At 58.5% G+C, this 137,332-nt stretch overlaps 5 protein-coding genes across 23 annotated transcripts; 2 read left to right on the forward strand and 3 right to left on the reverse strand.

Moving 5' to 3' along the window:
• Nucleotides 1-13,127: 13,127 nt before the first annotated feature.
• Nucleotides 13,128-46,397, reverse strand: BRD1 (bromodomain containing 1). 9 transcript variants are annotated; one of them, XM_032492520.1, is made up of 14 exons: nucleotides 46,258-46,397; nucleotides 45,440-45,579; nucleotides 42,001-43,378; nucleotides 34,259-34,415; nucleotides 29,748-29,879; nucleotides 29,060-29,188; nucleotides 28,343-28,655; nucleotides 26,552-26,755; nucleotides 21,947-22,051; nucleotides 16,510-16,642; nucleotides 16,004-16,131; nucleotides 15,191-15,300; nucleotides 14,887-15,041; nucleotides 13,128-14,207 (listed from the first exon to the last, which is right to left on the reverse strand). In XM_032492520.1, exons 3-14 carry the CDS (start codon nucleotides 43,362-43,364, stop codon nucleotides 14,024-14,026), a joined length of 3,114 nt encoding a protein of 1,037 aa, XP_032348411.1. In that variant the 5' UTR covers nucleotides 43,365-43,378; nucleotides 45,440-45,579; nucleotides 46,258-46,397; the 3' UTR covers nucleotides 13,128-14,023. The 9 variants fall into 9 exon arrangements, 7 of the variants coding, with proteins under 7 accessions (XP_032348411.1, XP_032348410.1, XP_032348407.1 ...); XM_032492519.1 differs by having other exon boundaries at nucleotides 26,495-26,755; XM_032492516.1 differs by having other exon boundaries at nucleotides 21,947-22,441; nucleotides 26,495-26,755.
• A 19,785-nt stretch (nucleotides 46,398-66,182) lies between these two features.
• ZBED4 (zinc finger BED-type containing 4) lies at nucleotides 66,183-90,852 on the forward strand. Of its 6 annotated transcripts, none has more exons than XM_032492525.1 (6): nucleotides 66,183-66,361; nucleotides 67,049-67,174; nucleotides 67,275-67,387; nucleotides 67,887-67,983; nucleotides 68,245-68,323; nucleotides 85,867-90,852. In XM_032492525.1, exon 6 carries the CDS (start codon nucleotides 86,185-86,187, stop codon nucleotides 89,611-89,613), a length of 3,429 nt encoding a protein of 1,142 aa, XP_032348416.1. In that variant the 5' UTR covers nucleotides 66,183-66,361; nucleotides 67,049-67,174; nucleotides 67,275-67,387; nucleotides 67,887-67,983; nucleotides 68,245-68,323; nucleotides 85,867-86,184; the 3' UTR covers nucleotides 89,614-90,852. The 6 variants fall into 6 exon arrangements, with proteins under 6 accessions (XP_032348416.1, XP_032348417.1, XP_032348415.1 ...); XM_032492526.1 differs by lacking the exon at nucleotides 67,049-67,174 and adding an exon at nucleotides 75,526-75,627; XM_032492524.1 differs by lacking the exon at nucleotides 67,049-67,174.
• A 7,939-nt stretch (nucleotides 90,853-98,791) lies between these two features.
• On the reverse strand, nucleotides 98,792-108,033 carry ALG12 (ALG12 alpha-1,6-mannosyltransferase). Of its 2 annotated transcripts, XM_032492531.1 has the most exons (11): nucleotides 107,901-108,033; nucleotides 107,068-107,213; nucleotides 105,531-105,867; nucleotides 105,329-105,461; nucleotides 103,556-103,729; nucleotides 102,693-102,887; nucleotides 101,876-101,979; nucleotides 101,225-101,448; nucleotides 99,437-99,606; nucleotides 99,285-99,360; nucleotides 98,792-99,159 (listed from the first exon to the last, which is right to left on the reverse strand). In XM_032492531.1, exons 3-11 carry the CDS (start codon nucleotides 105,696-105,698, stop codon nucleotides 98,928-98,930), a joined length of 1,476 nt encoding a protein of 491 aa, XP_032348422.1. In that variant the 5' UTR covers nucleotides 105,699-105,867; nucleotides 107,068-107,213; nucleotides 107,901-108,033; the 3' UTR covers nucleotides 98,792-98,927. The 2 variants fall into 2 exon arrangements, with proteins under 2 accessions (XP_032348422.1, XP_032348423.1); XM_032492532.1 differs by lacking the exon at nucleotides 103,556-103,729.
• Nucleotides 108,034-108,209: 176 nt separating this feature from the next.
• Nucleotides 108,210-116,605, forward strand: CRELD2 (cysteine rich with EGF like domains 2). Of its 5 annotated transcripts, XM_032492533.1 has the most exons (11): nucleotides 108,231-108,531; nucleotides 108,922-109,004; nucleotides 109,518-109,628; nucleotides 109,884-109,975; nucleotides 110,491-110,667; nucleotides 112,123-112,218; nucleotides 113,381-113,464; nucleotides 114,415-114,510; nucleotides 114,988-115,134; nucleotides 115,646-115,716; nucleotides 116,326-116,605. In XM_032492533.1, exons 1-10 carry the CDS (start codon nucleotides 108,400-108,402, stop codon nucleotides 115,672-115,674), a joined length of 1,047 nt encoding a protein of 348 aa, XP_032348424.1. In that variant the 5' UTR covers nucleotides 108,231-108,399; the 3' UTR covers nucleotides 115,675-115,716; nucleotides 116,326-116,605. The 5 variants fall into 5 exon arrangements, with proteins under 5 accessions (XP_032348425.1, XP_032348424.1, XP_006179726.2 ...); XM_006179664.2 differs by lacking the exon at nucleotides 115,646-115,716 and having other exon boundaries at nucleotides 108,247-108,531; XM_032492534.1 differs by lacking the exons at nucleotides 114,415-114,510; nucleotides 114,988-115,134; nucleotides 115,646-115,716; nucleotides 116,326-116,605 and adding an exon at nucleotides 114,195-114,408 and having other exon boundaries at nucleotides 108,210-108,531; nucleotides 113,381-113,495.
• Nucleotides 116,606-116,752: 147 nt separating this feature from the next.
• LOC116667823 (translation initiation factor IF-2-like) lies at nucleotides 116,753-125,076 on the reverse strand. The gene is made up of 5 exons (XM_032493867.1): nucleotides 124,982-125,076; nucleotides 123,551-123,733; nucleotides 122,779-123,445; nucleotides 120,228-120,336; nucleotides 116,753-117,499 (listed from the first exon to the last, which is right to left on the reverse strand). The coding sequence occupies exons 1-5, from the start codon at nucleotides 125,074-125,076 to the stop codon at nucleotides 117,477-117,479; spliced, it is 1,077 nt and encodes a 358-aa protein (XP_032349758.1). The 3' UTR covers nucleotides 116,753-117,476.
• Between the last annotated feature and the right edge of the window lie 12,256 nt (nucleotides 125,077-137,332).

Here is a 137,332-nt window from a genome sequence, read left to right on the forward strand (position 1 = left end):
AAGGGGCCTGGGGGCCAAGTCTGAGGCTGGCCCGCCCTCGGCCTCCCCTGCCCGGCTAAGCCTGGTTGCTCGGGGCAGATTCGGGAGATGGGACCCCCAGGCTCAGGCACTGGGCGTGCAGGGAGGGCCTGGGCTGCCTGGGAGGCAAAGGGGCTGGAACGGAGAGGCCTTGGGTCCACGTGGGCAGGGCCACTGCCACCCCCACTTCCACCTCCTACTGGACCCGAGTCCCCCAGAGAGGCCCCTCGCAAGGAAAAGGGCAGTGCCACACTGGACAGCCTCTGGGTCCCTTCCCTCCCCAGGCCCAGGAGGCCGGAGCTGACCCCTGGGGGGGCCGTGCTGCCTGGTCAGGTGGCCACCAGGTCAGACCACGCCACAGGGACCCAGGATGGGGAACAGAGCCGGCCCCCACGTCCTGCTCAGGAAAACCCTGTGCTCCCTGCAGACTTCACCCCAACTGCCTCCTCCTGTTTATTTTTAGATCAGCTACTTCACAGAAATTCAAATTCTAAATATCTTTTAAACTATATTCTTGCTTTTAAGCAAAACTAATTTTTATTAATAAAAATCACTGCTTACACTCAACATCGTCAGAAAATCCTCTTCAAATAGACCCTGAGCAATTTTACAACTTTTTCCCGGAAACCCACATCTGATGGCGGAGACGACCCAACAGGCTTTGTGACAAAATAACATTCTCAGATCCCAGGGGGCCCTAAACAGTGTTCACAGAAGCCCTGACCTGCTCACACGCCACGCCTAGCACCCAGCACACAGCAGGCGATGGACGTGCGTCTGCGGATGCAGACGGCCGTGGGGCAGAAGCCACCTCGGCCGTCCCCATGGAGCCCGGGCCTGCCCTGGGAGCAGCGGGCCGGGGCAGCTTCCAGAGGCGGCACTGACCACAAGAGGCCTGGAGGGCAGGGACCCTGGACCCCCCCCCAAGGGACCAGGAGGACAGAGCAGGGGAGGGCCCTGCCGGCCCCAGCTGGACCACACACGTCCCTCAAGGCCCAAGCCCCCTCTCCAGCTTAGAGGACACTGCCCGCCACGGTCCCAGGCTCAGGACCCGGGGACCCCATGATGTCAGAGCGCCCTGAGTGGGATCCGAGGAGCCCCCCCAACAAGCCCTGAATGCAGGAGTCCCTGGGAGACGGTTATTTGTGTTATTTGTACACTTGTTGGGAAACAGAAATAATGGTTTGTCTACAAAGTCGGAAGGGGACCACTAATTGGAGTTTAATTTATAACTGAGTCAGACACATTTTTCTAAATCTCTTCAAATTGTTTTCTTGGGGACAAGCAAGCTACAGGGCAAGTGCGCCTCCTGGGGCCACCTGCCAGGACACCTGCCGGGGCCACATGTGGTGATGCATCAGAGCTGACCGCTGTGAACCAGAGGAGGAGCAAATGTCACCGCGTCCCTGGAGAGTAAGGTCCACAGCAGAGACGTGTCTCCAGAAAGACCCCGAGCCAGGGCCTCGTCAGACCGCTCCAAACGTGAAGTCAAAACTTTGGGCGTTTAGCCTGACAGGTAGTGATGCTGACGATCAGGTGGTGATCAGGGCTCCAGAAGGAAACCGGCCAAAGAGCTGGTGGCCACAGGAGCCAGGCCACGCGCGCCCCCCAGGCCATCAGGCCCTGTGAGTGAGCTGGCGGGAGCTCCTGGAGAAGCAGACAGGACTCCGGCACACAAATGCCCCCAGCTCACTCACCGCCGTCTCCTGGCTTCTACGGCTTCTGCGGGTAAGTCGGCTGCAGTTTTTGTCTTTGTTCCTCTGTCTGCACTTGGCGTCTTCTCTGAGCACTCAGTTTAAACAACACACCTTCATGTGCTTAGAACTTCCTCGATACGTGGATGCATGGATGGATCGGTCAGCAGGTGGGTGGATGGATGGATTTTGGATGGATGATGGATGGACAGATGGAGGGACCACTGGGTTTGGGGTGGATGAATGGATGGATGAATAGATGGGTGGATGGATGGATCGGCCAGTGGGTGGGTGGATGGGTGGATGGATGCATGCATGGGGAGTGGGTGGGTGGATGATGGGCTGACAGATGGAGAGCTAGATGGATGACCCTCAAGATCACCAGGAACTGCCCAGACCTCATTATGCCCCTGCTGAGCTCTAAGCCTCCTCTCGCCTGGAGGTGTGACATAAATGCACCCAGGTAACTCCTTACTCACCCCTGAGGACTCATCCTGTGGGTCGATCACCAACTCCCACCCACCCACCCACCCATCCATCACACAGTGGAGACAACAGCCACTGGGGACCAGCTGACGGTCACTGGCCTGGATTCTGCACACACCTCAGAATGTCCCTCTCAGCCACCCAAGCCACACCAGTCAGCAGCCTTCTGAACCCTGCCCCTCCCCCCAGATTCAGCTCCTCCCTCCAAAAACCCCTTGAGGTATGGTCTGTCGTGTTGTTTCATCTTTCCTTCAGCGCACGCATCCTGCCTGCAGCCCCCCTGCCAGACTCAGGAACATGAGCCTGCCCTCAGGGAGCTCGCAGGAAGAGGAGCAGCAGACACACGGATGGGCGAGTCACGACGGCAGCAGGGGCTGCGGACCCCGGAGAAGAGGGAGGGAGGAGTCCAGAGGGCTGCCTGGAGGAGGTGGCCCTGCACTGAGCCACCAGACATGAGCGGGAAGGCTTCTGGTCCTAACCCCTGAGCCCCCTGTGGGTGCTCCGCCGACGTTCCAGTTGAAGAAGTTCCCTGCATCCCTGTTTTGCTGAGAGTTGTTACCACGAGTGGGTGTTGGGTTTTGTCAAATGGCTTTTTTGCATCTGTTGATGTAATTGCATGACTTTTTTTCTTCTTTAGCCTGTTGACGTGATGGATTCCTTCACTGATATTTTTGGACATTGAACCAACCTGGCTTACGTGAAACAAACCCCACCTGTTCGCTGTCTCAGTGTATTCTTTTTACACATGGTCAGATTCGTTTTGCTAATATTTTGCTGAGAACGTCTGCATCTCATGCTTATAAAAAGCATTGCTCGATAGTTTTCTTTTCTTGTAATTAATGTCTTTGTCTTGGTGTTAGGGTAATGTAGCTTCTAGAATGTGTTACAAGATGGTCTCTCTGCTTCTATTTTCCAGAACAGACTGTGGAGAATTGGTATAATTTCTCCTTAAAAGCCTGGCAGAGTGCACCAGGGAGGCCATCTGGGTGCTCTCTGTTTGGGAAGGTTCATCGCCAATTCAATTTCTTCGACAGAGGCCTATGAGGATTGTTTCTCCTTGTGGGACTTCTTGCAAACTGTGTCTTTCAAGAAATCGGTCCGTTTCATCTTGGTTATCAAATCTGTGGGGCACAGTACGCCCTCGCTGTCCGCTCAGCGTCCACGGGATCTGTAGTGGTGACTCATCTCTCCGACATGATCAGTTTGTTATTCTATTCTTCTCAGCTTGGCTAGAGATTTATCAGTTTTATTAATCTTTTCAAAGAACAAACTTTTAGTTTCAATGATCTTGTCTATTGTTTTTCTGTTTCAAATTTCATTAACTTTGACTGTTTTTTATTGTTTATTTCTCCTCCTTAGTTTGGATTTAATTTGCTCTGCTTTCTAGCTTCCTAAGGTGAGAGCTTAATCGCCGGTCTCAGATCTTTCCTCCGTCTCATGTGCGCGTTCCTCTGTAAATTTCCTCACAAGCGCCGTGTGTGCCGCGTCCTGCCGGCTTTGGTAACCGGTGTTTTCATTTTCACTTACTTCACAGTATTCTTCAATCTCTCGAGACTTTTCTTTGACGTTTATGTGTTTTACTCTCCAAGTATTTTGGGATCTCCCAGCTACCTTTCTCTTGCTGATTTCTGGTTTAATTCCTCTGTGGTCTGAGAGCATGCCTTTTATGATTTCTGCTTTTTTACATCTGTTAGGGTGTGTTTTATGGCCCAGAATGGGACCTGCTGTGGTGAATGTTCCACACGAGCCTGAGGATAATCTGTTTTCTGCTTTGCTGGATGAAGCAGGCTACCGACGTCAGTTAGGTCCAGTTGATGGATGGGGTTGTCGAGTTCAGCTGCATCTTCATAATTTCCTGCCTGCTGGGTCTGCCCACCACTAACAGGACTGTTGCTGTGTCCATCAGAGAGGAGTTGTCCATTTCTCCTTGCAGTTCTTTTATTTTTTGCCCCACTGTTTAGATGCTCTGTCTCTGGTGCAGACACATCTGCCTTTGCCAGAAGGTCTGGGTGGGCAGGGAGGAGGGGCTTGACGGAGGAGAGGGAGGCTAGGCCCAGGCCAGTTTGGCAAACCCGGCAAGGGGCACCTAGCCTCCCCTGCCCCAGGGCGCACGTGCACATGTGGGGCTCAGACCCCTGGGTGGTAACATTCACCTGAGGGGGCCCAGAAGACAGAAGCTGGCGTGGTCCCGTGGCCCCACACCCTGGTGCCCACACTTGGGGTGGCCCCTCCCTTGTGGACAGGACCCGTGACATGCTTTTGGCCAAGAGAACAGGATGCAAGTGTGGGCGCCCACGACCGTGCGCACAGGGTTTCCTCATGCGGGACCGCGGCCACGTCAGGGCCAGCCTCTGGCGGACAGCCAGCAGGAAAGGGCGCTGCAGTCCTACACCCAAAAGAAACAGGGCGATGCCAACCACCCAGCTGAGCGCAGACACCAAGCGACAACACGCGCACGTGGTAAGAAACGCTGCAGTGGGCAGTTGCGCTCTGCAGCAGGGACACTGACGCGACCGCTGGTGCGGCTGGTCTCCGGCCGGGGCTTGAACGCCCAGGAGCCCAGGGGACAATGCTACCAGCAGCCCCACCCCTCAGCACCAGGGCCACTGCATCCTGGGCTGAGCTGGACACTGAGATCCCGTGGGAAGGAAGTGGGGCAGGAATTGTGTCAGGACCACGGCTGTGAGCGGGCGACCCACACGGGTGGGCATCGGGGCCCATGGGGGGGTCCCGCAGGGCTGTGGTGCGAGGCCCCCTCCCGCCCCCACCGGCCTCCCGGCTCCAGCTCCCAGCTGCTGGCTCAGAGTCCAGTTTCCTGGGGACAGTCACTATAATCAGAAGCAAATTCCATCGACGTGACGTGATTAAGAGACAATGCCAGTGAACCCGAGGGCGGCCGCGGCGGGCGAGGACGGCGCCGGCAGCCGGCGCTAGTGCAGCACGGTGCGCGTTGTCTGGAGGGAACCGCCATGGGTTTCAAATGCCTTCCAACTTTGACTTCCTTCCGCACTCTCCAAGTGCCCCCAGCCCCACTGCAGATTCGTTCCTGCTAAATCTGCCTTCTCTCATCAAAAGAAAAGATCATGCATTTTATTTTCAATTAACTTGCAGGAATCTATCAGGAGCAATCCAGCTGAACCTCATCACTCACAATCCAGTTTCTCAAACTGCCAGGAGCCAGGAGGGGTGACGAGGGCGGTGGCCAGGAGGGGCGCACACACCCCGCTCTCCCGGCAGAGCCCCCCTGCCCGGCCAGCCCTGTCCTTCCCCAAGGCTCTCGGTGGACCTCGCTGGCAGGACACGGGCCCTGGCCACCCACTCGGAAGGGCCAGCTCCCAGAACACAGGTGTTTCTGGCCTCGGTGCCCCCAGCAGGACTGGAAGCGGTCTGAGGGGCCAGTGGTCCCATGGCTCCCAGCCCTACGTCCCAGGGGCATCCGATGGGCCCGCCTGTGGGCTGTTGATACATGTGGCCAGTTCTGGCGTGTCTCTGGACAAGACCTTCCCTGCACCCAAGATCCCCGTCTGACCTCACACCTGCGTCCAGCACAGCCACGCAAGAGTGACTGTCTCCCAGAGGCCTCCCTCGCACAAACCGCTTCTCCAGGCTTGCTGGGCCCAGTCCTCACCGGCAGAGATGGGTAAGCGAGGGCAGCTCATTCTGTCCTGAGGACACAAACACCCCCGTCCCTCGGCCGCTGCCCCGTCCCAGCCCAGCTCCTCGGGTGGCTCCCCCTGCCAGCCCGCACCTGTGGTCTCCAGGTCAACTCTGACCCCATCAGTCACCCGCCCTCCACTTCTGGAAGCTTCTCCACTCAGCGTCCAGGAAGCCTCACTCTCTGGCTCTTCCTCAGGCCCAGACCCCAGATCCCTCTGCTCTGAATACATCCCCTTGCTGGGGGCCTTCCCTCTTTCCAGGGAATCCATGCCCACTGCACCCCATCTCCCGCTTTCTCCAGCTCTCAACTTCACTCCCCTCTGGCCTTCCTGAGAACCTGGACCCTCACGTCCAAGACCAGCCACAAGGCCACCCCCAACCTCCCCAGGACCGCCACCCTGGCTGACACCACTCTCTGGCTTCCTGGGGCTCCTGCCACTGCCCACACCCCACCCATCAGCACAACTGAGGCCCACCTGAGCACCCAGCCTGTCCAGCTCCCCCTCAGGGTGCAGCCGCCCAGAGCCCCGGGCCGCCCAGGTGGCCCTGGGGACGCCCGGGGCCCAGGGGGAGGACCACTGCAGGGAGGCTCCTCAGGCCCTTCAGGGATCCGCTGCGGGGAGGGGCGCACACCCAGGCCTGGGGCAGCCCTGGGGGCTCCCGTGCCAGGTGGGAGGCAGAGGGCAGGGAGCCAGCTGCCGCCCCCCAGCCCAGCCCTGCTCCAGCCCCCGGAGCCCAGCTCCCGCAGCTGCACCCGCGGCTCTGAGCCTTCTTCCCCGGCTCTGGGCTGTTTAATATTCACAGAGGCTGAGACCCACTCGGGGTGCCGGCAAAGTCGAAGCGTCTGCTACTTATAAATTAAAACAAACGTGCTGCTTCTCTAAGGACATCGGCTTAGAGCACATCACATACCGTGATTCAGGGGCCAAAAGCCTGTGCTCACCATTAACAAGCACCAGGAAGACGCCGCTGCCCCCAGGCAGCGGGCCGGGCCCGCTGGCCAGGCTGCTCCCCGCGCCGGGGCTGGCTGGGCGCGTGTCTGTCCGGGGAGGGGCACAGCTGCGCAGCCCCCAACCCCGACCGCCAGCCGCAGCCCGGCCCCCGGGGCGGAGCAGAAGCACAGACCCCAGGCGCACACCCACGCGTCCACAGCAGCCTCTGCACGGACACTGCCGCCGGGCTCAGCGCGCTCAGCGGGGTGGAAGCACGGACACGGGTGTGTGTGTGTGCACGTGTATGGCTGGTGTCTGTTCGTCAAGCCACCACTTAGAGCCCAGCCCTCCGCTCCGGGGAGGGGCAGGGGAGACACCTCTGGCCACTTCTCCTGTGGCAGGAGGGCGCCAGGGAGGTGACCCCGCCGCCGGCTCGAACCTGGGGGCTGAGCCACCAGCACAGAGCCCAGCCTGTCCTCAGACTTCATCAGTCACCTGAGGCCCCACGCCCACCGTGGGGACAGGTCACGGAGGCTGGGGTCACAGAGCCAGCGTGGAGCCAGAGGGGGGCAGGGGGAGGGGCCACGGCTGTCACTTGCAAATTTGGGCTGTTTTATCAATAACAGCAGGAGCCTGGCCTGCAGCCCCTCCCCCTCATCCCAGGACCCTTTGCCCACTGCCCCCCACCACCCCTGACCCAGCCACAGCCTCAGACCTCTCTCTCCCTCCACCAGGGGCACCCGTTTCAGGTCAGGCAAGAGGAGTCGGGGCCTGGGGGGGTCTGGGGGCTTCAGGGTGGGAGCTAGCACCACGAGAGATGAGATATTTTCATTCGTAATGGGAGACACGCTGCAGCGAGGGAGCGCACAGAGCCCCATCATGCGCAGAGAGGAGACTCTCGGGTACGCGACTCAGCCCCGTGTGCCCCGCACCGGCCGCCTGGCAGCCGGGGCCCCGGGGCCTGCCTGCTGCTGGGAGCGCCCGTCCGCGCCCCTGGGAGGGGGGGCCCGGCCCTCCCGGGCGCCCGTTCCTCACGCTCCCCCACCCAGACGGACCCCCCAGGGAGCCTCTGCTCCCCGCGGTTTCTCCCCAGGTCTGCAGAACAGATCCAAGGCCAGCCCCCTCGGCCTTGACAAATCACTGCCCGTGTCTCAGTGAGCCACCGATGGAGCCTCAGAACACGGATGAATTTTTAATTTTCAATAACTTGGTGTATGTCGCTTTTTAAGACCAAATAAAATAACCCCTCCAGGATATCAAGGCATTTATTTTTAAATACAAGTCTCGTGTGTAAACCGAGAGACAACCATGAAATTGTGCCCACGCTGAGCCTTGTAACTCAGCGGTAAGCAAGGGTGGCGACCACGCTACTACCAAGTTTGTTTTTATTGAATTGATGCACTTTTAAAGTGAGCTTCTGGCTTATAAACAGCCTCGGGTGAGGAGGGGGCAACACAGTGCCCCAAGGGGTCGCCACAGCGCCAGCCCAGTGCGCCCGACCGAAGCCTGACCCCTGCAGCCCCCGCCGCCCGGCCAGTGGGTGGACATGTCTGCCCCCCCGGGGTGCCCGTCCTTTGACACCAGGACCCCAAGCAGCTGGGCAGGCAGCTCTTGGGACCCCAGGCCGGGGCCCAGCCAGCCGCACGCGGAGGGGTCCTCTCGGGCACGCCCGGCTCCGCACACGCTCCCGGGCCGCAGGCCCCACGCCGTCCCCACACGGGCGCCGTTCAGGCTGCAGACTCCAGTTCCCTCTGGGACACAAACGCTCTCCATGCTTTGCTTTGTCCACTTTATTCTTTTTTTCATTTCCAGGGTTTTTTTTTTCAGTTTTTTTTATTTAAGTATAGTCAGTTTTCAGTGTTGTGTTAGCCCCCGTGCACAGCAGAGCGATTCAGTTACACACACGCATCCCTTTTCGTATTCTTTCCCAGTATAGGCTGCTGCAGTGCCCTGAATGTTGTCCCTGTGCCGCACAGTAGGGCCTTGCTGTTGGTCTGTTTGTATACAGTAGTGTGTGTCTGCGAATCCCAGACTCCCAGTTTACCCCGCCCCCCCCATAACCACAAGTCTGTTTGCTATGTCTGTGAGCCTCTTTGTTTGGTACAGAAGTTCACTTGTGCCGTTTTTTTAGATTCCACATACAAGTGATTTCATGTGATGTCTGTCTGTCTCTGTCTGACTTCACTTGGTATGGTCATCTCTGGGTCCCTCCGGGTTGCTGGACACGGCATTTTTTCATTCTTTCCTATGGCTGAGGAATATTCCATTGTATACACACACCACATCTTCTTACCCAGTCATCTGCCAACAGACACTTAGGTTGCTTCCATGTCTTGTAAATACTCTTTACTTTGAAGATTCTCCACATCGGCATGTAAAGCACTTCCTGGTTGTTTGCGAACATCGGCCTTGGACCACAGGTGTGCCTCCGTGTACCTTAGCCATCCCCTTGGGCTTGACATTTAGGTTGTTTCTAACCTTTTGCTTTGACCAAATTCTGCAACCTCGTAGAGTCATTTCACCCTGGTCAGAAGACACCTGGGGATAAACGCCTCGGAGCTGCAGCACCGGGTCCACCAGCGGGCGGACGGATGGTTCGACTCCTCTCCAGGGGGCCCCCTCGGCCCTGCCCACCAGCAGCGCCTGGGAGGGCTCACCCCTCACCTCCACATTTCCTGTGGTTTTGATTCTTTGCCAACCAATCCTGCAGTTTAGAAATCGCCATTCAGTGCAGCTTGAATTTGCATTTCTATTACTATGAGTGAAAATGAGCATTTTTTAAATATGTTTATTTGCAGCAACATGGATGGAACTACAGACTGTCATTCTAAGTGAAGTAAGCCAGAAGAAGAAAAATACCATATGCTATCACTCCTATGTGGAATCTAAAAAAGAAAAAAAAAAAGGATGCTATGAATTCGTCTACAAAACAGAAACAGACTCGCAGGCATAGTAAACAGTCTTATGGTTACCAGGGGAAAGGGGGTGGGAAGGGATAAATTTGGGAGTTTGAGGTTTGCAAATTTTAGCCACTATACATAAAAATAGATTTTTTAAAAAAATATTTCTTCTGTACAGCACAGGGAGCTATATTCAATATGCTGTAATAATTTGAATGAAAAAGAGTATGAAAATGAATACACGTATGTGTGTGCATGACGGGGACTCTGTGCTGTGCACCGGAGACGGACGCATTGTAACTGACTGCACTTCAATAAAGAAATGTTTGTAATATATTTAGAGCCCGTTGGATTTACTTTTCTGTGAAATGAGTCCATAGTTTGCCCACTTTTTTCTATCCTATTAGTGGTGTTTTAAAAACTGATTTGTAGAACCTTTATATGTTAAGGACATTTTTCTATGGTTTGAGCTGCAATTATTCTTCCTAATTGCTCTTCTGACCTGGTGAATGATGGTGGATTTTTTTTACCGTGCCTGCACAACTTTTTAAATTTTACATTGTTAAATATGTTGAGATTCTCTTTTAGGGTTTCTAGAAGTTGCATCACATTTAGAAAATGATCCCCACTCTGTGGTTATTAAAAAAACCACGACATGATTTTTTTTCTGGAATTTTAATTCTTCACTTTGACCCTTTGAAATTTACCTGCTGTAAAGAAAAACAACTGTGGCTTTAAAAGGGGAAAAGTGCTTGTTTTTATCACATAAGAAATCTTCAGGACTGGGCGTGCATCAAGGACCTAGCCTCCATCAATCTCGTGGCTCTGTGACTCCCAACACGGTCCAAGGTGGCTGCTCCAGCTCTGTCCACCACACCCACATTCCAGCCCGCAGAAGGAAGAAACTCCTCCCACGCAGAGGACGTTTCCGGGAGTGACACTCCAATCACTTCCCGCTGATCCGGCCTCCCCTAGCCGCAAGGGAGCCTGGAGGCTGTGGTCATTACTGCAAGAGGCTTCATCACAACACAAAGAGATGTGGTGCCGGGAGGTCAGGTGGAGTCTCGGCCACCTCTTCTGCAGCTGGTGCTGAGGGGGGGCTGCTCCCCACACCACGGAATTCGGCTCTGGAAGCGTGAGGCCCAAGGACCCCTGCTCTGGGGGTCTCAGCTGCCCACTGCTGGAGCTCTTCTGGGGGTCCTAGGAGGGGCTGGGGTCTGAGCAAGGGTGGCAAGACCTGTCCCCACAAGTCTCCCCAGGCTGGGATCAGCCCTGGTGAGGCAGAGAGGGGTTAACGGTTTTGGTTTCTGGGGAAAAATGAGGAAAGGGGGAGACCTCTGCCCCCCCTCCCCCAGAGAAGCCCAATGCACCAGGTCCGGGAGCAGAACATCCATCCATCCCACCTGGAAGGGGAGACCCCAAGGGGACACGTCTGGGAGTACATGGCCCTGGAAGGGGGGCCCTGGAGAGGGCACATCGGAGGTGGGGGGGACCCCAGAGAGAGCTTGTGGGGGGACACGAGCTGTCTGCTGTGGGGAAACCCTGGTCACCACCCACAGAACTGGGGAGGGGGCCGCACCACGTGGTCAGACCCTGCCCAGGGGGACAGGGCCAGGAGGCCAGCCACACGGCGAGAACCATCTATACTGTCCTAGGCACGAAACGCCCCAGGCTGGCCATGGCTCTGGCCCTGCACTCACAGCAGCACCAGGTCAGGGGGCACTCTGGATGCCGGGGCCACATGCCCAGACCACAAGGCCCCAGTGTCCACCGGTGTCCCCCCTGGCCCCGAGTTCACAGGGCCAGGGGCCCTGGCAGCAGGTCACATTGGACTAACTACAGGTTTCAAGGAGAAACCGTCAGCCCTCCTGGGGCTGGGGACCCAAGAGCACGCCTAGCCTCCAGCCCCAAAGGGGCCGACACCTCTGCTGGGCCCTGGCCCCCAGCCACACCTAGGGACCCACCTGCACTCTGAAGCCATCCCTTCAGCCCCTCCGCCTCCCCATATAGCCCCTGGGGACCACCCACCCCCACCCACCCCTTGAGTGGCCCCCAGGCTGCCCACCCCAGAGGCCTGGGACACCTGCTCACAAGCCAGAGCCAAAGACCCCGAAGCCCGCTGTCCCCACGTCAGCCACCCTGCGAGGGACAGGCCTCCCGAACATCCATGAAATGCCTGAAGTCAGCCTGAGCAGCGGTCAGACGTGAAGAGACACCTGTGCAAACAGCAAGACGCGGGGAGGCGCCCCTGCCCCGGCCGACACACCACGGGGGCGTGCACCGGCCCCTGCGCCCCTTCCCAGGTCCCGTCCCCCTGTCCTTGCGTTGTGTCTGAAGTTGCTTTTGATAAACCTAAGAAGGATGTGCCAGAAGCAGCAGAGGGGGATGGGCATGTCTGGTCCTGGCAGACTCGACTCCGACGTTCTCTATGCTGTAAAACACCTCAAGGAAAAAGAAGCCGTTGCCAGGAGCCCCGGGGCCCCGTGGTGCTTGACCCAAGCTGGCAGTGGGGCCCAGGAGGTCCCACTAAGACCCAGGGTGCCCGCCGCCCCAGACAGTGTGGTCCACCACCAGCCCCAAGCCCCCGCTCAGGGTTGCGGCCAAGGCACAGCCATGCCCAGTGTGGGGCAGTCAGGGCAGAGCCGAGCTTCTGAGGAGGGGCCTTCTTGGGCTGCCCTGGGCCATCAGAGGAGCCCAGTCCTCAGGGCTGAGTGCTGCCTGGGGAGAGGTCCCAGGGGCAGGGGGCCCAAGGAGGCTCCTGGGATGCTGGGAAGGTCCTGGGCACACAGGGACAAGCTGGACCCCTCCCAGCGGTGCTCGGTGGGAAGCCCAGATGGGGAGTGGCGGCGAGGGCCAGCTCCAGTGGGGTGGGCAGAGCCGGGGCAGGCAGGGGCCCCCAGGCCTCCCCCAGGCCTCCCCCACCACGCCCGGCACATCCAGGTGGCCAGGCTGTGAGGCAGCAGACGGCTCCGGGGGTGGCCGGACCGCGGCGGCACCTCCCTCTGACCCCCGGAGGCTGGGGCGGGGATCTGGGTGTGGAGCCCAAGCTCCGCCCCAACGTGGAGTGGAGACCGCGCCCCCTGCCCCCGCCCCGCCCACAGCTGGGGCCTCGCTGGCAGTGACACAGCCCCCAGGGCCCGGGAGCCACGGCAGAGAAAGCGTCCGTCAGACGGGACAAAATTATCAAAGGAGGGTGTTCTGTTTCCAAGTTTCTATGGAGATGTTACAAACTGCGGTGACCGAAAAGAAAAAGCACTTTAACATCTGAACTACCGCTTTAAAATAAAAATTCGATTAGGTAAAATAATAAATAAGACACTGAAGCTTTTGAGAGGAAGGCGTGTCGCGCTCCGCTCACCCTCACCCCCCACCCCCTCAGGGCCGCCAGCACGCACACCCGCCCCGCACTCCAGTGATGCAGGAATGAAAGGGCCACACCGTCCAAATCTTGACTTTATTTTTTAATATAAAAAATGCAATTTTGGAAACCCACCCTACCTTTTCCCGTAACATAATGCTTTACCTCTTAAAAATAAAAATAAAGTACTAATTCTATATACATCACATGTACCATACAAAAATGTATCCAAAGTTTCTATTGCTACCAAAGTGTCCTAAATTAAAACAAGTTACAGAAAGCCCCGCATTGTAAACAAAAGATTACAAGTTACAAAATCAAAGAACACACAGCCAGAGTCATTTACACAACAAACAACACATCCTGCTCCCAAAGCAAGTTGGATTTGTATGTGCCTGTATAAAAATGCATAGCAATATACTTCTGCAAGTTTATTTCTCCTTATAAAGCAAATGAATACACTTTCTACAATAAATAATCCGCTGGGAGCCACACCCGTGGGAGGCTGGCGGGGGGCCTCCTGGGGGCGGCGGAGTGTTTTTGGTGATTTGCAGGTGATGCACAAGCATAAATTTATCCTCCACCTCTTTCCACAAAGTACCATTCAAAATAATGTCGTTTTCTTTCTTAAAATACGCATTTGTCATTGTAAATTTACATCCCGTCTCATTAAATAAGTGGTACTCTGTGAAAAGGCTATGATTTACAAAATTATTAAACATTCAAAAGTCTTTTTTAAAAAAAAAGCTACAGATCAAAGAAAGTGGCACAAGCACGTCCTCCACTGCGACCCGCGGGCACAGGTCCCCCGAGGGCGCGCCCGCGCCACCCACCGCGCCCGGCGGGACGGTGTCGTAGAAAACGGCAAGTGAAGCCTCCCCTCCCCGGGAAAGGATTAAACCAACCCTAAAACTCAGAATAAGTTAAGTGGTGAAGCATGTACAGCATGTACAGCGCGCGGACTCCACGCACAGGCGCTCAGTCCACGTCGCTGAGGTCGCTGGCCGGCTCGCCGTGCACACGGCTCAGGTGGGTCATGGCGCGGTCGAAGGCAACGCGCACAGCCTTGCGGATGCTGGAGTTCCTCCCCTCCATCATCTTCAACTTGTCGATCGTCTCGTCCACGCCCAGGGGGACCATCTTGGACTTGGGGAGCCACTGCCTTTTAAAGGGGGAGACGCACGGTGAGGCTGGTGCAGCAGCGTCACCCCCTCCTCGCAACCCCCAACCCCCACGGCAGTGTCAGCCTGGGGCACCGCCTCTCCTCGCCACTGCCCAGGGGCCGCCAGGCCCCTCACCACCCCTACCAAGGGGCACACAGACCGACCACACGAGCACTCACTCAGCGAGGGCGGGGGCAGGGTGGCTCGGGGAGACCCAACAACGCCCCGGCGGTGGGGCAGCCCGAGGACAGGACCAGGCCCGGCCGAGTCGCTGTCTGGGTCTGAGCAGGAGGGGGTCAGGGTGAGGGAGCAGGCGGGCCGGGGTGCTGACAGCCACCACCCAGCAAGATGCACGAAGCCAATCCAGCTGCACGTGCCAATGCGGCCAGCCCCACACACCCAGCAGCCTCGGGCACAGAAAGGGGCACAGAAAGGGCCATAGCTCTGAGGGGCAGAGGAGCCCAGTGCAGGGGGCGTGTGGGGACAGCGCCCACGTGCACTCGGGGTCGGGGCCACGGCACATTTGGGGCCCCCTAGGCGGGGCATCTCCTGGCAGGGTCTGGGAGCCCACACGGACCCACGCAGGACACAGGCAGGAGGGAGTGGAGCTGCGCACCGCGCCCAAGGTCAGGACGACAGGGCTCCTGCGGCATCCACACAACCATCACTCGCACTCACCAGCTTCTCTTGTTGTCGAAAAAGAGGACAAGGAAGAGCTTCTCGTCAGCCTTGGTCTGCATGTGCTCACCTATCTTCAGCACGTCCAGTGGCGGGGCTGGGATGGTGACCCCGTTGTGGTGGCCGGGCACACGTGGCATCTTGGGGTCAATGATCTGCCAAGGGAGGACCCGCGATCACAGCTGCATCCTTGCACCTGCACCCCTGAGGAGTGTCGGGCCCCACCGACACCCCGACACCCGCATGGGGGCCCCAGCACCTGCCCCGCCCCCCGACACACAGCCTCTGCCTGCCCACAGCTCACCAGGGCCGGGTAGGAGGGGTAGCCGCTGCACTTGGCCCACACGACCTTCAGGGGCTCGAGAACGGAGGCTGCCGCGTCGGTTGAAATCCACATGCTGTTCTGACCGACTTCTGGGGGAAGGGGGAGGGGGAGCATCAGCAGAGCCCCCAGGACCTGACACAGCTGCCCAGCCAAGGCCGCCCAGGGCAGCAGAGAGCCCCTGCACCCACATCACCCTGTGTCCTCAGCCCTCCCCAGCTCAAGGGCCTCTGGCCTCCAGGTGCCCAACAAGCTCCCCGCTTCTGAGCCCCTCCTACCAACCTTCAGGGAGGGGCTGGGCCCCCAAAGCATCTCTGTAAACTCAGAACCACTCAGCCTTGGCTCCCCTCAAAGACCAACCCTGGCCCTGCCCTCCCCACACCCCGACTCAGAGGAACCTGCTCGACTTCTCAGCACTTCCCTTAGAAGCCCACCCAGTCGCAGCCCCCTTCTCCACGCAGCCCACGGCGGCGTTGAGCCCTCATGGCTGCATCAGCTTGCTCCACAAGGCACGGCCACTTCTCGCGGCAAGGGTGCTCCCGGCCCGACCCCCAGCCTGGCCAGCACCAGCCCAGCACTGAAGCCCAACCCTCCTCTGGGCACTGAAGGTTGGGGAACCGCCCCCTCCCGCCACCCCATGTGCCAGGGCAAGTGACAGATAGGCCTGAACGCAGGGAGCCAAGTGTCCCACACAAACTGTCCCCGTCACCTCCAACAGCGGCTACGCAGCCCCGCTAGCAGGCCCCTGGAAACACTGGCCAGGGAGGCGGTGCGAGGGAGGCGGGGCAGACTCACCAGCCGCGATCCTGGCCGCCTTGGCGTAGTTCCCGTTCTCAATGCAGGATATCAGCTGGCTGCGGTCCTCCAGCGTGTGCCTGCGGACCAGGGCGGGCTTGCCTCGGCCACACCTGGGTGCGCTGAAACTGCAGTGGAAACAGCAGCGTCGCAGGCAGCCCCAGAGCCGGGGGGCCCCCCAGAGCCGGGCGAGGGCCCCAGGAGTCCCGGGGGGGGGGGGGGCGCGTGTCGCACCCAACAAGCCTGGGGCCACACAGGGGCGCCCACGTGTGCGGGTCGTTCACCTTCTGTGTCAGCCTCCGCACACCTGACCTCTGACCTGGGACACCGCAGTCTCCATGGGCCACAGCAGGGCCTCCCTCCCCACCATCCCGATAAAAGGAAGACTTTGAGACAAAAAAAAGTTTATGAAAGTAACATCTTACAGTCTGCTTCCCTCCTTCTGGTTAAACCCTACCAAGCAGAGCACCAGGTCACACAGGAAGCGGCACGTGAGGCACACCCACCTGGAGTCGCAGAGCGGGCTGCTGCTGGAGATGCTGGACTCGGAGGCGCAGCGGCGGCGGGGCGCGGCCTTCCTCCCCGGGGCGCCGCCCAGCTCCTGCTCGCTCCTCGCACCCCCAAAGCCATTGGTGAGACCTGCAACAGAGGCACCGGGCACCTGAGCTCGGCCCCCCAGCGGGCGGCTCCGCACACCTGACCTGACCCGGGGCTGGGGGGCGTCGCACAGAAGCGTCCTGCACAGCCTGGCACCCGGCGCGCCCAGAACACGGGGCACGGATGCACCCGTGGGACCAGAGACAAGTGACAGTGAACCCACAGCGGACTGGCTCAGGGAACACTGGTCTAAAGAAGCAGGCTCCTCACGGCGAAGACGGCCCCCACGGTCCCTCCCCAGACAAAGGTCGGACACTGCGCCCTCGTCAACCACACGCCGCCCAGGCATCAGCACGTCCACGTCCCCAACGTCTCAGCGTGAACCTCAGAAACACTCCGGAAACGGTGACACAGAAGGCGAACGACCCGCACACGCGGGCGCCCCGGCTCCAGAAGCTACGAACCATCAGCACCACGGCGCGTGGGTGGGGCCGCGCCACCCGGAGACCACAACTCACTGGGGTCTGAACACCCCAGGAGCCCACAAAACGACATCTTAGCATCTGAGAAGCGTCGAGATCGAAGCGCAACTCGAAGCCAAACCTCAGACCTTGACCTGAGGCCTGGCATCAGGAAGCGGAAACACCTTCCCAGTCCCGACTCTGGCGTCGGCAGGTGCGTGAGCCGCAGCCCGGGTCCCACGCCGCCAGGCCCACCCTGCTCCCCTGGGGGAGGCGGAAGCTGGAAGGGCCTATTTTCTACCCCAAAAAAGAATCCCATTCCTCGTGCTTCAAAAACTTAAAAATCCACTTCTTGAAAAGTCTCTGAAGCAGGCGGCCAGATCACAGGGTGTTTCCATCTGCTCCGTACACTCTTCTGCAACAAAGGGTGGCGCGTGCACCTCGGCGGCCAAGACGTGGAAACACGGAGACGGACGGGCTTTGCCCCGCAGACGCTGGCGCTCCGTGCTCCCCGAGGGAGCTCCTCAGACGTCTCCCTCCACGTCTACCGGACTCAGCGCCACCAGCTCTAAGAAGAACTTCATATTTTCAATTCTAAACCTCGTTCATGTTTATAAGTGGTACCTGCGGATGGTGGGAGGTGTTACACTCACTTCTGGAATTTGGACGTTTTTAAGAGTCGACCAAACCATATTGGAAACGCGGGCCCAAGCACTGGAGCGACTGGGCTAATGCTGCGGGGTGGGAACTCGAAGAACCCACGCCGACCCACTCACCAGCGGGCAAAGAGCCCACCTCTGAGTCAGGCAAGTCAGAACCTGCATCTGCAGAGGGACCAGTCCCCAGGCGCATGTCCAGCGCCAGCAAGGCTACGAGACCCCCACCTGCACCCTCTGGGGAAGCCCGGGACGTCAGGCACCAGGCCAGGGGACAAGGACGCACAGCCATGAGGCCACCAGGCAAAGCAGCAGGAGGAGCCCTAGAGGGTGGCGGGGAGTCTCACCCCCTGGACAGGCACCTGGCAAGGTCTGGGGCGAGAGGCAGGAGGGGCCAGTGGGCGGCGGGCGGAGGCCAGTCGGGAAGGGCACCAGCACGGAGCACACCTAGCGGAGGTCAGACGAGGGATGGGCCTCCCGCGTGCAGAGAGGACAGGACCCCGACCCAGATGCAGAACACGGAGGAGGCCGCACTCCTGACACCCCAGGGAGACAGTACACGCCCACCACCCCCACACCACCACCGCCTGCAGCCGGTTCCCCAAGTGACGCCAGGGGAGAAGGCCCAGAAGCGCGAGTCCTCACGGGGAGACGGATGACGACCACGTGCCCCTTCGTCTCCCTGGGGGCTTGGAGGACTCACCTGCCCCAGGAGACAGGGCAGTCACACAGGGTTTTCCTTCCCGTGAGACCACGGAGCACAGACAAGCCTGAGGGCACAAGGCCACTGTGGTCACACCCCCATGGGCCCCAGGGCAGCCCCACCCTCAGCCGTGACCCCTCGGGCACAGGCTCACTGTCACCGTCACCAGCTCCCTCCCCAGTTCCCCACGCCGCCAGCTGGCCCGCGGGACCTGCCACCAGGACTTGGGAGGACAGCCAGCTGGCAGGGTCAAAGGTCTGCATGGAAACGTGCCGGAGAGACGCCCGTAAACGGCTGGCGTCCCCGCAGCGCCGGAGCCCCGCACCTGGCTGACTGTTACCGGCTGAGGCCCAGGTCAGGCCGCCCTGAGCCAGGCCTTCGGGGACAGGCCAGCCCTCTCCCAGACGCAAGCTGCGCCCCCAGAGCCTCCTCCTCTGCCCTCGAGTCCAGGCACACCAGGCCTCCCGGGACACCGGCCAGCAGTGGCCCGAGTGACCTCCTCCTGAGCACCGCCCGCCCGCCAGGCGGCGAGAAGCCCCCAGGCGCCCCCACAGGCATGCAGGTCAGCCGGGGTCCACGCCCGCCAGGCCCTGGTGACCTCCTGGACGGCAGACAGCCCCGCGAGAGGCAAAGCAAGCAGGGGCGCTGCACGCCGCCAGCCCCAGGCGTGGCCACAGGCCTCCCCTCGCAGGATGCACGCTGTCGGCCCGGCAGCACAGCGCCTGCAGCCGGCCCCTGGGAGCAGGGGGTGTGCCTCTCATCTCGTTCACATGGCTTTATTTTACCACTGGCAACAGGATTGCATTTTTTGTGCGTTTTTCCACTTTTCAGTAAGAACACAGAAACAGCAAACATGACCCCAACCAACTGCGTTGCTTGGACCGGCTCCAGGAAGAAGCGGCAGTGGGGAAGGCTCGCCCGGACACCCGCACAAGGCGCCACCAGTCCCGCGGCCAAGACTTCGCTCACGGCAGCCGACTTCAGGCGTGGTGACCAGAGACAGGGCTGCTCAGAGATCCGCGGGACGACCAGGAGGAGCAGTGAGAGGAGAGAGAAGCCGGGGGAGAGGGCCCAGCGGAGACCCCGGGGTGGAGCGCCAGCAGCGCGGGAGTCGGTGTTCACGCACGGTGTCCGGGGGCTGCGGGCAGCCTGCAGTCCTTCTGGGCCTGGGCACCCCAGCCAGACCCCCTGCTCAGCTCAGACCCGGTTCCGTGCCGGCTGGGGCGGGTCAGAATCTCCATCCACGTAAGTCATCCACGGAGGCGGCAGGCTCCCTCTGCACCCCAGCCGGCGGAGGACGGGAGCCTCCCGGGCACGAGCGGGCGGCCAGCTGACTTACAGAAGGGGCGGGCGGGGCGGGCCCGGCTCCTCCAAGTGCTGCTGTTTGTGTTTTGTTTGGAGGACGGCCGGACAGGTGCTCCCAACATCATCCGCAAGAATTACAGGAAAGGCAAGGACGCAGTGACCTCTGCTCCACAGTGACCACTCGCAGAACTCCAGTCCGAGTTGAGCAAGAGAAAATAATTAGGATCCAAAGAGTGAACTACCCGTGTGTTAGTGGTTAAAATGAGAACCTGGAAAACAGCGAAAAAGCCATTTAGTCTGACTGAAGGCACCACCGAGCAGCCTCCAAAACCCTGAGCAGCCTAGGACGCGGAAGACTGGCAGGCGCACACGCACACACACGCACCGACACATGCACACGCACCGTGGGCGCCACGCGGCAGGGCTCTCAGGAGGCCAGGGGCACGAAAGTCCTGGCCCGGCGGGTCACTATCTGGGGGAGACCAGCAGTCCCAGGAGGAAGCCGGGAGACAGCACAGGTCCTGGAGACCGACTCCAGGAACAGTCAGGTGCTAAAGGGTGGGCAGGAGGCCCACGGCACTGCCGGCGAGAGGGCCCGGGGGTCTCGGAATGAACAAGCCGGGTTTGCTCTAACTGCACTGTGGACACCGGGCGACTCCCTGCCAGGCGGGGCACACGGATGAGCACCGGGACGCGTCCCCAGACCGGGAAGACTGCGACTCGGAGCCAGGGGCCAGGCACGCGGAGCCCACAGGAGGCCAAGGCGAGGCACAGCCAACAGCAGCGGGAGAGCACCAGGGCTCATTGCACACACTGCACCCGCCGCCACTCGGGGGTCAGTTCAGTCAGGGTCATAGGCGCTGACACCTCCAGACGCACCCCCAGCAAGGGCTGGGGTAACCCCGCCCCGAGACTCGCCATCACCACCAAAACCTGCAGAATCCCCAGCTCAGGCCCGGAAACTGGAAGGAGGGAGCCCTGTTTTCTACGAGGGGCCCAGGAGGCCCAGAGTCCAGTGGTCAGAGGCCCATGGGCAGCAAGGGAGCCAGAAGGACGGCCAGTCAGTGAGGGTCACGCTGGCCAGGACACAACACCCTTCAACCCTCCCAGTGCTGTCACCGGGACCCCCCCCGGGTGCTGGAAACAGCAAGAGTCTCAGTAAATGCGGCTGAGAAAGGCCATGGCACAGGAGGAAACCCGAGCACTGGAACGGGGTCCGTCTGCATCGGTGTCCGAGTGCGGTGGGGTATTTCAGCAGCAAGAGCACCAGCTTGACAGCAAGCCACCCAAGGAACAGCACAAGACGTGAGGTTTCCAGGAAACTAACCCGCACGCAAGTTCCCTCCCACGACAAAGAGCACCTGTGCGCTGAGGCGCAGGCGACACACCGCCGCCTACACCGCTGGAGCCCGGCCCCCCACGCAGACGCTCCCGCCAGACGCCAGACGCCAGACTCCAGGACCGACGTGGGAGCGCACGGACCTCGGCCCATCCCGCCTGCTCGAGCGCGGGAGGAGAGGAGAAGCCGCGCTCCTGTGCGGACGTAAAGATGGACCCACAGCGGACACAGGCCAGGCTGTGCCCCCTGAGCAGGACCAGCGGGTGTTGAGACAAACGCCCCCAGGAGAGGCGACGGGGTGCCCCCGGACCAACAGGCACGGCCTCCACTGAGGGAGCTGGGAGGACAGGCGCTAGCTCACGCAGCGCAGGCGCGGGAGGTCAGACAGGCTGGAAGGACAGACTCCGCAATGGGGCCGAAGGCCGACGGGGCGGGGGGTGCTCTCGGTAAACGAATCAGACAAGCGTGCGCTATGAAAACTCAGTGGTAAATGAGAAATGCCTCCGAGCGTTATTTCCGCAGGTGCCGATCCCTCGTGTCAGCACCGACCGGGCTGCTCAGGACAGCCAGAAGACGCCAGAATGTCCTGCAAGTGCGCAGACACTGCGCTGGGCACCTCCCCCCAAGCCCCGGAGCCCCTGGTCTCAGACCTCCGCGGGAGAGGACACGCAGGGCCACTGCGCCCACCCCCCACCCCAGCCCGCAGCCGCCCCAGACCTATGACATACGGCTTTCCAAAGAAACACACGTTCTGTCTCCTTTTCTGGAAATTAAGAGAATTCTGGCCAAAAAAGTGCAAAACCAACAGGCGGGCGGCACCTCCCAACACCTGTGCCCCGAGAGCCCCAAGAGGACGCGGCCGAAGGGCGCCCGCGCAGTTACCTGTGTCCAGGCGCTTTCCCGGGGACCCCTCCTCCACCTCGGAGTCGCCGCAGGTGCTTCGCGACCTTTTTCTTGGCTGCAGAAGAGTCTCCAACCTCGGAAGGACTACAGACAAAAAGGTTTTGGTCCCTAGCTGAGGAGAAGTTGGCTGGGTTTCAGTGTTCTTGGCAGACTTTGGGGGGCTTACACTTTTCGATTTGCAGAAGAGAACAGAAGTGCGTCTGTTTACATCGCTTGATGGCTCCGCCACCGCGGAGGCCGCCGCCGGCGCATCGCCACTACTGGCGAGGGAGGGCTCTGGAGGGTGTCCGATTACCAGGGCGCTCTGAGTGCAAGTGCTAAGTGGTGCATTATCAAATGTGACTCTTTTGAATAGTTTACTCTGCTCTGGGTTGAGTTCTACTGGTTTGAGGGTTGGTGGTTCTGAATTAGTCTCCGAGTTTGAAGGAAGAGGTAATGCATCTGATGGTTCAAGTTTAGGGGGAGATTTATCTCCTGAAAAAATTATAAATAAAGTGATTTTTGAAAACTGATAATTATAAAATCTATTATAAAACTTACTATAAATGTGACGTCCACCAAAATACTTATTCAGTTAAGGAAACAAAGCATCACACATAACTGTCTGCAGGCAGTGGGCCCGGGCCGCGGGGCGGCACTGTGCGCCGCCCTCGCACTGAAGACCCAGGCGCCTAGCGCCCACGTGCATAAAGCTACTGTCCGCAAACAACCCTGAAGACTGCTTCACTGGTGCCGACGCTAAGTACATCATTCGCGTTCATGACAGCTCTGCAGTCAACCATTCACTTACCTTGCAGAAGAAAAGTATTTCCCGTAACTAAGGGGTCTAAGCGGGCATTCCCACAGTCCTGACCTGGGCCACGAGGTTCGCAAACAGAAGGAAACAAGCATGTAAATCTGATTTCTGACCCGGGTATTCTAAATCCGTGTCAAAAACCAGGCAGTGGTGGTGGGCGGGGAGGAAAGTGGGAACCCCCCACCGGGCTCTCCGGTGCACCGCCCTGTGCCACGCCCTGAATCGCTGCAAGTCCTTTAACTCTGGCTTTGAAGATAAAAATACAGTCTTTGGGAAAAGAGTATTTTAACCTCTTAAGAAAGGCTTGTGAAAGTTACACGGAAACGAGAAGCCTGAAAGCCAGCCCCGGGCCCAGGAGGCCCGTCTGCGGGAGGAGCCCGCGGGGTGGAAAGGGCGGCGGGGAGGGCACCCCTCCGGGCCAGCCTGGGGTTCCTCTCCAAGCTAGAGTGACTCTGGCTACGGGACATGTGACACGAAACAAGGACAAGGAGAATTATGCGTCACCACAAAGTACAGGTCTCACCTTATGACGCCTGCAGACTCCCCAGAACCAGTCAAAGTATGTAAGGTTAAGATCTGAACCCCAAAGTCATTTTGAAAACCAAACGCTACACCACTCCCAAGGTTCGCTTCTGTCTCTGAGCAGATGTTTCAAGAATTCTCCCAGCTCATCGTGAGGAGAACCAGGCCAGGCTCAGACCCCGGGAGTGCGCCACGGGCAGCTGGCTCGGCCCCAAGGTGCCTCTGCTTCCCAAGGCCCCACGGAGCTGGTGACAGCGTGTGACAGGGCCCGAACCCCCGGGGAGAGCCTTTCCTGGACAATAAGCTCCTAGAAAAGTCCATTCAGACTGGAGCATGCGACCCAACGGTGGAAACACGGAGGTGAACCCCGTAGATGCGCCCGCCTGCCCTTCAGTCCCCCAAGCACTGGCCAGACGGAAACCAGGGCCTGTTCCTGACGGCAAACTCCCGTGGGCATCTCCCCGGCCAGCCACTGTGCGCCTGGCGTCTGGGAAGCACAGGGTGGCCCCCTACCCAGAGGGCCGGTGTCTGCCTCAGACCAGAGCCTGAGAGCCCCACAGCCCCTGCACCCACCTCCCTCCCCCGGACAGCCACCAAGCGCCCGCCCAGCCACGCAAAGAAGCCCCCAGACCCAGGCCCTCCCGCCCCCACATCCCCCCCAACTCGGCCGCGCACTGAGGCCTCCCGACCCTCCTCCCACCCAAAGCGACCCGTGGCTTCGGGCCTGCCCCCACCCCCGGCCTGTGGCCTCAAAGAGGTCTCTCCGAGAATGAAGGCCAGGAGGGCAAAGCCTGGGCTCGAGACGTCTCACTGCAAAGTCACACACACGCATGAGGATTCTTTTAAAGACACGGACTGTCGACAACTACACATTACTTCAATATTCGTAAAAAATACTCAATTAACCTCTAAACTCTACGCGATTTGAACGCAGAGCCTGTAAAACAGCATCTAAAACTCCACGCGCTGAATGGAACTCATCACACATGCAGAAGAGAAAACGGCGCCACCCTCAGGGGCCCGACCCGACGCAGCTCCTGCAGGAAGCTAACACGGCCCCTCTCCCACCCGCCACACACCTGGTCGCCAACCCAGCACTTCCACACCAAAGTCACAGAAAGCCTGGGGACTCGGGGTGCCGCCCGCCTGGACACTGTCTCCCCCAGCCCCGCCTGGACCACAACCCCGGGTCCCACCGGCTGCAAGCCCCAGCTGCCCTGAGCCTTCGAGGAAGGAGGAAGGGCCAGTCCTGAAACAGCAAAGACAGCTCAGAGCACCACCAAAAACCCAGCCACTGGAGGGCCCCCTCAGGGACGCTGACGGCTGTCCTCACCACTCTGCACTCTGCGGGGCGGCGGAACCTAAACTCGGCGGGAAAGTGAAGACCAAGGCCTCTGAGAGCTGCCACCGCGCGCCTCCACCCCACCGGCCCCGCCCCCACCCATCACCTCCTGGGAAGCTTCCAGTGAGAACCACAGGAACGCTGAACTACAGCCCAGATGGCGTATCTGAGGGTAAGGGAGCACCAGTCTCTGGGCTGTGACGGTAACACCGTGGCCCTGAGTGCTCGTCTTCCAGAGGACTCCCGTTTCTGTGCCGTGAGAGTGATCACAGGCTCGCGTTCCTACAAGAGCTCGAATGGCTGTGTTCGGCCTTCTTCACCAGTGCTGTCACCGGATACCACCCCCAGCGCCTGTCTGCAGGCTCCCTCCCTCCCGCCCTGCCTGGTTGCTGGAGCAGTCTTCCCTCCCCCACCCACACCTCAGGCAGCCACAGGTAAAATGCCCTTCCCACACGTTCAGCCACTTTTAACAACAGAGTCCAGGCCGTCTCTGATCTCAAATCTACCTGCGTGCGTAGGGGCCCGCCCGGGGGATGCCCGCCCAGCAAGTGAGACCAGACAAGCCGCTCTGGTGATGGTGAGTCAGCCAGTTGACAAGTTCTTCCCTCAACTCACTCTCTTCTCAACAGAATAGAAACATCCCTCAACCAGAGCACAGCTCAGGCAGCAGGAAGGGACCCAGAGCGGCCCACACCCAGGCCCTGTGGTGTCCGACCCCCCGGGGCACAAAAGGGGGCCCCGCCCAGAACCCCACGGAGGCCTGGCTTTATGTCAGGGCTCCTGCGGGCAAGTGCTGCTCAGAACCACACCCGAGGGCAGGGGTGGCGCCTGTGGGGCCACGAGGCTCCTCTGGGCTCCCCGGTCACCCAGAAGGGGAGCCCCGAGCCTCCACTCGCACTGCAGTCACCTGAACAGAAGGAGCAGGAGGAGGGAAAGGCCGCACGAAGACCCTCCACCGTGCACACAGGGCCTCTTTCTGAGCCCAGGAGAAGCCCAGGGCTCCAGGCCGCCCCCGCCACTGCCTCACGGTCCCCCACGTGGAATCGCACCTGGTCGCCGCCAGGACACGGCAGGGCCACGAGGCTGACGTGCCCACCGCAGACTCCGCTTTTTTTTCAAAAGGCAGACTGTAGAACAACCCTTTGTCCTGCTTTGATGTTTGTTACTCTTAGTTGGACGAGCTGGGAAAAACCCAGGAAGGTCCTAAACCAACTGCTGCCAGCTGTGGGGGAGGGAGTCTCACTCCACCTTCTACTCTGTGCAGCTAAAACGTGCTGATTCTCAAGTCAGAGAAGGAAGGAAGCAGGGGAAGGACTTCCCACCCCGTCCTACAGCTTAGCTTCCCTGAGGTCCACCGCCCGGGCCCTTGCTGAACTGGCGTCCACGTTGGGCCCCGCAGCTCCCCGACAGGGGCCGCGGTTCCCGCCCACCAGCAAGCGGGACGTCCCAGGCCGAGGCCCGGCCACCACCAGCCTGAGCACCCCGCCCGCCCCGCGGCACATCACAGGGAGCCTGGAAGCGAGGGGAGTCCAAACAGCCCCTCCGCCAGACGGCCCCAGCCACCCAGTGGTGGCCACACAACCCCCTCCCCGTCCTGGCCCCGGAGCAGCCGCCTCCCGCCACACCGGCCGCCTCTCCCCCTCCTCCCTCCGGGGGCTGTGTGAGATCTGAGCCACGCTTCTCAGTGTCCCAGAAGCAAGGTGAGGACAACAGCCCGTTCCTCGCCCTACACTTCCTCAGGCGCCAGGATGCGGCACAGCGGCACCAAGGGCTCCATCTCTTGCTCTGAGGTTTCCAGGCACCAAGTCAGAGGTGCCTCCCAGCTCACAGTGAGGGCGGCCCTGGCCCGAGACCCCAGCGTGCTTACCTTCCTCCCCCGTCTCCTGCCCCAGCTGAGCACCGTCCTCTTCCAAGCGGCCAGTACCTGACTCGGCGGGCAGGGGCTGGCTATGCTGCTGGCTCAGCTTGTGTCGAAGGAGAGCAATTTCTTTCTTGAGCAGCTTGGCCCGCTTGCTCCGCGACCCACTGGACTTCATGGAGCATGTGAGGTCCAGCGTGTCCAGCAGCTCCCTCAGCTGCTCCTCCAGGACCATGTGGGCCCTGTTGGCCGGGTTCAGCAACCTGTCCACTGAAGCCAAAGGATGCACCGTCAGTCCTCAACACCAGTGCCACCTTCTAAGACAGCCTTGCCAGCACAGTGGGACAGCCCCAAGCCCCCACCGTGCTCTGAACCCAGGGCCTGTGGCCACAGGAGATGTGTGCCTCACACCACGGGTGTCACAATGCTCCTGAGGAAAGCATTTGAGTCCACGGCCGGCCAGGCCATGGGGCCACACTGCATGGAAGCAGGGACAGCACCCAGGGACACCACCCGCTCTGGGCACACAACCAGGCCAAGCCTTCCTGCCAAGACTGGTGGCCTGTGCCGAGTGAAGGCACAAGGCAGAGCCCGAGGGAGGCGTGGACCTGCCAGAGGCACCAGCTTGGGCGTCTGTACGTCACATCTGGTGTCTGAGCTCCGGTCCAAGGCCCAGGCTGCTGGGGGTGCTTTTTGAAAACTGGGCTGCAAAAATCACCAGTAATTCGGAATCTCAGGCACATTTACTACTACAAAATTCACTAGCAATTTCAATTGCAGCCAAACACCCAAACACATAAAGCATGGGTTACCTAAAACCTGTGAGAAGTGGTTAAGAACCAAAACCGGTCTACGGCGCCCACTGACCATCAAAGTGGGAGCGGGGAGTGGGGAGGGGGCCGAAACGGCAGCATGGCGTCCGGGCCAGGGACCCGCCGCCCTCCACGGACACACCTTTCACCAGAGCACCAGTCTTGTGTGCGAAGGAGACAAGACAGTAGTACAGGGAAGTTAGTAAGAACGCAGATAACGACCTCGAAAGCCACGTCATCTGAAGCCCCAGAGAGACCCTTCCTAACAGCTGCCCTGCCCGTCAGCACAGCAGGAGAAACACGCAGTCACGGGCTCGCCTGCGTCCCTATCCAGGTGCGGAGGAAGAAAGGAATCTGGACCCCTCACTCCTAGCCTTCCCCTGAGCCAACACCTGGGTGAGAAGTTCACGCAGGTAACACACATCTTCCGAAGGCCCCTGCCTGCCCAGGGAGGTCCGCGGTGGCCAGAGAGGGGCATCCAGGGCGGGGCAGCCAGTTTCCCAAGAACCAGAACAAGCAAGCAGGCCGCTGAGACGCACCGGGCGCCCGTCCCGAGACCGTCTCCGCCGCCGTGCCAGCCCAGAGTGAAGGTCGGGGGTCCAGGAGGGCCAGGCTTGCCTCCTGTCCACCCCCAACAGCAGCAGCCTCCCTCTGGTCACAGAGCCTCCGGAGAAGTCCACCAGGGCCCACCAGACCACACTGCCTCCCAGTCTGTCTCAGGTGGACCGGGCTGCCCCTCTCGGGGCCCCTGACCACAAATGTCTTGAGTGGGCACCCGAAATGTGGCTGCTCTGAACAGAGATGTGCTGAGTATGAAACGCACACCATGTGGCAGAGAGAAAATTAACACCAGTGAATAACACCTTCAGTAATTTTTACGTCGATCACAAGCTAAAATCATGCCGCCTAGATTTACGAAGTTGAAGACATTAAACTTCGCCTGTCTCTCTTTTTCCCGAGGCCACCAGGGAACATCAAGTTGGCATGTGGTCCCTGTGCTCCCCCTCCCAGACAAGCCCTCACGGAGTCTGCGGGCCACACTCACCCTCATCCCAGGAGAAAGGTCGCCGGGGGGCTGCAGCAGGCCGCTCGGGAAGGTGCATTCCCGAGGCCTCCTCGAAGCCAACGCTGTCCACCTGGCGCCTGGCCTGCCTGAGCACCACGCCGCCCTGGTCCCGCAGCCGCACGGCGGCCCGGTAGAACACTGTGTCCTTGGCGTTGTACTTCATGCAGTTGTCCACGATGAGATCAAAGTCCTCCTCCAGCTCCCGCAGGGTCCCGTACCCCTGTGCCTCCAGCCGCTTCCTCATTGTGGCGAAGTCCATGGGGCGTTCAATGTGGTCCAGGTAGTCTGGCACCTGGGCTCAGGGAGAAGATGCTCACTTGCAGACAAGCCAGGGTTCACTCCCTCTGCACAGCCAGCACGCGTGCTGTCTAGGGGCCGCACGTGCACACACGCATCCCAACTCCCCCTGCACAGCCAGCACGCCTGCTGTCTAAGGGCCACGCGCGCACTCATGCACCCCACCCAGTGCCGGGCGGCAGCACTGAGACACTCCAAACTGAGTCCCTCTACGGGCCCTCCCAGGACTCAAGGCCCTCAGTTAAAAACACAGGGCCTGGTCGGGGCACACACACCCGGAAGAGCTTTTTCCTAGGCAGGCACATTCACCTAGTGTATCTCCCGTGTTCTACAGCGAAGCGTCACTTTCGTGATCGCAGACTCAAGGCAGGATGAGGGACCCGGGAGCAGCAGACCCACCTCCTTCAGGCTCACAGGCTGGGCGAATATCCGGGCAGGGTCCTTCTCCTGCAGCTGGTCCAGCACAGAGCGCAGCAGCACCGTAAGCGGGGTCAGCCGCAGCTCCAGGGCCATCTGCTCCACCTTCACCTGGGGGCCGGCACATGGGTCTCAGCACCCTAGGCCACCCTCCCTCTGAGAAGCTACCTTCTGCTTGAGTGCTCAGGGCCACCCAGGCGGATCAGAGTGCCCACTTCAAAGGCCACAAGCACCAACTGGCCCGAGTTCACGCGGCACACGCATCCCCTTTCCCACCCACTGCCTCCCAGGACACCGCGCCAGACACCACACTGCCCCCACCCTAACCAACCTCCTTCACTACGGGGGTCAGCGTCCCCTCCACAAAGCCGCGTGCGTCTGGGCCAGGGGTCACCCGGCCTGCACTCCTCACGAGGACTTGAAGGAAGCAGGGGGCCAGAACCGCTGCCCCTAGGACACAGCTCCCCCTCGCCTCCCCAATCCCAAGAGCCCTCGCCAGCCCCCATCCCTACTCCCCCACTCTGACCCACCACACCTGCTCCCCGCCCCTCCGCACCTGCTCCACACCCTCTGACCCCCCCCCCCCCGCCACCTGCCCCTGACCCCACCCCTCTGCACTTGCTCCCCGCCCCTGACCCCGCCCCGCCCCTCTGACCCCGCCCCGCCGCACCTGCTCCCGCTTGAGCTTCTCGCGCTTGCGCAGGAGCTCGATGAGCAGGCGCGCGCGCTCCAGGTCGTGCCGCAGCCGCTGCCAGTACTTGAGCTTCTCCTTGGCGGCTTGAATCTCCTCGTCGTTCTCCCTCTGAGAAAAAGAATGGGAGTCGGCCTTGCACCCTTCACAGGACGCAAGGACGGACCGGCAGAGGCCAAAGGCACAGGGCTCGACGGGGATGCGCACTCAGGGCGCGCGGCCGGCCCAGGGAGGGCCGGGGACCAGGGTCCATGGATGGGGGACCCTGCCAGCACCGGGCAGCGTGCAGTCCAGGTGGGACGACCAGGGGCCTCCCATGGCGCGCTCTGCCCCGCGGGGCCGCCTGACCTGCGTCTCCTACCTCGCCGCCCCAGGCACGTCCTCACCCCCTTTCTGACCCCAGGCTCTGCGCGGACCTGTGATCCTCAGCACGCTTGTCCCAGGCGGCCACCGTCCACTCATGACTGCTGTCTGTCCCCAGCTCCGGAGCCCACTTCTACTCGCCTGCAGCCAACACCACCCGATGCCAGAAAGCCCACATGCCCGACCACAGCTCCCAGGGAGGGGGGTGGGGGGCTCAGACGCAGGAAGGAGCAGTTAGGGCTCCCCTGCTTCCTCCCCAAACCAGCCCAAGACACTCAAATCTGTCCCTGTCAAGGCTTCGGGCCGGTACTGAGGGCCCTCCTCATCCCAGCAGCCGCCGACCCAACCTCACGTGCCATCTCCTGGACGTAAGAGCGGCTCTGCTTCACCACTGCTGGGGACACACATGCACCTACAGCCTTGGCTGAGTCCCTGCCCAGCATCCGTTTCCAGAACATGCTCCACGACTCTCAGACACTGTTCTCTCTGCCCGCCCCTGCTGGACAGAGCTGAGCAGCTCAGCCACCTGGCAGGGTCCCCTCCCCAGCGCTCACCCCAGTCTGAACCCAGGCAGCAGGTAGCTCTCTGCCCAGAGGGTGGGAACTGTGTGGATGGGCCCAGGCCACAGCACTTGGGGCCATCCACAGCGGACCCTGCTTCCTCGGATCTCAGAGCCTGAAGGCGCAGGGCTGGTGGGAGAGCTGCCAGGCATCTTCAGCTCCAGGCGGGGAGGTGCAGCAGAGGCACGGCAGGCCAGGCACAGGGCCGAGGGTGGGCCGGAGTCTCCTCTCCACCAGGCATCCTCTGGTGCAGCCTCAGCGTCCACAGACTGGAATCACCCGGCTAATTTTCATGTTGCTTGAAATCCTCAGGCACTAAACAGGGCTTTACAGAACTGTGTAAACAGGCCCAGCTAGCGCACTGAGAGGCTCAGAAACCAAACTCCCCAAGAGTGTCTGAACATCACCTCGCCCGTCAGTGTGAAATAAGACACTGAAACATCGGCTAAGAGGCTGTAGACGCTACTGAGCAGGAGGAGGCAAAAAAAAAGCAGACAAGCACCTCTGAGCCCTGGGCGGCCGGGTGCTGCCAGTGCTCACTGCCCCGGCTGGGAAACCAGGGGCCACGGGGGGCTGCCCTCCCGGCACATGGCAGCTCGCTGCCAGGACCTGACTGGACTCACACCTCTTCTGCACAAAAGGGCCTGAGTTCCTGACTCTGCTTACAAGGGACCTTTGTTTCCAACATAAAACCAATCCCAAAAGTTTCCATAAAGTGGGAGAGTAACCCAGTTATTTCCTGTACCAAAAGGCTACCAGGAAAGAAGGTCTAGAAGACTATTTGCAATCAAACCAACGTCCACCCAACGAATGAGAAAAGGATGCCTACTGCCTGGAAGGGAGAGGACCAGACCCCGCCCATGGTCAGGACCAGCTTGGTCCGGGGGCACAGGGCAGACCAGCTCTGCAGGGTGGTGGCCCCAGCAGGTTCACCTGACTCCCAGGACACTACTGAGGGTGTAAGACCCCAGGACAGCTGCCCCAGCCCCTGGACGCTGCTGACCCCAGCAGCAGCAGACTGGACAGTGAGGGGACCTGTCCGGGCATAGCAGGACAACCACGTCATCCTCACGCCACCAGAGAGCTGACGGGGACACCCTTGCATCAGGGGGAAGCACAGGGCGTGCTCACTCAAGCAGGTCAGGACAGACAGACGGATGGGACCCACCTGCCCTACCCCAGCTGGCTCTGAAGAGGGCCACTGGAGGCCCCCAAGAAGGGGCTGCACGTCCACTGAGCCAGGACCAGCAGGAACCCACGCATGAGGTCAAAACAAGCCCCAGTGGACTCCAAACAGACCACAGCCACAGAGGCAGAGGCACCTCGTATGCCCTCAGACCAGCTCGGCCAGTCTGTCTGTCTGTCTGTCTGTCTGTCTGTCTGTCCCCCACGGGAGGGAGGGGCCGCACCTGCCCTCTTCTGGGGCCAAGCTCAGGGCAAGAGCCCAGAAACACAGACAAACAAGCCCTTTAAACTCCAGCATCGAGGACTTTTAAAGTTTGACAAGACCTCAGAATCACCCCAAGACTGAGACATCCAAGTGGAACATGAATGTCTCAGATGCCCCCCGGGAACTCACCATCCGCCAGGGAGAGGTGGGAGCACTGCTGGCTGCCCCACCCCCACCCCTCCATGAGGCGGAGCTCACCCCCAAGGTGGGTGGCAGCCACACAGTGAGCTTCCAGCCCGAGTCAGGTTCTCTCTTGATCAGGCCCAGGCACAGCTCAGGGATCAGTGAAGTCACAGGAACCCATACCTGCGTGGCTCCTCCCGACCCCTCCTGCCAGGACAGCTACTTCCCTCTCCCTGGTGTCCTGTGGGTGAATTTGTTCGAGAAACTTATCTCACCTGGGGCAGGATGTGAATCGGAAGCACCAGGTCTCAAGTCCAAGTGTCAGCCTCCTGAGGGCTCCTGTTCTCCCAGGAGCGGCCCCCAGCCCTCCTGAGGTGCCAGCAAGCCTCTCACGTGCCCATGGCCCCCAATCCCCCAGCTTCTCTGTCCTCAAACCCATCCAAGTCCCATGCACAGACCACACAGGCTCCAAGCTCAGACACTGAGCTGAGCCCCCAGCCCCGCGGCTGGTCCCTGCCCGGCCCCGTGTGCGTGGACGGCCCTCCAGCCCCAAGATGATTCTGTGCCATCACTGGAGCGATGAAGAAGGCCCTGACCTGCCTCACTGCCCCGATCCTCTGACGCCCACTGCTGCACCCACCACCCTCTCCTGCCCCAGAGGTTTCGCAGGCTCTGGCCCAGCCCCCACCCCTCCCCTCCCGGGTCCCCCGAGACCTGGCCCAGGTGAGCCAGGCCACCCTCAGTCCCTACGACTCCAGCTGCACTGCATCCTGGACACCCCCCCACCCTGCAGTCAGCCCTCCCAGCCCACAGGCACGAGTCCTGACTTGGCCCTGACGGGAGGAAGGGCAGGAACATGTGGCATGTCAGTGAAGGACGGAAGGTTTAGGTCAGGGGCCAGGGGCCACCCACAGCCCCCAGGTCAGCAGCAGGACATGACACAGGGGTGTGTCCAAAGCTGTCAGCTGTCCCCATGCTGGAGGGCGCAGTGGGCAGGCGCCGGGCAGCCGAGCACTCACAGGCCAGCAGTGCCTCAGGATGCCTGGCCGCATCCACCACACGTCCAGCGTGGCCGCAAACTTGGGTTAAGGGAGACCCTTCAGTGTGCAGGGCGGGGACACCAGGGCTGAGGACCCTCACAGCTTCCCGGAGTCATGCCCCAACCGAGAGCACAGCGGAAGGGGTGACTCCTCACCAGGGAGCCCCTGGGAACACTAGGGACCTGCTGGGTCCAGAGAGCCCTCGGCCCCCAACCCACAAGCACAGCGGCCCCCAGACCCACTCAGCCACTGCCACTCAGGATGCAAAGGAACAGAGCAGCTGACCTTCCGGACGCAGGTGCGGCGGCCGCACGACAACCCAACTGGAGCTGGGCAGGCGTGAGCCAGGGGAGGGGGGAGAGGAGGGCGCCACCCTGCACCAGTCCGCCCAGCAGCCCCGCCCAGGGCAGGAGGCTGAGCCTGGAGGCCCCTCAGCAGGAAGGGCGATGCCGCCAGGGGCCTGGGGCAAAGGTCAGAAGAACCCTCTGTTCCTTTTCCCTCCCGTGGCGTCTTACAGAGCCTGTCCCGTCCTAAGTCCGTGCTTTGGGACCTGCTCCACAGCATCAGGTGGTTCTGTAAACCCAAAGTGGCTACTGAAGTGTGAGAGCGCGTCTGGTTCTGCTCTTTCAAGAAACAAAACTCCGGTTTCCTCTCACTCGTGGTGGCCCCTGTCTCCTCCAGCATGGGGCCCTCGAGGTGACTCCCTCAGGGATGCGTGGCCCACGTCCCTGGCCGGGCCTCACCTCCTGCTGCTCTGCCCCCGGCAAGGACACCCTGCCTGCAACGGGCAGCATCGGAGAGGGAGGCAGAACTCAAAGCACGGGAACACCCGTGACGCGGACGGGCCTGACGCTGGCACGAGGTCCTCTGCACTTCCAGGACCGGCCGAGACCGGGGCTGGGAGTCACCGCGCACCCGGCGCCAGCAGGGCGGGGAGCCAGGCGGGCCACGTACCTGCTGGCTGCTCCTGTGGGACTGCAGGCTGGACTGGAGTCTCCGCAGCAGGGGGGCGCCGTTCCTAGACAGCCTTTTGAGGAGCCAGTAGCTGTGCGCTCGCTCAACAAACTGCTTCTTCCGCTGAATCGCCACCTGATTCGCAATCCTATTTAATCTAGAACACGGAAAAACTCAGAGTTTAGCTGCCAAGCAGGACACACAACAGGTTCTCATCACGGAAACTAGAAACCACAGCATCACTCCTACAAACCCCGTGCTCCCACCACATCTCAGAGCCGGTGCTCAGGCCGCCAGCGCCGCCGCCCTGGCTCTGCGGGAACACAGTCAGCTCCCCCTTGTCACTTCTAACTCATTGCAGCGTCCGGCAGAGCTTTGGGGGTTCCTGCTTCCTTTGAGCCTCACCAGAGTTCGTGTAGGTGTGACCAGACCCCACAGAACCCTTTGTTCTCACAGAGGGTGGGGACGGTCCCACTTGGTCACCTCAGAGGAGGAAAGATGGAACACCCCAAGGCGGAAGCAGCTGGGGGTCGGCCACCTTCACTACAGGGACCATGATGTCCCCAAGCCTCTTGCGAGGAGAGGACGCACAGCGCTTGTGAGCGCCCAGGAGAGCAGTGCCAGCACCCAGCACGCCCACCACGTCCCCCACACCCATCAAGCCCAGCCCAGCGGGCAGCAGGCGGAGGGCAGAGCGACCCTGGGGACGGGCCCGTGGCACCTCGGAGCAGGACCTCTAAGGAGGCCGCAAAGGACTCGTGACTCTGAAGCACGCGGGCCACGGTGCCCGGGAAGGGGAGACGGCGAGTCCCTCACGGGTCCTGGGGGCGGGAGGGGTCGCCAAAGGGCGGGTCAGCCCTCCCTTCCCACATGGCGGTGTTACAAGTGTCTGCCCTGCGGTAACTGTCAAGCTGCGCGGCTCTGTATTCTGTGTTAAGTGTTTTCTAAGAAACAAGGTATTTGGCAAGAGCACGTTGAGAGGAGGGTCCCAGGCCTCAGACCAGCGCACCCCCAGCCCACCGGCGTGCGGGAGCACCAGGCTCTCCCCAGCTGGCCTTTCCCGCCCACACGCACGGCGGCCAGCACTCAAGGGCCCCACAGACACCGCGACCTTACAACATCACACGTCAGTGAAATCTCAGTAAAGCTGTGGAAAAGACAGGAAAGGCAAAAAGTACTGAAACGGGAAACAAGCACACACAGGAGTCTCAACAACCAGAGGTGGGCGGGCCTTAAAGAGAAGGGCCCCGGTCAGGACGAGGCAGAGCCCAGGGTGGCCCGACCATGCTGGAAACCTTGTGATTCGCGTTCTCAGACTAGTAAACAAACAAATGGAACAGAAGTCAACTAAACCCGTGTATCGTGAAATCTGAGACGCCGGACAAACCTGTAGAAAAACATCACTTTTCAAAACTGACATTAAAAAAGAAAGCCTAAATACATTTATAATGATTGTTCTAGAAACCCAATCAAGTTTAATGTTTTCCTCCCACCCACAAAAGAAAAAAGAAGAAAGTGGTTTTCAGAAGAGGTTCACAGCTGGAAGCCAAGATAAGCCCAGCCTCGTCCCGATGACCGGAAGGCGCGCAGCGGGGCCGCGTCAGGCCAGACCCCGGGCACACACAGCGCCTGGGCCCAGGTCTGTCCCGGGGGGTGGCCACAGCACAAGAGGTCCACGGACACAGCGCACGCAGCCACAGATTGGAGAGCAAACACGATCACCTCAGAAGTCGTGGGAAAGCAGGGTCCACATGACCCGAGACCCACACGGGGGTGAGGGTCCTGTGAGATGGGCCCAGGGCCTCCATCAGGGCACACCGGGAGCTGCCTCCCGAAATCAGGACAGGACCACGATAGCCACCTTCCCTGCTCCCACGGGAGAGGCAGGAGCCAGCGTCACCCATGAGGTAATAAGGACCCGGTGTGTCCCTCAGTACAGAGGGAAAACGTGGTAAAGTATCTCTGGGTGACCAGGAAGGTCTCGGTGCAGACTAGTGGCGATGCCAGCAAGAGAAAACAAGACACACCAATGCTATGGCATTTCCAAATTCCCAAGAGCGTGTGTCAAGGAGCTGGACAGAACAGCACAGCACGCAGAGAGCAGCGGGGGCCTCCCACCGGGGAGCAGGGGCCCAGGAGCAGCGCCCTGGAAGCGCGGTTCCAACTGTCCAGGTCTCCGGGGAGAGAAATCACTGCGGAGGTTTGCTATCCACCCTGAAAAGAGAGCCATGCCTGAGGGGCCGGGACATCTGGTCCGGGGGCAACTCTCCACAGGGGGTCCGTGCCAAGGCCAAGGGGGCCTCCAGGAGCTTTGAGAAGACCACCACGAGGCTCTCAGGAACGATTAAATATGCCGTAACAAGCACAAGCCATGAAATAAAATGAAGATATGGAATAAAAAGGCAATCCCCGCACGGCGCCCCGGCTGGCGGCCCTGGGAGGGGCTGGCTTTGGGAAGACAGGAAAGCGCCCACCCGCTCGGAGAAGCTGAGGGGGCCGCGGCGAGCTTCCTCGCCCTGCAAACCTGGTCTACACGGAGCGCCAGAAGTGCTAACTTGAAAAAACACTCTTTCTAACACTAAATTTTTTATGGAAGTTTTTATGGAGCCATGAACTTTCAACAAAACAGTAAAGTCCTAGCAAGCACTGAGCGGGGCGAGCTCGTGCCAAGCCAACACGTGCAACGCGCGGCTTCCTGCGGGAGCAGGACCCCGCGGGCGGCTGGGGGCCACGCCCGGGGCTGGGCGGGTGGGCAGAGGTGTGGGCACGGGGACCGGCGTGTGTGGGGCAGACGCGGAGGACACACGGGGGAGCCGAGGACCTGGACAGGACGCACGTGCCAACCAAGCCCGCTTCTTCTCGACAGCAAGCTCCGGGTTCTGTTCTAAGGACCCTCACCTGGGACCCACACAGACGTGTTGCTGATGAGGTAACACGACTGGGGTCTGCCCCAAAGCATCAAAGGAAGGAACGGGTGAGGCGGACGGGCCACCAGACAGGCGGGCACCCCCTTCTCAGATTTCCAAATTTAAAAAGGTTTCTAAAGACATTAAAAACAACAAGATAAGCTGAGAGGAAGACACAGGAGCACAAACCCCAGGGCTGCTGGCAGAGAGGGACATACCAGGCCGCCGACACCTGACACGCCCGCTGCGGACAGTGTGCCAGGAGGACACCGGCCCTGGGCACCACCATAGGGACCCGGGGCGCTGACTCTGGGGACAGTGATGCAGCTGCACAGTGGCACCAATGCTGTGTGTGCACGTGTGTGCGACAGCACCGTGTTCAAGGTCTACGCCCAAACCCACACCAGATCGCGTGCCGAGGGCAGAACCACCAGAAAAACAGGCCCTAGCAGAACCCACACCCAATTTACAAGGAGTGGTCACCGTGACGGGGGGTGGCTAACGGAGCTAGAAGGGTCCCCAAAGTGATGTTCTTTAATGTTTTTTTTGGTTATGTTTGATAAATCGATATTAGATTCCAGCTTTCTGTTCTTAAACTTTTTATATGAAGGTCATGAAACACAAAAAAACTGCATTACCAAGCGATCCCCACCTGCACACAGGAGTGCCCGTGATGCCCCAGGGGCCACCTCTGCAGAGCGGGGTGCTAGACCCTACTCACCCTCCTTAAGCCACGCCGAGCCGTCAGCGTCTCTGTAACAGACGCCTCTCACCTTCAGCACTCGGATGCGGGTCGGGGGGCACGAGTGAAAGCCACCCTCCAGACCCCAGCGGCCCAGAATCACCCTCGCAAGGGAAGGGGTTCTGTGCACACCGGCTCCCAGGAGACCCCCTGCCCAGCCCGACGCAGGTCAGGACCACCCACACCCTCCTCGGGGCTCCGACCACACAGACAACAGCCTGGAGCCCCAAGATGCGGGGTTGGGCGTGTCCACACCTCCCAGCCAGGCCTCGCCGTCACCCACAGTCACGGCCATCCCCATGGTCAGGTCGACAGTGACAGCCCGCTGGGCTGAGCCCAGCTCCACGAGAACTCCCACCAAATGCTGGCCTCCCTGAGCCGCCCACCTCAGTGCCCAGTGGGGTGGACCCTCCGCAAACCACACCTATCACCCACATGGCAGGGAAGAGGGGGTGCCTGAGGGAAAGAACTGGAGGGAGCACAGAGGCGGACAGGGACTTCCCGCCCTCAAGGAAAGAAGGCCACGAGACCGAGGGACAGGCCGTCTGGGCTGAAGCGAAGAGGGGCCCCTGGACCCCAGGCAGCTCCAGAAAAATCAAAAGCAGAAACCGTCTGGCGGAGGCACCAGTGACGCCCTGGTCACCAAGGAGCAGGGACACTGCCGCCCCCAGGCGGGGCCACACGGCGCCCGCGGTCCCGGGCGCACCTCCCTCAGCACGCGGACTGCTCTCTCCCGGGGCGGGATGTGGGGTCCTCTTTCAACATGCCCATCTCAGGAGATGAGAGAAGGTGTGGGGATGCCCAGAGCAAAGGGGTGCCCGACCCGTCCTGACTGGAGGCGGGGAGGCTCCAGGGGAGGGTGGCTGCCTTTTGGAACCGCACTCGGGGAAACAGGAGGAATGTCAGCAAGAGGGGACTCTGGGTGAGCAGAGTCTGGGTGCAGTTTTTTCCATTTTTCCAACATTTTGTAAATTTGGAGTTATTTCCAGGTAAAAAAGTAGAAATTGGAATAAAGATAACACCCCAACGCAATTCCAGTCCCTGCCGGGGTCTGCGGAGGAGAGGGAGCCCCACCACAAAGCCTCCTGCCACTTCGAAGCCCCATCGACTCCAGGTGTGACCCCAAGTGTCCATCAGAAGCTCCCCACAGGCCACGCACCTCATTCCCTGAGCTTCCGGCTCCACAGTGTGGTTTCAGAGCTTCCTTTCCACACAGCCGTGGGGCATCCATCTGGGGGGCCAAGCAGCGTCTCTGGTTCCCCCAGGCCCCTGCCATCAAAACTCTCACAAAATGTAACAAAGTTAACTGCCACCAACATGAAAAAAGGCTCCTCCACCCACCGGCCCGGGCCGCTCACCTGGTGTCTCTCGGAGACAGGGCTGCAGCCCTGCGCTCCGTCCTCACCTGCGCCTTCACCACCCTGAGTAACGTGCACGTGGCGGACCCCAGAGAGAACGGCAGAGCCCAGACCAACAAGGCCAGGGGCCTGTGCCTCTGCAGAGACCCCTCCTCCCCGATACAGAGCGACGCCCAGGGTGCAGCTGGAGGGAAGGCTGGCCAGATCTGGCGCCCAGAGGAACGGGCTCACTGCTCAAAGGGCAGCGGGAGGCTCTGACTCCACGCACCCCTCTGCCCAGCTGGTCCCCGCCGTCCCCTGCGAAGCAGCAGGACCTGGGTGCAGGGCCAGGGCGCATCGGACCAGAAGAGCCGCTTCAACAGGGCGGGCTGCCCCAGCACAGGCCCCGATGGCTCTTCTCGGAAGGGAAGGCAAAGGCGGGAGAAAACAGAACGCTCTCTTTTCTTTACACTTGACTTTTCATATCTTTTCCGTTTCCACGTGTGTTGTTTCCAAGTCAGAAAACGACTTATTTTACTTTGAAAGCAGGTGAGGGAGGGAAAAGGCAGACAGACTTGCACGGCCCCATGCCAACCGGACAGCCACACAGGAGCAGTTCGTCCTTGCCAGGGGACAGGACCCTCGGGGCAGAGGGACCCCACCAAGACCCGGCCAGCCCACCCAGGGGAGCACAGAGCCCCACTGACAGGCTGGGGCCACCTGGGCCTCAACAGCCCTGGACTCGGGCTGGACCCCTCAGACTTGGAGTTCTCGGAACAGGGCCGGCAAAGCCTCACGACACCCACATCTCTGCTCTGGGCTCTGCTACCGAGACATGTGGAAAACAACCTTGGGAGTTTAAAAATGCTAAAAAGTTTTTAAAAATTAAACCAACATCCTCTCATATGACCTTAAAGCTACTTGGTCTCAGTTCTTTTTCCCTCGAAAACCTAACTTTGAACCACTCAAAATCACAAATGCACTTCTAGTCCCTGCCACCTCCCCAGCCTCCTTGCAGCCAGCCCTCCTCTCTGCGGGGACACAGGCAGATCCTCCTCGGAGATCTCCCAGGCTTGCCTCAGCTCTAGCTGGTCTTGCACCGAAGGCCGTCCAGAGAACCCTGCTTCCTCCTGCAGGCAGCTCACCCGGCTTTCCCCAGCTACACAACCCCGGGGCCTCAGTCCTGAGAAAGGGGCTGCCAGGCCAGCGGCTCCTCGGGCCACAGTTCCATCCCAGTGCCTGTCCCGAGGCTGCACAGGTGGTCTCACACCGGGGTCGCCGACTGGCCAAGGGCAGCCGGGAGCGCTGCGGGCGGTGAGGCGACTCCCAGGCTCTGGGCAACACAGACCGCACAGCCTGCGGCCACAGTCGCTCACCAGGTGCGTCTCTGATCTCTACGCCCAACTGAAGTCAGCGGGTTCCTACCCTGGGAGACGACAAGCTGGAACACGGCCACATTGCCGGCCGGCACGCCACCCTGCCGCACCACCCGTGCGCTCTAGTACTTGGGCCCAAAGCAGAAGTTTTCTCATTCAGGCCTGGTCACCCCAGACCCACAAATGGCTGCAGCCCCACGGGCCGGCCTGTGCCCCGCAGCAGTTGCCGGGCCAGGTGGCCGCACGGGGCTGGACACAGGCAAGGGGGCACCTCAGACTGCTGGCCCTGCCATGTGTTGGATCACGGCTGGATTACTTCATTTCAGTAAAGCTGACAATTTAGTGCTCCATACAGACCCTACACTTTGAGCCACAGACAGAAACCCAAGTGAAACTGTCCAAAGTCAGGCTGACTAATTCCCAAAAGGACACCCTGGTTTTAACAGAGGCTTTCCCTGGGTAAGAGGGATTATGACCGCCTTTTACAGACTCTGTCTGAATTTACTGATCCCATAATGAGTATGCACTGCTCCATAGAAAGAAAAAAACATCCTTTTGGGAAGTTATACTGCTAACTCTTAGTACAAAGCAAGGACTCACTGCCCCCGGGGTAAAGCAGTATTCTGAGTGGCAGCCCCCATGTCTTAGACGTGCCTCTGTCCCACGAGGCGCTCTGGGGAGCAGACGCACGCACCTTTACCCCAGTCCTGAGGCCCTGCCTCCTCAGCACATTCTGAAGCCCCTCGGCGCGGGCCGCCTCCCCCAGGCTCCGAGCGTGTCCGGAGGCCCTGCTCCCCCAGGCCATACATGGCACCGGCTCCGGTGGGAAACTCCCAGTCACTTACCCGTATTCTGAATGAGAACATTTTTACACCTAACAAGACAAAAGAACGAGTTGGTAGTAGAGGAACCAGCAGAGTTGGAAACGAGTTCAGGGTGGGGAGGGCCTGGGAATGGCACGCAGGAGCAGGAGCGAGGCAGAGCCCGACCCCTCCAGGCAGACTCGCACCCGAAGAAACCACTCAGGAAAGCCAGAAAGGCTCCCGACGCAGCCCCATCAGTCCGGCTCCACTCCCCACCCGGCGCTGGCCTCACTCGGCCACGCTGCCTCACTTTCCAACACGTTACTTTCAAATCCCAACAAGATCCCCAGACTCTGCAGGGGAAGCAGGGCGAGGAACAGCACCTCATTGAGTGGAAGGTGGCAGCAACTCCTGGGGTGCTGGGGGCCTGAGACCTGGCTCGTGCGCCCGGGCGCCAGCATGGGCGTTAGGGACACCGCACCCGCCCGCTCACCAATTCGGCCCTCCCGCGACAGCCGCACCCCCGCCAAGTGGCACCTGCACGAGCCAGGCGGTTGGGGGGCCTGGCCACCTCTTACCTCTGCGGGGGGATGTAGGGTGCGCACACGGGCGGCAAGGCCGCGCACGGCTCCCGAAGCGCCTTCTTGGCCTTTTTCGCTTTCTTCCTGACCTTGGACGTGGACCTGACCGTTTTCAGCGAGCCCTCCTTCCGACAGACCCCGTTTTTTGTCTCAACATCCCCGTAAATGTTCAGAGGCCGGCGGGTGCAGCCCGGGGGCGTGTGCGCGTCACAGTAGGCGGTCTTCCTGACGGAGAAGGTGGCGGCGCCGCCCGCCAGCTCCCTCACGGGCTCCATCTTCATGTAGAGGCCGGCCCTCTGGGCGCAGGTCACGTGGAAGGCGGTGTAGCAGTTGGCCTTGTGGCACTGGATGCAGGCGCCCACACCCTTCTGCTTGCAGAGGTAGCACGTCAGCTTCCAGCGCGCGGCCGGGATGTTCCGCACGCCGTCGATGGGCTCGATGAACACCGTGTTGGCGAAGCCCACCTCAGGGATCCACAGGGCGCACACCACGTGGCCCCAGCGGTCGTCGTCCGTCTTCTTGAAGGCGCCGCCCTTGTTGGGGCACAGCACGCAGTCGGCGGGCCGGGCCCGGGACTGCAGGCAGTGGCGGCAGAGCCACTGGCCCTCAGGGATGTAGGGCACCCCGTAGCACTCCTGGTGCACAGCCAGGTTGCACATGTCGCAGAAGAGGATGGCGTTGCTGTTCTGGCACTCGCCATCCATGCACACACAGCACACGGCGTCCTCGTCAATCAGGCACTGCTGCCCGCCCTGCTTCTGCTTCTCGCAGTGCGAAGCCTTCTCGAAGCGGTCCATCAGGAACTCAAAGACGCTCTGCGACACGGCGGCCATGCAGTCGCCCCGCCGCCTCTCGTTGACGATCTCCAGCCAGGCGTAGTCCTCCTCGTCCATGTCGTACTCCACCTCGTCGTCCAGCTCCTCGGCCGACTTCTCCACGAACTTGTAGTAGGCGGGTGGCCTCCTGGGCGCGGACGGGGGGCTGTAGTCCAGTACGCGCACCCGGGGCTCCGGCAGCGCGCAGGCCGAGGCCGGCGTGCCGTGGGCGCCAGGCGGGGCTTCGCTCTTCCTCCTGACCCTGCTGCTCTTGTGGCGCTTGGCGCGCAGGCAGGCGGGCGGCCGCTCGCTGTTCTCCTTGTTGCTGTTGCACTCGCTCAGCTCCTGCGCCGTGAGGTCGTCCTCCAGGATGACCTCCAGGGGGTCAGAGATGCTGATCCTGTGCAGGCGCCCCTCGATCTCAATCTCCACCATCCTCTGGGCCTGCGCGTAGGTCAGGGTCTCCCGCGTGGGGCAGTGCTTGGTGCCACTCGGGGAGGAAGGGTGCCTCGCTGCAGCGCGGTGACCTCGTCCTTTCCTCCTCATTTGGTACTGGCTCCCTGAAACAGACACAGAGAACGCGTCAGCTCCCCGCAGGGACCCAAAGTGACAACCCCTGAGCGCGGTGAACCACAGCCAAACTCCTAGCAAGCCTGTCCGTCCATGAGGTCTCCCCACCCACTGCTCCCGGGACTCAGAACAGGACTTCGGCCACCCTCCACAGGGACCCCCGGGACGGGAGGAAAGGGCAGGCTGCAACCCTCCAGAGGCACAGGCAGTGACAAGCCCTTCCCAGGACACTCCGGTTCCCACTGCCCGCCAGTCACCTTCTTAGACCCACAGGTCACACCTGACTGCCACATCCCCATGGTTGGGGGGCTAGCCCAGAGCCCAGGAAAGCCTGCACATAGGGCCGGACTCCAGCAGGCACGGAGGGCAACTCCTAGCCAACGCTGTCACCCAGGAGCGAGCCCTGGGGCCCAGGGCAGCACCCCTGCTGGGGCCACAGCCTCAGCCCACCCACCCTTTCATCCTCTCAGGAATGCTCCCTCCATGCCCAGGGCCAGTGGCCACACCCACACCCAGGAGGGAAGCCCTGCACCCACCCAGGGCCTTCACCCCAGGAGGCCCCAGCCTGACCACCATGAAACCCCCCGACCCCCGCCAGCCTGGCCCAGCCCTTCCCCTCGGGGCAACTTCTCAGCTGCCACCAGACTGCCGCACCACCTGTGGTGCCCCCACTACCGGGGAGCCCACAGGCTCAGCCGCAGAGACTTACGAGAACTGGCTCTTTCCAGACGCCCGCCAGCTGTCCCCACACAGGTCTGTTTTCGGTCTCCCCCTTGTGAACCCCCAAGTCCGGACCACCGCCTGCCATGCAGTGTGGCCCCTTAGGAGCTGACTCTCAGACCCCTCCCACCAAACCACGTTTCACTGACAGGAAGCAAGTGACTGTAGTGGCCTGGCCAGCAAATGGACATCCCGAGGGGGAGCCCCAGGCCCCGGGCTCCGGGAAGAGCCCCCCACAAGGAAATCCCAGCAGCCTCTACGTGTGCTTTTTAAGACACAGCCTTCAGATTGCAGCTGCTTCTTTTATCAAACAGAAATCCACATTTTATCTTAAATTTTACAGGCATTCCCTATAAAGAAGAGCATGGAGAACACCACAGTCGGCCAAGCCCTAACTCACCTGCATCTCAGGGGCCTCCCGGGGCCCACACAGCCCTGGATTCTGGGGTGCGGTCAGCCAAGCCACCACCCAGCAGGCCCTGGCCCTGCCAGCCCTCCTGAGGGAGGTGGGTGCGCCCCTGGCTGTCAGCACCACAGCCTGCAACAGAGGGACCCCGATGTGTCCCAGTACACCTTCAGGGGTCCCTACTGGGTGAGGGAGGGTGCAGAAGCGACAGTGGCTACTCAACAGATTCAAAAGCAAACGTGGAACTTTCTCCTTGACAGCAGAGTACCAAGGAGCTCCAACTCTAACCAGCCCTTTAAAACCCACAATCTCCCAAAGGGCCTTGAGTTCTTTACATGGCCACTTTGCACGGGAAGAACAGCACTTAACGGTCACAGCCACTCCGTAACGTGAAAGCTTGACTGTGACAGGGAAAGCGGGCGTTGGTCGCTCTGCCTGACCACCTCACCAGCCCACCACTTCCCGACACCCACAGGCGCTGAATCTGGTTCCACACTTGGAGCTTCTGCACAGGGACAAGCGTTCCCACCAGGAGGCCATCCGCAGCACAAGAAGCCTCTCCAGAATCACTGTTAAAAGCAGCCCAAAAAGCCACGTGGCCACAGGAGGGGCCGACTGCACACCACGCCAGCTCCCCTTCTCAAAGCAGGGCATCTCCTGCCGAGCTTTGCACAGCCCCTTTAAACTCTAGTGCAGCGGGAACAGCCCGCAGCCCGCAGACCGTGCAGGTGAGTTAACACAGCCACTCGCGGCGGCAGAACAGGTGCAGGCCAGGTAAGAGCATCCATCCATCCACCCACTTCTAGGAGTGCGCTCCACCCTGCCACCCCTTCAGGGCGCTGGGAGTGTTGTTCACCAGGGCGCACGAACTTTTATCAAAACTCCACTGCGCGTTAGCAGTGCGTGCATTTTCCATAGATTATACCTCAATCAATTTACTCCTTCAGAAAGGCCCAGGACGGACAGCCGGGTCCACCGCAGGCGTCTCAGCGCCGCGGGCGGCAGGGTGGAGCGCGGAGGCCGCCCCAGGTCTGCGCGCCCCTCTGGAGTCTTCCAAGCGCGGCCCTGGAACAGGGAGTTTCCCGTCCCGGTTCAATAAACCAAGCGTGTCCGTTACATAATGCGACCCCCTAGCAAACGCTCAGCCGGGGGACCCGAGACCCGGGCCCGCTCCCTTCTCGTTGGGCGGGAGCCGCGGCGGGCAGCACGGGCCCTGACACCCAGACAACTCGGCCTCCCTGCCCGGCCTCCCAGCCTCCCCGCCTCCCGGCCCGGCCTCCCACCCGACTCTCCAGCCTCCCCGCCTCCCGGCCCGGCCTCCCACCCAGCCTCTCTGCCTCCCCGCCTCCCGGCCCGGCCTCCCTGCCTCCCGGCCCGGCCTCCCACCCGACTCCCCAGCCTCCCCGCCTCCCGGCCCGGCCTCCCACCCGACTCTCCGGCCTCCCCGCCTCCCGGCCCGGCCTCCCACCCGACTCCCCGGCCTCCTCGCCCGACAGCTCGGCCTCCTCGTCGGCCGGCCTCCCTTCCTCCCGGCCCCCCGGCCTCCCCGCCGCCGCCCCGACCCCGCGGCCTCCCTCGGCCCCGCCGCCCGCCCGCCCGCGGACAATGAGCCGCCGCCGCGGCCGCCAAACATGGCGGCGGCACAACCACCGAGAGGCCGGCGGCGGCCGCGGGGCGAGGCGGGCGGCGGGCGGCGGGCGAAGGCGCCAGCGACCCCGGCCCGCCCCGGCCCTGCGCACTCACCTTCGGGGCCGCGGCCGCGGGAGCCGGGCGGCGGGCGCGGGGGCCGGCGCGGCCGAGGCGGCGCTAATGGCGCCCGCGGCTCCTCCGCCAACGGCCGCGCAGGCCCGGCCCGCCGCCGCTCTGGGCGCGGGCTCCTGTCGGCGGCGGCCCGACCCGGCCCGGCGCGGCGGCCGCGGGCTCGTGGGCAGCGGCTCGCGCGGGCGGCGGGGCCGGACGGAGGCCCGGCGCGGGGGCCCGGCCAGCGGGCGGGCGGCGGCGGTGGCAGCGGCGGCGGCGGCGGCGGCGGCGGCGGAGGGGCGCGGGCGCGGGCGCGGAGCTGCTCGGACGCCCGGGCCGGCTCGCTCGCTCGCTCCCCAGCGAAGCAAACAATGCGGCGAGCGCTCCGCCCGGCGCGCTGCGTGCGAAACGCGCCCCGCCCGCCGCCGCCATGACGCGCGGCCGCTGCCGGGGGGAGGGCCCGCGGGGGAGGGGCGGCCGGGGCCGGGCCGGGCCGGGGAAGCCGCGCGCCGGGGCCTGCGGGGCCGCGGGGTTGGGGGAGGGGCGGCGGGGCTGGCAGGCCCCTGAGGGGGCACGGGACTCCCGGGCTGGGGGCGTCGGGGGGGGGGGCGCCCGGCCGGCCCGAGGGGAGGCCCAGGGTGGGGATGAAGGGGTGGGGGGCCAGACCAGGAGTGGGGGCACTGGATGGGGCGGCCCCGGCTGAGTGCTGGGGGACCTGGCGGCGCCCGGGCTCTGGGAGGGGACGGCCTGGACCAGACGGGCGGCTGGTGGAGCCTCGGGGACACCAGGCTGGGCAGTGGGCTCTGGACGGAGGCGCCCGGGGGGCTGAGGGGAAGGGGATGCTGGAAGGGGTGCGGGAGCACTGGGGAATGGGGGCTGCGAGGGGCAGCGGGGTTCCAGGGGCTCTGCCCAGCCCGCCCGCCTCCTTTGAGTGCCGTGGTCCTCACACCGGGACAGTTAGTACCTGAGCACCCGCTCTGGGGTCCCCGCGAAGCCGGAAGGCCCCGGAGCAGCAGTGGCTCGGAGCCCAAGCCAGTCTCCCCTGGCAGCTCCCACCTTGGCCTTCGCTTAAACCCGAAAATCAGTGGTTTCATGACAGTTTCCATCCACAGATTAAATCCTAAAACGTTTTCAGAGGAGGAAGAGGCCCAGAATGTTCCCTGGTTTCCACAAGGATTTGAGGTTAGGGCAGTGGCAAGAAGCAGCCCAGCCCCGGGGGAGGGGCGGCAGGAGGCCTTCAGCATGGGGCACGCCCCCAGGGCAGAGGCTGGGCCCTTCTGAGCTGGTAAGGCCTGTCCCCACGTGGACAGGCGGGGCAGGTCCACCGCTTAGGATTCTCCACCATATGCTTTCTTGGGAGTGGGCCGGCCCTGTCCACCCAAGTGTCCTAGGTAGGGGGGCGTCCTGCTAAGCCGCACTGGTGCTCCACTGCACCCAGTGTACAGGTTGAAGAGTGAAGGCTTGGGGTGGATCGGGTAGGACTGCCGCCAAGGTCAGCCAGTGGTCAAGGCCCGGGGTGAGATCCCACCTCTGGACACATGCTTGGATGGAGGTGAGCAGGCCCGGCCCTGGGCCCCAACCACATCAGCACAGAGGCAGGAGCTGCAGCTGTCCACTCTGCTCCCACAGACATCGGCTTTCTGAGTGCAGGTGTGCCAGGGCAGCAGCGGCAGAGGGCTGGCATACAGGGCCTGCACCTTCTCCCCCAGGGCAAGCCAGATGCAAGCCCCCAAGCCGGAGACCATCGGGAGGAGTGGCTTCTCCAATGACCAAGTGACGCCCAGGAGGAGCAAAGGCCTGTTGGAGTTACCTCTTGGAATCCCAAGGATGAAGAGACCAGCTCAAAAAACGCAGAGAGGAAAGAATCTTCAGTCAGACTGAACCTGATTGGCAACTGGCGAAGGGGTGCCTGTCAAGATTCTAAGAAAATTGGACCCAAAACACCACACAGTGAAGTCAGCATTCAAGTGAGACAGCAAAGTAAAGGTGTCTTCACAGCCTGTAAACATCCACACACACTGTAAGTCTCTCAAGAAGGACTAAAAGATATAACCTAACAAAATGAGAGGTGAGTCCAAGAGAAAGGATGGACACCAACAAAGAAGCCAGTTCATACTGCGTACAGAACAGAGGGGTAACGAGGCCTTCCCGGAGAACACGGAGCTGTGCTCAGTGGTCTATAGGGACCTGTAATGGAAAGGAATACATGTATACATGTGTGTGACTGAACCACTATGCTGTGCGCCAGAAACTAACGCAGCATTGTATAAAAATAAAAATGGGGGAAAAAAAGAAGCCAGTTTAGACCATCCAAAGAAAGGTAAGTTGAGAGGGAGCCCCACGTGAGCTCCCGTGGCCTATGGCAGGGGAGCAAGGGGCAGGGAGAGAGCATGCTGAGGTCTTCGTGTTGTCCGAGGCTCATAGCGTCTGTGGGGAAAAGTCCAAAATGGTGAGATATCAAGGTTTCCACTAGAAAAATGGAAATAGGATTTATAGATTTCAAAACAGCCTAGGGAGAGCTGAAATGAAGAAAAATTGACAGTGCCTACAAAAAGCAGAAAAGAGGAAAAGATAAATACTTGATAAGTAAGGACCATGGTATGAGATGACAGGAATAAATTCAAACGTTAAGTCTTTGGAGACATGACTGAATTAAGTTCCTCTGTTCAAAGATAGAGACTCTCAAATTAGAATGTAAATATTGTTAAATACTGTTTACAAGAAACACACCTAAAATGTCACAGAGATTGAAAATAAAAGGATGGAAAGTATGTACCACACAACTTTTATTCCTCAAAAAACCATGAAGAGAATGAAAAACTAAAAACGAAGGTTTTTGCAACACATATATACCTTGCAAGTGATTAGAATCCAGAATATAGAAAGAACCCTTTCAAGTCCATGAGAAAAAGACAAGCCCGTAGAAGGATGAGCAGATCCCATGACCAGTTTCCTTGTGGAGAACACAGAAAGGGCCAGCAACCTCTAGCAATTTCAGAAATGCAAGCTAAAAACCACATCAGTGAGCACTGCTGTTAAAGTCCAACGAGGCCCAGTGATGGCTACGAGGCAGGTCAGCTGAGACTCGCATGTGGTGCTGGCCAGACGTCAGGTGGCACTGCTGTCTGGGTAGACAGTATGGCCTTCCTCAGAGAAATTGGCCGTGTTCATCAGTTATCTCTTGCTGCGTAACAAACCAGCCCCAAAACTTTGTAGCCCAAAACAAGTCATTCCTTTTGCTCGTGAGTCTGCTGTTTGGGCAAGATTCAGAGGGCTCTACTGGTCTGTGCCATCCTGCCACCCCCGGGGGCACTTCCACCAGGGACTAAAGAGGCCACAGCCAAGACGGTGCCTCATGTGGCTGACAAGCTGGCTCAGACTATTGTCCGAGGACCTTGGGGACCTCCTCGTGGGAGGGTGGCCAGATCCCCAGAGCAAGAGTCCCAGGAGAAGCAGGTGGGTACTGGATCGCATCGTAGCCTCCGAGGTCACAGCGTCCCCGCTGCACAAAGCCGCCCAGACTCGGGAGGTGAGAGACACGCCCTGCTTCCTGTGGAAGAAGAGGCGCCCGTTGCGGGGAGACGTTGCAGCAGTTTGGGAAACACTTGCTCCCTGCTGTAGGGTTCGGCTGATACATACTCCGGGGTACGTCCTATGCCAGGAAACCTGCACTGGTCCATCAAGAGATGTGTCAGGGTGCCAAGCAGCGCTGTTTTTAACAGCAAAAATACTGAGGGGAGACCCTTAAGTGTCCAGGGACAATAAAATGAATAAAGTGAGGTGTGTCCACTTGACGGAATAGCACACAGCCACTGTGATGAATGAATCGCGGCACTTGGAGCCACGGGGCCGCATCTCAGACACGTGACACTAAACAGGAGAAGTGCCCTACAAAGTGAGGTTCCTCGTCCCCTCGGCAGAGCTGGGGGTGTGCGTGTCGGTACATGCACACCAACACACACTTGTACCTTTTCCGCTATCTCTGAATGAACCTCGAGTCCATACTGACAGCCTCAGTTCCAATATGACAGATTTCGCTCTGTCCTCCCCCCTTTCTATGTTTATGACTTTCAACAGTGAGAAGCCGCTGCATTCAGCTCGCAGCTCAATCCCCGTTGTACGTCTGGCTCTCCCAGCCAGAAACTTGGCCCAAGAGGCACCAACCACCAGCCCCCATCAGATGTATCTTCCAGAGGCTCAGCCCTGGGGACACCCCTGCCCCTCCTAGTCCACAGCCCCACGCCCACCTCACCCCAGGGTATCTGTGACTGAGAGCTTCAGACTGATGAAGGACAAAGGTAAGGAGACATTGGTGTTACTCTGTAATGTCCTGTTTTCTGGCAGAAGTAATTTTATAAAATCCTTTTTCTTTCTTCTCAGTTCACATCTAGCCTTTCATTTAGCAGACCAAGCTTTCACAAGCAAACTGAACCTCCTTAAAGTGGCATTTTCTCACTTCAGAATTTGGGAAATATCGTGGTTACTGACTATTCACCTCTAATGGAAACCTAGTTATTTGCATAGGTTCAGTGGAAATCGGTCCTATTTTTTTAACCAGGATGTAATTAGACAAAATGATTGTGCTTCCACGCCTTCCGTGGGTGTCACACTTGAGAGCGCATCTCCTGGGACCCAGCCTGACCCACCCACCTCGAGAACAAGGGTTGTAGCTTCTGCGCTGAGCCAGGGCCACAGCCCACACCAGGACCTGTACTGTGCGCCAGGTCTGTCTTACAAGCCGCAAGGAGACTTCCCTCCTCGCCCAGCTGCTGCAGGCAGACCGGAGGGAGAGTCCTTTGGCTCGGTTTCCTAACCTAGGAACAGAAGAGCCTGCAAGAGAAATGAAACCTCAGGTGTGAGAGAGGCTCGACCCTACATTTCTGGGGATGACACCTCCAGACAGAAGCTGACTTTCCGGCCTTGGTCGTTGGGTGACCTCACGTGGCTTAGACATGCCGGCCAGCAGGGAGGTGCAAGCATGTTAATTACTTCTCCCCGCACCCGTGGGGGTGAATCAGGTCCAAACACGAGACCAGCCTTCTGCGAGATTATGTAACATCACAGAGGGGGCTAATGAAAATTTTCCAAAACATCAGTGAGCAGAGGGCAGTGGTGGGTCCTTCCGACGGGAGGCTGGGTGTGGTCTGGCAGAGCTGCCAAGGTGGGTTTTAGATTCTCTAGGGTGCGCGGCTGTGTCACTTGCTCTATTTCACTATTGGTGATGCTTTTTACAACTCTGTACGTGTGGCCTTTAGCTTGCAGAGAATGGGTGGCTAGGTCATGTGATTCTTGTCTGATAGCAAGTGAATTTTGCCCAGTGATAAGTGGCAGAAATTATCTCTGTAGAAAAGATTAGTTAGAAGAGGTTGCAGTTGTATGGCCCTGTAGGACATTCACCAGTTTTCAATCTAAATTAGCCAGCTTAGTCAAACAAGCTTTTTTCAGCCACTACAAATTCTTCCCTCTCGCCAGTCTTTTGAACCAGACTCACCAACCGCCAATGCCGGTTTCCTCATGAACAATTTAAATAAATCTTCAACACATCCTCATTTTAGGGCCATAGAGTCATATGTTTAACTTTTTGAAAATGGTGCTTTGGCAGCTCCTGTATCTAGCTGCCTCCCCCAGCATCTCCTCTGCGATGTCTGCTCAGCATACCAAACTCAACATGCCTGGCCTCCATCCCCAAACGTCTCCTCTGCTGCCTTCACCGTCCGTTATGGGTTGAACTGTGTACCCCCCACCCCACCCCAAGAAAAAAGGTACATCAGCATCCTAATCTCTGCACCTGTGAACGGGACCTGACTTGGAAACAGGGTCTTTGCAGATGATCAAGTTAAGGTGAGGTCATTGGAGCGGGCCCTGATCCACGGATGTGTCCCGTAAGAAGAGGGAACTCTGGACACACACCTGGGGAAAGGGCCATGTGACAACAGAGGAAGGGGCTAGGGGTGCACAGCTGCACGCCCAGGAACGCCAAGAAGCCGGAAGAGGCAGGAAGCATCCTCTCCGATAGGTTTCAGAGGGAGGCAGCCCTGGTGGCACCTCCATCTCAGATGTCCAGCCTCCGGGACGGGGAGACAGCGGTCTCTGTGGCTGACACACCGGGCTGCGGCGCTCTGTCACGGCCGCCCAGGGTACTGATCTACCGCCTGTGTAATGGTGACTCCACGCTTCCAGAGTGAGACAGTCTCCCTACTCACATTTGAGCCATCAGCAAATCCTGTGAGCTCCCCCTTCAAAATGTGTCCAGAACCCGCCCCATGTCACCACCTCCTCTGTCCCTACCCCGGGGCCAGGCACTGTTGTCTCTCACCCGGGTCATCCAGGTGTCCTGGCTAGTCTCTCTGCTTCCCCCTGGCAACTCCATATCTTGTTTCTGCCCAGGAGCCCAAGCCATACGGCCACTACTGTGCTGAGAACCTCCCAGGGCTCCCCATCTCTCTCAGAGCAAAAGCCAAAGTCCTCCAGTCGACAACCAAAAAAATAACTCAATTAAGGAATGGGCAAAGGACTTGAATAGACAGTTCTCTAGAGAAGACATACAGATGGCCAATAAGCACATGAAAAGTTGCTCAACATCATTAGCCACCAGGGAAATGCAAATCAAAACCACACTGGGTTACCACCTCACACCCTCTAGCATGGCTGGAATCAGAAAGTCAGATAGTAACAAGTGTTGGTGAGGATGTGGAGAACCTGGGACCCTCTTGCCTGGCAGGTGGGAATGAAGAGCGGTACAGCAGCTCGGGAAAACTGTTGGGCAGTCCCTCACAATGCTAAACACAGAGCTACCATGTGACCAGCAGTTCCACTTCTAGGTTTAGGCTCGAGAGAAAGGAAAATGCATGTCCTCACAGAACTCGTGCGTGAACACTCATATGCGTGCTAGCCAAAATGTGGAAACAAACCAAATGTCCATCAACTGATGAATGGATAAATAAAATGTGGTCCAGCCATAAATCGAATGTTATGTGCCAGTAAAGTGGAATAGAGCACCGCAACGTGCTAGGACAGGGACGAACCTTGAAAATGTTGTGCAAAGTGAAAGAAGCTACGAGGCCACATACTGCCTCGTTCCATTTACGTGAAATGCCCAGAACAGGCAAGTCCATGGAGACAGAAAGCGGATTAGTGGTCGCCAAGGCCTTGGGGGAGGGGAGATGGGGAGTGACTGCAGATGGCTGTGGAGTTTCTTGGGGGATGCTGAAAATGTTCTAAAACTGACTGTGGTAAGGGTTGCACAACCCTGTGCAATTACTAAAAGCCACTGAATTGTACATTTTCAAAGACTGAACTGTAGGGTATGTGAATTATATCTCAATAAAGCTGTTTTTAAAATACAATGAATAAATAATTACATAAATTTAAAAATTAAGAATAACATCAGAGACTTCTTGTTCAGGAGTGGATGATGTAGACTCATCTCTTCCTGTTCCTCTGACTAAAAATAACTTTAAAAATTGAGAAATAATACAGCAGACAAATTACAGGACTCTGGTAGGTAAAGAAAAATAGGACTGAAGGGAAAACACAGCAGCCTGGAATCTCCCACCCCCACCAGAGGCCCAGTGTCCGGGCACCCTCCCACCCCGCACCCTGGGGAAGCCCGGCTGTCCTCCCACGGGGAAACTGAGCAGGAACCATGCTGGCACAAGGTCTCAGGAATCATCCTCCATCCTGTGGGTCAAACCTCTCCCACTCTCCACCCACCAGCTCTGGGCAGCCTGGAGAATCTCCTCTGTCCCCACAGGCAACACCAGCAAAATGCAGTGGAAACTCCAGTGGCACCAGATGAACAAAACATACCAGAATAGACATGCATGGGTTCTGAAAACTAAATTATCGTTGGAACCACAACCCACAAAAGTAGTCCAGGACATGTTTCACCTAAACAGTAGCAGGATGACTGCCTGCTAAAATAGAAGACTTAAACAGGATTCAGAGTCTCCCAACATGATATCCAAACCATTTAGATTATAATTTTGAAAATCACTTGTCATACTAAGAATGTAAATGAGAGAAAAACAGTCAACAGATACCAACACTGAGATGAATCAGATGTTGGTGTTACCTGATGGGGGTTGTAAAGCAGCCATCACAAAAAATGCTTCAACAAGCAATCACAAGTTATCCTGAAATAAATTTAAAAAAGAAGGAGGAGAAGGAGAAGAAGAATGAAAATCTTACCATAGAAACAAGTTCTTAAAAAAGGGGGGGGGGGGGGATTATAGAACTGAAAAATACACCGAAATTTAAAACTCACTGAGTATGACAGGAAAAAGAGTCCATGAACTAGAAGATACACAGTAGAAATTACTCAGTCTGAACAACTGAGAGAAAATAGACTGAAGTGGGAAAAAAAAAGAACAAAGCTTCAGGAACTTGTGGTTCTATAAACACAAATAAATCTAACATTTGTGTCATTGGATCCCAGAATGAGAGGAGAAAGTGTGAGGCTGAAAAAGTATTTGAAGAACTAATGGGAGAAACATTCCAAATTTGGCAAAAGACATAAACCTACACATTCAAGAAGCTGAGTGAATACCAAACAAGATAAATCCAAAGAAATATACACCACACACACATGATTAAACTCCTAAAAACTAGTGCCAAAGAGAAAATCTTGAAAGCAGAGAGAAATAGCACACTGCATAGAAGGGAAGAACAACTGGAATAACGGTGGGGTTTTTATCAGAAACCACGGAGGCCAGGAGGAAGTGGCGTATTTTTCAAATGCTGAAAGGAAAGGACTGTCAACCATGAATTGTAGATCTAGTGAAAATATGCTTCAGGAATGAAGGGGAAATAAAAACACTCACAGACAAAGAAAACTAAAATAATTTGTCACTAGCAGAACTACCCTCAAAGAAAAGCTAAAGGAAGTTCTTCAAACAGAAAAGAAGTGATAACAGAAGGCTTGAAACTTCAGAAAGGAAAGAAGAACAATGGAAGGGGTAAGACAGAGGTACATATGATGATAGTTATCCTTCTAGTCATGAGTTGCTGACATCGTACTGGATGGTTGAAGCAAAACTTACAACACTATCTGCTGTGCTGTTAAATGTATGCATCGGAAATACTTCAGATAATATTTTTTAAATGAGGATGGTAAAGGGAGCTAAATGAAAGTAAGGGTTTTACACATCACTCAAAGTGCTAAAATTATATCAATAGGGCCCTCTCTCTCCTCCTTCGGAGACAGCCTGCACTCTGTCTATGGAGTGTGTACCTACTTTTACTTTAATCTGAGCACCCAACCCCCACACTTCGTGGCCTTTCTCTTGTCTTTCAATGTATCTCTCTAAATAAATCTACCTTTACTTAAAAATAAATAAATAAAATTATATCAATAGTCTGTGGTAATTTATTTACAAATACTGTAATACCCAGAGAGCCACTGAGAAAACTAAAACAAAATGTCATACTCAAAAACACTATAAAAATCAAAACGGAATTCTAAAACATGTTCAGTATCCCACAGGAAGGCAAGAGAAGTGAAAGAGAAAAGTGATTAAGAGAGGAAACAAACAGAAAACAAATAATAAAATGGCAGACTTGAGCCTTAAAACAGCAAAGTTTTAAATGGAAATGTCTAAATACACTGATTAAAACACGGGTTGTTAGAGTGGATTTTAAAAAACACAACTCAATTATATGCTGTCTACAGGAAGCTCACTTCAAACATAACGACATAGGTAGAGTAAGAATAAAAGAATGAAAAAAGACTAATCCAAATATTAGCCAAAAATGTAAGACTGGCTATAGTATATTATTTACTACATATTATTATGTACGCTATATACTACATTCATATTTATCATATATTAAAATCAGATAACATAAAGAAAACTACTAGGAACAAAGAGGAGCATTACGTGATGATAAAAGGATCAATCCAGCTGCATGACATAATAACCTTAAATATTTATGCACAAAACAACAGAGCTAAAAATATATAAAGCAACAAAATGATAGAGCTGAAGAAGAAAAAGACAAATCCAAACTTATAGTTAGGGACTGCCACTCCCCACTCTCAGCAACTGATAGGACTTCTAGACAGAAAGTCAACAAAGACATGGAAGAACTCAACACCGTCATCAACCAACAGGATCTAAATGACATTTACAGAACTCCAGCAAACAAAAGCAGAATAAACATCCTTTTCAAAACCCCATGTAACATTATCCAACATAGACCATATCCTGGGTCATAAAACAAACCTCAGGAAATTTAAAAGGATAGAAATCATATAGGATATGTTCTCTGATCATAATAGAATCAAACTAGAAATCAACAGCAGAAAGACCACAAGAAAACTCCAGATATTTGGAAACTAAACAATAAACTTCTAAATAAGCCATGGGTCAAAAAGGAATGCTCAAGGAGATTTTTTTAGTATCGAACTGAATAAAACAGAAATACATTATATTAAAATTTCTGAGAGACAACTAAAGCAGCACTGAGAGAAAAATCTATAGCACTAGATATGTATCTGAGAAAGAGGGAAAGGTTCAAATCAATCATTTAAGCTCCCATCTTAAGAACCTACACACACATACAATAAAAAGAGCAAAAATAAGGGGGGGAGGTCTAGCTCAGTGGTAGAGCATGTGCGTAGCATGCAGGAGGTCCTGGGTTCAATCCCCAGTACTTCCAATAAAAAATACATAAATAAATGAAACCTAAAAAAAAAGAAAAAGAAAAAAGAAGCACAAAGCAAGCAAAAGGAAGAAGGTTATACAAATTAGAAATCAATGGAACTGAATACAGAAAAACTAGAGACAAAGAATTTTTTAAAAGAGCTGGTTCTTTGAAAAGATCAATGAAATTGACAAATCTCAGGCAAGACTGACAAAGAAGTAAAAGAGGAGAAGACAAGTCACCAATATCAAGAATGAAACAGGAGACATCACTTCAGATCCCATAAACATAGATGAATAAGAGAATTGTGATGGTTAATTTTATGTGTCAACATGGCTGGGCTGCAGTGCCCGGATATTATTCTGGAGATTATTGTGAGGGTGCTTTTGGATGAGATTTAAAATTAAATCAATAGATTTTGAGTAGGTGGGCCTTATCCAATCAGTAGGAGGCCTGAATAGACAAAAGGCTGACCTCCCGCAAACAAGAGGGAATTCCCCAGCAGACTGCCTTCTGCGTTCACCTGCAACATCGGCTCCTCCTGGTTCTATGGCAGACAACCTTTGGACTTGAACTTTGACCCTCTCCTGAGTCTCCAGCCTGCTGGTCGCCTTCATCAGATTTTGAACCCACCAAGCCTCTATGATCTCATGAGCCTGTTGCTTCGTGTGTGTGTGTGTGTGTGTGTGTGTGTGTGTGTGTGTGTGTGTGTGTGTGTGTGTCTCCTATTGGTTCTGTTTCTCTGGAAAACTCTCATCATAAAAAGAAAGAAAAAAAAAAGAAAGACAAATAACCAATATTGGGAAGAAAATAAGGGATGTCACTATGAGCTCTACACGCAGTAAAAAGATAACAAGGAAATACTATGAACAACTCAACAGACACAAATTTGACAACTCAGATGAAATGAACTAATATCTTAAAAAACATAAACTACCACCCAAAATAAAACAGATAATTTGAAGAGCCATATAACTGCTAACAAAGTTGAATTCATAACTTTAAAACTCAAAAGAGAAAAGAAATCTCCAGGCCCAGATGGTTTCAGTGGAGACTTCTCAAATTGTTACACAAGAATCAATACCAATTCTACATAACCTCTTCCAGAAAAAAGAAAAAAAGGGAACACTTCCAAATTAATTTTATGAAGCAAGCATTATCCTGATATGAAAACCAAAGAGAGACAGTATCAAAAAAAGAAAACTACAGACCAAAGTCCTTCATGATACAAATACAAAATCCAACGAAATATTAGTAAGTGGAATTCGGTGAAGTGTAAAATACATACATGTGCACACACACCATGACCACGTGGGGTTCATGCCAAGGCTGCCAGGATGGTTCAATACTCGAAAATTAATTAATGTGACCCATCATATTAACAGTCTAAAGTAGAAAAATTACATGGTATCAGTCAATCCACAAAAGACATCTGACAAAATTCAACACCCATACATGATTAAAGATCCTCAGAAAAGTAGCAATAGAGCGGAATGAGTTCAACTTGGTAAAGATCAACTATAAATAAGCTACAGCTAACATTTTTCATGGTGAAAGCCTGAATGTTTTCCTCCTAAAATCAGAAACAAGGTAAGCATGTTACTCTCACTATCCTTAATCACCACAGTGCTGGACGTACTAGCCAATGCAAGAAGACAAGAAAAGGGGGGAATGCATTTATCTCTGAAAGGAAGAAATAAAACCATCTCTATCTGCAGATGACATGATTCTCTACATGGATATCCCAAAGAATCTACCAGTAAAATTCCTAGAACTAATGTGAGTTCAGCCAGGTCTCAGAATACAATATAAACATTTTTTTAAAAATCAATTGTATTTGTACATACTAGCAATGAATATAAGGACACTGAAATTAAAAATATAACATCATTTACAATGATTCAAAATAAAATGAAAAACTAAGTGTAACTCTAACAAAACATATGCAGAGCTTGTATGCTGGAAACAATAAAATGCTGATGAAAGAAATCAGATCTAAATAAATGGAGACACATAGCATTTTCATGGTTAGAAGATAAACATGATGAAAATGCCAGCTCTCTCCAAATTGACATACAAGTTTAACACAATTCCTATCAAAACCCCAGCCAAGTTTTCTGTAGATACGGACAAGATTATTCCCAGATGTATATGGAATGGCAAAGGAACTATAATGCCTAAAAATTTTTTTGAAAAAGAAAATAAAGTGGGAAGACTCAGTCTACCCAACCTCAAGACTGATTATAGCTCTGGTGATCAAGGCTGTGGTGTCGGCCAAGGGATAGACACACAGATCAATGGAATGAAATAGAGAACCCAGAAACAGACCCACACAAATATGTCCAAATGGCTTTTGACCGACATGTAAAAGCATTGTAACAGAGGGAGGATAGCCTTTCAACAAATCATGCTGAAGAAAGGAGGAGGGAGGGGGAGGGCGGGGGGAGGAGGAGAATGGTTTCATAACTTATTCAATATTTAACTCAAAATGGATCACAAACTTTAATGTAAAGCTATAAAACTTTCAGGGAAAATTATGGGAGAAAATCCTCAAGATCTAGGCAAAACGTTCTTAACTTGACACTAAAAGCAAAAGACATAAAAGAAAATGTTGATAAAGTAGATCTCGTCCAAATGTAAGACTTGTCTGTGAAAGACCCTGTAAAGAGGAGGAAAAGGCAAGCTGCAGACTGGGAAAAATATCTGCCCATCGTCTGACAGTGGACTAGTGTACAGAATACATAAAAACTCTCAAAATTCAAAACTCAGCAGTAAAAAATAAATGAATGAATAATCCAACTTTAAAAATCGGTGAGAGATACGAAGAGACATTTCAAGGAGGAGCATATCCAGATGTCAGTGAAGAACATGCAAACTCGCCACCACAGCAGCAGGAGACACCACACCTGCTGCAATGACAGAAATGCAGAGCTGTGACCACGAGCTGTGCTGGCGGGGATGTGGCAACCCCGGATGGCTCACATGTGCTAGTGCGGACGGCAAATGGCACAGCCTCTCTGGAAAACAGCTTATCCGTTTCCTCAGAAACTAAACCTGCAACTACCGTACAACCCAGTGATTATTCCAGAGAAATGAGACTTCTGTTCACACCAAAACCTGTGCACAAACGGTCGTAGGGGCTTCATCTGTAATCGACCAAAAACTGGAACCAGCCCAGATGTCCTCCAACGGTGATGGCTGAACAAACGGCGGTCCATCCACACCACGGACCACTAACCACTGAGCAACAGAGGGGAACGGGTATCCACACTCACAACAGTGTGGATCAGTGTCTGGGGAATTATGCTGAGCAAAATGGCCAATCCCGAAAGGTTATGTACTATTCGATTCCATCTGTGGGACACTAAAATGACACAACCTTAGGAAGGGAGGACAGATTCGCGGTTGTCTGGGATGAGTGGCGAGGCGGCAGCCGGAGCAGGCTCTGTTGGAACTCTTCAGTTTCTTGACTGTGGAGTCACAAACCAGCCTGGCAGACAAAATTGTACAGAATTTCACACACACACACAAAGTACAAGTAAAACTAGGGAAGCTGGAGCCAGATCAGTGGGTGGCATCAGGGTCACTATCCTGGCTGCCATCTTCTACTTCTGTTCTAAGAAATGTTAGCTACCACTGGGGCAAACGGTCTCCAGTGGACAAGCGATCCTTCTGCATTATTTGTTAGAATTGCATGTAAACCTGTAATTACCTGATTGCAATTTTCAATTTTAAAAAATCTATTGCTAGCAATGTTTTCTGAAGAAATAACTAAAGGGTCTGCAAAGGCACAAGAGGAGACATGCTCCTCTGAGAATCGTTGCTGATGGGGAACCGGACACGTCTGGGATCCGTCCCCAGAGCTGTGTGCTCGCCGTGAAAAATGACCCTGAGCAATCAGTATGTATACTTGCAAGTAGCTATTTTGTTAAGTGGAAACAGCAGATTAGAAACGAGTACATGTACTAAAAATCTCTTTTCTAAAAATCTACAGCTTTGTGTGTGAAGCCTGGGCAAGACACACACCTGTGTTTGAAAGTGTCTTTTGTGGGGCATGATCATAGATAGTTCTCAGGTTTTCTTTATTTTGGTGTTGGCTGGACTGTGTATAGGGGACAGCATTCCTGTTTTGGTTAGGATTGCTAGATAAAATACAGCACACCCAGTTACATTTTAAACTCAGATAAACAACAATTTTTTACTCTGAGGATGTCCCATGCAGTATTTATACTTTTGTCTGAAAATCTGGCAACCCTAGTTATGATCATGAACTCCGAAGTCATTTCCACCTTGGAAGATGAAACAGAACCCGCCGTCGCAGGCTGGTGCCCTCCGTGCCTGAAGGCCGGGGGCTTGGGGGACCTGAACCCTCTGGGCGAGTCAGGGCCTGCTAGCACACGGGCATGCCCTCTCCAGGCCCTGGGAGCACGTGCTCTCACCCAGGACGCCTTTGGGGTCTCCTGGGCTCTTTCCAGCAGCTGCCACAGCTCTCCCCTACAGGGGCATTCTGTCACCCACTCTCTTTCTCCCTGGACCCCGTGGCCCTTGGCAGGCCTTCAAGCCCCTTCACAATCCCGCCCCTTACTACCTGGCTCACCATTCCACCACCCACGCAGGTGTTTCCCCCGCCTCAGGGCCTTTGCACCTGAACACTTTCTGCATGCTCCTTCCAGCGCACCCCAAGCGCCCCATGCCAGCCGCACAGCCTCTCTTTCTCCCGACTGGTGGCACTCACTACTGTTATGTTTCCCTGCCCAGCCCCACCCCAAAAAAACTAAGGTAAGCGCAGCTGTCTTCCCACGTACTCCATCACGGCTGGGGTCCTCCCCACCTGCAATGCACCCCTCCTGCACATTAGTCCCTTACCAGATCCTGTCCTCTCTGAAGGCCCTCTGGGGCGTCTCCCGAAGGTGCTATGCTCCTCCCCGTGGACTGTCACCTCACTGCCTCCCAGCAACCCAAGCCGTCTTCTAACACAGCCATCACCAGTTCACCTTCAAGCCCCATGCACGCCAGGAGTGGGCCAAGCTCCAGCTAAGTGCCCCCAGATTTGTTCCCTGGCCCTTCTGTGTCCTCACCTTCTCACCCGGCTGGGTGGTTCCACCCTTGAGCCTCCACCTGGGAGGGACCCTGTGGTCCTCTCAGCAGGGGCGCAGGTCTGGAGGGCTGGGAGTCTGGCAGATGCAGCTTTCCCCTGGCCTCTCACTGTCCTCCCACCCGGAGCAGGTGGTGCGACCATCACTCCCACTTCTCGAGTGGAAAACAGAGGGCCCTGGAGATCTTAGCAGCACAGAGGGGCCCCCAGCACACTGGGTGGCCTGTCATGCCGTCAGCTGGGCCACCGGGGTCAGTGCACCCGGTGCCGGGGCCCCTGCACCCGCCTGTTTCTGGCCACCACTCCCCAGGCTGGCAGCACCAGCACATGGACGTCACCTCCTGCACGGAGACAAGGACCATGTGGTGCCCCTGTGAGGTCCCAGGGCCGGAGGCAGGCTTTCCAGAAGTGGTTAAGTGCAGGCCTTCGCAGCTCCTCTGCCCCAGCCGGGCCCTGAGCTCCCTCCACCCAGAGAAAAGCCACAATGACATCGTCACACCTCTACCACGGGGGCTGGAGTTCTCCTGCCTCTGACAGCGCAGTGACACGAACCGGCTCAAAAGTGGAAGCCGCAGAGGCACTTCCTCTTTGCTGGTCCCAGGGAGGAGGGAGGCCCTGGAGGGCCCATTCTAGGCCCCACCCACCCCAGGAGGCTTGGGAGGGTCTTCCGAGATACCTGGATGGGGGAAGACTTGGGTGGGGGTGGTATCTGGGCTCCCCCCCTCCCCCGCCCTGCCTCCTCAGGCTGGCTTCCTGGGACAGAGCTGGAAGCAGGGCAGGAGAGGCCCTGGAAAGATGGGTGGGCAGGCTCCAGAGGGTGGGCGAGTAGGTGTAAGTTCTGTGGCCTTGGGGAGTGGGGGGTCCTCCCCTCATCCCCGTGCCTATCCCCATGGCCCAAGCCTGGGCAAGTGTGTGTGTGTGTGTGTGTGTGTATCACTCTGCCCCCTTCCCCCCTCTTCCTCCCTCCCGAACCCCAAGCTGCTGTCCTTGCGCCCCTCCCCCTCCCCCAAACCCCAAGGGCACCCCCACCTGAATTGGCAGCCACAGAGCCCCCGGGAAAACTTTTCCTCTCCAACCCAGTCTGCCCAGTGACCCCTCGTCCTCTGTCGCCCCTGCACGCTCCTTTCCATCCCACAAACGTCCCAGCTCCTGGGAGGCCTAGGGTGGGGATGGTCAAGCTTGGCCTTGAAGGGCCCCCCCAGGTGAGGAGATGGGGAGGGTCAGTGTTGCAAAATGACTCGAATTCAGTTCAGAGGAGCCTTGTGGAGACTCCTCCCCACTAGATGACCCCGCTGATGCCTGCGTGGAAGGTGTGGTCCTTGGAGGGGCTCCCAATCCCCTGCCCACCTGGGCTCAGACTGAAACCCGAGACCCTTGACAAACTCTCCAGCTCCCTCCTGGCTGGGGCTGCTCTTTCTTCCAGGAGCCCCGATTCCACACCTACCTTCAAGGGGCCGCCTCTGAACTTTCTCCTGGGGCCACAAGGAGGCTTCCCAGACCTCATGAGAACCATCTCTGCCCTTATCGCCGTGTGACCTCAGGGAAACCCTCAGCCCCCTCCAACTTGGGGTCCTTGTTGCTGAGACGAACAATGACTACCTTCTGCATGGGGTGGGGGTCACACAGACGACGGAGACAGCGTGGTGAGGTCCTGGTAGGTGCTCGACACTCCAGGGCCCTCCCTGCAGCCTGACACTCCCTTCCACCTTGGCCCACCCGGAGTCCTCCCCACCTGGCCTGCTGGTAGAGCTGCTGAAAGGGTCACTAGATGTCCTGACTCACTGGAACTGTGTATGCTGGTGCCAGTCTCCTGATGGGAGAACCCCGTTTCCTGCTCACAGTGCCCCACTGGGCGTTATCTGGCCAGCCCAGGTACAGAACAAAAGCCCCCAGGGGAGGGGTCAGAGCAGGCCCCACCTGGCTGGCCTGCAGGAGAGGAAAGGGAGGGAGGGTGGACCTGCTGAGTCCCTCTGGGAGGAGTTGTTGCACAGAGAATCTTGTATGTCCACGCCCCATGAGTGCCTGGTTACACTGTGGACTCAGTCAAGCCATTCCACCAAGAATTCAGAGTGCCTGCTCTTCTCAGCACTGGGCATAGTACTTTCCTGCACATGAAGAGAGAGCCCTGTTCTCCTGGAGTGTTCATTCTACCTGGGGAGGCTGAGCAGGAACAAGTAAATGTCAGAGATGAGGCTGGGAGAGGGGCTGACGGGCATGGGGCACTGTATGCAGAGATGGGGGGAGCCTCCAGCGACTTCTGGGCAAAGATCTGAAGAGGTAAGGGGTGAGACAGGCAGATATCTGGGGAAAAGCTTTCCAGTTAGGGGAAACAGTCAGTGCAAAGGTGGGGTGGGGTGGGGTGGGGCTTGGGGGAGGACAGTGTAGCTGGAGCCCAGTCAATGAAGGTGTGGTCAGCAGGAGGGTAGGGGTGGTAGGAGCCAGGCAGTGTGGCCCGCTCACCATGGGTGTAAGAATGCTGGCTTTGGCTCTGAAACAGGGACCCCCTTGAGGGTGTCAGTGGAGGAATGACCAGCTGGGGGACCAGGTCGGAGGCTGTTTGTTCATCTAGAGCAGGAGTTGGCAGCTTTTTCTGTAAAGGGCTAGACAGCAAATATTCCTCACTTTGCTGTCACGGGGCCTCCACGCAGCTCCTCCACTGGGCCTGTGCTGTGAAAGCAGCTGTGGGCATGCTGAATGGGCAGGTCTACGTTCCAGCAGAACTCCATTCAGGACACTGACGTTTGAATTTCACATATGTTTCACGTCATGAGCTAATATCTTTACTTTTTCCCAGCCATTGAAAAAGAACAAGAAAACATTCTTAGTTGGGGGGCTGAACAGAAATAGGTGGCAGGTAGGATTTGGACTGTGGCCGTGGTTTGCTGCCCCTGAGTTGACAGCAAACATCCACCACTGCTCAGTGCCAGGCCCCAGGAGGCGGGCCCTACTGCCACAGAGATTGATAATAAATTATGGGGGGGGGGGGGGTCCTGAGTCCTCACCCGCCTGGCTCAGTCACAGAAGTCAGGCCCCTGAGGCTGGAGTGCAGCCAGTGGCCAGGGGGTCGCAGAGGCCACAGGGCTGGGGAGCGCAGGGCCCTGGGCAGAAGACTGCATGCCCGGCTCACCTTACTGAACTAGGCCAGTAATTGATGAATGAACGACTCTCTAATCATTACATTAAGACTTACGAAATGAACATATCGTCTGATTTTCATACAAAAGAAGCTGTAGTCTAAAGCAAGGTGACAAACGAGGGGCCTTCGGTCTGCAGAATTTCTTTGGCCTGCACAGAAATTTCTATTAGGAAACTGTACACCAAACGTCCGGATGTCTTACATATACCGAAGGAGGCCCGACTTCCGTGGGGTCCGCACCTGCTGCCGCTGGGCCTCTACCCGAGTGGCTGCTCGGAAGCCACCGCCCGCCAGCCCGAGGCCACCCCGGCGCCGGCCTCTGCAGAGGAAGGGTCTCTCTTCCCCCGGCCCCCACGGGGTTAAGCTTTAATCCCTGTTCTACAGCGAACGAGGGCGCGCGTGGCGGCACCTTATCGCCTTAGACTTAAGGGCTTAAGTGCACCCAGCACCTTGCGCAGAGCCCTTCGGAGCCCTTCCGCGTCAAGGACACTCAGCGCCGTTTCCAGGTAAGCCAGGCTCGCGGCTCCCGGTGCTCCCCGGCCGGCCGGGCCACCTGCCGGCAGAACCGAGCGCCCGTCGCGCCGAGCGCTTGGCGCCCCGGCATGTGCGCGGCCGGCCCGCGGCCAGCAGCCGAACTACCGGGCACTCCGCCGCCACCAGCCCCGCCAGCGCCTCCGGACCCCCTAGCCGCTGCGCCGGCCGGACCAGGGGGCGGGGACTGCGCCTGCGCGGTCGGCCCTGCAGGGCTGGGGTCACAATCAGCGGGCGGAATCAGCGGCGGAGCTCTCCGGCTGGACCAGAGTGCGGGAGGGGCCGGCGCGCGGGGAGTGCGCCTGCGTGGTCGGCCCGCACCAGCACCCCCAGGGCAAGGAGTGCGCCTGCGTAGTCGGCCCGCAAGGCCCGGGGCGGGACTGCGCCTGCGCGGTCGGCCCGGGTCCGCCCCGTCAGCAGCGCCTCGCCCCCTCAAGCCGCCGGTCTGGCCGGGCCCCGGGGCTGGCCGGCGTCCGGGAAGTGCGCATGCGCGAGCAGGCCCCGCCCCCGCCCCGCCCCACGCCGCGCGGGGCCCTGGGAGGGGTGCAGCGTCCGGCGGCGTCGCGGGCGGGCGGCGGCGGCGGCCGCGGCGGCGGGAGGGGCGCGGGGGCAGACAAAGCCGCGGCTAATGAATGGGAGTGCGTCCGCCTGCGCCGCCGTCGTCCGCAGCCGCTCCGAAGCACCCACGCCCGGCGCCCGCGGTGAGTGCGCGGCCGGCGCCGGCTCTGCCTCAGCCGCGAGCGCGCGCCTGGGGCCCGGCCGTCCTGGCGCGCCGCGGGGTCCGGGGTCGCGGGCGCCCGGGCCGCGGGGGCGGGGGGCGGGGGCGGGGGTCGCAGAGGGCGGGGAGCGGGCCTGCCGCGAAATCGCCTGCGCCGGCCGGGGGTTGGGGGCCGGGGGCGCGGCCTCCCGTCGCCGGGACCCCGCCCGGGCCGCCCGACTCGGCCGCCGAGCCTGAGCGCGGGCCGGCCCCGCGACCCCCGCCTCGGCCCCGGCTGACAGCTGGCGCGCGGCGGGCCCCGCCGGGCGAGCGCAGCCGGGCGCGTTTTCCGGGCCGCGGGGCTTGGTGGAGGAAACACCTGAAGTGGTGCAAAGTTGGTGCGGACCTCTGCCCCCGCCACAGCCTCGGGGACCGGACGCTGCGCGGGCCGCCGAGGCTCGGGGAGGGGCGCCGAGGCAGGAGTGCCCGCGCCCGCGTGCAGTCTGCGGGCTGACCACGCGGGAGCCGGTGCGCGCGGACGGGCCGGGCGGCTGGAGGCGCCGAGAAGACAGGTCCTGGGGTGGGGTCGAGGCCAGGCGGACAGGTGCTCATCGAGTGTCTTTCCTGAAGTCCTTTGCGCCCCCACCCCGCCCGCCACCGCAGCGAATTCCCTTACAGATGATGTTTTTAGGATTTTTCTCTAGGTGCATATTTCGTCTTCAGTGCACTTCCAGGAAGAGACAGCCAAGGGCCATATGTCTTAAGAAGCACATGAGTTCCTTATTGCTATATGCTTCTGAGGCGTTTTAGTTATTGTGTACGTTTCTGAGTATGACCAGTCAAATTTAATTAGTAAAAATACGAGTCAAATTGCAAAGCATGATTTCAAATGTTTTTTCCATTTGTGGTTTTTCTAGACTCAAGTAAAGATGGAATCGTTTGTGTATCCTCTTTTGTCCTTTTTCTGTGACCCACACCACCCGCATTGCTTAAGAGAATTGCCTGCCCCCTCACTCTGCTTGTATTTTGGGTGAGTTTCAGTAAACACACGCACCTCTCTGGAAACACGTCCCTGCCTAGCTGAGACATCAGAAGAAGCTTGTTGGCATCCTCATGTTTGTAAAAAAAGAGGAAAAAAAGGAAAGTTATTTGTTTTGAAATTAACTCTGATCAGATCAAGTCCATAGTTTTAAAAAACCCACTTCAGACTTTAACAAGGCCAGTTTGCTAAAGCAGGTGCATCCTTGTAACTTTATATAGAAATATTAATTTTTGATGCTTTCCCTATACCATGGTGACAAACTTAGGGGACCAGGGAGGATTTGTTTGAAGTTTTTTAAAAGGGCTCTGAATAAGGCAAATTTAGCTATTATGAACTAATTTTCAAACAAAGTTATCTTGTAAGAGGAAACTGCTTCCAACAGTTTGGCTGTGCTCTGAGGGTTCCCACTGGGCTGTCCATTCAGGGGTGCACACTTCCTGTAATCCTAAAACATTATGTGTGCTTGTCATGATTTACATTTTCTCAGGAAAAGATCTAGCACAAGTTAAAAGTGACTCTGCGAATCTTCAAGAAGTTAATCTCCTGTATCGGAAGAAAGCTCAGACTTTTAGGCCACATCACAGGTGATTACTTGACGGCACCCCCTGTTGTCCCCCCAGTACTGTTCTTGTTAATTCCTGATGTTTTTGGACATGAAAATTCTGCTGTTTTTAATGTCACCACACATGACAAGGCTCATGAGTAACTCAGTCTCTGCGAAGTATGTTCCTGACACGTTGTGAAAGGTTTTAAGTAAATTATTAGAGTCATTGATTGAATTCTGTGTGTGCAAAGGCCCTGATGCAGTATGTACATAGTGAAGGAAGTGTGTGTCCGTGTTTCAGATCCCCATCCGGCGTAGAACTTGGAGAGTGACCAGGACTGGGAGATGCAGCTGCCCGAGCGTGACAAGCAGTGATCGTGGTCAGTGCCGTCCTTATCCTCACTTTGTGTTTGAGCTTTTTCTTTTCCTGTTTGCAGCTCCTTTGTTATCTGAGCTCTGGTCTGCTCTTCCCTCCAGTGTGAGGCCTGCCTTGTGAGGGGAAGGAGGCAGGTGGGTGACTGCTGGGCACAGTGCTGGCGGAGTGAGGAGCCTTGGATGGTTGGTCAGAGGCCCGTCTGACTCGCCCCCACCAGCATTCCTTCTGAGCTTCTCTGCACGAAACACACCACTGAGAGTCAGTTACTGTCGTTCTTGTAATTACTATTTGATATTTAAGGCACTATTTAAATCTCAGGACCTGACGTAAGTTATAGGAACCATTGGTCGCAGTTACGTTTTGTGTTGCACTGAATTGAGCTACATGAAAAAGTCCCAGTTTGCCCCTCAGCGCCCTGCGGACTGGGCTCTGGCCCCCCTTCCGAGCATGGGTTGCGGCACACAACCCCACCGTCAGCTTCCTTCCCGCGGCCCGGCCCCCTGCATCCTCGTCTTTGCTGCCCTCTCCCTTACCCTCCTGGTCACTGCCTGGCTTTCTCTTCGTTCTGGAGTATTTTAGATCCCTTCCTCGCTCATTATTTGATGTGCTCTTAGTAGCTGAAATCCTGGAAGGCACTGTTAGGAATAAAAGTCCTTTGTTCTCGTGCCCCTGACTCTGAGGCAGAGGGACCAGGAGAGGCGGAGGTGCCTGACTGAGTGAGGCCCTCAGTCCTCCCTCCTCCCGCTCTGCACTTGGCGCCCTTCTCCCTGCCGCGGGGAGGACTTCTGTAGTGATGGCCAGGATAACCATACCCTGAGGAAGAACACAGGCAGGCAGGCAGAGGGGCTGGACGGTTTGAGAATTGAGGTCCAATAGGACATTAAAGGCAGCGGACATTAGAGCCCAGCCATTTAGGGTCTGGGGCGACGGAGTGAAGGCCCTGAGCGGGAAGCTCAGCGCGGTGGAGAGGCTGGGCCCTGCTGGAGCCTGTGTCCCGTGAATCCCCCTCCCCAGCCCTCGGTGAGGCGTGCACTCTGCTTGGTTTCTGCCCTCCTTCAGGTTAAGGTCTTTGAGCAGCTGTGCCCAGCTCCCTCCCAGCATAGTCTGTGTCCGGTAGAAACCGCTGATTCCAGGTAGGCCGGGCTGGGGCGTCCCCCGCTGGCCCACGGGGCATGCTCTGTGTGCTGGCTCCTTGATGAGTTGGGGGAGGGCCCAGCCCCTTGGCCAGGGGCCCTGCGCTCCACCTGCCGGTCCTGCTTCACTGCTCCACGGATGTCACCTGAGGGGCTGAGCTTTTATCCACAGCCACCGCCAGCTGAACCGCACCTCAGAGGCAGAGCAGTGCCAGGCGCTGTGTGCTGTTGGAGACGGCCCCACTTACTCCGTCCCAGGCCGCATTCCATATTCTGGAAGGAAGAGGACAGTTTAAAGACCCTCCTAGCAGCTTCCAGCTGCAGTAGCAGTTTCAGACGTGTCAGGGATCGGGGGAGAAGGTAGGGGCAGGGTGCTGCTGCCTGGTAAAGGGGACCCTCAAAGAGACTGAGCAGAACAACCCAAGTAGCCCTGATCTGTGACCCAGGACGTTTCAGGGGTAGAGCAGGGGCCAGCTGACCTTGACGGAGTCTGTTGGCCTGCTCGAGAATGTGCTGTTTCCAGGGTGGCCTGATCACTGTGCCCCCCTCTCGTGGAAGTGGCTCTGGTTCTGGGTTTGTGAGGGCTACTGCTCTGCAGGTGTCCGTCGCCACCGAGCCCGGCCCAGGGGGCACTTTCTGTGTGGGAATGCGGTCGGTCTCACTGGAACTTCTGTCTTTGAGGCCAGTGATGCCGTTACCACCCCTGGAATATGGCAGTGCCTCTCAGATGTGGACCAGACCTGCTGATGTGGCGGAAGACTGCCGTCCAGGGTGGAGCAACCAGGCGTGCGGCCGCGGCCCCCGGGGTGCACGTGGACGCTGAGTGAAGACAGAGACGCTTCGGGGCTTGGAAGGCTGCGTTACAGAGGGTTGGAGGGGTGGTCCGTGGCCTCTCCGCACTGCCCCAAGGTGGAGAGCTTGTCACGACGTTGGGTGACGGCCACCCTCTGCCAGCTGGTGCTTCTGATCGTTTTCTGAGAGGGTCACAGATGTCACTGCGCTTCACCCGAGTGTCCCTTTCTCCAGAGGGAAGGCAGGGGAGTTCTCTGTAACCAGCAGGACGGCCGTGGGCGAGATGAACGGCAATCCCTCGTAGCTCTCGGGCCACAGAGTCCCGTGTGTTCGTCAGCTGTTTTCCAGACCAGAACCTGGGTGAGGTAGCTGCACTGCTTGTCCCTTTAGTCTCTGCTATTCTGGAGCAAGACCTCCCCTCCCACCGCCCGGGAGAGCCTGGGCCAGCTGTCTTGCGAACGTGTTCTGGATTGTTCGCTGCTTTGTCATTTATAGCTGGCCCTTGAACAAGGCGGCAGGTTGGGGCACCGGCCCTCCACGGGCTCGGGTCGGGCAACGAGTGGCAGTTGCCCCAGTCCTAGCCGCCCCGGGGTGGGCACGCTGCCACACTGTCCTCCTGAACTGCGCCGCCTCCCAGCGCCAGAGCGTTTTCTGCCCGCGTCTCCCGTTTCCGTGACAGTCTGGGAGGGCAGGACCCACGCTGCGTTCTCTCCCTTTCTCACCGCTTGTCCGGGGAGCAACTGTAATGTCCCCTCCTTGGAGCAGGCGTTTTATTTTTCCTTTTTCTTCTTTGAATGTCAGTGCAGATTTTACTCATTCATTACATTGTAAGCTGCTCGAGTCTTCTGGTTTGTTTTTGGTGTCCAGATGGTCACGCCCGACCGGCGGGCACGCGGAGCCATGGCAGCACCGGCCGGGGCACTCCTTCTGGCACCTTCCCAGCCTTTCCTGGTCCCTTGCCCGCGCATCCCAGGGCACTCTGCCCCCTTTCAGCGCAGAAGGCTGGTGGAGGCTGCAGTTGTGCTCGTCCGCGGGACGGAGCTGGGACACGCACCGTGTTCGCAGTACAGACTTAAAAATCTGCAGTCTCACTTAATTTCTTTGATTTTTAAAATTTGTATCGTTTTCTTACCTGAAAATTTTGATTCTTCGTGCCGTTGGGTGGTTCCATGCCTAACTACACGTAAAGTAGGTAAGGTTGCAGTGTCTGTTACTCCTGCTGGCGAGATCACTTCGCGGGGCTTAAAGCGGTTGTTCGTCGTTGGGTTCTGTTTGCCTTCAGTAAGTATTCTGCTCAGGATGAATAGTTAGGATGAATAAAGTCCTGTGCTTTAAAGCCCCTTGGCAAACTTTCTTTTGTCTGCAGTTACTTCCCCATTTGATAAACAATTAGGTTTATCTGTTTCTGATTTGGAATTTTTTAAATTTTAATGTACAAGAGTCACGTGCCTCAAAGTCAGAATGATATAAAAGGTACAGCCGGCGCTCTGCCGCCGTCCCGCTCTCCTGCGAAGCCCGGCGCCCACGCAGGCCTGCAGCCCCTCGTGCTCTCCCGTCTCTCCCGGGCTGTAGCCAGCGCTGGGCCTGCTGCGCCTGTGCGTCTGGCGCTTTCCTTCGGCAGCCTGTGGACGTGGCAGTCCTGGGCGGGTGTCGGGGCGGGGTTCGGCCCAGCTGTGGGCGCGCCCTCAGGGTCTGTTCCTGGCGGTGGGGTTGCTGGGTCCTGGGTGCACGTGACTTTGGAAGGTGTTCCCCAGCTCCCCAGCCTTTGGTTTCTGCCAGGCTGATCCAGCGAGACCTGCTATCTTGACGTACGTAGCTTCTTGACATGCTTCAACCTGACTGTGAAAAGTGCGTCTGTCTGGTGCCCGGCGTGGAGGTGCTCAGCGAGGGCCGATCTCCCTCATCTCTTGGGGTCCACAGAGGGGGACCACGCTGCAGGGGGCGCCAGGCACATGGCTGGCGGGATGTCGTGCTCTGCTTCTCACTCCGCATCACAGTAGTTTGGAAGGTGTTTCTTTAATTCTTTACATAAAAAATAACAAGTTAGAACATATATCTAAAACTGAGAGTATTCCGTGAACTTTGTTTTTTCTAGCCCGCAGAAAGGGTCCTCTGACTAGCTGTCTTCACGCTTAGATGTTTTTGTCTTTGAAACTAAAAAACGTAAACTGAGTTCCAGAAGCTTTAGCTTTGGATCTCTCCTTCCTGCCTCTCCTCCTCCTCCCCCTTCAGTCTCAAGTCCTAGTTCAGGGCGGCTGGGCGCACTCTGAGGGTAGCTGTGTTTTCTTAGCGGCTGTGATGCTGGTTTTCAGATGGGCCTCTAGCTGTCCAGAGATGGGTGGGGCTGAGGGAGGTGGGCACCCTTCTGCCCCTGGTGGACCAGGGCCTACGGGCAGCGTGGACACAGGGAGACTGAACAGGTTTGTTCTCGAGGGGTTCTGGTCCACTTACGGTCACTGATTGCCCTATTTTATATCCACACTGATTGATTTTACCTTTAGACTGATTTTTATTTGCTGGAGAATCAGAACCGTGGAGTAACTACTTCTGGGTGCTCGGTCAGTACATAACCCTCATCTTTCAAGGCCAGAGGGTCATCTCTGGAGTGTTGGGGTAGGTGGCAAAAACCAAACGGTCATTCACACACACATAGTTACCAGAAGTGCCACAGGAATGTAATCCTTTGCTGGTTTGAAGACGAAAGCTGAAATACCTTTTTGCTTTCATTTTTTAATTGGTGTTAAAATAGTAGAAAAATTATTTTCCCTACTAGCAGGCTGCTTGTGCGAATGGCAGCATTTTTTCCTGAAGTAGAAACATGGTTGTTACCTATGATTCTGAAGTAGTGTGTGCAAAAACAGTCAAGCAGTAGAGAGATACCGACGTTTATGACTCGGTGAGTCGTCACAGGCGGACACGTCCGTGACCGTTCTTGGGTCGAGAAGTGAAGCTTGCTGTCACTAGCACCCTCCCACGTGTCCTGTCCCAGTCACACCTCTTACGCAGAGTGCAGATACTTCCTTTCCTTCACGGTTTGTGGCTGATACTTGCGTTCTGCCTGTGTCTTGTGTGACGCCTCAGCCTTCCCTGCGGGCGTCACCCACCTCCGTGCAGAGGAAGCCGCGCCGCTGGCCGGTGGCCCCGGGCTCGGTCTGGAGTCTGCGGATCGGGGCCTGCCCAGGTGGTTTGACGGGTCTCGCTGTCTTGGTTTCCTGTCAGTCGGTGGTTGGATCCAAGGCCTGATCCGGCCTGGGTTTGGCCTCTGGTAAGACTCCTTCCCAGGGGGGCTGTGTCCCCCGACCCAGGCGCCTGGTACAGGTCCCGCTGACGCTGGTGGCTGCGGGCGCGTGGGCTCAGTGTCGGCTCGGAGAGTGCGGTGGGACACGGGCGTCCCTGTCAGTCACCGCTGTGAGCCCGGGGGCCCTGTCCTCACCCGCTCCCGGCTACCCGGCACCGCCGCGTGCGGGGGAAGCTGAAGACACGTGCTCGGTTCTGACTCCTTATTTACCAGTTTCCAAAATAGCCAACCATTTTCCTGTCATCCTCCAAAGCTGACCAGTTGAGGGTTTTATTTTGGTGTCAGGGACTCACAGAGGTAACGTACTGGATGAGTTTTAACGTATCACCATCACGACCCTTACTTAGTTCAGATCGCCTCACTTTGGGGCAGTGGGAGCCCCCCAGTCAGCGCCTCTGTCCTTCTGCCTCTTCCACCCACTTTTAAAGGTGCCCGTGATAACGGCGGGCCCATTTGCCCTTCCCCTGGGCCAGCAACCTCAGTTCCCTCTCATCCTTGCTGACGGCTGTCCTTTGCTGCGTCGCCCACACAGTCACACGTCGGAGGGTTGGCGCGTGGGCTTCTTTATTATCACCCTGCAAATACAGGACCCGTTGTTCTGTCTGCCACGTTCTCTTATCTGAGACTAGCATCTCTGACATTCAAGGAGGAGAGAAGACTGAGGCGGACTTCTCCCAATTCCGTCACGCCCCCTCTGCTGTGTTCTTTATCCGCTATTGAAGACGTGGCAGCTTCCATTTTTACGTTTTTCACTACGTGTCTAAGAATGTTGGTTTGTAGTTTTCTTGTTCTGTCCCTGGCTTTGGCACCAGGGTGACACTGGCCTCTTAGAATAAACTGGAAAACACTCCTGTCCTCTTTCAAAGAGTCTGCGGAGAACTGGTATCATCTCTTCAGCGGATGTTTGGTAAAGTTCACCAGTGAAGCCATCTGGGGCTGTGTTTTTCTTCATGAGAAGGTTTTAAGTTACTAGTTCAAAGTCTTTACTTGCTGCAGGTTTATTCTGATTTTTATTACTTCTTGAATCACTTTGGTGATTTTTGTTACTTTCTGGGAATTCTTCCGTGTCACCTATGCTGCTGACTTTGCTGGTGAAAACCGTTCATGGTGCTCTCAGCTGCATTTCGTCCCCGAGGTGTCGGCGACAGTGCTCCCGCGTCTTGCAGTCCATGTCTTTTTCCCCTGCTGACCCAGCTAAGGAGCGGTCCGTTTTGTCCCTGTTTTCAAAGAACCGACTTTGAGTTTTAGTAAAGTTGTGCCTCGCTTCTGTGTTTTCTGTGTGTTAATAGACACTGATTTTTGCCGCTTGCTTTTCTCTGCCTTGGCTTGGCGTTCTTTCCCTAGGTTTTGCTTCTGTCTTTGTTTTTCGCCTGAAGGTGAATGCCTGGGTGGCTGTGAGACCTCTCTCCCCTAGTGCAGGTGCTTAAAGCCGCAGACCCCTCCCTCGGTTCCGTGTGAGCTGTGTGGCTCGTGTGCCGCGGTGTGTTGTGTCTCTGTCTTCATCCCGATGCAGATAGTTTCTGACTTCCCTTGTGCTTCCTGTTTGGCCCGTAGTTATTTAGAAACGTTATTATTTTCAGATATTTACTGATTTCTCTTATGTTTCATAGTTTAACTCCATTCTGGCCAAAGGGTGTATCTGTACAGTTTCAGTTCTTCGATGGTTGTTAACGTTGGTTCTGTGGTCTGTACCGCAGCGGCGCCGTGTGCAGCCGCGAGCCTGAGAGCCGGCCGCCGCTGGCGCGCGGTGCGGACGCCTGTCAGTCCGCGCAGCTCAGAGAGCCGTCAGTCTCCCTTGTCCTTGCCCCTGCTGACCTCCTGTCTCCTGTCTAGCTGACCTGCTTTCGGGTTTGCTGGTCCTTCCTTCTGCCGGCTGCCCAGCCCCTCCGGGGAATTCTTCGTTGCAGTTTTGCATTTCAGCTTCGCAGTGTCTAATTCCATAGACGGTTCTCTTCCGTGATTTTTCTCTCTGTGGTGTCCTAGGTGGTGAGACTCTGTCCTGCTTACCTGCAGTTTCTTCTTCCTGCGCGGTTTCCTTCCGTTCTTCCCGCGTAGTCACAGAAGCTGGTGCGAAGCCCTTGTCCAGTAAGTCCAGCCCCTGGGTGCCCTCAGGGACAGCCTTTGCTTCTCCCCTGCGGGTGGGCTCTACTTTCCTGCTTTGCCACCTGTCTTGTCATCTTTCTGTTTTTTGGTGAATTTCCCTCTCTCTCTTGTTGTTATTGTCAGGCTTTTGTTTTGTTTTGTTTTTGCCTGTTTCGTTAGTGGCTTTCCTGGATGAATTCTGTAAAGTCTCTTTTTCCTTATAGCGTCTGGCCACTTAGGGCTCTGCTTGGCTACCTTAGTGTCAGCGACTTCCTTCAATGCTGTGAGCAGATGCCTCTGCCTTCTCGGCCGGGGGCAGGGGCAGCGGGGGGCGGGGCCAGGCCTTCACCTTCTGCTTGGATGGGCGTCTTCAAGGCCAGCCGGAGGGAGGGGCCCTCAGGCCCTCCCAGGCTCGTCCCGCACACTCATGTCTGTCTGCCGCCCTGGGGACCTGTCAGAGCTTTTGCAAGCTCCCCATCGACAGCGCTTTCCCCAGATCTTCTCAGCCTTTGGCCAGGCCCTTACTGACCCACTGGTGAGGCAGCTGTGATGTTGCCAAAGCGCAGCCGTTTGTTTTCAACAGGAGCCCCGGGATGGGGCTGTTCCCGCAGTGCAGGCCCGACTCAGGACAGCCGTGCCTGGGAGCGGGCTTTCCCGGGGCTCTGAGCAGCGGCTTGCTCTCTGGGGCCTCCCCTCCCCTCTCTGCCGTTCCTCGCCTGTTTCTTTTGTCCCTGAGCTCCTTAGTTCAGAGTCCTCTTCCCAGCAGTTTCTCTCTAATGTGGGTCTTTGCCCTGGAGGGAAACTCGGGCTGGGTGGCACTGCTCCAGCCTCCCTGGCCGCCACCTTGGAACCCTGGCGTGTCTGCTTTGATGCTGGGCAGAGAGCGCCTCGGGTTTCGGCAGCGCCCAGGGAGCACCTGGCGGCCACTTCGGGACTATCAGTGTTTCACGTGCCCGGGGCTGCCCTCTTTCTCCGCCTGTACAGCTCTGATACCACCTGGGCCTTGTATATCTTCTTGGTTTGTCCTTATATTTTTGGCGTATATTTTGGAGTCAAGGAAACACCTTGTCCATTTTGTCTTGTTGGTATTGTCCATGAGACTGGTTTTGCTCATCTAGTTCTGTGCCGTATTACCAACCAAAACAATGAACCTGGCTGTAGTTCAAATGAATAAAACAGCTACGCTTCAGAGGGAAAACTGACCCGAGAAACTCTTGCTTATATACCCTCAGACCCAAAGACAAAAGCTTATAAGCTTGTATCTCTTGTTCTCCTTGGTGGTCTGGGCTAGTGCTCCGAGTCTGCTTTCTGAATATTGTAGGACTGAGCCATGAGTCAATCTTTGAAGGCCAGTGGGAACCAAATCTCACTGTTGGGGAAGGAAGTTACAGATTTGGGAAAAGGGAGGCTAGGATAATGCAGTGACGTTGGAGTGAAATTGGAGGTATCAGCGTGAACTCAGGGTTGTTATCCACATACGCGTGTAGGGGTGTGTGTGTATCTGTGGTTCTTGGTTGATTCCATTGACGCGACGTGGAAGTAGAGGCCCTCTGGCAGCGGTGGGCACACCGGGCCCCCACCTGTCACCACACCGGTGGCTCCTGTGCCCGTTGCTCTGGTTGTTCCTAGTGCATCGCTGAGCTTCCCCTTGGGACTGCCCCCACCTGACGAGCGTGCTTGCCTTTCCTCCAGTTCAGGTCACCTGGCCACACGTCGTGTGTGATTTGTCCAATTTCGTATAAATTCCTGCAGGAATATCTTTGCTGAGTACTGAATCCTGGTTTGGCTTTTTCCCCGTAATCTTGAAGATAGTGCTTCTTTGTCTCCCAGTTTACATTGCTTCTCTTGAAAAATCAGCGATCTGTTGTTTTATTCTGAAGGTGCTTCTCACGGAAGTATTGTAACGTGTCAGGGAGACGCGCAGGGTGGGCCCGCGCACGCCCCCCACAGGTGCCGCCTCGTGGCTCTTCTTTCGTCTGTGTCCCCCACGCGGTTATTTTAACGCAAACGCCAGGTGTATCTGGAGATACTGCAGTTAAGTGTCGTGAAAAGATGGGGTTCTTTTAAGTTTCACCCAAAATACTTCTATACTTTAATCAACTAAGAATGATTACTTACTATCAAATATTAATTCAGTATCGAAATTTCCCACACTGTCCAAAAAAACTGTTACGCAGTTTGCTGATTTGAATCAGGATTCAGATGTAATTCGTTTGTTAGAGAAACTGGGCGGTTTGTCCTGTAGGATTCCCCAGTCTGGTCTGCTGATTCCATCCCACTGGTGTTTTAAATATGTCCCTCCACCCCTTGTAATTTTTGTTGGTCTGCTTTCTCTCTTGTTTTCGGCAGCTTTTTTGTTTTTTCTTTTTATCTTGCTTGAGGTCTGTAGGGTTCTTTTCCCTTTTTTCAGTGTAGTTGGTTTGTAACATTGTGTCAGTTCCAGGTGTCCAGCAGGGTGGTTCAGCCTCACACACACTGGGGCTTCTTTCTGTTACAGATGACCACAGGACACTGAACTCGTGCTGTCCAGCAGGACTTGCTGTGTGTCTGTTTTATGTGTAGTAGTTTGAATCTGCTAACCCAAGCTCCTGACTTATCCCCCCCACCCGCCCCCCTCTGGTAACCATAAGTTTGTTTTCTGTCTGTGAGTCGATTCCGGTTTGTGAATAAGGTAATCTGTATCATTTTTTTAGATTGCACATATAAGTGACATCATATGGTATTTGCCTCTGTCTGACTGGCTTCACTTAGTGTGATCATCTCCAGGTCTGCTTTGCTGGGAGCTTTGGTCATGAGTGGGAACAGAAGTGTTGTCAAATGTTTGTCTGCATCTAATGACAGGACCACATGGTTTTCCTACTTTTCTGTTAATAGAGTGAATCGTATTGTTTGATTTTTTAATATTAAACCAAACATTTATCCTTGTGGTCAACCCCACTTACTCATGGCGTGTTGTCTTTAATACAGTGCTGAGTGTGATTTGTTAGGTTTTTAGGAACCTGCTACGTTTTGTTAAGGTTTTCCTGTGATCGTAGGGGTACGAGTCTGCTTCTTTCCTTATACTGCGTCTGCCGATTTGGGTGTCAGGATAACGCTCTTCGCGAATAACAAGAGTGGGGACGTCGTTCTTCGTTTATTTTCTGGAAGAGCTTCTGCTTCACCAGTACTTCTATTTCTTTAATGTTTGGTGGAATTCACCAGCAAAGCCTGGAAGTTTTTACAGGAAGGTTCCAACTACAAGTTCAGTTTTTACAGTAGATGTCGGGCTGTTTAGGTTGTCACTTCTTCAGTGAGTTTCTGTAATTTGTGTCTCCCCAGGAATTTATCCTTCTCCGCGGAGCTGCTGGATCTGCTGTTAAAGTTGCTCATGCGCTTCCTTGTTACCTTTTTGCGCTGTAAGGTCTGTAGTGATGACCCCCTCTTTGATTCCTGGTGTGGAATGTTTGTCTTCTCTCTGCAGATGTTTGTCAGTTTTACTGATCTTTGCAAAGAACCGGTGTTTGGTTTCACGGGCCCCCTCCCCTTTTCTTCCTGTCACTTTCTTTGGTTTCAGGCCTTTTCTCTACTTTTTTCTTCCCCTCGTTTACTTCGGGATTAAACTTGCTTTGCTTTTCCCCTTGTTAGTTGTCACTTTACCCCTTGGCTTAATGCACAAGTGTTATTAATCTGAAGGTATTTTGGGTTTTTCCAGGCATCATTCTCTTGTTGATGTCTCATCCAGTCCCTTGTTGTCAGAGACCATTCTTCATTTGGTTTTAGCTCTTTTAAATGCATTGAGGTTTACTTTATTGTCCAGAGAACGTCTTTTCTCTTAATTGAAGTGCAGTTGATGCACGACGTTGTGCTAGGGTCCGGTGTGCTGCACAGTGATTCAGCGCATGTGTGTACACACTTTCTTTCATGCTCCTTTCCGTTGCGGTTTCCTGCCGGACACTGGATATAGTTCCCTGTGCTGTGTGGTCGGACCTGTTGTTCATCTGTTGCACGTGCGGTAGTGTGTCTCTGCTAGTCCCAAACTGCCCATTTATGCCTCACCCCCATTACCCTTTGGCAACCGTAAGTTTGTTTTCTAGAGGACAGTCTATCTTGATGAATGTTTTGTGTCCACTTTTAAGTAATACGTGTTCTGCTGTTGTTTGGACCGCTCCATGAACGTCAGGTCAAGGTTAGTAATAGTGCTGAGTGTATCTCTTACGCTCACTGAGTTTCTGTCCACCATTAACTCGGGGGCAGGTGGGTGGAGCTCCACCTGCAATTGCGGACCCGCCGAGTCTCCCTGTAGGTCTGTCGGTTTTGCTTCATATCTTTGGAAGGTCTAGTAGGTGGGTGCACACCTGATGAATTGGCCCCTCTGTCACTCTGTGGGGTGTCCCTTGTCACCGTGGTGTGTTGGCTTCAGTCTTCATCTGACTGATTCAGCCGCACCAGCTTGCTTCTGGTCAGTGTTAGCACGCCACACCTCTCCATCCCTTCGCTTTGAACCTCTGAGTGTTTGTGTTTAAAGTGGTTTTTGCAGGCAGCACATAGTTAGTCGTACTTTTATAAGCAGTGTGACAATCCCTGCATTTCTGAAAAAACAGCTTCCTTTGGGTAGACCCCGTCCTGTTTCTCCTTCATGACGCCCTCGTCATGGGGTGCTGCTTTCCCCTTGGCACTGGGCACGTGCCCCCCCACCCTGCACCAGCTGGGCCTCCATCAGTGCGACTCAGCCGTGGAGTCAGGTTCAGCCCCCCTGCAGACACCAAACCCTGTTGTCACCTGTATTTGTGACCAACCGGCTGCACATCGGGGCTCCCACAACTCCGGGGCCACGTGCCTACATGTATTGTTGTTGCCTACAAAGGACATGAGAAAGGACACAGCTGAACAGCCAGGAGAGGACACACAGGGCGGGGGCTTGGGGGAGCCCTGAGTGTGGGAGCTCCTGTCCCTTGGGAGCTCTCCTGTCCCCCTGGAGTTGGGGCGACCACCCCCCCCGACTCAAGGTTGTGTGTCTCCTGACCTAGAAGTTCCCTAAGCCCTGTGCCCTGGGATTCACCACGAGGATGCCATCCCTCAGTCACTCGGTCTCTGGCCTTTCCTGGAGGATGCGGGGGTGGGCAGCTGAAAGTTCAGGTTCGGATCATGGTTCAGTCTTTCTGGTGGTGAGCCACGGTGCCGGAGCCACACAGGGGTCACCTCACAGAGGACATTGTGTCACTCAGGAGATTACAAGGGTTTTAGGAGCCCTGTGTCAGTGCTGTGGGCAGAGACCAGCACACGTGTGCATTTTGTACTTTCACATTGGGTGTAAATGACGTACAATTAATTGCACTTACTTAAAGTGTACAATTTGCTAAGCATAGACGTACACACATTCATGTCATGTTTATGTACGTAAACAGCTGCTGTCTTTACATGAGCATAGGCTACACACACACACACACACAGTCAGCAAAGTTACAAAGGCAGCCCTTGCTGAGAAGGATGGTCTTACCTGTCAGCGTACAAGCTGGCAGACAACTTCATTGAAATTGAAAAGCACTTGCTTTCAGAAAACACTGCTAAGAGAATGAAAAGTCGAGCCGTGGGCGAGGCGTGTGCCGGGTGCAGGGCTGCCTTCCACAGGGCACAGAGCCCCCCGGACCCAGCAGTGAGGCCACGCACACTCGGGCAGAAGCGTGGGCACCCTGTGGCCAGGGGAGGGACACGGCCGGCACGGGGCACCCGGGGCGCCCAGTGTGTCTGCGTCCAGGAGGCGGCACGGGACGGCGCCGTGCCCCGAAGATCCCAGTGGCGGCCTCCCTGGTCTTGCTGCTTTCTTCTCACCATCTTGTTCCGACGCTTGGATGCTTCGTCTCTTTCATTTCCACTTCTGTCTTCTGAGCTGTATACCTCTTCGCTTTATTTATTTGGGATTTTCTTCGCGGTCCTGCGCTCTTCAGTGCATCTTTAACTTACAGCCTCCTCCAGGGATTTACACCCTGTCATTTATGCTGTAAGAGATTCCTTTTTTTCTTCTCAAAAGCACTTTGGAGCTTCTTTGTCGTACACTTTACTTCCAGATGTGGTGCCTGTGTTATAAACTTCCCAATGAGTAATTTTTACTGTAAGTAGTCAGTTATCTTTTGAAGAGATTGGTAAAAATGAGAAAAATGCATCTTTTGTATGTTTGGCTCCATATTTAACATTCCCGTGTTCTTTATTGTGAATCTGAATTTCTGTTCAGAATCAGTCCTTTTGTCTGAAGAAATGAGTGCAATGTTTCTTACGGTTCAGCTGTGCTGATGCTCAATCATCTCAGCTGTCTGAAAGTGTTTTTTCACTTTATTTTATTATGGCAAAATACACATGGCATAAAATTTGCCATTTTAATCATTTTTAAGTGTACACACTGGTGACGGTAAGTGCATTCACAAATATTGTGTAACTGTCACCACAGCTTCCAAACCCTTTCCGTTACCCCAGAAGGACCCCCCACGTGTTAAGCGTTACCTCCCTTCCTTGCCTACCCCAGCCCCTGGTAACCCCTTAATCTGTTTTCGTTCTCTATGAATTTGCCTGTTCTAGGGACCTCACAAGTATTTGTCCTTGTGTGAGCGGCTTCTTTCAGGGAGCATAATGTCTTCAGGGTTCATCCGTGAAGCCTGTGTCAGGATTTCCTCCCTCTTTAAGGCTGATGATCCTCTATGTGTGCACAGACCACTTGTCGTCGCCCGTTCCTCTGTTGATGGACACGTGGGTCATTTCCGCCCTTTGACTGTTGCAGATGCTGCTGCTGTGAGCGCTGGTGTTTTCAGTTCTTTTGGAGTCATACCTAGGAGTGAATTTGCTGCATCATACGATGATTCTTTGTTTACCTTGTTGAGAAACCAGTCGACCCAGTTACAGTGTGCCAGTGTCTGGTGTCCAGCACAGTGTCCCAGTCACGCATGTACATACATACGTTCGATTCCACGTGAGAAACCACTTAACTTCCCCACCGCGGCCGCACCGCTTCTAACTCCCTTCAGCAGTGCTCAGAGGCTCCAGCGTCTCCGCGTCCTGGTCGGCACTTGTTCTCTCTCCCTTTCAGTGACAGCAGTCCTGGTGGGCGTGCACGGCTTCTCAGCGCAGCCGGGACGTGCACCTGTGCGGTGGCCGCGGGCCCGTCCCCGTCCCGCCGGCAGCCCTGTGGCTGAGCTGGCGGTGTCCTTGTGTGTGCTGGGCGGTGACCCCGAGTCCGACCTGGACCGCTCTTCTGGCGGCTTGTCGTTACTCTTCGTAGCATCATTTGATGTTACAAGTTACACGTTTTTCTTTTTTTTCTTTTCCATCTTGCTTTACTTCTATTCTGTCTCCAAAATTATTGATTGTCTTTTGCTGTATTTAAACTGCTGTTAACTGCACCTTGATGTATTTTGCACTTCAAACACTGTATCTCCCTTGCTGGAAACCCCATCCAGTCTTCCCTGCGTTTTCTCCTCGTCGTGGTCATTGTTTCATTTGCTCCCCGCACTGTGTGGTGTATTCGTAATTCCCTTTACTGCCCTCGTCTCCTGATGTCGTCGGCTGTGCAGAGCTGCGTGTTTCTGTTGGTGGTTCCCTCCTGGTTGGGGGCAACGTTTTCCTGCTTTTCTGCACGTCTGGTAGTTTGGGTTTGATGTCGGGTGTTCTGAACATCACCGTTGGGTGCAGGGTGGCGCGCCCCGCTGAGCGCTGAGACCTGCCCCAGGGCGCAGTGAGTCCGTCAGCGGCCCCGCTTGGGGCTCGGGCCACGGCCCCGTCAGGGCGGCTCCCTGGCAGCCTCCGCTCCAAGCGCCCGGGGCTGCGCCCCGAGGCCTCCGCCTGGCCCCGCACTCCATGGGGGCTCACGCTGCTGCCGGTCCTCGGTCCTGAGGCACTTCTCTCGCAGGCACTTCTCTCCGTTGGTGCTTTGAGGGTGGGTCCCGCACACCCACACAGAACGTGTTCAGCCGCAGCCTGAATCCGCGTGGTGGCAGCTGGACTCTGGGGAGCTGCCCTGGTCAGTGTCCACGCGCGCGTCTCGTCCTGTCTGAGAAGCACTTTGCACGCATAGGCCAGCCTCGGAGGTGGCGTTCGAGGCAGATCTGGACTGCCGCGGGGAAGCCAGTGGCACGCACGTTGGTTTCCCCGTGCAGAAAGGTGAGGTTTACGCTGTGCTGTGGTCTGCGTGTGCGACAGCGTCATGTCTGAAAAAACAGCTTGCTCACCTTAATTAAAAAGCCGCTGTTGCTAAAAGGTGCTCACGGCAGCGCAGCCAGCCACAAGCCTCCAGTTTGTGAGAAATGCAGTATCTGCGAAGTGCAGCAGAGCGATAAACCTGTTTCATCTGGTTTGCCAGCCGTCTGGGGCAGCCCCTGTGGGAGGGGCAGACCGGTCCGCATCCCCCCGTCAGCGCCAGAGCAGAAGTCGTTGCAGCTTTGTTCCCGGGTCTTTGTATTTACGCACGTTTTACCCTCTGCTCATCAGCTACTGCAGAAGAGGGCCTTAGGATTTGGGTTGAAGCTGTGTTGAGTTTTGAGAGATCAGTTCAGGCAGTACTGGTATCACGGCATCGTGGGGTTTCCTAGTTTGTGAGCTCCGTCTGTGTGCGTCTCCGATTGCTCTCAGCGCGCTTCATCGTTTCCAGTGCACATGTGATGTCCGTATTTTAAAAGAGTATCTCTAAATATTTTATATTATTGTGCGCTATTAAATGTGGAATTTAAAACGTTGCATTTTCAGTTATTGTATGACTAAAGGAATACTCTTATTTTTGTATACGAGGCTTGTATGTCCTGACTTTATAAATGCACACGTTACTTCTAGCAGCTTTTGGCGGGTCCTTGTGAGTTTACCTCCACAGACATGTGTGATACAGAGAAGAGGGGCTTCACCTCTGCATTCCCAGTTTGTGCACCTTTGGTTGCTGCTCATTTTTGTAGTCTCTTACTTTCTGCTTTTTTGTTTGTTTGTCTTCTGTATTTTATTTTTGAGAGCTGTGTGTAATTACATGTACGAAGCATGTAATTACAGGTGGCGTTGTGGAACTACTGTTGCGCATGACCACCTTGCACCTGCGTGCGGCGGCTCCGGGAGTGCAGCCTCCGTGCTGGGCGCCTGCTGCTTCTGCTTTCGGGCCTGGTGTTTCCCTGTATGTGTAGTGCTGCCTTATTTATATGCTAGTTTGTGATCTTGAATATCTGGCAGAACTCTGGAGTTTGTTACTTGGGGTGCTTTCTTCCCGAAACCACCTGCGCTTGCTTCAGGTGGCGGAGCGGCAGCAACGGGAGAGGGTGGGGTCCCTTGAAGGCTCTTGTCCTCGCCTTTGCCTCACTTTGGAAACGCGCTGGTTTGGAACGAGTCCTGGGGTGACCTCCCTGCTGTGGCCCGGCCCTGCGTGGGGGTCACTGGCATGGGTGGGTGGATGGCCGCCGCCCCCGGATGATTCACTTGGCGCTGGAGGCTCAGCCCTCCCTCCACGGGCCCCACGCACTGTCCCGGGAACGCGGTGCAGGAAGGGGGATGAGGCTGCGCTCGGTTGCAGGGCAGGGATGCGTGGCGGGCGGGGGTGGGGTGCACCCCCCACCCCACCCTCGCAGGGGCCCACCGGCCACCCTGCCTGCTGCGGCCCAGCCTGCAGGCGGTGCTGCTGTGGCCCCACAGGGGTGCTATGGCTTGAACCAGACCTGAGGACCTAAGGCGGCAGTTCCTCCGGCAGCTCATTCGCGGGGTCCTGGCTGCGGTGCCTCCTGCTGAGGGCAGCTAGGTGGCCCCAGTCAGGGACCAGCCAGAGTCCCCGCGGCTGGGGCGGGGCGGCCAAGCTTCTCCCTGCATGTCCGGGCGCAGGCCGGCTGGCACTGCATCCAGGCAGGTTATCCGGGCCCTTCATTGGCCTTCCCCGGGCTGAGCTGCCCCAGTGGACATGAGGTGGACACCAGGGTGACCCCGTGAGCCCATCCCCTCCACAGGTCGCTGTGCTGGTAACCGTGAAGGGCGAGTACGTAGGTTCTTATCCCCAGCAACCCTTTTATGCTGTGTGGCCCTCTTATCAACAGGTTGTTTGAATTTAAATTCATATCTTTAGTTTTTGCTTATTTTGCATTTTCAGGATATTTTCATGGTGTAAGTGGATTGTAAAAAAATCAAGGAGCAAGGTTTCTATTTCAATTCACCATCATGTCATGTCTCTCTCTGCACGTGGAGGCTGATGTGCCCATCACAGTGCAGACTGGACACGTGTGACATAGATTGTGCCTCACGTGATTCGGTCTCTTACAGGTGACGCAGAAGGGTCCCTGTGCTGCCAGGATGACCAGACTCCTGTCCCCACGGCCGGCAGGCCCCTGCTGCGTAGGCGTGCTTCCACACCGTGCAGTGTGGCCTGGTCGGACTTCGGGGGAGCCGTGCTCTGCGCCCTGAGATGACATGGACTCTGGACTCTGCTTCTCAGCAAGATCTAGGATCAGCCATACTCACAAACACCCCGGAAGATAGGGTCACTCTGACAGAACTGAAGCTGGGCACCCGCGGGGCACAGATGAGCTCGTGGATTGACTTCCTGCCCACCTGAAGCCGGCTGAGTAGTTATGGTCAGTCATGGAGAATAACCAGGAGACTAGGCCCGGAGGGGACGGGGGGTTCGTTTCCAATAAAATAAAGTTCAAAATAGAAGAGGACGACGATGGCCAGCTTCCTGGTCACGGCCTGGAGGACGGGCAGCAGGCGGACGGAGGGGACGACTACGGGGCGCTGCTCTCGCAGTACAGCAGCACCCTGTACAGCGTGGCCATGGAGGCCGTGGCACAGAGCCTGCTCTCGGGCCGCGGTGCCGGCTCCAGGAAGAAGTCGCCAGCCTGGAAACACTTCTTCATCTCCCCCCGCGACAGCACCAAGGCCATCTGCACCTACTGCATGAAGGAGTTCAGCCGGGGCAAGAATGAGAAGGACCTGAGCACCAGCTGCCTCATGAGACACGTGAGGAGGGCGCACCCCACGGCGCTGGCCGAGCCGGGGCCCGAGCCCGGCGGCGGGGGCGCCCCGGCCCCCTGCCCCCGCCCCGCCCCGCGGCCCCCGCCCGCCGCCACCACTGCGGGAGACCTGGGCCCCTTGCTCTCGCCCATCAAACTAGCCCGGAAAGCGGCCTCTCAGACCCCGTCCCCCGAGCACACAACAGAGGAATCTGTGTCCGCCGTATCCTCTGAGGAGGTCTCATCTGACGTGCCTGGGTCTGAGAGGAACGGCCGGGAAGAAGCCTTGGGGGTGCCACCGCCCCGCCTGCCTGCACCCCACAGCGAGGATGCGGCGGACGGCGGGGCCGAGAGGAGCCTCCCTGTCCCCAGGAGCACGTCGGGGTCCCGGAGGAGGTCTGCGGTCTGGAAGCACTTCTACCTGTCGCCGCTGGACAGCTCCAAGGCCGTGTGCATTCACTGCATGAACGAGTTCAGCCGCGGGAAGAACGGGAAGGACCTGGGCACCAGCTGCCTGATCCGGCACATGTGGCGGGCGCACCGCGCCATCGTGCTGCGAGAGAACGGCGGGGGCGCAGCCGTGCCACCCCCCTACTCAGCGCCACCCACCCTCCTGCCTGCACTGCCGCCGCCAGACGGAGAGCCCGACTCCGTGTCCTCGTCCCCAGGGAAGCTGGTTCCCGAGTCCCCTTCCGCGTCCTCCTCCCCCGATCGGCTGCCAGAGGACCTGCCCAGGCACCTGAGCGCCAGAGACGCGCTGCTGGAGGACGCAGCCGCACTGTCCTCTGACGATGCAGGTGAGGCCTCCCTGGCACCCTCTCCCGAGAAGGAGCGCGGCCCTGTGCCAAGCCCGCGTGCGCCGGAGGCAGGGGCCATGTTCCAGCAGAACAGGAAGGTCATGCGGAGGCTCAAGTCGGAAGTGTGGCACCACTTCTCGCTGGCGCCCACCGACAGCCTCAAGGCCGTGTGCAGGCACTGCGCCTGCGTCATCAGTCGCGGGAAGAAGGGTGACGTGGGCACCAGCTGTCTGATGCGGCACCTCTACCGGCGCCACCCGGACGTGGTCGGGAGCCAGAGGGGTCTTCTGGGCACCGGCCTGGCAAATTCTCCGTATGCCACCCTGGCTTCTGCAGAAACCACCGCCGCCAAGGTAACTGACCTGCCCGCGGTGGTCACCAGGAGCGGTCCAGCCGTGTTTCCCGTCAGCAGCAAGAAGACCTCCAAGCTGTGGAATCACTTTTCCACTTGCCCCGCAGACCCCACCAAGGTCGTGTGCTTGCACTGTGGCCGGACCATCAGCAGAGGCAAGAAGCCCACCAACCTGGGCACCAGCTGCCTCCTGCGGCACCTGCAGAGGTTCCACAGCGGCGCCCTGAAGCCCGACGCCCCCGCTGCCCCGCCCTCCACCACGGGTGGCCGGGCGCCCCCCAGCTCTGGGGCCACGGGGCCCCCCCCAGAGGACGACACCTCAGAGAGGTTCTGTGACTCTCACCCGGTCGCCAAGAAGATCACGCGTCTCGTGGCGGAGATGATGGCCCTGGACCTGCAGCCGTACTCGCTTGTGGACAGCGTGGGCTTCAGCAGGCTGCTCGCACACCTGGCGCCGCAGTACTCGCTGCCCCCGCCCGCCTACTTCTCCAGGACCGCCATCCCCGGCATGTACGACCGTGTGAAGCGCGCGGTCATGTCTCACCTCCAGGCAGCGGAGAGCGGCGTTGTCCACTTCACGTCCGGGATCTGGATGAGCAGCCAGACCCGCGAGTACCTGACCCTCACCGCCCACTGGGTCACCTTCGAGCCAGCGGCGCGGCCGCTCGGGGAGGACCACCACTGCTCAGCGCTCCTGGATGTGTCGCAGGTCGACTGTGACTACAGCGGCAGCAGCGTCCAGAAGCAGCTGGAGCGTTGGTGGGAGGCCTGGGTGACGTCCACCGGCCTCCAGGTAGGCATCACCGTCACTGACAACCCCAGCATTGGGAAGACGCTGAACGAGGGCGCACGCTCCAGCGTGCAGTGCTTCAGCCACACTGTCGACCTCGTTGTCAGCGAGGCCATCAAAAGCCAGAGGATGGTACAGAGCCTGCTGAGCACCGCCCGCAAGATTTGCGAGCGCATCAGGCGCTCTCCCCGGGCCAGGGCCAAGCTGGCCGAGCTGCAGAAGGAGTACGAGCTGCCTCCCCACCACCTGCTGCAGGACGTGCCGTCCAGGTGGGGCACGTCCTTCCACATGCTGGAGCGGCTCATCGAGCAGAGGAGGGCAGTCAGCGAGCTGTCGGTGGAGTGCAACTTCCGGGAACTCCTTAGCAGCGACCAGTGGGAGGTCATGCAGTCCGTGTGCCACGCCCTGAAGCCCTTCGACGCTGCCAGCCGGGAGATGAGCGCCCAGGTGTCTACGCTCAGCCAGGTCATCCCCATGGTGCACATCCTGAACCGCAGGGTGGAGATGCTGTTCCAGGAGACCATGGGCATCGACAGCATGCTCAAGTCCCTGCAGGAGGCCATGGCTGGCCGCCTGTCCGCCACCCTCCGCGACCCCCGCTATGTGCTCGCCACGCTCTTGGACCCGCGCTACAAAGCCTCTCTCTTTTCTGAGGAGGAGGCTGAGCAGTACAAGCAGGACTTGATCAGGGAACTAGAAATGCTGAATTCTACCTCAGAGCCCACGCCTGTCTCCAACGGGTGCGCCCCTGGCTCCCCACGGGGGGACTCGGCCGCAGACGGGAGCCTGTGGTCTCTCATGGCCACCGTGAAAAGGAGCGAGCCCAGAGGGCCGACCAGGGTGCCCGAGGCCATGGTGCTGGCGTACCTGGAGGAGGAGGTGCTGGAGCACGGCTGCGACCCGCTCGCCTACTGGAACCTGAAGAAGGCGGCCTGGCCCAGCCTCTCCGCCTTGGCCGTGCGGTTCCTAGGCTGCCCCCCCAGCATCGTCCCCTCGGAGAAGCTGTTCAGTACGCCCACCGAGAACGGCAGCTGTGGCCAGTCCAGGCTCATGATGGAGCATTTTGAAAAGCTTATCTTTCTGAAGGTGAACCTCCCCTTAATTTACTTTCAGTATTGAAACGCACGGCGGGGCCGCCGGCAGGGTGTCTGCTGGGGCTGGTGGCTCCTCCGGTCAGGGCTGCGCAGGATAGCAGACCGGCCCTCTCAGGTCCACACTGAGGCCCCCCAAGCCCTCCCCGACGTTGCACGTGCCTTACTTCTCCTCCTCCAGGCCAGGGACCTCGGCGTGTGTTCTAGGGCATCCATTAAATACAGCCTGTCTTGTCAGTTATGAAATGCGATGATTCGGTTTCATTCAAACCGGTAAAGTGTTTTTAAAAGTCGGGATGGGATACCAGTTTTACTAGAATGGCCGAGAAGATACAAGCAGTTTTATTCTGTAGACTTTTTACTCGATTGTGTAAAAACCACGAATCAGGTACTGTACTGTAGTTTTAAATTGCTTTAATTGCAACAAAGCAGCTTTGCGGCTGTCAGGTAAAGCCTGCAAGAGACAGCGGAGCCGAAGCCGCCCCACAGGCCGTCAGGCTGCAGGCTGGAAGCAGGCCGGGGCCGGGGACCATCCGGGAGCGCGCGGTTCGCTGCAGTCGGCGCAGGTCTGGAGCCGGGGCTGCGTGCGGACGCCTCCCGCCGCGTCACTCAAGTGGGCTCATTGCAGGGCGTGCTCCCTCTCAGGGGCCACGAGGTCCGCTAGCTCGGACACGGCCCGGCCGCCTGCGTGAGCGCTGGTGGTGCCCGTGGTGTAGCCGGGCACGTGGCGACACGTTTCCAGCGTCCTGCTGTTAAGTGTCCAGGCCTCTGACTCGGCAGCTCCGCACCGTGCAGCTGCCTTGAAACTTGTGCACTGAACCCCGATTTGATCAAATTCTGTATAAAACTGTTTTTAGAAGAGACGGTTTATTAACAGGGCGGAAGACTGTCATAGGACCGCTGTAAGACTAGCCTTAGGGGTTTAGATTTTCTTTTTATACGAGGGAAGGTCCAGCCATCGGTGGGGTATTTAGACTCCCAGACATCAGAACGGAGTGTCGGTTGTCAGGTTCTTTTACCAGTGCTGCGTCTTCAGAGTTTTTACTTCAACGTTTAGAAAAGGGTTCATTTTCTTACTTCAAACCAGTTAAATATTCTGGGTGAACCAAATCACTGATTTGCCTATGACCTTTTGGAAGAGTCATTTTGTTAAAATACTGTACCTATTATTAACCTGAATTTGCATTGACTCTGTTTTAGTGTATTTATAAATGGTGAACTCAGTTTCTGAAATTAAACTTTTTATTTGCAATTTTCTACTGCTGGAGGACACTGGCTTTTTATTTTCAGGATAATAAAACAGCCCTGCTCTTGGGGCCCAGCGCGTGAAGCCGCTCGTGCCCACCTTCGGGTTGTCGCTGCGCCCGGCCGCGGGGGAGGAGGTGATGTTCTCGCACGGCGCTTCTCACCGTGGCGGGAACGTGATGGGAACCTCTAGGTGCTGTGTCTGCAGCAAGTGCAGTGACACGCGGGCTGGGGGAACGCCCCTCCCGTGTCCCCGGGGCAGCCGCTCGGAGCACCGGTTGGGGACAGCGGAGGGAGCTGCTCTGTGCTTCTCTGACCCTCGGGTCCCATGTGCCGATGTGTGTTCAGAGCGGAGCTTCACTTGAGGACTTCAGTGCAGGGCTCGGGCCTCACAGACGTCCGCAGCCCGAGGGGCTGCGGCTGACGCTGTCCTGAGCAGAGGGTCCTGGGCCCACCGCGGGCTGACACAGTTCCAGCCCCACGAGGCCCACAGCCGCACTCGGTTGACCCCGCCGCAGGCTCCTGGGCCCGCTGACCCACGGCGGGACCCCGGGAGCTGTGCGGCCACTGGTGCACACGAGGAGGACTCTGGGTGCTCAGCCACCAGGTCACAGCAGGGGTGGCCGCACCTAGGACAAGTGTAGGCACTTTTTTCCTGCCAGAGTCTCTGTTCATGCCCCAGGGGTTCGCCTCAGTCAGGTCTCCGTGGCAGGGGTCCCCACAGGGGGCCGGGACCTTGGGCCTGTGTGCCCTGGCCCCAGCTGAGGGCTCCCCGGCCCCCACTCACCGCCCCAGCTGGCCTCATGTGGCCTGGAGGGGCCTGGCAGCCCCGGTCTGGTCAGCTGTGGGGCCGGGAAGGAGGGTCTGCTGGAGGCAGTGGGGCACACTTAGGGCTTAGGACTCTTCAGGAAGGCCGCGTCCTCAGGATTGGGGCACCGAGATTTAAACGACTTTTCCAGGCACAGCGTGCTGCTGGCATGTGCGCTGTCTGTAGGACCGAGCAGCCACAAGGAGACTGCGGGTCCAGGGGCCACCCGGGTCGCCGTGGGGCCCTTTCCAGAGCAAGGTTGCTGGCCTCCAGCACGTCTCCCTCTTCAGCTTTTCACACTCTAGGCCTCAGGCTGCTGTTCTCCGCTGGGGCCCTGAGTCCTGGTCGGCCGGCCCGGGCTCCTGAGTGATGGCCAGGCGCGCGTGCTCGGGGCCGCAGGCCCACAGCGTGCCGTGCTCTCGAGCCAGCGCTGATGCAGACGTCTCCATCCACGTGGCTGCAAACATGTTCCCAGGGCTCCAGCCGCAAGGCCCCGTCCAGACCCCAGCCACTCGAGGACGCTTTGGGCAGGCTGCTTCTAAGAAACCCCTCACGCGAGCCTCAGAAACCGTCCCCTTTCAGGGATTGAGTCCCGCTGCGTGTGGTCAAAGCACTGGGCGTCATTTGAAATTAAGACGCCCTCTCCTTCCACTTCGGACGGTGAGGCAGCAGCTGGGTTAGACCGCCTCCCCCGAGAACTGCCAGAGCCAGAGGAAGCGTCTCTGTAAGAAGCGCTTTGTGAAGATGTCAGAGCACCTCTGAGGCTTCGGGGACATGCCGGCCTTCTAGTGAGAAGAGGCTCTCACGAAGGGGGCCCCGCGTCCCCAGCCCTTCCCGTCCAGCCTCAGGCCAGGAGGCCAGACCCCGAGGCTTCCGGCGGGACCCAGGAGGGCAGTGAGGCAGCAGCCCTGAGACAGGAGGGAACGGGGCGGGACACAGCCGCTCAAGGACTGACAGCAGTTAACCCCAAAATGGCGGAAGACTCCCCTCCCAGTTGGCCCTGAGGATTAAGAGTTTTGGCTTCTAGCAGACCCTGGGCTTCGTCATACGCTCCTTGTAACAGCGGGGTAAGCGACATGCCCGCAGGCGCCATGACAGCCCCGAGGCTAACCACAGGAGGTCAGGGTGGGCGGCGGCCAGTTCCTGGGAACCCCAGCCCCTCCCCAGGGCAGCTGTAGGCGTGTGACGCTACCGAGCCCTTAAAGCCTGGCACCACCACACCTGGCTGCCCTTTCTCGCTCCCTGTTCTTTGGAGCCCGCCCGCACTCTGGCTGTGGCGTGTGTGCCTGCTTTTGCTCTAACCTGAGCACCCAGTTCCCACAGCCCTTTCCTGGCCTTTCTCCGGCCTCACACTCCATGTGGTGTGTGTCTCTAAATACATCTACCCTTACTCAACTCCGGCCCGCACTTTAACTCTTTCCTGCACGAAGCCAAGGAGCCACACTTGGCAGGACACGTCCCAGGGGCTCAGCCAAGACCTGAGCGACGGCCCTCACGCCCCACGGCCGTCTTCCTGCATCAGCTCCACAAAGCTGGACACCACTGTGTCATGTGCACCCTGACCACCGTAGGGCGCCTGCCCTACTGCATCCTTCTGCACAGAGGAAATTTTTTTTTTTCTTAAAAAAACCCAAAGTGTCTGTAGCATTACACGCATCATTTGACTCTGGGTAAGACATGATCAGACATTAAAGAAATGGCAGTGGGGACTGACAGGTGAGCAGAGAGACAACAGAAACAGGCCCAGGCGCCCAGGCTCTGTCCAGACGCAGACTTCACCGCAATTACCACCTTCATGAAGGCTGAGGACGTGGAGTGTGTCACTAGAGACAGGCTCTGCGCGTGATCAGGACTCGCACGCCCCAGCACGTTCCAAACCCAGAAGGCACAGTGAACGGTTCCACATGGCTCTCATACCAGATTGTTCAGGTAAGAAGACTGCTGACTGGGACACGGGGCAACGGAAAACCTCTGGACTGAAGCACAGAGAAGACAGGATGGAACAGAGAGGGGGAGCCAGGGAGCCAGGGGGCCTGGGGGCGGGTGACCCAGCGTGGGGTCCTGGGGGCCATGGGGAAGATGCGGCAGAGCCCCCCCCCCCGGCTTTCTAAACTGACAGCAGCTGGGGAGTCGGGAATCCCCACCCAGTACCCAGCACCCACATCCCCAGGTACAGCTCCCCTCGAGGGCCCAAGCTTTTCTCTCGGGAACAAAAGGCTTTCCAGATGCCCCAGTAGAGCCCGTTGGCTGAAATGGGCCACAGAGGACGTCCTGAACATGGTCCAGAGCAGGGCACAGCCTCCTATGTGAGCGTCAGCTCTGCCCCGCAGGGCCACATCATCTCCGGGGTCCTCTATCCACTCGGCCAGTCTACCCAGTTGTCCCTCTGCCACTGCACAGGCCCTGACTTCCAGAGCATCAGAAGTCTAGACATCTGCCCCCTGTCCTTCCAGGATGTACCTTGGTACTTTGTCCTCTAAAAATTCCAAAACCAGTTGTCAAGTTCCATGAAAACTCCTGACAGTATTTTGATTGAAATTGAGTTGACTTTATAGCTCATCTGGGGGCAGACAGCTTTACTGTAAGGATGTGTATGCTTGAATAGTGATTCGTTTTGTTTTGTTTACTCTTGGCCTCTTCGGAAACGGCGTCAGACCAGATCACTAGGACTGACCCTGCGGCCAGGGCGGCACGGACATTTCAGCGGGAGGAACTCAGGCTGTGGTCTCCCTCAGCACAGAGCACCGGGGGAGTGCTGCCCTCGGGAACCCCCTCTCTCTGGTTCTGAAGACACTATCTTGTTCAAGCGATTCTAATGACAATTCCTGTACAGAAGCTGGCTTCCATAAAATCTAGTATCCAAACTAGTTTTTTAAAGTAGTTTCATCTTAAAACAATCCCAACCTTGCAGGGTCTTTGCGGGTACGATGCAAAGAAACTTCCCCCTGAACCCTGGAGAGTGGGTTGCTGGCCGGTGCTCACAGCCCCGGCGCCTGCACACCCGTGACCCCGCAGGTGCACCTGGGGTCAGGGCTGCCCCTGTGGGAGGAGGCGGAGGGGGTGGCAGTGGGGTCAGGGAGAGCCTGGAATGCAACACAGACCCGAGAGTCCAGCCACAGCATGCCAGCTGTCCCAGCAACGGGCCCAGCCTCCAGCTTGTGCCATGTTTAGGTGACGTGGCCCGAGCTCCCTCTGTCTAGAATAGTCTCCAGTGTTCCGTGGCTCCACACTCACGGGCACAGGCCGGTCATCCCGCGGCCTGTGTCCCTCAACTGCGGCTCGTGTGCCTTCCTCACAAGGTTCAGGTCCTGCAGCGACGGAACAGCACCACGTGGGTGACGCTCATCCTGGTCACCGTGCCCCCAGGTGGGCACCAGTGCTGACGGCCACCTAGGCCCTGGGGGAAGGTGGCTCCACCGGGACCCCACTGCAAGTGACTTGCCTTCCCTTTATGATTAAAACGTGTTTTACGTGGAGGTTCTTCGAGACAATGTAAACACCTCATTCCTCGTAAAACTTCACATCTATTCACTTATGTCACTGCGGGCTCACTTACGAGTACCTGTTACTGGCATTATTTTGCTACAATTTCCCCCGAGTTGGCCACTGGCCCCTCAGCCTGGCCTCTATGGCAGGTCCCCATCATTCCGTGAGACTCTTTCCTTTCTGGGGGACGACGTCTTCCTGACTCATCTTCTGTCTCCCCTGCCCCGTCCAGAATGAGGCATTTCTCCAAGGGACCTGGGGGTTAGCAACCAAGGGCAGGCCACCGGGTGTTGTTCCCGCTCCTGGATTCTCAGCGCGTGTACTTAACTTCTATCTACGCTGTATTTATTTCTGTGTCCGCGTACGCTAGAACCGTGACTTTGTGGCACCAACTCTGATCCAACACCCAGGGGCCATTCTGGTTTTCCCCCTTTCCACACTTTGTAGCTGCTTCTCGGCCTGTCTCTCATGGCCCTAGAGACAGTTGTTTGATGAAGCCCCTTGTCTTGATGCCCCTCCCCCGGTGTCCTCGGGCCCTGCTCAGATCCTTGACACCCCGTGCCCGGCCCCCTCGTGGAAACCCCCCTGCTCCGAATGGCCTCCAGACTTGGGTGTTAGGCTGCCCTCCCAAGCACTGATCTCAGGCTGCTTGGCCTCTGGCATTTCTCACTGGCCATGGTGGCACCGCCACCCCTTTATTTTATTGGTTAATAAAATTAATAAGCTTCTAGTCAGAGTAACAGAAAAAAAGAGAAATGACACTAATTACTGATAGCAGAAATGAAACAGGAGTCATCACTACATCACATGGACATGAAGGGATAACAAAAGAATATTATGAAAAACTGTGCTCACATTTGACAATCTCAATAAAATGGACCCATTTTTAAAAAGACACAATCTGCCAAAAGTCACACAAGGAGTAGATGATCTGAATAGGTCTCTATCAGTTAAAGAAACTGAATCAAGGATGAATAATCTTCCAAGACAGAAAGCACCAGGCCCAGATGGCTTCACTGGTGAATCCTACCAAACATTTAAGGAGAAATATACCAGTTCTCTGCATTCTTTTTCAGGGGACAGAACCAGAGGAAATACTTCCTAACTCATTCTCTGAGGCCAGGATTACCCTAATATCAAAACCAGACAAAAAGCATTACAAGAAAAGAAAGCTGCAGACCCATGTGTCTGCAAGACTCCTCAACAAAATATTAGCAAATCAAGTCCAACAATATATAAGAAGAATTATACACCACAACCAAGCAGGCTTTATCCCAGGATGCAAGTCTGGTTCAACATTAGACAATTACTAATGTAATCCATCAAATGAACAGGCTAAAAGAGAGAAATCACATACCATATTAATAGATGCAGAAAAAGCATTTGACAAAATTCAACAGCCATTGATGATAAAACTCTTAGTGAACTAGGCATAGCAGGGAACTTCCTCAACTTGATAAAGAATATTTTACAGCTAATATATTCACAGATAACAATATACTTACAGGTAACATGCTTAATGGTGAGAAATTCAAAACTACCCCACAAGATCAGGTACAATGCAAGGATGTCCCCTCTCACCACTCCTTTTCAACTTCCAACTAGAAGTTCTAGCTAATGCGATAAGACAAGAAAAGGAAATAAAATGCATACCTTTTGGGAATGAAGCAGTAAAACTGTCTTTGTTTACAAATGTCATGATCATCTATGTAGAAATTCCAAAAGGATCAACAAAAATACTCCTGGAACTAATAAGCAATTATAATAAGGATGCAAGATACATGTTAACATACAAAAGTCATTTGCTTTCCTACAGACCAGCAATGAACAAGTGGGATTTGAAATTAAAAACATAATACCATTTAAACTAGCTCCCCAAAAGTGAAATATTAAGCATAAATCTAATAAAATATATGTACAAGCTTATACAAAGAAAAGAACAAAGTAAAGTGAAAGAACCCAATAAATGTGGAGACATCCCATGTTCATGGACTCAAAATTGTCAAGATGTCAGTTCTTTCTGACTCAATCTGTAGATCAATCCCATCTCAATCAACCTCAGCAAGTTATTTTGTGGATATTGACAAACCAATTCTATAGTTTATATAGAGGGCCAAAAGACTCAAACTAACCAATGCAATACTGAAGGAGAAGAACAAGGTTGGAAGCCTGCCATTACCTGACTTCAAGACTAACTATTAAGCTATATAGTAACCAAGACAGTGGAATTTAGCAAAAGAATAGGCAGATAGGTCAATGGAACAGAAAAGAGAGCCCAGAAACAGGCCCACATAAATATAGACAACTGATCTTTGACAAAGAAGCAGAAGCAATAAATGGAATAAATATCATCTTTTCAACAAATGGCATTTTAAAAATAGGACATCTATGTGCAAAAAAGAATCTAGACACAGACTTTACATGATTCACAAACATTAACTTAAAATGGATCACTTACCTAAATGTAAAATGCAAATCTATAAAACTCCTTGAAGATAACATAGGAGAAATAAATCCTAGATGACCTTCGGAATAGTGATGACTTTTTATTTTATTTTAATTTTCATTTATTTTTATTTTTTAATTTTGGGGGGAAGGTAATTAGGTTTATTTATTTATTTATTTATTTATTTATTTATTTATTTATTTAATGGAGGTACTGGGAATTGAACATAGGACCTCGTGCATGCTAAGCATACATTCTATCACTGAGCTATATACATTCCCCTCCTTCAAACAATTTACAAAAATAGATGGCCCTTACACCATCGGTTTTTGAATGAAGACATTCAAATTCACTTCATAGGGAAATGAAGATTAAACCACCAAGGCAGCTATCAAGGTCAACAGCCCACCCACGCGGGCTGATCACCAGGTGCCAACATCTGAGCAAAGAACTGCCATTAACAGACAAATAGTAAATACTGTGATGACAGATACACGGGGAAGGCGGGGCCACGAGCGGCAGGCATGGAGTGCCGCAGACGGGCCACAGCAGGAAGCACCAGCTGGCACCGCATCACGGAGGGCGGAGGGGCCTCCTTGTTGGCAGCAGGTGTCTGCACTGGCCGCCGCCAGCTCCCATGGAAAAGACAGTAACTCGTGGTGTGGAAGGCCACCACCTCCTTCCCGGGACAAGGGTCCATGCCGAGCTATAAGCAACTTACTCTCGAATAGCTCAAAAAAAAAAAAAAACCACTCGTCTTTACACACGTGTGTAGTGTGTATAAAGCATGCCCAGTTCTCTGCATCATCTTCTGGGCCTGGCAGTGTCACATGCACTTCGGGACCTTGATAAATGCTTGTTCAGCCAAGTGGAAAAGTGCCCAAATCATCTCTAAAACCAACCCCAGGCAAGGCCGTCTCTGGGAGCATGACTATCGTAAGGCCGCTAGTGAGAAAACGTGTAAAACTTTATTCTCATTCTTTTTGAACATGTTACCTCCTAAAACCTCATCTGAGACGGAAGAGCTGGGACCACAAGGGAGGACCCGCCCTGCGGCTCAGGGTGCAGGTGCCGAGCTGGAGTTTACACCTTTCAGTCCGGGAGGCTGCGGCGTGCAGCCTAAAAGCAGCTCCGCGAGGCAGGGGGCAGGTCCACGTCCCACGGTCACAAACAGCAGTCAGTCTGGGTGGTAAACAGCGCTGTGGCCAGCGTCACCCTGGGCAGCGGTGCCAGCCCCTGGTTCTCCTGAGCGGCGGGCAGCGTGGACGGGGCCCTCTGGGCACACATCTGCGGTTCTCTGGCCGTTTCCGTGAGTCATCCCACTGTCGGCGCGCCTGCAAGCGCCAGGGCCCTCTCCTCAGGAAGGCCTGAGGAGCCTCTCCAGAAGCACTAGCTTTGTCTGCAGGTTGACGTCAAAGGGAGGCAGTTTGGTCAGGTTCAGACTCAGCCCGGTGGTGCCTGGGACTCTAGCCAGGACCTGGTGCGAGTCCCGGTAGAGGGCCAGGGGACCGGGGGCCACCTCCATGAGGAGGTGGGTGTAGGCCAGCATTTGCTCTGACCCGGGCTGCACACCTTCCCTCTTGTCATACCTGCGGGGAAGACACAGCCTGCAGGGGGCAGCGCCAGCCCCCTGGCCCTGACCCTGCATGCCCCCGACCCCGGGTTCCGCCTCTGCGGGGAGAGCCGCCACCCACAGCCCCGTTGCAGGACATACCTCCAGGCGCCGTTGACCTCCAAAAACCGAGACACGCCCGTCTGCGCAGCAGCCACGTCGATGTGCAGAACGACACCTGCGGGGATGCATCCGCCCCGTCAGAGCTACAAGCCGGTGCCGGGGCCGGCTGGTCCCGAGGGCTGCGCACCTACCTGTGCGGGGTGGCACCAGCTCATGCAGCCTCTGCAGGGCCACGCCGCCCGGGTAGTTGAAGTGGGACACATACAGCGCCGTGGCCGAGTACGCTGCGTTTACCACGAGGTGCCCCACCACGAGGAGCGACCCCACTTTGTAGAGCCAGGACTTCTGATAGTTGTTCAGCCTGGGAAAGAGCAGAGACACCAGGGGAAGGGCGCCAGCAGCAGCAAGAACCGTCACCCAGGCCAAACCAGAGTTCTCACCAAGCGGGTACAGGGGACCTTTCTCTCTGAAATCCCGCCCAGAGGCCAATTTCCAACTCACATGAGACCTTCCAGTGTCCCCATCATTACTTAGTTCAGAGCACAGCCTCCAGGCTGACCCTGCGCAGCCCGGGGCGTGGTGGAGCCAAGAGGATCTGCTGCGCAGGCAGAGGTGTGAGGCCCACAGGGACCAGGACACTCACCGTCTGTCCTGGACAGCAAGGTCGCTGGCCCTGTAAACTCGGGCTGGACCCCTGACCAAACTCAGGCCCGGCACCTCAGCACGGGCGCCGTCACCCACCCTGCTAAGACACGTCCTCAAGCTCCACACCTTTCCCACCCGTGTGAGGCTGCGCCCCTGGGCGGCCAGCCCGTGTGCTCCTGCCAGCACCTGCGTCCGCACGAGCAGTGACTCTAGAAACTTTGGGATTACAAATCCTCTCTCTGTCCTTTGAGTGCAAACCCGCCAGCTGACTACTTCAAGGACCTAGGACGACTCTCAGAGGGCCCACAGCCTCTGCCAAAGACACGAGCACACGCCCTTCTCTCCTCCGGGTGGGAGGACAAGGCAGATCCAGGCCCAGTCCCGCGACTGGCCCGCTGCTCCAGCCCCCAGCACTTGGAGGCCTTGTGTTCAGAGGAAGCTGACTCCAGGTCACACAGGACCCTCCCCCAACGCAGCTTACTGCTGAACACAGCCCACACTGCTCCCCACACTGGCTGTGCTGATCCCGACGCCCCCACCTTCCTGTGCAAGGTCCCCACCCCCGGCCTGAGGTCCAGTCTCTGCCGGGTCTGCACCCTCTGAGCGCTGGGTGCCCGGCTCACCCACAAGGAGTCAGAGCAGCAGCCAGCAAGCACCTCAGCCAGGGGCCAGGGGCCAGGGCAGCGCCTCCTGCCTGACAGGTGTTCTCTGGAAGGCAGGGCAGACAAGGGGCCACCGCAGGGCCACTGGCCGAGGTGCTGCGTCAGCCTCCGGTTCCCATCACAGCAAGTGACCTGTGGCCCTGCTCCCCAGTGAGTGGCTGCCCCGCCCACAGCCTGGGCCTGTCGCTCAGTAGCCCCTGCCCTGCCCCCTCGGGCCCCAAGCCTTGGCTTCCACATGGTGCAGAAAGGACCTCACCAACCTTCCCTCTCCTCCGGCCCATCCACCCGCCCGGACAAACACTCTGTACCTAAACCCTCCACCTGACTGATCCGCTGACCACACAGGGCCCAACACACTGAGCTCCCTACCTGGCTGCCCTATGCCCCAGCCAGCGTGTGAGCATCCTTCCTGAGTGACCAAGCCCTGTACGGTTAGCACAGCCGTGTTCCGTGTGGAGACTCACATCCAGACGGACAGAAGACAGGACCAGGCAGAGCCCCTGGTCGGCGCCTGGTGGGTCCTGGCCTGGCCTTGGCCCAGCGCCATCACCACGGAGACACCAGGCTGCCTTCCTTGGACACAGGCACCTAGCTGAACACGGTGTACCTTAAATCTGCCCCTTACGAACCAGTGAAGCCATCCCAGGGGACTGGGAGGCGGGTGGCACTCACAGGCGGGCGCAGCCCCTGGCGGCCACGATGTTGAGCAGGGGGAAGGTGTAGATGATGAACCGTAGCTCCTTGTGCGGGAGGAGCGAGTACAGGGCCACGGAGCCCAGCGCCGGCAGGAGCAGCACCCCAGCCCTCCTGTCCCTTGCACCTAGCGGCACGAGGAGCAGGCTGCAGCCCAGGCCGCGGGGCAGAGCCGAGTAGAAGTACCACAGCAGCGGGGAGGTCTGCGGGCGGGAGGGTTAAGGACACCACATGCCAGCCAGTCACATCCCCAGGATGCGAGGAGCCAAGAGTGGCAAGGGAGGCAGGGCCCCACAGGCACCCCCCGGGCGGTGACCCTGCACCCGCACCAGCACCCGGGGCCATGGATGGCGGGTGGGGCCCGCGGGGCCCTGTAACCTCTCCCGCATCATCTCACCACAAAGGGTGACAGGCGCCTTGGGGACTCATCGCCGCCTCCTGTCTGTGGGTGTGTCTAAACGTTCACAACAGAACGGTCAAAGACAGCGGATTCTCAGGAGGACAAAAGGAGACGCGAGGTCTGTGAAAGCCAGGTGGTGGTTGCACGTGGAGCAGGACCCGGCCCAGGAGGGGAGCAGCCCTGGCTCCGAGCTGCCCGCAGGCTGTCTTACAGAGATGCCGGAAGGATACACCCCAGTTGGAACTTTTGTTCAGGACGGTGTTGTACCAAAGCACTTTTCCTTCTGGCCACACAAGGTATCCCCAAAAATAGGAGTCCACAGCCACCGTCAGTCCTGGGGAGACAAGACTTCCTTAGGGAAGGACACGGCCACCAGGGAACTCAGGCCTCGATGAGTCCAGGTCCCAGGAGAACGTCCCCCTGAAGTACCTCCGTCAGCACAGAGACCACGGGCCACCAGCAGCTCCACCTGAAGGAGCTGAGGCATCGGGCCCTCCATCCCCAAATGAGCAGCTTCATGTGGGTCCGTCATGGCCACCCGGCCTGGCCAAGGCGCCAATGGAGACCCCAGGCAGCCAGGGTCGGGGGGTGCCTCACGGGGGACACTTGGGCAGAATAGTAAGAACATTAAGACGTCTTAATACCACTGAAGGTTAAGGTAATTTTTGCTTTTGTTTTGAGTTTTTTGTTGTTATTTTGCAGGGAAGGTAATTAGGGTTCTTTATTTACTTATTTACTTAACGGAAGTATGGGGTACTGAACCCAGGACCTCGTGCATGCTAAGCACGCATTCTACCACTGAGCCAGACCCACCCCCTTAAGGTAATTTTACTTAATGAAAAAACAAAAACAAGAAAACGTCCCAAGTTTCTTTCTCTTGTCTTTGTCTTTTTTTTTTCAAATGGAAGTACTGGGAATCGAACCAAGTACCTCGTGCATGTTAAGCACGTGCTCTCCCAGCTGAGCTAACCCCCCACCCCTCTCTCGTCTTTGTAAAACGACAAAGCCCAGGCTCCGGTCAGCGCAGCCCCGGCGACCCTCACTCACCCAAGCAGAGGATCCCAGCCGGCACGGCGCAGCGCAGGGCCCTGGCCACGGACACCCGCCCCGAACAGAGCAGCAGGAGCAGCGCGAGGCCCAGGAGCAGGCTGAGCTCGGCCCTGAAGACCAGGATGGCAAGCGCCGAGAGCCGGATGAAGCGGGCCCACTTCTGCTGCAGCCAGGCGGTGAGGGCCGGCAGGACTGCAGGTGGGGGCACAGGTGCAGGAAAGCCACTCAGAACCCTTCGGAGACAGCAGGACCCACCGACACCGATGCCCGCCCCCAGCTGGCCCACATCCCGCCCCACTGCACAGGCCGAGGCCACTCTGTAGCCCTCGTGGGCGCAGACCCCTGACGCCGATGTCCACCCTCGCCTGCTGGCCCCCACTTAGTACTTCTGCCCTCACCTCTCCCGCCACATCCCTCAGAGGTCCCTGCTCCAGGCGTGGAGAGGGCCAGGCCTCCCTCAGCTCCCAGAGCACCACAGCTCCCCGATCCACCGGGGCACCCCTAGAACCCGAACAGAGCTGCCCCGCCTGCTCTGCACGTGGCTTTCCTTCCTCCCAGGCTCACTGTCCACAGACCAGCTCAAGTCACTCGGCTGGGTCACTCAGCCCTAGAGGACCCCACGGCCCCAGGGCAGATGTGCACCCACCTGCGCTGAGCCGGGAAGGCAACCCTCAGTCACTGAGGACAGAGCCCCGCTCCCTCACGGGCCTCCCTGCCCAGCACTTCTGAGCCGCGCACACAGTGCAGAGCAGCTTTCAACAGGCAGACACCTCAACGAACGCCACGCACCTGCAGCCTGGCGGGTGTGCCCAAGCCCAGCACGGGGAGCAGCCCCTCCCCCTTGACAGGACAGGACATACCCACAGCCAGGGCCAGCACGTTGGGGAGCGTCCGCGTGCAGTAGAACATCAGGTGGAACTGCGAGGCTGTCACCCAGCAGAACATGGTGGCCACCGTGGCCCCGAACTGCCGCCTCACTTCTTTTTGTAAGGTCCAGAGCCCGGAAATCACGCCAAGTCCAAGGACGGCCCTGACTGAACAGAGACGGTGCCGTGTGCCACGGCAGTGCGCGGTGCCGCTGGGCCCGGGGGACGGCGAAGCAGCCCCCAGAGAGCCCACTCGCCTGGGTACAAGGACGGGCTGGCCTATCAGCCACAAAAACGAGATGAGGCCACGGCGGCAATGTGGACAGACCTGGCGGTCGTCCCACTAAGTGAGGTGAGCCAGAGACCGACAGATACTGTATGATATCACTTATGTGTGGAGTCTGAAAAGTGACACAAATGAACCTATTTACAGAACAGAAGCAGACTCACAGACACAGGAAACAAACTCGTGGTCACCAAAGGGGGAAGGTGAGGACGGATAAATTGGGGGTTCGGGATTTGCAGATACAAATCACTGTATATAAAGTAGGTAAACAACAAGGTCCTACTGCATAGTATGGGGAACTATATTCAATATCTTATAATAACGTACAACGAAAAGACATAAAATACATATATGTGTGTATGTATGTGTAACTGAATCACTGTGCTGCACACCTGAAACTGACACAACACTGTAAATCAACTAGACTTCAAAAAGAAAGGTGTGCAAAACAGATCATAGACTACAGTGCATCAATCTGAGGTGACAGTATCTTTTCTTACTCAAACTAGTGACAAGAAGGTGAATTTCTTCATTTTGCGGTTTACTTGATACTAACTTTAGGTGTGGCAGGCTACCTTTCAAGTCCTCTCACATTGTTTATTTAACAATAAGCACTCTTAAAACTGTCAAAAAAAAGTATAAACGGCTGGGCGTAGGGGAAAAGCAGCTGGACCCCCACAGCCCGACCCTGAAGCTGCGCTGTGACTGGCCGCTCCGGGCCAGGGGCTCCCAGGCGCTCGGTTGCTGGGCAGGGCAGGACTGGCCTGCAACAGCAGCCCCGCCACCTGGCTGACACCTCCAGGGCCACGTTTCCCAACATCCGAGGCTCAGACGCGGCCTCAGTTCTCCAGTCCAGGGCCACCCGGCACCCCGACACAACCAGAACAGCCTATCTAGCTGCCCCAGAGTGATGGTGAACTTCCATTTCCTCGTCTGTCCAGGAACTTGGATTTTTTTAAAGCTCTACGCACAGGCCAGATAAACCAGCCATAAGATGTGTTTGGCTCAGCTGGGAAATCCAAATATGATCTGGGTACAGATGTGATAAAAATTTACTGGAATGGGAAGATGGCAATTGTTGGCTAAAAAGGAGGCTGCAGAGCAGTATGTATAGAATGTTTGAAATTTGGTTTAAAAAAATTTGTGTGGGCACAGGGAAAGTTCCAGAATGACCTGCACAGAGCCCATCGGTGGCAACCTCTGTGCAGTGAAATGTGAGGCTTCTGTTCACGGGATGGGGCTCCCCAGGCGGCGCTCCCACCTGCTCCTGCACCGGCCCAGGGAGGGGGCCCGTCACCCCCACCGCAGCCGCAGGGCACAGCCCAGGGAAGGCTGCCATCTGAGCCCAGCTCTGAAGCACCCCGTGCAGGAGCCAGCACAGCCAAGATCCCAACAGATGGACGCTCCTGTGTGAGGGAGCCTCCACCTGCGTGACCGGTCACACAAGTCTTCATTCTGTCTTCATGGGAAGACCCCCTTACCTACTAGCTGAGAATAAAACTTGGACATTTCCAACAGGGAGAGCACATAAACTGCAGGGCTGGAGAGAGCCGCAATCACCACCGGCCCGAGGAACGTCCTGGGGACCACTCCGGGGAACTCGAGGTGGTCATACTGCAGGAAGAAGGGAGGGTCAGCGGGCCCCGGGCATCAGGGGACGACGCGCTCGGATGCAGGCCTCACCTTCCCCACGTCCAGCCGGTGGTAGAGCAGGTCGTGCACAGCCTGCAGGTTGAAGCTCTCCTCCACCTTTGTGTAGGGGCAGATGACCAGGTGCAAGGCAGCCACAGCCACCAGCAGCCCCAGGAGCCGGTGCTGCCCACCCAGGCCCAGCGGCTTTTTCCCAGCCATTCTGCGCTCCAGCCTCACAGGCCTTCATCCACTGTCCGCACTGCCACTCTCCGCGTTCAGAAACAAGACACAGGTTCCCAAGCTTCAGAACTCACGCCGGAGTTAACATCCAGGAGATGTGCGTGAACGCTAAGTGGGAATCCTTCCAATTGCGGGAACTTCTGTAAATCTGAAAGTACGTCAAAATAGAATGTGTAAAGAAAAATCACACTCCAGAAGCTGTCTTACTTTAACTAGCTATCTTATGCTTCAAGCTGTGTGAATACTTTCCCAGGACTTTGGCTGCAGAACCCAGCTCTAGTCCATTGTGCAGCTGGGCCCCGGGTTTGCGCAACCTCTGGAGGGCGGCAGGATGACACCCCGATCCACTCAAGAAGCTCCAGTCTGGCAGGAGGTAGGAGAAAACCTGGGCTTGGCCCCCGCAGTGGCTGCAGTAGAGTGAAGCGGAGGTGGGGTGCATCTGGAGGACAGAGGGGCAGCCTGGAGAAGGCAGGAGGTGGGACACAGGGCCCAGGGCATCAGCAAAGCCCTGCACACAGGGGACAGTGAGATGGGGCAGTGGACGCCTGCCCTGCCATGTTCTAAACTTCACCCCAGGAGCCACGTGGAGCCCCAGGGAGCTCAACACAAACAAGTAGTGGTAAAAAGCATGAGTGCGTTCTAGGGGTGGGGGTGCAGGCAGACATGCCTGCAGGAGACCACCCAAACCCCAACAGGACTTTGGGGGGCACCCCATGGCACGAAGCTTCCTGGGAAAACCATGGAAGTTCCAGGGCAGTTCCTACTCATGGGAGACCAAGAGCTTTCAGTTTGGGGCGGGTGGAGTTGGGGGAGACAGCAAACTCTTTTTCTTGGCTTTTCTTAAAACAGTTTTGCTTTTATTTGATCAAAATCAGAAGGACCAGAAGCAAAAAAGGACAAAACCACAGTGCTTCCCGTTTGTTGAAAGTACTTTTTGGGTCGAGGGAGATTTATGAAGTCTGTGCTCTCCACAGGTAGCAAGTGGGGAATTCAGAAGTGCGGTGAGAAGGGAGCAGAGTCGTGTCTGGTACAGCAGTGGTGGCGGGGAGGTGGGGGAAGTACGGGGACAAAAGGGTGGGCTCTGGGCACCACAGCAGCATCCACGGTGCTGAATGAAAAGGCGCCTCTGTCTCCCCTGCTGGGCTCTCATCCTGACCACTGCTGTCTCGGCAGAGCCTGGTGCACTGATGCCCAAGAGACTAGCTGAAGAAGAAATTCAGTAAAAACTCTTCAACGTGGACCTCATCACACACGCTTACGCTTACATTAAAAGTACGTCAGTGCTTTAAAGTCCAGTAAAACCAAAGACACCACAGAACTTTCATATTCAGCTCTCTGTTCTTCTTACCGTTTGAGGTGAGAAAAAGTTGAAAGAAACAGGAAGCACCTATGAAACCAAGCTTCCGCAGCACGTGTGCCAGTGCTGCCTGGCAGGACCCGGACAGGGGCTCGCAGCTGTCCCAGGTCAGCTAGGAGCCGGCAGTCCCCGCAGACCTATATAGGCAAGAACAGACCACGATTCAAACAAATGTAGTTTACAGAACGGTGGCATCTCAGGTTAGGAAAGTCCATTTGGATTCTAAGGTCCCTACTGAAACTGGTCAAATAATGTTCACGTTATTAATCCCTGGCTGGAAACACAAACCATCTGGTGCACATTAGGCCAGCCAGAGGTCAGAGAAAACTTCCTACCCTTGTACTTCTTCCTTCGGCAGTTACACCCCACTAAAACCCAGACAGCGCTCATCTCAGTTCTCCTGTGTAAACCACGGGTTCCAGAGCCAGCTGCCTCAGGCACGTGGGGAAACACAGATTCCCGGGCCCCCAGAGACATGCTGATGAGGCCCCAGGGGGGCAGCCTGACCCCAGGAAAGGATCCCGGCTCCCCAGGTGAGAAGCCCGACCCCAGGAGAGGAGCCCGACCCTCAGGTGAGGAGCCCGAACCCCCAGGAGAGGAGCCCGACCCTCAGGTGAGGAGCCCGAACCCCCAGGAGAGAAGCCCGACCCCAGGAGAGGAGCCCGAACCCCCAGGAGAGGAGCACGAACCCCCGGGGGGGCAGGCCCGGAGACCGTCCCGCGCGGACACGCAGGGTGAGGCCCGAGGAGCGCTGCGACAGCGCGAGCCTGGGGTCGCCGCAGCCCGCCCCGAGAGCCCCGACAGCCCCAGCCGCGCGTGCTGACCTCCTCCGCCCACGGCGCTGTCCCCTGAAGCGCGGCCGCCTGGGCTGCCCTCGGCCGGAAGCGGGGTGGTGGAAACGGAGAACAGAGGCGACGCCCTTGCCCGATCCTAACATGGCCGCGAAAGCCCGGCTGCCGTCCCGGCGGGCACCCGCCTGCCCGGCGTAAAGATGGCCGCCGAGGGCGGTGCTCGCGAGGGGCGGGCTCGGCCCGCCACGCCTCCTGCGTCCACCCCTCCCGACGGGACGCTGACCCGGGGCCTTCCTATTGGTCGCTCTCGTGGCGAGCTCGGATTGGGCCACATGAGGACCAGGAGACCAATAGCGGCGCGAGGCCTGGCGCGGGGCGGGACCCCGGCCGGCGTCGTCAAGTAGCCCCGGGAACGGCCGGCGCTGTGGAGCCGGTGGGCGGCCGGAGGCCGGATCGTTCTGCCGGTTCTTGTTGGACCTTGGCCAGTGCCCGCGCGGCCGCGCCTTCGCAGCGCTGTGCGCCTCGGCCTGCCATGCTCCCGCGGGCCCCGGCCGCGCTGGGGCTGCTGCTGCTGCTGCTGCTGCCGCCGCCGCCGCCCGGCGAGGCCACCAAGAAGCCGACGCCCTGCAAGCGCTGCCGGGAGCTGGTGGACAAGTTCAACCAGGTGGGCGGTCACCGTGCAGGGACACAGAGCCGGGGGTGGGCCAGGGTCCCCTCACCACGGACCTGGGTCACCCCCATGATGGACTGTGGTCACTTCCGCCATGAACCTGAGTCACCACGCCATGGATCCAGAGTTGCCCCACTGGAACTGGGGTTACTCCCTCTGTGGACCCAGTGTCAGCTCACCATGGACCGGGGTCGCCCCTGCTGTGGAACCGGGGTTACCTTGCCATTGACCCAGGGTTACTTCATCACGGACCGTGGTCACTGTGCCATGGACAAGGGCCACTGTGCAGTGCGGTAGAGTCACCCCCGCCGTGGACTCAAGTCATCTCGCCGTGGACAGGGGCGAGGCAGCAGTGCTGAGCTCTGTGCTGCCCTCTCCCCGCAGGGAATGGTGGACACAGCAAAGAAGAACTTCGGCGGTGGAAACACAGCTTGGGAGGAAAAGACACTGTCCAAGTACGAGTTCAGGTGAGCAGACTACTCCCACCCGTCTGGCACCTGCCTCTGGTGCTTGAGGTGTCCTGGGAGCGCTGACAGACACAGAGGGGTGCTCTGACACGGTCACAGTCACCTGGCCTTGCCTGGGGCTGGGACTGGTGTGCTGGCCCTGACTAGCCTTTTGGCTTGTCCCACCCACTCTCTGCACAACAGACACGGTGGTCTTTTAAAAGCACAGATGGGGCTAACCCCCTCCCCCACTGCCCCTCTGCTGCTTCCTTTGGCAGAGCCTGACACCTGGTGTCCCAGCCCAAGGATGGACAGGCCTCTCTGAGCACCCCTGCCCTCCACGTTTAATTCTTTGCCAGGTAGTGACTACCCCCAGCTGCAGCTGGGGTGTTCGTTAGGGTCTTTTTTCACTAAACTGCCACCGTAGTCCTGGCCTGGCACAGGCAGGGCCTCAGGACGTCATTGTAGAGCGGGCAGTGAGCACCAAGGCGCACCTTCCCCCGGCCTCGCGGCGCTGACGGCCTTGTGTTTCAGCGAGGTCCGCCTCCTGGAGATTGTGGAGGGCCTGTGTGGGAGCAGCGACTTCGAGTGCAACCAGCTGGTGGAGGAGCATGAGGAGCATCTGGAGGCCTGGTGGCTGCAGCTGTGAGTGCCCACGCTGGGGGCCAGCACCGGGACGACTCGCTTCTGAAGTCGAGTCAGATTTAGAGACATCAGAGCAGTAGGAGTTCCCGCATTCCGGTCTTTCATTCCCGGGGTGCAGTGATCTTGACGAGATTAGCGAGAAGTGTCTGCTTCCCAGACCCTGGGATATTCAGGAGCACGTTTTACGTTCAACTGAGTTTTTGTTTAAGGAAATCTGTTGTGTGAGATGTAGTGAACGCTTTTTAAAACCCATAGGAAGAAGAAGTATCCTGACTTATTTGAATGGTTTTGTGTGAAAACACTGAAAGTTTGTTGTTCTCCAGGAACTTACGGGCCGGACTGCCTGGGTACGTTTTTCCGTGGGGACCCTCGAGTGTCCTGCATCATCCCTGCTATCCCTGTCGTGATTCCCAGGTGGGCAGAGGCGTGGGAGGGAACCTGGGGCCTTCTGTGGTTTACTGCCCTGGTGTCACCAAAGTCATTCATTGGTCACCTGGGCGAAGGGCACAGTCTTGGAGCCCAGAGCCCCCACTGGCCACGACCACTCCTGCCTTCCCTGCTGGCCTGTGGCCACAGCAGGGTGTCCTCGCTCTCCTGTGTCTAAGTGCGCTGGGCTCCCACGAGGGCCACCCACTGGGCCTGCAGACCCCAGGTGTCACAGCTTCTCCAGACCCCTTGCCCAGGGGCTTGTGTGCTCCTCAGACAGAACCACAGTTGCTTCCGGGGTAAAGGAGGGCTTGGATTTCAGCAGGAGACCCAGAAAGCTGTTTTGAGCATGACCATGTCGCTTGAGTGAGGGACACTTCCTCTGCGTGAGAACACGGCCCGGGGTGCACTCTGAGCAGGGCTGGTGTCCCCACAGCGTGCCAAGGCGGGTCCGAGCGGCCCTGCAGCGGGAATGGCCTCTGCAGTGGAGACGGCAGCAGACAGGGGGACGGGACCTGCCAGTGCCACCTGGGCTACCAGGGGCCACTGTGCACCGACTGCACAGCCGGGTACTTCAGCGCGCTGAGGAACGCCACCCACAGCGTCTGCACAGGTACCGCCGTCCGGGAGGCACACAGGAGCAGCCCCTTTCCCGAGCTGCTGCGTGGACGGGAGCAGGGGCACTGATGACCTCTCCCAGACTCCTGGGAGCTTTGGGGAGACGCAGGCCCCTGGGGACTGTGAGAGGGAGATGAGGGGACCAGCACTTCCCGTCCCTTAGCATCCCTCCCCCTCTGCCCCCTCCCCCCCCCCCCCCCCCCCCCCCCGCGTCCCCAGGAGGGCAGAGTGCAGCCCCTACCTCCCAGCGTCCTCCTGGAGGAGAACTCAGAGGGCCGACAGCACTGGGTCTTCAGTTCTGCTCTGTCCACACTGCTCTCGGGGCTTTGTGACCTGTGCCCGGGCTGCTGTGGCACAAGCCTGCTCTCCCGGAGATGGTCCCGGCAGGACGGCTGGCCCTAGAGTGCCCTGCTGGCGTCCTCAGCATGCTACGGGGCGCAGAGGCCAGATATGCCCGCGGTCCCTGGGGCTCAGGGTCTGGGAGTGAGCAGAGGGAAGCCCGAATCAGTGCGTGAGGCGGGATGGTGAGATGAGAGAGAGGACGCCAGAGGCCACACAGAGTGACCTCCTGGCCCCCACATCCCCTTCTAGAGGACACACTGTCTTGGTTACCCTGGTGTCGGTTAAAGCAGGCCCTCCTACCTGGTCTTCAGAGGTGCCCTGGCCAGCATCCTGGGCTTCCCCCGTGAGTCTTGAGATGGGCCCTTGGGTCACCTTCTCAGCTGTGACCAGCCACACTGACCATTCACGTGGGGGAGGCCTGTGCCCTACTCCTGAGGCTGCATCAGCCCAGAGTGAGCATCTTGGACCTGCGCCTCTAGACGCAGCTCAAGCGGGCACGGATTTGTAAATCCGCAGAGGAAGGCACGAGGGGCACCCTTTCCCGATACGTTTTCCCGTTGGTGTCACTGATGTACAGGAACACTTTGGGGTTTTTTTGGCGTCGGCAGTCATGTTGAATTCTCACGCTGTTGCTGGTGGTGGGGCTGCCGCCCTCTGGGATGCTCCCTGCCATGAAAGCGCTGCCGCCTGGAAGGCCGGGCCGCTATGATTCTCACACCCAGTCTTTTCCCGGACCCTGGGGCGCCCTTGCGCGTTGGCGGTGGCACGTGCTCGCCCAGCTGGGCGTGGGCCCCGGCGTTTGGGTCGTTCCCTCTGCAGGTTATAAAAGAGTCCCTTGGAGTCCTCATTTGCTAGGAATTGTCTCGCTTGTGGACACCAGAGACCCCATGGATTGTCTTTTCTCGTTAAGCTTAGGAATATCGTTAAGTATGTAAGCAGGTTTTTCTGTTGGGTGAATCTTGCTTCCCTGGGGCTTTTTTTGCTTGTTTTCGGTTTTTCTTGTCACCCTGACGAATGTAATTCCTAACTTCTGGAACAACCTTTGCGTTGTGTTCACTGCTGAGAACGGGGTTCATGCATATGGACAGACATCCCCTCTGCCTTCCAGCCTGTGACGAGTCGTGCAAGACGTGCACGGGCCCCACCAGCAGAGACTGCAGCCAGTGCGAGGCGGGCTGGGCGCGGGAGGACGGCGCCTGCGTGGGTAAGGCTCCGCCCAGCGACCCTCAGGACACCCCGCCGTGCTCTCTGCCCGTCCTGGACTTGTGGGGAGGGAGGCTCGGATGTTCTTGATTGTGTTTTAAGGGTCCCGCTGTGGAGGCAAGATTTACTTGAGTGCGACCTTGCCGGGGGCTGGACGCAGCCTAGACACTGGGCGGGGAGGGTGGCCCCTGCACCAGTCCTTGCCATCAGGTGGCCCCCTGGTCTTGTTGGCTCAGGGCCCAGGAGGGAAACCTGGGACTTGTGCCAACTGTGGCCCCATGTGCCCTGGTGTCATAAAAGAGACAGATGCCAGGGGACAAGGGGATGCAGCGGGGAGAGGGTGGCCCCTGGCTATGGTGAGGATGGGATTAGCACAGGCAGGGTGCCCGCAGGGCCTGCCGGGGTGCATGGCATACGGGAAGCAGAGGCACAGCCCTCCCCTTGGCCTGCAGCCACACAGGCGCCCCGTCGAAGTCAGAAGTCAGAAGTCAGCTGCGCATCGCAGGGAGGAGGCGTGGCCTTCCTGGCGCTCCCCTGCGCTGGCCTCTGCGCGGCCCTCGGGTCCCGAGGCCTCCGGCCCTGGCGCTGGGCCCATAGCCCTCCATCCAACCCCGCCCAGGCAGCTAGGGCCACCGCCTATGAGCAGGGACCTCAGACCTAGCCCCACAGCGTCCCAGAGCCCCGACTCCAAGGGCTGACGGGGTCTGGGGGGTCTGGCCCTGCCAAGGAGCCTTTCCTCAGGCCCAGGTGCTGGCAGGTGGGGCAGGGGGCAGGTGGAGGCGGGGGCCTCCTCCTCCCACCGTGGCCTCAGTTTTGGTTTCACCCCTCACAGCTGCTTGGCCTCACGCAACTCTGGGGCCTCTGGGCTCTGTCCCAAATTAAGTGGAGAGGGGAGTGGCCTCATCAGCCCAGACTTGGGGCTTCATCAAGGCCATGTGGAAGTGCAGGGTGCTCATGGGTCAGCCGTCTGTCCCTCACAGCGGCCCCTCCTTACTGGCCCTGCACACAAGAGGCCTCCCAGGACGGCCGTCAAAACGCCTTCCAGGCGGTGGTCACCGCTCTGCCCAGGCCAGCCCTGGCCGCAGGCTGTGAGCAGCCAGCACCTGTGCCCTCTGGAAGGTGGTCCAGGGGCCTGTGCTCACGGCTGTGCTGCTGTGTTCCAGACGTGGACGAATGCGCGGCGGAGACGCCCCCCTGCGGCGACACGCAGTACTGCGAGAACGTCAGCGGCTCGTTCGTGTGCGAAGGTGCCCACCCGGCTCTCCGGGGCTCCCTGGGGTGGGTCGCCTCCAAGTCCTGCATGGTCCCATTTTTTCTTGTTGAGACGCTCCTGTGTGGTTTGTCAGCGTGACCTCTGTTTAACGTGGCAACTCAATAACAGGTGTTTGCCAAAAAAAGTCAGAGAACGCAAGTAAGTGGGAAGAAGGAGACGGCCTGCCCCTCCCCGGAGGGGCCTCCCGTGCTCGCTGCTCTGACTCGTGCTCGTATCTTTTCCCTCAACCACCCTGGGACCACCTTTGTTCGCCGCGCTTCCTACTTTGTCAGTTGTTTTGGAGCTACCGCTATTGTGGAATTTTCTCTAACAACCCATGTTGTTGAGTATTTAAATCGCCCAGGTTTTCCCACGGTTACAAACTGTGATGACCCCGCAGGTAGAGCTTTTCACATTCTTCATTATTTTCTTTGGCTCAATTTCCAAGTGGCTCTGTTCAAGGGAACATGGCTTGTAGGCCCCCGCCCTTCCCCGAAGGTCGTGGCAGCTCCTCGCCCACCGGCAGCAGGTGAGGCTGCTCCCCGAGTCCGTGGCCACGCTGGTGGCCCAGCGTTTCCACATTTGTGGAGACGTGTCTCCAAGGTGATGCCCTCAGAGTGGACTGAGCCCAGCTATCATCCGCACTGAGCTCCCAGCAGGCGAGTCAGCAGGGTCATGAGCAGAGGGGCTTTGTTTTGAGAAGAGCTGCTGCTTCCACTCCACAGAGGGTCACGGAAGGGTCGCTTCAAGCACTGCGGCCCCAGCCCTGTCGCTGCGTCCTGGCCCCTGAGGGACCTGGTGCTGATGGTCCGTTCAAGCAAGTTCACACTTCTCCAGGGAGGGAGGCGGGGTGCTGAGAACGCACTGCGCACTCCCCTCCGACGGGCAAGGACACTGGTCTGAGGCCTGCAGGGTTTCAGTCCACCTCTCTCCCTCTGTTCCCAGAGTGTGACCCCACCTGCGTGGGCTGCACGGGGAAGGGCCCCGGACACTGCAAAGAGTGCGTCCCCGGCTACGCTAAAGAGAGCGGCCAGTGCACAGGTCGGTGCTGCCGTGCGGCCACGGGGCCTTCTGGGGCCGTGACGTGCACAGCCCCGCAAGCTGCTGGCGGGGCGGGGCCCTGGGCTTGGGCTCTTCCTGCAAAGCCCACTTCGCAAGTGCTGCGGGGTCGGGACTGGGCTCGCAGAGGCCACGGGCAGGGGCTGGGGGTCTGGTCCTGGTGTTCCCAGGGCACTGCCCCCTCAGCTCCTGGTGACGCGGCCCCGTGGCTGCATGTCAGCCTCCAGGTGGAGGCCCGGCTAGACCCCACTGGAGAGGCCACCGAGCCCCCGCCGTCGTCTGCCAGACTGTATGCCTTTGTCCCCACCGAGGGCCAGGCCTCTGAGGTCCTGCTAAATTCTCCCCCACTCCTTTCCCGACTGGGCTTCTCCAGTCTCTGTGCTTTCTGTGTGCGAGTGAGTCCTGGCGGCTTGAGTCCCACGGTCCCGGACGTGTGTTGAGCGAGCTGTCTTCACCTAGACGTGGACGAGTGTGCGCACGCAGGGGGCATCTGTCCCAGAAGGAATGAGAACTGCTACAACACGCCCGGGAGCTTCGTCTGTGTGTGTCCCGAGGGCTTCGAGGAGGCCGAGGACGCCTGCGTGCAGACGCGGCCCCCAGGGGACGGTGAGTGTGAGGCCCGCCCGGCCCTCCGAGTGGCGTCTGGGTCCGCTGGCCACTTGGTCCCAAGTTAGAAAGTCACACAGAGTGGCTCTGGGATGGTGGTGGCCAGGGTGCCTGCAAGACAAGAGGTAGAACTCTGCAGGTACAAACCCTGGGGGGCTGCTGCACAAGAGGACGGAGGGACGGAAAGGAAGGTCTGCACTGGTCCCCGCAGAGAGCGTGGGGGGAGGCAGAGGCAGGTGGTCTCCGTGGGAGCTCTGGGCAGCCGTGACAGAGCACCGCAGCCTGGCGTGTCAGCCACAGAGACCGCTGTCTCCCCGTCCTGGAGGCTGGACGTCTGAGATTGAGAAGCCGGCAGGGCTGCCTCCCTCTGAAACCCGTCGGAGAGGATGCTTCCTGCCTCTTCCAGATTCTCGGAGTTCCTGGGCGTGCAGCTGCGGCCCCCTAGCCCCTCCCTCTGTTGTCACGTGGCCCTCTCCCCGGGTGTGTGTCCAAGAGTTTCCTCTTCTTACAGGGACACATCCCTGGATCAGGCCCCAATGACCTCACCTTAACTTGATCACCTGCAAAGACCCTGTTTCCAAGGCAGGTCCCGTTCACGGTGCAGAGGCTGGACGTCAGCACCTTTGGGGGTGGGGGACACCGTTCTCATGATAGTCTCAGAAGTTCTAGAAGAATGTGGAGAACGTGAAGGAAGCAATGTTCAGACAATGGCTGAGAGTTTTCCAGAAGGAGTAAGACTTGAGTCAGATGCCAGCAGCTCCCTGAGTCCCCAGCAGGACGGAGAATAAAGAATAAACAGAAGTGAATCCACGCAGACGCGCTGCAGTGACGGCGAGGCAACAAGGACAGAGGGGCTTGTTCGGCAGAGAGCAGGCCCGGGCGAGGAGGGGCTTCGGCCATGTTCCCCCTGCCCCCACCTTGTCCCGGGGACCTCCCGCCCTCGCCCCTCCCCGTCACACAGGCTCTCTGGGCTGATGTCGGGGACGCCTCCCCAGCTCCCCGTCTCCCACCTCCCACCCCAGAGTGGTACAGTGGCTCTGGGATGGCCGCCGCCCCTGGAGGGAGCTGGTGCCACCCCAGGGCCGGGGCGGGCCGGCTCCACCCTGCTGCATCCAGCACCAGCCCTGTGGCCACGTCCTCAGAGTCTCTCACGCCAGGACTTCACCGAATGATCTGTTTGTTTTCTGACAGAAGCCACAGAAGAAAACCCCGCACTGCCGCCCTCCCGTGAAGACTTATGACACGCGCCCTGTGCCGGAAGCCGCGCCTGCACTCCAAGTTATCAGACCAGTGCCCGACGGGCAGCCGCGGCGGCCCTGCGCCCGGGGGACGGTCGGGCGGACTCTGCCTTTGAAGTGGTTGGTGCCCGTCTGGCCCTTTAAAAAGCTGCGTTCCTTGGTGATTCTTCAAGAGATTCATATATTTTGATACTGTTCTTTATAATAAAATTGGCCGTTGCAGGTAGTCAGAACCAGCACGGGTCTGTCCCTTTAAGAACGGGAGCTCTGAAATGGAGCCTGTCCTGCGGGTCACCGAGCCCAGCAGCTCTGCTGTCCCTGGGGGCTCCCCCTCCCCCCTGCCCCCCCCCCCCGTTGCAGGCTCGCAAGCACCATCGGTACCACGACTGAGCGGGTTTCAGGGCCCAGCTTGTGGCCCCCTAGAGTGAGTGTGGGCAGGGGCCCAGCAGGGGAGCTGAGCTGCAGTGGAAGTCTGCTGTAAACCCCAGGAGCAGTTCTTCCCGCAGAACTGGCAGAATTCTGAGAAAAAGGCCCCACGGACCGCACTCCCCTCCCCCCGCCCAGGGTTTTCTCACCACTCTGTGGTGGTCAGACCGGGGCCTCCCCTCCAGGGCTGCCCCCCAGTGAGCGCTGGGTCTCCCAACGCCCCTGACGCCTGCCCCGTGCAGTCTGGCCGCTCCCCCTCACCTACACTTCCCTGCCCCCCAGGCCTCACTCCCATCCATATAAATGTTTCCCACTGTCCTGGCACTGCTGACCACAGCATCCACATGCCCTCTGGCTGTCTGGATGCTCTCCGAGCACGAGCTGGTCACTCACCTGGGCACTGGGGTGAGCCTGGGCAGGTGGGACTCTACCCCGGGGGTCCTTGCTGGGCAGGGGCGCCTGCAGCAGGCTTGCCTTGGGCTCTCCTGCATCTCCGTGGTCTCTGTGGGCCTCCTTTGCTCTGTGTCCGTCTCCGTGGTGGGGGGCGGGGAGCTAGTGTCCCTGAATTCCTAGAGGGACTGGGGGTCCAGCTGGCTCGGAGGCTGACCTGCAGCACAGGTTGCCGGCTGCTCGGGTCCAGGTCAGACTTGCAGGGGAGCCCACGCTGGGGGCAGCTGGTCATCCAGGTGACACATGGTCTCCTGCAGACACGATGATGAGGCTGGGCAGAGCATGTCAGAGGGAGGGTCACCAGCAGAGGAGTGATGGCTGCGGGTGGAAGGCAGTGCAGGGCAGGGGCAGGGTTGTGGGTCCCTGAGGTGCCCCAGGGCAGGTTGGAGCCTGCAATTTGGGGACTTGTAGGAGCCCCTCAGGCTGGGGGGGGGGTTGTTGGAGAACAGAGCGCAGACCTGATTGCTGAGGGGTGGTCAGGTGGGCGTGGCCAAGCCTCCTGTCAGAGGCGATCTGATGGAGGGGAGTGGGAATGGACAAGAGAGACCCCTGGCCTTAGGGAGGGGTGTTAAGGGGGCTCCCAGGAGGGGAAGAGAGGAAGATTTCTGTGCCTGGTTAGCGGGGTCAAGGCCAGAGTAGGTGGTTTCTGCCCAGCTAGGGTCCATCTCCCCGGTGGGGCCACACTGCCACAGCAAGGACCTGACCCCCTTTCTAGCTGGAACCTGGAGGGTCCTCGGCCTTGCTGCTGGCCATGGAAAAGAGCTCACAGCCACTGGGTGGCACTGTCTCCCCTTGCACAGCGCGGTTATCTAAGTGGCTGCCCCCCCCCCCCAGGGCTCTGTGGGTCCTGAAACTCCCCTCCCCCACACAGGTGGCATCAGTAGATGTCCTGAGAGGCCAGTCATCCGGCAGTGGGGAGGGGTAGGCCTGGGGATTTGGACACTAGGAAGCTGGACTCTCGCCTGAGCCCTGCAGCTGGCTCCCCTGTGGCCCCCATGCTGGCCTGTCAGGGTCTGAGTGGTCCTCTACCCCTCCCCTACTCGGCCTTCCTGCTGTGCCATGGCCCACCATAGACCACCCCCATGGGTACTGCAGGGCTTGGGTGGCCTGGGGAGGGACAAGGCAGCTAGGCGTCTCTGTACTGATAGCAGCTTTGGCCCTGCCCAGGGTGGCCCATTGGCCTCCTCCTTCTGCTCCAGGACCCCCACTCAGGGCCCCCTGCCCCTTCACTGCAGAGTCCAGGCTGACCTTGTTCCTCTGAAGTGCCAAGTGCAGCCACACCCCAGGACGTCTGCACGGCTGTCCTGCTGGGAATACCAGTCTAGGCTCCTGCTCCCTCCCTCCCCTGGGTCTCTGCTCAGCTGTCAGCCATCAGACGACTGCCCTAGTCCCTTCCCCACGTCACACCCTCTGTAAGGACCCCACCCCTCCCCAGGGGAATGTCCCACATTCAGCATGGGGTCCTGGCTCCTCTGCTCTGAGGCTGAGGTCTGGAGTCAATGGCTGACAGCCCCCAGTCTCAGTGTTCCCCTCTGTAAATGGGAGGATGTTCCCAGCCGAGGGAGCTGGGGCCAGACTAGAAGGAGAGTCTCCCACCTGGCCCATGGTTTAGGAGCATTAATAAGGGTGTGGACAGGCAGGAAGGGTGGACTCGCCCCCAGCAGGACCTCGCCAGGCGTGGGCAAGGAGCGCAGGGTGCAGGCAGGGTCCCGAGGGTCCACGTGCTGAGGTGTGCGGACATGGGCACTGGGGGCTTGGACACTGGCGCCTGCACAGAGGGTCTGGCTCCGCCTAGGGTGGTGGGGCAACTGGGCAGTGACCCCTGCCTGAGCTCTGTGGTCTCCCCTCTGGCCAAGGGAAAGGACAGGTCCAGACCCCTGAGTGGATCAACCACTGGGCGGGGGCTGAAGGAGGTGTGGCCAGCAGAGGGCGCTGCAGGACCACCCGGGCCCCTCTGCCTGGACTGGCCCCTTCAGCAGGCTGTTTCATACCCTGCAGCCTGGAAACTTCCGGAAGTGTGGTGCATAGGCCCTTGGCCCCAGCCCAGCCCTGTCCTGGCTTGGCTGTAAAGCAGACCCCTTGGTCTGATGTGTCCACGTGTGGGGTTCTGTGCCACAGGATCAAATGTTCCATAAGTCAGCAATTCTCCACAGGTGGCCCAGGAGACACGAGGCAGTGTCTGGGGACACTGGTCAAAACGGGGTGAGGAAGCTACTGGCTCGAGTGGGCAGAGACCAGGGAGACTGCTCCACACCTCAGAGCCCAGGACGCCCAGCCCCAGTATGGAGAGGCGGCGCCGCTCTGGGCCCTGGGGGGTCGGGGGGGGTCCCACTTCCCCCACCCAGACCCTGGCCCGCAGGGTGGGGTCAGAGGCAGCAGCAGCAGTGACTCCGCACTACAGCCCCCGCACTCCGCGCCCCCTTCAGCTGTGAGCCGAGCAGTCCCAAGGACCTGCCCCTCCAGCACCTCCAGACGCCGTGCGTCCTTCGCTTTGGCAGGGGGGTGATGGGGGGCTAGGTCCCCGCGTCTGTGCAGGGCCCACCCCACTAGGGTGCACGGTCCCACAAAGGCCCCAGGGCACTCGCCACTTCCTGGTCACCTGGCCTGATTACGCGGAGCCACTGTTGCCAGGGACGTGTGGCTGGTCCAGGGAACTGTGGGCAGGAGGGTCCGCAGAGCCTGGGAGGGGCCGTGTGTTCACCCCCAGGAACCCTGAACTGTTCCAGTCCTCCCCACGGGGACCAGGGAGAGTGAACCCATCACTGGCCACGGCACACCTGAGGCCGTGGACACTGACTCTGGCAAAGACAGCACTCTGGCCGAGGCGGGCTTCGGCAGCCATCCACAGCCTGGGGTCCGTCACTGCCCTTTCTAGGGGTCAGGCCGGTGGTCTAAATGAAGATATGACAGGCCCACATTTTCAGGTCTTTAAACATGTCACTAATCACCTGGGACATCACGTGGCTTTCGACTTATTACCTTGGGTGAGGCCCTTCCAGAGGCTTCCACAGGACTTGCCCTGGCTGGTGGCCAAGGAAGTGATGCCCACCATCAAGCTTGTCTGCTCCGAGCCTGGGGAACTGACCACCTGATGGACATGTAGACTCAGGGTCAGGGCTCAGACCCTGGCTGGAATTCCGAGTGTTACTGGTCTCCCGGTACCGGCACCTCCTGGAACCCTGCGTCCGGCTGTCTTCCCACGCTCGGTGTCTCTTCCGCCCTGTGCTCAGTTACGGGGTTCTAGGGAAGGGCTGGGGGAAGTGTAATGTGCGGCAGACTCTGTCCCCTTCAGGCAGGGGGTTCTGGGTCTGAAACCTGCCCCAGGCCTGGAAATTGGGCAAGGGGTCATGACCTTTCACTGGGGCCTCCCGGTCACGGATCCCTGAGTTCTCCTGGGCAGCCCGGCCAGTCCCCGGGAACATGGTGTTCTGTAACCACAACCTCAGGCGCCTCAGGCCCTTGGCCTGGCTCCAACCTGCTGTTCACAGGAGCCACATCCACCTGCCGCTGCCGGCCGGGCGCCACCGCCCCCACCATCAGTTCTGTGACAACCTCACCACGAGCAGCTGCTGACAGGGGCTGGGGGGGCGCAAAACGCATGGCCCTTCTCCATGTCTGCTCTGATGCCCTGCCTCCTTCCCCACCTCCCAGCGCTGTGACCGCATCACCTTGTGGGTGTGCGTCCTGGACCTCAGGGAAGGCTCTGCAACCAATAGGCTCCCCTGCCCTCCGGGACGTGCTACTGGGTCCTGAGGTTCCTCTGGGGGCAGCATGCCCCCCTCAGGTTGTCACCGCTTGATCCCAGGAGCAGGCCCCGACGGCAAGGCCCATGTCTTCAACGAGGGCACCTGGGGAGGTGTGGCCACTGGTGTGGGCCACCTGTACCACCCATTCCCCCTCAGGTGGCGCCCAGGCTGGGGTTTCGCCCTCATGGGCGCTGGCTCCTCTAGCCCCACGTCCTCCTGGTCTCTCCCCCAACCCATTAGCTTTTCCCAGAGCGACAGGCAATGGAAGAAGCCCCCCATGACACCACCATCCGACACTTTTATTAAAATGGAGGCCCTGGGGATTGAACCCGGGACCTCATGCATGCTGGACCCACCCCCACCATCCCACACTTTTGATCGTCGAACCCTGTGCAGCTCCAGTCCCTCCCAATTCACAACTGTCACACCACTGGGACCAGACTGCCCACTGCACAGAGTGGGCTGGGCCCTCCTAGCTCGCCCTCACCGTCCAGACTGCCAGGCTCTGCCCCATCTGAGCTGGTTCCCAGAGGAGCAGTGAGTCCCCAGCTGACCCCCTGGGGAACGTGAAGCCTCATGACCCTTCAGAGGTTTCCAAGCTGCGGTGTGGGGGCTGGGCCTTGACCCCTCCATGGACTCTTCATGGGGAAGGAGCTCGGCGGTAGGAAGTGGCCTCTGGCCGAGGTCATCCCTGCGGGGGCTCAGGGTGAGGTCCCACCCCCAGCGCCAGCCCTGAAACCTGGCCTTGGCCTAGACACAGGTCGACTTCTCATACCATGTCCAGCCCCCTCCCTCACCACCCGACTGTGTCCCTGTGACGGCTCACAGTGGAGGCCCACCCCACTATGTGGGCTCCCAGAGGTGCCCTGGCCCAGGGCTGGCCTTTGTGGGTGACCCCTTCCCAGGCTGCTCACTCCCTACCTGCCCAGCCCCAGCACAAGGGTGGCCCTGGGCCACCGCTCCCAGCTCACATGTGCTTCTCCAGGCCTGGCCTCTGGCCTCTGGTCCCTGGCTGGTGGGTGCCAGGGCCGAGCAGACAGGCAGGTGTGAGGGGTCGAGGGTGTTGTCCAGCCCAACACTCTGGATAGGCCAACCTTAAAGTTGGAGGACCGCGGTCAGGGCCTGGTGGTGCCTTCACTTTCCGTACACCCTCTGCCAGCCTGGAGAACCCTGGGTGGGTGGGGTGCGTTCAGGGTCTACGGGGAGGGGGCACTGGGGCCGAGGCAGAGGCGGGGGTGGTGGCACAAAAGGCCTCGGTCCTGGGGGCAGCGATGGGCAGGAGGCGCCAAGCTGGGGTTGCACGGGACCAGCCTTGCGGCTCTGCGGAGACGGGCTGCCATTCGGACCACACGCCCCCTCCCAGTTCAGGGTCCTCAAAGCCCTCATTGTGGCAGGGATCATCCCAGACGCCAGGCTGGCTGGCTCCACACCACTAGGGGGCCAGGGGCCCAGCCAGACTGGGCTGTTGTGCAGTGTGGGACGCCCACCTTTTCAGAGACCCCCGTCCTCCCCATCCCCGTGGAGAGAAGCTTCCAAGGGGCACCACCAGGCCTGGCCTGGGCGGCTAGTACAGGCTGCCCTCCCCCAGCCTGGCCAGCCCTGGTCCCTTGGCCACCAAACACTGTCTGGAGGAGGGTCTTTCTGCGTCAACTCATCTGCGCGGAGGACGGGTCGGGGAGGTCTTCCTCAGGGCAGGGCTCCGTGGACGGAAGCGCTCCCAGGCTTTGTCCAGGGAATGAACGGGGGAGGGCGGGAAAGGGTATCTGACCACGTGCCCCACTCACCCCCGAAGACCGAGAGGGCTCCCAGGCAGGTCCAAGGTAGAGCCCCCCGGGCCTGCAGGCCAGTGGGTCCGCTTCCCTGCCTCCCTGTCCTCGGAGGAGCGGCCCATGGGCCTCAGTGTCCTGGCTCCGGACGTGGGCCCCTGGCCCGCCCTCCCCGCGCCCTCCAGGCCGGAGCTGCGCGCTGCTTTGCCCCCACACAGCAGGAGAGGGCTGGCCGCCGCCCTCCGTGCCCGCCCTCCGGGAGCAAGTCGCGGAGGCGGGGCGGGGCGGGGTGGGCCGGGGCTCGGCCCGCGGGCGGGAAGCAGGGCGCGGCCGTGCCGGGAAGGGGGCGGCGCCGGAAGTTTCGGCCAGGCTTTCTCCGCGGAAGGGGCTGCGGGGCCGGAGGGGACGGGGTGGGGGGCCATCGTCCCGCGCGTCGCGTCCGGGGTGGGGTGGCCGGAAAGGCCTGGGGCCGCCAGCGCCTCTCCCCCCGCTCTGGCCCCTCCCCGCCGCGCCCGGGCCCCGGGGCCCCCTCCCCCACTCCCGGAGCAGCGGTGATGCGGCGGGGATGACGCCGACGGTTAAGCCCAAGGTTTCGGGACGTAGGCGCGGCGCGTGCGCGGTGGGCCACGACCTTCTTGGAAAGCGCTTGGCGCCAGGTGGCCGCGGGCGGGATGCGCGCGCTCCCCTTTACGTCATCGCAGGGGGTTCCCGAAGGAAACAGGCCTGGCGGAAGCGGGCGGGTGAATGAGATGCGAGGTCGAGGGTGGGCGGAAAGCAGACCGCCCCCCACGTCCGCCGGGTGAGGGCGGCGGCGCGGGGTCTCAGCTCCGGAAGGATCCGGCGCTGGGGCCCCAGGGCTCCGGCCTGATGTGCGCAGGGGACCCGCACTTGCTCTCCGGGGCGTGAAGGTGTCTGTCCCTGGCGCCGAGGTTCTGTGCCCATTCCGTCCCACACGTCCTCCACCCCCTCCTGCCTGTGCGAAGGGTGGTCTCAGCAGGGTCTGAGCCCCCTCAGCTTCCCCCTCCCCGGGGAAGCACGGCCTTGCACATGGGCCCCTGGACCACAGCCCACCCTCCCAGTGGGAGCCTGGTGGCACCTCTTACTGGGCTCAGGGAGAGGAGGGTAGCAGCTCCTGGAACCCCGCGGGGCTGGAGGTAGGGGGGTGCCTCTTTGGGGGTCAGCTCTGATCTGTTTACCAGGAGCTGACCATCCTTCGTAGTTTCAGAAAACGGTCAAAGAGAATGAACCTCAGACAGTGGGGTGACCGCCAGCCCCCCATCCCTTGGAGGGATCTGATCCCCCGTGTATTGCCCCCACACGTGTCCTGCTGGAAGCCCAGTGGGCCTGCCAGGTCAGCTGGGACCCTGTGTCAAATCCACTTCTGGTCATGGACTAGGAATGAAGTGCCCCCCAAGGAGCACGTAAGGGCTGGGGGTGAGACCCCCACGAGCCCTTTTCACCCCTCCTCCACGGTCTCCCGTCTGATGCCAGGCGTGGGGGCTGATCTAAGCACCCCTCCTCCACCTTGGGTCCCTCCGTCTAGCCCTGCCCCCTCCCACCTCCCACTCTCCGTCATCAGCACATCCGTCCTTAGGGTGAATGGTGGCTGGCAGTTGCCCCCCCCAGGGAGAGCAGGGCAGGAGGCACCAGCCAGAGACCCCCCAGCCTACTGCCCCAGGTGAACCGCACGCAAATCCTGGCTCAGCTGCTGACGGATAACAGTGGCCCTTGTCCAGCCTCGGGGTGGGGGCTGGGGTACCAGCCCCGGGTGTCTCGGGCAGAGAATGGCACCCGCCCCCCCACCCTCAGGCATATTGTCCATTCACTCTCCATCCTCACTATTAATAGCTTCTCTCGTCAGTGGAGCCGCTATAAATAGCCCCCCAGCCCCTCACACAGGCCCGTTCTGGCGCCTGCTGCCCAGGCACACACAATCACCCACACACGCCTGCACACTGGCCCACTCAGAGCCGCACACCCGGGCACTGAGCCCACGCCTGCCCCGCTCCGTGGCCGGGCGCGCAGAGGGCTGCACAGGGCCCAGCTGCCCTCAGCAGAGGCCATCCCTGCGCCCCTCAGGGGTCCTCCCCGAGCCAGAGCCAGGCAGGGGTGTTGTTTCCATCCCCGTTGCTGCCTCTCCTGTCTCCCCCTGAGGCCACCCAGCCAAGGGGCCTGGAGCAGGCATTCTGGCCCGTGCCCCCTTCTCAGGATGCAGACATACCCGGGCTGCTCCTGGGGGCTGTACTCAGGGGCTTTGGTGCCAAGGGCAGAGACCCTCTGCACCTTAAGCTTTCTCAGCTGGGGAGCGAGCACCATGCGCCCACCTGGGTGCACGCCCAGGGGCTGCTCCCCCAGCCCATCTGGTGGGGGAGCCACCTGGAGGCGGGGCCTGGCCCCTGCTATCCCCTCTCAGGAGACCCAGCCCTGTGTGCACTCAGCGCTGGCTCTCTGCTCCCAGTGCTGCTGGGTCAGGCCCTGAGGCTCACAGGCCCTGCCTTCCCCCAAGGGGTACAGGCTCCACCCAGCCCCCACCCACCCTGACTCCCTGGTTCTCGTGGACCCCAAAGCTGGGCTGGCCTCCCACCTGTCCCACGGGGTGGGCGCCACTGAATTCCTGTCCTCTGCTTGTCCTAGGGGCCTCATCAAAAGTAGCCATGCCGTGACCCCCATTCCCACAGTGGCAGGATGGCCCCTGACCCGGGGAGCTTCCCCTACAGGACCCTGTGGCTGTTGGTGCCGGTGGCCGGGATGGGGGGCTTGGAGATCACTGTTATTGTGCCAAGAGGAGAAAGAAAACAACCCTGTTTACGGAAAAGGCACGTCCGCTGCTGCTGCTGGCCCGCAGCCTCCCTAGGGGACAGAGGCTCTTTGTTAGAAAAACAGGAAGCGAGGATTTCCAGGACCCGTCGGGCCACCCGCCGGCCACCCGCCTGGCTTCCGCCAATTCTCAGCAGTTTCTGCCCGTCGCCAGCTGCCTGTCTGTCCATCTCCTTGTCTGTACATCCCTCTGAGCTCCAGGCCCAGAGGCTTGCAGCTTTGGGGCAAAGCTGCTGCCATCCCAGCTCCACAGGCGGGGGTGGGGGGGGTAATCACCTAGAGGTGGCTCTCTCCTGCACCGTGTGCCCTGGTCACCCAGGGACAGACACCCAAAAAGCACCCAGGTGCCTGGCTTCGGGCAGAGCTGGAAACACTGACCAGCCAGGCCCTCAGAGTGCTGGAGTCACAGACTCATGTGGAAACCCACCGAGAGGTCAGCCCCACCTGTTAACCCACCATGAGCCAGGAAACACGTGTGTGGGTGGGGGCTTTGTTAGGTCACGACCACCAGGAGCACCCCTGGGGGCAGCCCTGGACCAAAGGCCCAAGGGGCACGGAGAAGGGGGGTGGGGGAACTGGAGGGCTGAGGGGGAGGCTGAGACAGCCTGAGACCCCCTCCTGCCCCCATACCCTGCCCCTCCCCGTCCCAGGCCAGGTGGGATCGTGGGGTCGGCGGTCACCTGGCTACACAGGCCAATGTCCAGCCAGGGGCTCACCAGCTACTCGCTAGCTGTCCCCACCCCAGCATGGGCACATGTGCACGCCTGTGTGCTCACCTGTACATACGCGCACATGCAATCACACGTGTTCTTGCATACACACATGCACAGGCATAAACACGTGGGCACTGATTGTCAGCACAGTCACCATGTCCCTATGTGCAGGACGTCACCAGCTGCACCCCCCCACCCCTCCCCCAGCCGACATCTGCTAGGGGAGATGGATGAGGCCCAGTTGGCTCCCCCACATCTTGGGCACTGGCCACGGGCTGGCTTGCGTGGTGGCCCTGCCTGGTGCAGCTGGGAGGTGCCACAGGGTGCCTGGTGCTAGTGGGAGCTGGGCCAGCACTGCCAGGGTGACCGTTCCCCACCCCCACCCAGCAGGAAACCACCTCTCCCCCTGCCTGGGCTTCTCCGATTCTGAGTGGCCCCTGCTTCATGCCCTGTCCGTCCAACTCGGTTGCACCGTGGCCTCAGTCCTGCGGGGCGGGTGCGGGGCAGGCACCGGAAGGCCAAGGGAGCAGTGTCCAGGGGAAGTCAGAGAAAGGAGGTCCAGAGCACAGCAGGCTGGGTGGGCCCTGGGGCCCTGGAGCCCTGCTTCTCTGGCGGGTGTCCGATACCCCTGCGGCAACCCAGCGGCCGCCCCTGTGTCTGCCTGTCCTCTCCTCTGTCCCCATGCCCACCTGTGTCCCTGAAGGTGGGCAAAACACAGTGCTGTCCAAAGGGGGATGGCTCTGGCCAGGCCTGGCCGGTCAGCCCCTGTCCCTCCACATCCTGATGTGGCATCGTCCTCAGGCTGCTGGTGGGAGAGCTTGGCCCCCATCAAAGCAGTTCTGAGTTTTCTGCTCTTTCTTTTGTTCAACCATCAATCACAAGGTAAAGGAGCCGAGCTGGCCCATGTCCCACCCTGGACTGGGAGGGGGGACTGAGACCTGGAGAGTGACCCTCCCGAGCTCACAGGCAGCTGGACGCCAGTAACTCCCAGGGCCCCAGTGCTGGGTGTGCAGCGGCTCAGAGGGGCTGTAAGAGCAGGAAGGGAGGCAAGAACTCCCCAACACCCTGACCAAGTGGCCTTCAGCCCAGCTCTGGCCCCGGCACAGGGAGCTCAGTCAGGGCTGAAGGACAGTGTGGGATGCAGAGGACAGCTGGGTCTCCTGGGGCTGAAGACCCCTCCAGGAGACTCTTGCCCTCTGCTGCCCACCTTGGTCTTCGGGGAGTGCCAGGTGCCAGGGAGGCCTGGCGGAGGTGAGGGAGGGGCTGCCTGGGTAGGGAACACTGGGTGGGGGCAAGGCGACAGTCGATGCCAGACCCCGGGCAGTGTGGCCTGCCTAGCACAGGGCCAGGCCCGCAAAAGCAGCACGCGGAGCAGAGCTGGTGGGAGGAGTTGGGGGCACATCCGGGGGGACTTGGCTTCTACCCTGGGTCGGGGAGCCAGGCGGGCTGTGTGCAAGGGGCCGTGATCTGACCGAGGTTAAGCAGATCCTTCTGCTGCACGGTGTGGGGGAGGGGCTGCTGTGGAAATCCCACAGCCCGGCTCAAGTGTTCCACAGTTCGGGTCAGAGGGCCAGGTTCCGGGCAGGGTCTTTGTCTGGTCCTGCTGCTCGTGGTCTGGGTCCAGTGTTATGGCCCCTGTGTCCAGGCCTCAGTGTGCTGCCATGGGTGTGTCCTCCGCGGGCTGACAGTACACAGCCTGCCGAGGCCCCCTGGAGGAGGCGCCTTGGCCAGACAATGGGGGAGAAAAGCAGGCACCAGGGGCCTGGCTTCAGTGCCTGCTTCAGGGATGCCTCAGCTGGAAGCTCAAGTCAGGGGATTTGTGTGTCCACATGTCCATCTGTCCTTGAGTCCGTATTTCCAAGTGTCTGTATGTCCATGTGCCCGTCTATCCCTCCGCCCGGCCATCTGCAATTCTGAAGACCCATTGGCTCTCCAGAAAGTTTTGTTTAATGGTAAATAAAGGAATAAACCCACTTGTCTGTGCAGTCACTGCCACCCGACCCCACCCCGCGACCTGACCGTGGTCCTGAAGTGCGCTCCCAGGAAAGAACTACTTACTTAATGATGACTGAGTGGGCGAGTGACTGAGTGAGAGCGATGTGTTGGTCCAGTCCCCCCTCTGCTCACTGCTCACCCAGTCCAAGCCTCAACCTACCCTCCTGAGCAACAGAGGTGTGTGCAGGAAGGAGAAATGTCCCCAGTGTTGCATGTGTAGCTTCTGAAGCTAGGCAGCCATTGGACTCCCGCCTAGTGTGGCTGGGCCCAGGCTGGGCTCTGAGGGGTGTGGGGCGGCTCCTCGGGGACTCCTCTGCCCTGGTCCATGGGGTGGGTGATGTGAGAGCCGGTCATCACCCACCAGAGTCCCCAGACTCCGAGTCAGCCTCACCTGCATTCTGGCCAGTTGTCACAGCCGGGGGAGGCAGGGAGGGCCAGCCCCTACGTGGGACCCAGGCTTCCGCTGCGCACCCCCACTGCAGGCCACAGGGGCACCCAAGATGGGGAGGCCGGCCACTCCCACCTGGAAGCAAGCAGGGCAGGGACACCCTTTGAGTGACTGGCAGCTTTTCCTAAAAATCACCCTTGGGCGCCTGCCCCCCAGCCCCCACACCCAGAGCAGAGCCCCGGAAACAGCAGCCCCCTGTGGGCTAGTGAGTGGGTGGGGCCGTGTGGCTGGAGGGGCTCATGGCCTGTGGCCACCCGACCCCCTAGACCTCCCTGCCTGCAGCCCTGCCCCCCACCCCCTTCCTGCCCTGGGTCTTCAGGAAAGGACCCACAGACATGTCAAGAAGGGAGGTTTTCTCCCTAATGAGGACCCCAGCTTTTGGGACGCTCCGGGTGGTGACTCTTCCCTGACACAGAGTCTGGTCTCCGCAGTCACACTGCCTGCCGCCTCCAACATGGTGGCCACCTGCTCATCTGCTGCCCTCAAGCAGCCCGGCCGTGCTTCTCGCTGTGTGCCCTGGAGAGACTGGCTTCCTTGAGCACCAAGATCTCTGACTCACAGGGCCCAGAGCTGTGGGGACTGGAACACAGGCTCCCCGGGGTGGAGGGACACTGGGAGCGACCACTCCAGCTCCTATCCCTCGGTTCCTGGCACAGCACAACTCAGGTCCCATGCTCCAGCACCCAGGGCCTGCACTGTGACCCTTGCCACCGTGAGGACACTGACATTCCGAGGGTTCTCAATCCTGGGACCTTGCCATGTGAATGCCGGAGCCCTGACACAGCCCTGGAGCAGAGCTGGCCAGTGTGCATGGTCTGTTCCATGGGAGAGCTGTGTCTGGTCCTCTTTCTTGATGGGGACAGAAAACAATGCATTCACCAAACCTGGGGCCGTGGTCCCCTCACCAGAGGCTACAGCATTGCACTCGCCCCCCAAGACACTGCACCCGCAGCCGCCCGGTCACCACCAGGGCCACCCCAGTGACTAAACGGGGAAGAGGTGGAGACCACCGCCTGCACCTCAGGGCTGCAGGGAGACACGTCTCTGTCCCACGCTGGTAGCTCTTCCCTCCTAGGCTGAGCGCCTCGTGCAAGGGGTGTCCCGGTTCAGTGCACCCACCCCGGCTGTGCACTCAGGGACTGGAGAAGTGGCCACTGTGGCCCATGGGTCACCTGCCTTCACAGGACCCGTCACCTGACCCCACGTGCCCCAGCTCTAGCAGGATCATGACGCTCCACCAGGTGCCGATGCCAGCGCAGATCCAACGCTGTGTCCTCTCCCCAGGGCACTGTGCGGGGTCCTGCAGGGCTGTGCCATCCCCTCAGCACGGGCCACTCCTCCAGTTGCTGGGTCACCACGGTGTTGCCCCGTGACGGGCTGGGAGCTGCCAGAGGCTTCAGCTGGAGGTGGAGCTGACCATGGCGAGAGGCCATCAGGGAGCACAGGGCAGAGCAGTGGGAGGACCAGATTTAGTCATCCAGGCGCCTGGCTGCCCTGCCAGGGTGGAGGCAGGGAGGGCTGTGAGGAGGGGCACTGGGGTCTCCCAGGTGAGGCAGGACAGTGACAGGGGCCAGGGGTGGGTGGTGAGCACTGGCAGATTCTGCACACCCTGTGCCTCCCCTCCCCTCCAGGGTGGACCCGGCTGCTCTGGAACCTCCCCGTGGAGAGGCCCACGTGTGCGGAGCTGCAAGAGGCTGGAGCAGTCACAGGGTTCCCACCCTGGCCAACCCTTCCCGTGAGACCACAGCCCCACTCAGCACCATGACGCAGAGGAAATGGCCCTGCCACGCCTGGATTCCAGACCCACAGAGGCCAGGAGACAATGAACCCATGTCGATTTAAGCCATGAGGGTTTGGGGTAATCTGCTACCTGACAAAAGATGACCCACACAGTTGAGGGTGGAGCCAGCTGTGGGTGAGAGAAGCCCAGGGCGCCCAGGAAGGGAAGGGAGCCTGGCTGTCAGGGCCCTTGGCCAGCCGGGCCGGCCGGGAGGGGAGATCCAGACAGGCTTGTCAGATGAGCGGTGAAGCCACAGAGGTCACTGTTGGACCCTGTGGAGGGGAAACATGATGGGGCGGGGGCTGTGAAGGGTGCAGAGGACGGGGAGGTGGGTCACGGATGGGGAGGGAGGGAGAAGGAGCAGCAGGAGGGCAGCTGGGAGGGTGCTTCTCCCGCCACGTCCAGCTGCCCCAGTGGAAGGGAGTGGCCATGAGAGGGTCCGAGGGGGAAAGAGGCAGGTTGGTGGGGGCCGGGATTCTGGGCCGGGCGAGGAAGAAGGAGAGGGAGGGAGGGAGAGAAGGAGGGGGTGTCTGGGAGTGAAAAGATGCAAACCAAGACCGCCCCGAGCTCCCACTCACGCCCACCAGGATGGGTGTCACCAAAAATCAAAACGTACCAAGCAGTACGTGGCCAAGATGTGGTAAACTTGTACCTTGTGCGCTGCTGAGGGGAATGTGGCTGGTGGAAAACACGGTGGAGATGCCCCAGGATGCTGGGCTTGAGTCCCCTGCGACCCAGGCCCCGTTCTTGGGTGTCGGCTTGAAAGAGCTGAACACGGGGGCTCCGACCGCCATCCACACGCCCAGGTTCGTGGCAGTGTATTCCCAGGACACAAAGGGACCTGTGTGTCCATCACCTGACGAATGCAGAGAGTTTGGTCCACCCAGACAGTGGCCCTTAAAGGAGGAGATCCCGACACAGCATAGCAGATGCTACGATGTAGATGGACCTTGAGGACACTGTGCTGAGCGAAGCAAGCCAGTCACAAAGGGAAAGTACTGCCCGATCGACTCCTACTAGGTGCCTGGAGAAGTCAGATTCAGAGACAGAGAGGAGCGGGTGGGTACCAGGGGCCGGGGGAGCAGGAGTGAGTGCCCAACACGGACCGAGTGTCAGTTTGGGAAGATGAGGAAGTTCTGGAGGAGATGATGGTGATGGTCACACCACAACCTGAATGTACTTAATGCCACTGAGCTGTGCACTTAGTGGGTAAATGGCGAATTTTATATTATGTACATGTTACCATGATGCAAAATAGAAACAGCTGGGTTAGTCTGGTGCAGCGTTTCACTGTTCTGGTAGGAAAAAAACATACACTCCTCTCCCATGAGCTACAGTGTCTGCCGTGAGGGCACGGCTCTCCAGTGACCTCACCCAGCTCGGTACACAGATAAAGGATAACGTTCACGGTGCTGATGTTTAAATTTAATGTTCACTTACAACATTAAATAAATGAATAAAAATAGCACGACAAATCTGTGCACTTTTCTGCCTGTATGTTGCATTTAACAATTAAAATGTTAAAAAACATATATATATATATATATATATATATATTTTAAAGGACATTTCCTGGGCATATCTCCCCGTCACCTCCCGTGGCCCCCAGCCCCAGGCCTGAGAACTCAGGGCGGCCCTGGGGCCCCCCGGGGCCACCAGTCAGGTCTTTGATTGGCAGTCTGCACTCTAACAAGCTCCAGGACCTCCCCGAGGGCCCCTCCCGGCTGGTCTGAGTCGAGCTGCCTTTGGTGAGAGGAGAGATGTCGAGTGGCTCACCGCTGCCTGCTTACACTGACTGCATGAGGCCGCATTTCGGAGAGACCAGGGTAAATAACACTAAGTTTAATTTCACCTGTTTCTTGCTGCTTTACTTGAGTTCTTGTTACTTTCGCCTGAATTTGCTGCTTCTTGGGTGGCACTGGTCTAGAAGGCCCCTCCCCTTTTTTTCTTTTTCAAACAGCTCTGAGAGGGCCCGCTGCACAGCCTGGAGCTGGCGGGAGACTGGACCCAGTGCCAGCCCATCCTCCCCTCGGGTCCCCTCCCCACATCTGATCACACCCCAGCAGCCAGGCCCCTCCCTGTCCTGTCAACCTGGGCTTACCTTCACCTGCCCCTCAGCACCCCGCCCCCGCCAGTTCCTCCCCACCTCGGTGTCCCCAGCCCTCCCACTCACCCTGCCCAGGCTACCCCCACCTTCCCACCTCCCCCAACCCAGCCTGGCCAGCTCTGGCCACCTCAAGCCCAACCCAGAAACTGGGGACCACAAATCTGGAAGCCCTGGGGGTCTGTTCAGAATTCCTCTCACCAGCCCCATGGGCCACAGGATGGGGACAAGCGCCCCATTAGTGCAGACAAGGCAGCCTGGCCCCGGACAGCTGAGATGCAGAACCACCACCAGGGTGTAGGGACACAGGGCCTGGACGAGGTCTTCTAACAGATGAGGACGTGTGCTGAGCCAGCTGGGGCTAGGTCCCAGCTTTGTGACCCGGATGGGGCTGCCCCTATGAGTAGCAGGCTGTCTTCAGCTGGGGCCCTGGCATGCGAGGATGCTAAGCTCGGGGTGGCTGTGCGTCCTGATGCAGGCAAGGGGCTGTGTGCCCGCAGTGAGCAGGGGCAGGCCTGCCGGCCTGCGCGCGCGCGCGCGCACACACACACACACCCCAGCGCGGGAACGCTGGCTTCCTGGGCCCAGCAGCCTTCTTGGGAAGCTATTTGTCATGCAAATGCCCTCAAATGCCCTCTAATGCCCTTTCCTGGGGCCTGTCCCCAACAAGCGGGTTTGAGAGCTGTTGCCTTTCTAGGGTGGGGCTTGGCCCCGCTGGGTCCTGCAGCTGCCTCCCCTGCAGACCCAGACAGCCTGAGGTTTGACTTCCTCTACAGCCCCCTGCCCAGCCCGACCCCCCCCCCTTGGAAGCCCCAGTGCAGCCCCTTCCCTCCCAGCTTCCTGGAGCACGGCTGGCGTGGGAGGGCCAGGCCTATTCTCTTTTCCAGGCTGCCTCCAGGGATGTGAGCTGAGGGGGAGGGGTGCCCAGCAACGTGCCTAATCCCCAGCAGAGCCAGGACGCAGCCCACCCGCTGAGCCGGCCAGGGCTGTTTCCCTGCAGGGCAGGGGTGCCCCTCCCCCACCCCTGCCCATCCTGGGCACAGACTAGGGCGTCTAGGTGGTGGCCGGTGCCGGGGCTGGGTCCCTCTGCTGGGGTCGGTTGGCCTCTGGGTCCATTTGCCACGCGGAGCCAGGATGGCCAGGCCCTGGGACACTGGTTGAATGACAAAGCCCACGGCCCTCCAGGGAGAGACTCCTGTCAGGGCCGGTGGGCCTCAAACGCCGGGCCCTGGTGGAGCAGGGAGCCGCGGGAAGCCCGGTGGACAGGGCAGCTCTGGCCGCTGGCACGTGCCCTGCGCCTGCTGCGCGCTCCCCGCTGCCCCGCGCCATGACCCGCCTGTCCCGGGACGCCGTGTGAGGCAGGAACAGGGTGTGGGTCTGCTCAGGGCGCCGGGCGGCGGGCGGCGGCCGCGCACCGCCAGACCAGAGCCCGTTGTGTCCCCAGGAGCCCCTGCCGCGACCCCCACTTCCCTCTGCTCCGGCCCCACACCGCGATCCCGTCCCCACCATCCCTGGCCCCAGTCGCCTAGCACCCACTGGTCTGTCCAGCCCCGCCCACCACCCATCCCTTCGCCCCAGCCTCTCCCCTGCTCCGCCCCCGCTACACCGCCCCGCCTCTAGCCCGGCCCCCTAGTGCCCCGCCACCACCCCGCAACGCCCAACAGCCCACCGGCCCCCCCTCCCCCCTGCAGTCCCTGCCTTTATCACCCGCTGCCCTCTGGGCCGGAGACCCGGGCATCACAGTCGCCAGAACAGACTCCGTGCTACTCCCACTCCCCTCCTTGTCCAGCCCAGGCTGGGCGTCCCCCAGGATCCAGGACACTCCCACCAACCACTCCAGGCCTGCGTCAGGGTCCGGAGAGCAGAGCCCCTCAGGCTGCAGGGGACCAACTTTTCATCTGAGGGGGCCTGAGAATAGTGTAGGCCTGGGTTGCTGGAGAGTCCTGGGGACAGGTGCAGGCCATGGGCACTGGCCACACTGCTGCCCGGAGCCATGGTGGTCCAGCTACACTGGCTGGTGGGAAGCCTGTGGGTGACGGGCATCTGGGCTGCTGGACTTTCCAGGGGAGAGGGCACTCCTGGCTGCAGGTCACAAAGGACACAGGCCACAGATCGGGGCACATGGGTCCACATGGGCCCTTTGAGGTCCTGACTCAGCACCCACGTGGGTCAGGGCACATGGCACCAAGGCATCCTTGCACACAGGCACACATGGCTTGCAGGTATCTTGGCCATCCATGCGCATGCCTGGCCCCAGCACAGCCACAGGTTCCGTCCCTGCCAACACAGACGCCCACACCTCTCCAGCCCTGCAGGCTGGCGTAGGGGCTCACACAGAGGGCTCTCCCAGTGCCCCTTGGACAAACTGCAGGGCAGGGAGTCAGAAGAGGCTGAGAGGGTCGCCCGTGGGCAAGGGTGACCAGGACGGCTCCAGTGACAAGTGGGGGTGGGTGTCCCCATCAACCGCAGGGGAGCCTGAAGAACAAGGTAGACATGGGGCTGGTCTGAGCTGTGGGGCTGATGAGGAGCTGAGGCGTGACCTCACACAGGCACCCGGCCAGGCCTGCTCCCCAGGGAGCCTCGGGGCTGCGGAAGCCCATTCCAGGCCCTGGCTGCTGAGAGACAAGGCAGTGGAGAGCCTGAGGGCACAGCCGGTGTGTGCCACTGGTAGGAGGGCCCTGGGTGGCTCGAGGAGGGAGGGGCGGCCACGTCCCCCCAGCCTCTTCCTGCTCCCCACCTTTACCCTAGCTGTGAGGCCCCTCTCTGTGCCCAGTCTAGCAAGGGCCTGGGGTGGGCGGTACTGCCCAGCTCATGGAGTCTGGGGCAGGCGAGGGGGAGGACAGTATCCTTGCAGGCTTGGCCTACACAGGCCAAGAACTGGCCATGTGGAACCGGTCTAACCAGGTATGTGCGCGCGCATGTGTGTGTGTGTGTGTGTGTGGGGGCTGGGACCTGGCCAAGAGGCAGGTGGAACAGAGGCCACAGCTTGCATCATGGGCATCACGGGCATCACCCTGGGGCACCTGCCCAGCGGCCCAGCCTTGAAGGAGTGGAGGATGGGCAAGTGGGCGTCGGCTCCACACCCTTCACTCCTCAGAGACGGCAGAGACAGGGACAGGGACAGGGACAGGGGAGGCCAAGTTTGGCCTGGGGCCTGGCTACCGGTGGTGCCAAGACCCAGCTCCACAGCCCCCTTCCCAGCTCTGCCCACCCCACGCTCAGCCCAAGGGCAGTCTGGCCAGTGCCCTCCAGAGCCCTTGAACTTACTGAGGGCAGGGCCAGTCTCGGTGTGCTGGGCAGACGGGGCTGCCCTGCTCTGGCGAGCCTGGGGCCACAGTGGCCAGGTCAGCTGAAGGGTCCCCACACTGCCTCACTGAGCAGCTCCAGGTCCAGGCAGGCAGCTGAGCCAGTCACCTCTGCTGGGTCCCTGGTGTCCTGGCAGGTGGGACTTCAAGAGCGCAGACCCTCCACTAAGGCCCTCTGGCCACTGCTGTGCCCAGTTCGCCTCCTGCCCCCGCTGTGGGCTCCTACCCACCGGCTCTGCTCCCCTCGGGCCTCACTACACCAAGACCCAGCACTCTTGGCCTGGGTCCACCCCTTAAACAGGGAACAGCCCTCAGCCAGTTGTGAGGATGCCCCTGTCCCTCCTGCCGGGCCTCTGGGCCTGGACTGGCCTTGGGTTCCGGACCACCCACCCCAGCTCCCTACCTCTCCCCACCAGCCCCTGTCCTGGTGAACCCCTGCCCTTGGTTTTCTAGCCTGTGAGCTGGGCAGCACTGCCCAACCCAGGCTGGCAGCTGGGGCCTAGCCAGTTTCCTGCACCCCGAACCTCCATTTCCCCACCTGTAAATGAAGATCAGGAGGACCGTGTGCCCCGCCCCTATGGGCAAGTCCCCACCCCCTGGGGAGCAGGCTCTCCCCTCTCCTCTGTCTGTCCTCCCCCTGGTCCCCCTCAGAGATGCCAGTAACTGGATCCCGGAGCTGCACCGACAGCCCCCAGGCCGGAGCTAGTCCCTGCGGCTGCCCCCAGAGCCAGTTCCGGACTGCACATGCTCCGTCAGTTGCCCAGTCTGGCCCAGCCCAGGGCTCTGACCCTTCAGAAGAGGCAGCCGGGGGGCCAGTGTATGTCAGCACCTAGAGGGGGAGAGCGGTTGGCAGAGGGGTCCCGTGCTGCCAGGGTGGGAGAGGTGGGAGCGGGTCACTTGGAGCTGGGAGGTGCCCACCTCTGCCCACCAGGCACCTCCCGCCCCTGGCACCTGCCCCTGCAGCCCCATCTTGCAGCTGCGAGGACTGAGATCCGGAAGCTCTGCCTTCTCTCCTCAGTCAAGAGGGAGCCATGGAGAGGTTCTGAGCAAGGGAGTGGTGTGCTTTGAGCAGAAGGAGGCTCCGGACAGATGCTGCATCGGAGGGAATGGAGAGGTGGAAGGGCCTGGGGGCTGGACTGGGGGGTCCTGGTGTGGGGCAGGAGGGAGATCAGGGTCAGGACAGCAGTGGGGCCCTGTGTCAGCTCGTTCTCCTGCCTGCTGAGTGACCCCAGAGCAGCGGACTCACCCACCTGGGAGGGACTCCAGGGCCGGGGCGAAACCCCACAGTGGCACGTCCCAGAAACCGTGTGTCAGCATCTCCCCTCCTGCCCAGGCTGCCAGTAAAGCCACTCAGGGCACACCCAGATGGGGGTGGTGGAGACAGAGGTGGCGGGTGAGGGGCAGAGGGCT

This window comes from Camelus ferus, chromosome 12 (assembly GCF_009834535.1).
Source record: "Camelus ferus isolate YT-003-E chromosome 12, BCGSAC_Cfer_1.0, whole genome shotgun sequence".
In the NCBI taxonomy this organism is placed as follows: Eukaryota; Metazoa; Chordata; class Mammalia; order Artiodactyla; family Camelidae; genus Camelus; species Camelus ferus.

Coding starts and splice junctions, on each gene's coding strand:
- ALG12 (XM_032492531.1), bottom strand. CDS start 105,698: ATGGCTGGGAAAAAGCCGCTGGGCCTGGGTGGGCAGCACCGGCTCCTG. Junction 105,462..105,530: donor ACCGGCTGGACGTGGGGAAG/GTGAGGCCTGCA, acceptor TTCTTCCTGCAG/TATGACCACCTCGAGTTCCC. Junction 101,449..101,875: donor ACAAAAGTTCCAACTGGGGT/GTATCCTTCCGG, acceptor TCCCGCCCGCAG/ACCTCCCCGCTGCTGTGGTA.
- LOC116667823 (XM_032493867.1), bottom strand. CDS start 125,076: ATGGTGCTCGCTCCCCAGCTGAGAAAGCTTAAGGTGCAGAGGGTCTCT. Junction 123,734..124,981: donor AGCCCCCAGGAGCAGCCCGG/GTATGTCTGCAT, acceptor CCCTTCGCACAG/GCAGGAGGGGGTGGAGGACG. Junction 120,337..122,778: donor AGCCCTCTCGGTCTTCGGGG/GTGAGTGGGGCA, acceptor CATGTCCATCAG/GTGGTCAGTTCCCCAGGCTC.
- BRD1 (XM_032492516.1), bottom strand. CDS start 43,364: ATGAGGAGGAAAGGACGAGGTCACCGCGCTGCAGCGAGGCACCCTTCC. Junction 26,756..28,342: donor ACCTTTCTCCTGGGATGAGG/GTGAGTGTGGCC, acceptor CTTTGGCTTCAG/TGGACAGGTTGCTGAACCCG. Junction 16,132..16,509: donor AGCCCGCTCTGCGACTCCAG/GTGGGTGTGCCT, acceptor TTTCCACTGCAG/TTTCAGCGCACCCAGGTGTG.
- CRELD2 (XM_006179664.2), top strand. CDS start 108,400: ATGCTCCCGCGGGCCCCGGCCGCGCTGGGGCTGCTGCTGCTGCTGCTG. Junction 108,532..108,921: donor TGGTGGACAAGTTCAACCAG/GTGGGCGGTCAC, acceptor CTCTCCCCGCAG/GGAATGGTGGACACAGCAAA. Junction 109,976..110,490: donor TTACGGGCCGGACTGCCTGG/GTACGTTTTTCC, acceptor GTGTCCCCACAG/CGTGCCAAGGCGGGTCCGAG.
- ZBED4 (XM_032492525.1), top strand. CDS start 86,185: ATGGAGAATAACCAGGAGACTAGGCCCGGAGGGGACGGGGGGTTCGTT.